The sequence below is a fragment of the Bos indicus genome, chromosome 15, assembly GCF_029378745.1.
Source record: "Bos indicus isolate NIAB-ARS_2022 breed Sahiwal x Tharparkar chromosome 15, NIAB-ARS_B.indTharparkar_mat_pri_1.0, whole genome shotgun sequence".
NCBI classification, from domain to species: domain Eukaryota; kingdom Metazoa; phylum Chordata; class Mammalia; order Artiodactyla; family Bovidae; genus Bos; species Bos indicus.
In genome coordinates this window covers 43,760,460-43,887,009 of record NC_091774.1, presented here as the reverse complement: position 1 = coordinate 43,887,009, position 126,550 = coordinate 43,760,460, and the positions used below count along the sequence as shown (strand labels likewise).

The 126,550-nt window shown below is 41.4% G+C and overlaps 1 protein-coding gene across 5 annotated transcripts; it reads right to left on the bottom strand.

The window, feature by feature from the left end:
* Window positions 1-30,345: 30,345 nt before the first annotated feature.
* DENND5A (DENN domain containing 5A) lies at window positions 30,346-124,375 on the bottom strand. 5 transcript variants are annotated; one of them, XM_070803694.1, is made up of 23 exons: window positions 124,217-124,375; window positions 81,767-81,838; window positions 80,919-81,028; window positions 77,865-78,522; window positions 72,591-72,778; window positions 62,683-63,000; window positions 61,344-61,559; window positions 60,639-60,873; window positions 57,676-57,826; window positions 56,897-56,990; window positions 53,718-53,849; window positions 51,622-51,774; window positions 45,079-45,163; window positions 43,276-43,360; window positions 42,674-42,802; window positions 38,066-38,187; window positions 36,438-36,583; window positions 35,741-35,859; window positions 35,190-35,371; window positions 34,501-34,583; window positions 33,922-34,045; window positions 33,146-33,314; window positions 30,346-31,370 (listed from the first exon to the last, which is right to left on the bottom strand). In XM_070803694.1, exons 1-23 carry the CDS (start codon window positions 124,323-124,325, stop codon window positions 31,187-31,189), a joined length of 3,864 nt encoding a protein of 1,287 aa, XP_070659795.1. In that variant the 5' UTR covers window positions 124,326-124,375; the 3' UTR covers window positions 30,346-31,186. The 5 variants fall into 5 exon arrangements, 4 of the variants coding, with proteins under 4 accessions (XP_070659795.1, XP_070659798.1, XP_070659796.1 ...); XM_070803697.1 differs by having other exon boundaries at window positions 33,180-33,314; XR_011570858.1 differs by lacking the exon at window positions 33,922-34,045.
* Window positions 124,376-126,550: the final 2,175 nt, after the last annotated feature.

The window sequence follows — 126,550 nt, the reverse complement described above, 5'->3', positions numbered from 1 at the left end:
ACTCCGTCTACACCCTTCTCGGTTCTGCCCAACCCAGGCCTTCTCTGATCCCCTGGCCCAAAGTCCTGGATGACAGTGGCCCACTTGTTCCCCACCCCGCAACACACACACACACTGCTGAGACTGTCGGTCTCTGGCACAATGCTGGGCCCAGAATCATAACAGAAAATGTTCATTTCATTGAAAACTGGTTAAATGTATTTTTGGAGCCTAAAGTGAAGGGAAAGGGGGACCAGAAGGTCAAGGATGAGCCACCAGGAACAGGAGACAGCCCAACAGTGGTATGTAGGACCACCTGAGCTAATAAACATCAGGTCTGGTCAGCTGCATGTACAAGGCAGTACTTGTCACCTGGCCCTCCAAGCAAGACAACACAAGACAACACAAGGTCCTTACAAGAGAACACACCTGCACAGGGCCCTCCCACACCGTCCTAGGCACAGGAGACTGGAGCTCATGATGAGCGGCATCAGCATGGCTCCAGGAGCAAAGGTAACGGCAATTCCCAGATGCAACAAAACACCATACTCAGGGATTTCAATGTTCTTTGAGCTTTTCTGTATTTATTAAATTTTATCCCATGAATACACGCGAACATACGTATGTGTATGTCTGTGTGTGTGTGTGTGTGTGTATACATATTCATTCCTTTGATAATCAGAAAAAACATAAACATCACAAAAATCCCCACTTAGCTCTGGCACAAAAACATGTCTCCCCGGCTCAGCACCTCTCCTCCACTGCCTCTGCCCCGCCCACCCCCACCACTCCCAGGATGAGACTGCCTCTTCACGTCTTCCTTCCTAGTTCCTAGAGCTGCTGTCCAATGGAGAATCGGAGAAAATAACCTTTCTGTGGTTGTTTTTCTTTTGACCTTTTTATCCCCAGCTAAGGCAAGCAGGTTGCATCCCTTCTTCTCTCTTTCCCCCATCCCTCCCACCCGCTTTTGTTTGGTGCTGAGAGACACTCACTCAGCTATTTCTAGTCATAAGGGTGGTTTTTTACACATTTGTAAATCTTCACTTAGTGAAACATTCTCTCCGCCTTTGTCTTTGTGTCCTTAACGATAGCCATAAATTACCGCCTTCTTTTTCTCTCCAGCTGCATCAGGCTTCATTGCTTTTGAAATGATCAAAGTTATCTTCTTTGAAATCCAACTAGAAACTGCCCATTGTGTGGCACAGACGTCGTTAGCTGCAGTCAAAGCATGTAAATACATAAAGCTGCCCATTAAACTCTATGGGAGCCTCCTCCAGTCCTTGTGCCTGGTAAGAAATAAGACGCACTGTTCTTTCCCTTCCCCATTTCCCCAAGTTTATATGTCAGTAAGAATACAAATTAATTATAAGACCCAGTGCTTCTTTGCCTAAGAGAGTCAGTTTTCCCTCATGTTTCCTGGAAAAGTTTACCACTGGCCCAGATCTCCAAAAATGTTGTGAATCCTATTTTGTTTGCCCAAACTTCCATACAAACGTTCTTTCAGCTGGTTGGCTCCCAGATGCCTGGGCAACCTTTCTGACGCTTCAGATTAAAGTCAATATGGTTTACAACTGGGAATTTCCATAGGGGAAAGGCTTCAGGGGAAATTGGTGCTCAAATGTCAATGTTTCCAGTGTTCCAACACCAAGGGGGACTTGGTGGGCCCTGAGGTAGCTGCTGTCTGCCCTCCATTGTCTCACTGAGGTCCCCACACTGTCTGTGGACTGAGGCTGTACCTCCCTCTCACCTCCCTCAGGCTAAGAGTCTGTGAACCAGACCAGAGGGGAGAGAGAACCCAGCCAGCCTTGTCTCACTGGTGTGGGCTTCTGGCAGTAAGAAGACTGTGGAAGCAAAAACTGTGAGTGCCCCTGAACTGCATATGGCTGAGGTAAACTCTGCATTCGCTGGACACCTTTCAATGCTCACTTTTTTTTACTCTTCAGCAGCTTTTGGAAACTCCTTTTAGAAATTCTCCTTCCCTTGGGTTTTCATGGCAGCAGGCAAGCTCCTGATCTTCCAGCCTCTGAGGAATTACCTTCTCAGTCATCTTTTTGAGATCCCCTTTCAACACCCTCTGCCCGATGGTTCGTTCATTCACTTGTTTCTATAATAAAAATCTCCCTATAGCTTCAGTTCTGTGCATTGTCTCCAGCTGTCTACTGGATACCTGCACCTTGATCACTCACAGGTCCCTCAGATTCAAGATGTTCAAATCGGAGTTCATCTTCTTCCTCAAACCTGCTCCTTATCAAGTGTTTCCTCTTGACAGCACTTGATAGAAGGCACTGTCATTCTGCCGACACTAGGTCAGAGACCTGTCAGTCACACCAGAGTCCACTTTCTTTCTTCCCACAACATACAAAATACAAACCCTCATGTCAACCCAACCTTCTTATCATCTCTCAAAACCATCCTCTTCCTTCATGCAAGCTTCCAGAGCTCAGGACCTCATCATCCCTCACTTGGTCTGTTGTTCCTAGTCTGCGGTTCTTTATTGATCTCCCTGTTTAGAATTTTACCTTCAGTGCATCTTCACAGTGGCTGTGGGAGTAAAATATAAATTTTGTCACACCAATCCCAGTCTCTCTCAGGCTAAAGTCCAAACTCGCTTGATTCAATCACTCTGAAAAACATTTGTGCGGTATCTACTCAAGCAAAACATGACTACCTGCTTTTAGGTACATACCCAAGAGAAATGAGTGTTTACTCAAAAAAACACATACAATAATGTTCATAATGACTGTATTCACACTAGCGCAAAACTAGAAATAACTCAAATCTCCATTAAAGAGAGGATGCATAAACAAATTGTGAGATATTCATTCAGTGGAATACTGTAGGGCAATAAAATGAACAAACTCTAACACATTCAAAGACACAGAGGCATCTCATGATTATTTATATTAAGTGAAAGAAGCCAAATACAAAAGGGTGCGTATTGTACGATTCCACTTCTATGAAGGTTAAGAATAGATAGAACTAATGAATTGTGATAGAGGCCAGGATAGTAATTCCCTCTGGGAATGGGTGTTGACTGGGAAGAAGCATGAAGGAACTTTCCGGAACACTAGAAATGCTTTAGATCTTGATCTGGGTGATGGATGTACACATATGTAAAAATTCACTGAGACTCTAGCTTATACTTAAAACACTTTATGCACCTTATTGTATGTGTTTTACCTCAAAAAGTAAGTTAAAACAAGAACTGCCTAGCCAAAGAGCTTTGTGGTCTGCCTGGCACCCTCTGCCCTTCCAACTTCTCTCCTACCCACAAGTTATGCTCCAGCGACACTGAACTACTTGTATCAGGAGTTTGTCATTTCCCACCTCATATATCTTTTCTTTTGCTCACACTCTTCCCTTTGCCTAAAAGACACAAAGTGGGTCTCAATAAATAAAATGCAATGTCTTGATTAACAAATGATACTGTACCCCAGGGGAAAGGTGTTTGCTGAGATGTCCCCCAGACAGCAATGAAATATGGATGAAAGTACTAGAGTCTGCAGGTTAGCAGGTCCTGAGAACTAACCCAGAAAAGAAAACCCATCAGCTCTCATACACACGTTCATTTCTCCTTCATGGATGGCTTTCACATCTCCTGAAAAACCTTTCCAGTATGTTTGATCTGGACTCATCTCCATTTGATCTTTTGTCTCTCGCAACAGATGTTTTCCCCTGCCCCAGACAGCCCCTGTTCCTCGGAGGGAAGCTGCCCCACCTTCAACTTCAGGTTCAGGAGATGGTTTGAGAAGATCAGTACTTTCATTCCATGCCCCGCGGCAATCATTGGTTCAGGGATAAACACATGACGGTGTTCCAATCAGAAGCCATTTCAGTCTCTTTGCTTGAAAGGTTGGAATGGAAGAGTCCTCTTTTCTTGCTATGATATGGGTGTGGTGAGTGAGAGACCGTGGCAGCCATCTTGTTACCAACCCAAAGAAGATAAATCAAGAGGAACACTGACGCCAACCCACAGGTACACCCCACCTCAGGATCTCCAGGTATGTGTGCCAGTAGACTTCTTCTTGTTGTTAGTTTTATTTGTTTATTTTTGGCTGTGCCGGGTCTCTGCTGCTGTACGGGCTTTCTCTAGTTGTGGAGAGGAAGGGCTACTCTCTGGCTGCGGTGCACTGGCTTCTCATTGCAGTGTCGTCTCTTCTCGCAGAACATGGGCTCTAGGGCACTCTGGCCTCAGTAGCGGCAGCATGTAGGCTCAGTAGTTGCGGCTCCTGGGCTCCAAAGCACAGGCTCAGTAGCTGTGGCATGCAGGCTTCGTTGCTCCACAGCAAGTGGGGTCCTCTGGATCCGGGATCAAACCCTTGTCTCCTGCATTGGCAGATGGAGTCACCAGGTAAGCCCCTTCCTTATTGTTTGAATTGGTTTTTAAAGTTATTCTTTATTTTTTAAATTGTAAAAAATATATAACATAACATTTACAATTTGAACCATTTTAAAGTACACAGTTTAATGGCATTGAGTATATTTACACTGTTGTGCAACCATCACTACCATCCAGATCTTTTCTCATCTTGCAAAACTGACACTCTGTACTCATTCAACAGTAAGTATTCACTCCTACACCCAGCCCCAGTTCCTGGCAACCATCGTTCTACTTTCTGTTTCTATGGATTTGACTACTCCAATCAAGATTGCAGGGAGAAATATCAATAACCTCAGATATGCAGATGACACCACCCTTATGGCAGAAAGCGAAGAACTAAAGAGCCTCTTGATGAAAGTGAAAGAGGAGAGTGAAAAAGTTGGCTTAAAGCTCAACATTCAGGAAACTAAGATCATGGCTTCTGGTCCCTTCACTTCATGGCAAATAGATGGGGAAACAGTGGAAACAGTGGCAGACTTTATTTTGGGGGGCTCCAATATCGCTGCAGATGGTGACTGCAGCCATGAAATTAAAAGACGCTTATTCCTTGGAAGGAAAGTTATAACCAACCTAGACAGCATATTAAAAAGCAGAGACATTACTTTGTTAACAAAGGTCCGTCTAGTTAAGGCTATGGTTTTTCGAGTAGTCATGTATGGATTGAGAGTTGGACTATAAAGAAAGCTGAGCACTGAAGAATTGATGCTTTTGAACTGTGGTGCTGGTGAAGACTCTTAAGAGTCCCTTGGACTGTAAGGAGATCCAACCAGTCCATCCTAAAGGAAATCAGTCCTGAATATTCATTGGAAGGACTGATGTTGAAGTTAAAACTCCAATACTTTGGCCACCTGATGCAAAGAACTGACTCACTGGAAAAGACCCTGATGCTGGGAAAATATTGAAGGCAGGAGGAGAAGGGGACGACAGAGGAAGAGATGGTTGGATGGCATCACCAACTCGATGGACATGAGTTTGAATAAACTCCAGGAGTTGGTGATGGACAGGGAGGCCTGGCATGCTGCAGTCCATGGGGTTGCAAAGAATCAGACATAACTTAGTGAATGAAATGAACTGAACTGAAGTACCTCATATTAATAAAATCATACAGTGTTAATGACTGTCTTATTTCATGTAACATAAATACTAAGGCTGAATAGTATTCTATTGTATGTGTATACCACACTTTGCTTATCTATTCATCTGTCAATTAACACTTGGGTTGCTTCTGTTTTGGGGCTATTTTAATAATATAGCGGTGAATGTGGGTATACAAATATCTATTTGTGTGCTTGCTTTCAATACTTTTGAGTGGATATTCATAAGTGGAATTGCTGGATCATATGATGTTTCTCTTTTTAATTTTTTTAGGAACCACAATACTAATGACCATAGCAGCTAAACCATTTTACATTCCTACCAGCAATGCACAAGGGATTCCAGTTTCTCCACATCCTCACCAAAACTTACTTTCTGTTTTGTGTTGTTTTAAACAATAGCCATCGTAATGAATGTGAAGCAGTAGCTCATTGAAGTTTTTTGAATTGGATTTTCTGCTATTTACAGGCAAAAAAATATTCCTATTCAGTTCCAGATAAGCTTCCATTAGGAAACTTGGCTGGCTAGAAGGTGACCCTGTGAGTAAGATGGGAGAAAGACAGTGGGGTAGGGTTGAATCCTCTTGGGAGCCCAAGTAGCAAATGATCGTTTTATTCACAAAGTTGATGCTATCTTGGTCTAAATACCAGGACTCTGTTTCTTCAATGGCTCTGAAAACTTCATCAACATTCTCTTTCACTTACAGAGGATTAAAAATTCTTCCAATAAATTTTTCCTTAAAAATGGTAATATTTGGTACTTCTTTAATGGTCCAGTGGCTAAGACTCATACTCCCAAGCCTGGGGGCCTGGGGTTGATCCCTGGTTGGGGAACTGGATCCCACATACTGCAACTAAGACCTGGAACAGCCAAGTAAATAAAGTAAATAAATAATTTTTTTAAGTGATAGTAGTTAACATTTAAGTGAATACTAAATGTCAGATACTAACTACTTCACATGCATCAGCTCATTTAATCCTCATAGAAACTACGAAGTAGATATCATCATTATCCTTATTCCACAGATAGAGGAAATGAAGCAAAGAGAGGTTCAGTAGTTTGCTAGGGGGTGACAGAACAGGCATCAGTGCCAAGATATCTGGCATCAGATCTTCCTTCCTAACCACTGCCCCGTGCAGCCTGAATGTGCACCAGGTGCTGTGCTAGGCACAATGGGAGATACAGTGATGAATGAGAGGCAAGGCCTGCCCTCAAAGAGCTTACCGTCCAACAGAAAAGAGACATAATGAGTGTTCATCCTCAACACTTCTGTCAAAATCTAAACATGATCATTCTTTTTAAAAATATATTTATTTATTTATCTACATGTTTATTTGTCCTTGCTGGGTCTTAGTTTTGGTGCTCAGGATCTTTGATCTTCACTGCGGTATATGGGGTTTTGTTTTGGCTTGCGAATTCTTAGTTGTGGCATGCAGGATCTAGTTCCCCAACCAGGGATCGAACCCAGGGCTCTGCATTGGGAGCACAGTCTTAGCCACTGGATCACCAGGGAAATCCCTAAGATAATTCTTACTTAAAAACCTCTGATGCTCCCCTGCCTGCATTAGTTGTACCATAGACCAAACACGTGGGCAGAACCAGCTCATAATTTGCAGTTGTTGTTTTCGTTCACATTTCCTATAATTTGTGAGGGTCATTTAAGAAACCAAAAGTGGCTTCATGATTTGTGTACAATTCAAAATACATGTTTATATATCCATTGCTATATCTTTAATTACAAGGAAAATTAATTTTGAAAGTGTCTTCCTTGTTAATAATTGGTTGAGCAGAAGCCTCATATGTAAAAATTGTTCTTTTTTATCTGGTGGAATGATTTTTATATTTGATTTCTATTTCTAGGCTTGTGACCATTTGCCTCACAATGTTGTCATAGTTTTAAAAACCAGAGACTCTGAACTCCTCAAAGAATTCTAACTCCCTGCTATGTTTGACTGCCACGTGCATGTGTTTGCTTTTCCTTCGTAATAATTTACTGACAGTTTACTGCCTGAGTGTTGGCAATTCCTGTCCCAGTGCTCAGGCCGGAGTTAATAACTGTGCGGACATGCTCCGTGGATGGACAGAGTCTTAGTAGTGCCCCAAACAGAGACCCTGCTCTCTTCTTGCGGCTGCCACAGCTCAGCTGCCAGTACGGGTCTTGTATTAGGATATGAACTAGTTTTAGTATTTTCATAGTAGGGAAGCCACAGATACTATCTAAAGAAATGGATGATGAAGGATATCATAAAAGGTTGTAATTATAAAGGCAACTTATAAGAAGAAAATCCAAGATTTCTAAACATCAGAAGAGCCATGCATACAAAACTGGCTTCAGAAGAGAGAGAAATGGTAGAAACCAATTTGTATGGGAAAAAAGAGGAGTTGTCAAAGAGCTACCCTACCTCTTAACAAAGTGGCAGGACCAACCAGATAATTTGACAGAAAAAATTCTAACAAAGAATTCGTTCTTTTAAACAACAAATTATTCCAATTTTTTTTATTGTTCCAGAGCATAGAAAAAGAGGTCAAATTCTTTCTATGAAGGAAGTATATCACTAATACCCAAGCTTCATAATATTGTACACAAAAAAGAAAACTATAGATCAATATTATTTATTACCATGAATTAACCTCTATAAACAAAAAATTAGCAGTCAAAATTCAACATCATAAATAAGTAGGATACATTTCAGGATGCAAGGATGGTTTAATATTATGAGATCTATTTACATAATTAATCTTATAAGTAGATTTGAGGACTAAGATCAGATGATCATCTTCATAGATTGTAAAGGGATTTTAAACAACAAACATCCTCGATCTAAAAAAAAAATTAATAACATACGAATAGATACTTCTTAAACATGAGGAAAAAAATCTATCCCAATTCAAAAGCCAACATCAGACTTAACGGTGAAATACTGGAAGCATTTCCAATGAACTCTGCAACAAGACAAAGATGATCATTTCAATTTACTATAGCTTACAGAATATAATGGTCAAATCAAGTAGACAACCATAAATTAGAGGCATAAGAATTGGAAGAGAAGAAATATGGCAGGTGATATCGTTGGATATCTGAAAAACTGAAAAAAATCAACTGAAAAACTACTAACAAGCAGTAAGGGAATACAATAAACTAGTAGGGAACAAAATTAATGTGTAGAAATCAAGTTTTCTCAATATAAATGAGGTGATGGAAGAAAAGACTGTTTACAATTGCAACAACAACAAAAAATTAAATACCTGAAAATAAAGACAATAAGAAATACTCAAGTTCTATGTAAAGAAAAAATTTTAAAACACTATCCAAAAGAAAACTTGAACAAGTAGAAATATTACATGCTCTTGGACAGGAATATGAAACATCATAAAAATGTCAGTTCTCCATAACTTAATTCAAAATTTTAATGTGTTCTTTTAGGCTTTTAAAAAATTAGATAAGTTGATTCTAAAGTTTATATAGAACAAGAAAGGAGCAAGAACAGTGATAAAAAGTGTGAAAAGGAAGAGCCATGGCAGGGAAGGAAGATCAGCAGTACCAGGACTAGTAAAAGATCTCATCAAATCTCAGCAATCAGCACAGTGTAATGCTGGCTTATACAAAGACAGACAGGCAGAAATAGTCACAAAATCATACATAGACACAATGTAATAAAGCTGACATTCAAATCACTGGAAAAAATATGGACCACTAAATAAATGGTATTGGGACAAATGGGTAGCCACTTAAGACAAAATGAAGTTGAATCCATTCCTCATGCCTCACTGAGTTAACTTCAAAAGAATACAAAATTAAACTTTTGGGGAATTCCTGATGGCCTAGTTAGGATTCTGGGCTTTCACTGCCGTGGCCTGGGTTCAATCCCTGGTTGGGAAACTGAGATACAGCAAGACATGTGGCCAAAAAAAAAAAAGTTAACTTTTAAAAAACCTCAACAGTTTTAAAAGAAAAATGGGAAAATACCTTTCATCTTATAGTAAGGAAAGTCTTTTTGTCACCCCAAACCCTGAAGCCATAAACAATTAATAAGATCAACCATACAAAAAAAAAATACTCTGATGTTTAACATTATAAGCAAAGTTAAAGAATAAATAAGAAACGGGGAGAAATGTTTTCATATTAGATCACAAAAGAGTAATCTCTTTCATATGTAAAGAGCCCTTAGGTGTCAATAAGTAAAGACCAGTTACACAATAGAAAAATGGCCAATTAAAAAAATGTAAATAAATCTTAAACATATGACACAAAAAATCCAAAGTTTGACAACAACATTCTCATGGCAAGTCTAGGGAAACAGGCACTTTAAAAGTTAGTGATGAGGGTATACACTGATATAAGCTCTACAAAAAGCAGTCTTAAAATATCTATTTAAATTAAATAAACAGTTAATCAATCTGGTTTCGGTATTGACCATCTGGTGATGTCCATGTTTAGAGTCTTATCTTGTGCTGTTCAAAGAGGGTGTTTGCTATGACCAGTGCATTCTCTTGGCAAAACTCTGTTAGCCTTTGACCTGCTTCATTCTGTACTGTATACCTTCTTCATTCTGTACCTGCCTCTTGAGAAATCTGTATGCAGATCTGGAAGCAACAGTTAAAACTGGACATGGAACAACAGACTGGTTCCAAATAGGGAAAGGAGTATGTCAAGGCTGTATATTGTCACCCTGCTTACTTAACTTATATGCAGAGTACATCATGAGAAATGCTGGGCTGGATGAAGCACAAGCTGGAATCAAGATTGCTGGGAGAAATATCAATAACTTCAGATACGCAGACGACACCACCCTTACAGCAGAAAGCTAAGAAGAACTAGAGAGCTTCTTCATGCAAGTGAAAGAGGAGAGTGAAAAAGTTGGCTTAAAACTCACATTCAGAAAACTAAGATCATGGCATCTGGTCCCATCACTTCATGGCAAATAGATGGGGAAACAGTGCAAACAGTGTCAGACTTTATTTTGGGGGGCTCCAAAATCACTGCAGATGGTGATTGCAGCCATGAAATTAAAAGACACTTACTCCTTGGAAGAAAAGTTATGACCAATCTAGACAGCATATTAAAAAGCAGAGACATTACTTTGCCAATAAAGATCCATCTAGTCAAAGCTATGGTTTTTCTAGTAGTCATGTATGGATGTGAGAGTTGGACTATAAAGAAAGCTGAGCACTGAAGAATTGATGCTTTTAAACTGTGGTGTTGGAGAAGACTCTTGAGAGTCCCTTGGACTGCAAGGAGATCCAATGAGTCCATCCTAAAGGAAATCAGTACTGAATATTCATTGGAAGGACTGATGCTGAAGCTGAAACTCCAATACTTTGGCCACCTGATGCAAAGAACTGACTCATTAGAAAAGACCCTGATCTGGGAAAGATTGAAGGCAGGAGAAGGGGACCACAGAAGATGAGATGGCTGGATAGCATCACCGACTCAATGGACATGAGTTTGAATAAACTCCGGGAGATGGTGATGAACAGGGAGGCCTGCGTGCTGCAGTCCATGGGGTTACAAAGGGCCAGACACGACTGAGCGACTGAACTGAACTGAAACATTTAATACATGTTAATTCTCACATGTATGAAATGATATTATGTACAAAGCTATTCATCACAGCATTGTTTGTAGCAGCAAAAGATTAAAAACAACTAAATGGCCAAAAATCCCAGGCAGAAATATAAATTATATGACATATATAAAATAGAACATTAACATAGCTATAAAAAGAAAGGAGGAAAATCTATCTGTTTGCATATGAAAAGATCTCCAAGATATTCTTTTAAATGAAAAAAAAACAAAAACAAACTACAGAACAATGTACATATATTTTTACCTTTTGTGGGGGAAAACAGAAAGACAAGAATCTGTATTTGTTTATTCTTGTATATACATAAAGAATTTATAGAAAGATATATAAGAAATTAGGAAGATGGCTGGGTAGGTGGAGGTAAAGGATGGAAGGGAAGTTTCAGTGATTGTCTTTATACTTTTTAGTTGTTGAACCATTTAACTATTAATATATTGCAATAGAAGGAGGAGGAGGAAGAGGAGGACTGGAGCAGAAGTAGTTTTTATTGTCATAACCACAAAAGTAACTTAAAATTGAATGAAATCTAGACCCCAGCCATTTTTGAAGATCATAGGACTTTTCAATGGGAGTCTTCTTTGTAGTTCATTTTTAAGCCACAGAGTATACATGCATTTTTTATGCTGCCTGCGAAATGTGGACCCCTGATTATAGTGAGTTATCATCCTGGACCAATTTAGGGTAGACAGGCAACAGATAACATCTTCTAAATTCTTGTGGCCACACTTTTAACTATTGCCTTAAGCCTGTGGGACGAGAATGGGCAACCAAAACACACACACACACACACACACACTAGTGAGTCGTTAAAATCGTCATGTAAGATTACTGATATGAGAGATGCTATAATCCTTTTAAATTAGCTCATAGAGCCTATTAATAAGATAATAAGTTAAGATGTGACCTGTGATTCCTTTCAATTATCTATTTTGCAATTTTACTGCAGATAAATATCTCAGCCCTTTCATTAATTAAGAGGTCAACACAAGCCAGTTTGTCAATTATTTCTCATTTCTGAAATATTTTTCATGCCATTTAATTTTTTAAAGAGAAAAAAAAAAGGAAAATAGAGTTCATATATCTTATCAGCGTATATAATAGAAGAAGCAAAGACTTTACAATTATGTAAATGCAAATGTAGAAAAAGTAGCCCCTGCTTCCATCCTGCTACCATGACAGAAAGGGATGATGACAAAGTTTCTATGATAAACATACATTACTTTTGTAATTAGGAGAAGAACATTTAAAACTGTAAATGTATATATGCCAAGTGTGTAGACAACTCCAAGCATCTTGATCAGGTCCTGTTAACCTCTCGGATCCTCAGTTTCCCCATATGTAAACTGAAAGTAATTATGCCTGCCCTGCAGGGCTACATCGAATCGTGGATGTGATGAGTTTTTGAAGCACAGAGCACAAGTGCTGGCAGAATGGGCACATACTACAAGCAATCCTCATCCCGCCACACACCCATCGGGCCCATGGACGCCACACCTGGCTGGTGTCCTATTTCCTGACTTCCTCTATCAGGGCTCTTCTACAGCTGTGCCAAAGCACAGGTACTTGCCCCTGCTTGTTGGGAGAAACTTGGCTATTATTCCATACCCATAGCATGATTGTAATTAGGAAACCTGGAATTTGGGGAGACAGGGTGTTTCCCTTATTATGTTAGTGAGAAGGTTTCAGTGCAGGAAACTGAAGTAGCTCTGAAAGCATATAAGAAAAAACTAAGCACTTACAACAAGTTTGGAAGCGGTGAATGAGGTGAGGTCTAGGCTGGGTCTTCAGGATCAGAACCCAGACCTAACCTGCCAGGGAAGCAACAACTGTGCAACTGTGGCAAACTTTGAGAGCTCTCCAAATAGCTATGAATCCAGACACCTGAGGTTGAACTCTGTCACTTTTTGTCTACGTACCTTTAACAAGTTAAACTCTCAAGAATCAAGATGAGGAGGTTGCCATCATAGCAACTGCCTCTCAGTACCTGGAAATTGGTTGTCAGGTTTATCTCCATAGACTTATTCATGACCAAAGCCAAACAAAACCAGAAGCAGTTGGAAAATAGCCTCTGAATCACTCCTACTTTTCAATCTCATGTAAGTACATTTCACTGGCAGGACATAAATCATATCCGGGATCCTAGCTGCAAGGGAGCCTAGAAATGCTGTTTATGATGAGGTTTTTTAGCTTGTCAGCTTACACAGTGCAGAAAGGTATTCTAGAAGGATTTGGAAGTCAGTGCTGACTATCAAACAGACAAATTCATCACAGAGTTATTCAGTTCCTGCAAAATTGATAACTAATTTCCCTGCCAATACCTATTTGTGCTGCAGGGGCTCCAAGAGTATTCAAAGCTTAAAGTCATTGGAAAATGTGGTGGATATTTTTTGTTGCCCTTCAAGGATCCATTACCCATGATCTCTTCCTAACAATGCATGGACTTTCATTCATTCTTTTCATTCAGGTATCCACTTCTCCCCTAAGCCCTCTGTGTGCTTTGGAAAAAGGACCCCAACCCCATCTCCAGGAGTGTGCCTTCATTGTTTTTGACAAATTAGCACATTCCATCTTCTTGGCCATAGTCATCGGTACAGAGGCAAGTCTCTTAAAAGGAGGTGACTTAAATCTCACATTCTCTCTTCACACATTCCCTCTTCATAGCATCCAAATGGTGAGAGCACAGTTTACAATTCAGCTTTTTCAACTGTAGATTTCTTTGCTTTTGCTAACTCTCAATCCATTCCTACATCCACTTCTTCATAGTCTTGCTCTGTGTCTTCTATATACATGTATATAATGCTATATCATTCAGCCTTAAGAAATAAGGAGATCCTGCCATTTATGGAAATGGTGGTGAACCTGGAGGATATTACACTAAGTGAAATAAACTAGGTACGGAAAGAAAACTACTGCATGATCTCACTTATATGTGGAATCTACAAAGGTTAAATACACAGAAGCAGAGAGTAGAATGGTGGTTACCAAGGGCAGAGATGTGGAAGAAGTGGGAAGATGTTGGTCGAAGAGTACAAAGTTACAGTGATGTAGGATGAATAAGTCCGGAAATCTAGTGTACAATGTGCTGACTATAGCTATATAATACTGTATAATATACTGGAAAATTGCTTTTAAAAATAGATTTCAGGTGCTCTAACTACATACACAAAACTCAGAAGTTTGTATTTATAAAAATTCACCATTAATAGAGTAAACCATAGAATGGAAGAAATTATTGCAATATATATTACCAACTAAGAGTCATATCCAGAATGTATAAAGAATCACTACAAGTCAATAAGAAAAAGATAGATAAATCAAGAGAAACATGAGCAAGAAGCTTGAATGGGTACTTCATCCAAAAGGGTATCCAAGTAACTAATACATTTATGAAAAAACAATCAATATCAGTCATCATGAAAATGCAAAACCATTTTGCATGAAATAAACCACAGTGAGATACCACTGCACTCCTACCAGAATGGCTAGAAATAAAAAGATTGATGACATCAAGTGTTGAGTAGAATGCAGAGCACAGAGAGCACTCACACCCTGCTGTTGGCAGTAAAAATTGGTACAACTGCTTTGGAAAAGAGCTTGACCCATACTGTGTACCAGCAATTCCTCTCCTACATGCACATACCCCACAGAAATGTGTGCACTTTTTCACCAAAATACTCCAAAAGAATGTTTGTAGAGCCATTAATCATAGTAACACTGGTACTAGCACACTGGTAATAGCACAAATGACCATCAACAGTAAAATGGATAAATAACTTCATTCTATAGGGTACAGTCATACTATTCAGTAGTTTAAATGAATGAACTTCAGCTACATGTTTTTTAAAAAAGGATAAAGTTAATTTTGAACAAAAGAAACCAAAAACCAAAGAGGAAACACTGTATGATTTCATTTGTTTTCAGTTAAGGAATAGGCCAGCAGTTCTCACCACCATCAGCATCACCTGGTAACTTGTTAGAAATGAAAATTTTTAGACTCCAACATAGACTTACTGAATCAGAAGCTCTGAAAGTGAGTGCCAGAAATCTGTTTTAACAAATCTTCCAGGTGATTCTGATGTAAGCTGAAGCTTGAAAACAACAAAATTGATTTATGGTGTTAGAAGTTAGGATCATGATTGTTTGGGGGAGGAAAGGGAGTGGTGATGAGATGAACGCACAAGGCAGGTAATAGTCATCACCTACTCTTTCCCTGGGTGGGAGCTATGCAAGCGTCTTCAGTTTCTGATGAGTCACTGAGCTAAATGCACACTTGTGATTTTTACACTTTGCTGTTTATGTGTCAGGTTTCCTTTTAAAACTCTACTAGAGAAGTGCTAGATGATAAAACTGAGGAAATTTTCCAAAAATAAAAGCAAAAGATGGAAAAATGAGTGAGTGGTTAAGATGAAGTACAGAACATACAGTGTCTTAATCATAGACATTCCAGGAAAAATAAAAAATGAAACAGAGAAAGGAGAGGGAAATATCCAAGAAAAAGAATTTAAGAAAATTTCGTGGGAATGAGCCCATGAATTTCCAAATAAATTGAAAGGGTCCCTCATGTGCCTACAATGAATGAAAGAAAATACCCACACAGAGGCAAATTTTATCATCATAAACAGAAAAGATTCTACAAGTTCTCAGAAAGGAAAAACAGGGCTCAGAAAAAGGTCAGACATCAGAGTGGTTTTGGACTTCTCAGTAGCAATGCTGGAAGCTAGAAGGCACAAGGCAATGCATTTTAAACTGGAAAAAAAAAAAAAAAAGTGTTTCCAAGCTAGAAGTCTTTTTCCAAACTAGGAATCTGTAAACAAAGAATGACAACATTTTCATATATTAAGATCTCAAAAAAAAAAAAATGTAGCCCATTATTCTGCTTTCTGTGGATGTGACTGGAAGATATGCTCCACTAAAACAACAGAATAAGAAAGAAGATGGCATGGAACACAGGAAAACAGAATATCCAATACAGGGGAGTACAGTGAACCAGAGACCTCTGTACAATGGGCTGCCCTGAAGCCCAGAGTGATGTTGACACAAGAGCCCGGAGCGACAAAAGCCCCAGGAGTAGGGGCTGGAGTGCAGTGCAGTGCAGCCTCGAGTACCTGGAGTAGGTGCAAGGGTCCAGGAGAGACTTCTTCGAGAAGATAGGAATACATTGAAAATCTGGTGCAAACTAATGCCTTGAGAGGAGATTTTGCCAACTGACCAAGGGTTAGGGGTTAAATGAGTGACTAATGCATGTAAATGAACACTGAAGGGACTATTCCTAAGTTACCCTCTGGCTCCAGAGCTCCCAGGGCATCAGTCAAGGCTGTGCTCAGCCTGCATGGCAGTCTGACTTCTTTCTCTCCTCAATTCTGTCTGCTCGCCCTCTATCCACAGGTGTGGATCCTCAGGGTATTCTTGTAATAAACATCCTACACCGAGATCCATCTCAGAGTTTTGTCTCTGGAAACACCAACCTGCAACACAAGGCAATCCAGAGAAAAGAAAATCTATGGGGGAAAGGACAATTCATCATATTTTACTACACCATGCAGCCATCAACAGTGTTTACGTAACCATAATAATGTAAACTGTACACACTGATCTGGCCAAAACTACCGTATCATTGTATCAGGAGGACATAGGGAGATGTGTCCGGGGAATATAGGAGGAACGTGAGATAAGTCCTCAATTTCCATATCAAGAAGTGAAGCAATCATACCTAAGATGAAAAATCAACAAATAGCAATTCGAGGCTGTTGTTCAGAGGTGCAGAAGTAAATACCAAAGTAATTAGCTTAATAGGATGGACGTGAAAGTGGTTGCTTCTGCTCCTGGACAAAGAGGGAGAATGTGTAAGGGATTGCTATCTTTCATAGCAAGATTTATAGAATTATTTGACTCTTCAAACTATGAGCATTTCTACTTTCATAAAAATACAACTAAAATCAAAACTTTAAGGCTTGATTGTCAACTCTAGTATCTTCATACACGATATCACCCAGCCCCTAGAAAAGATACAAGATGAATATTTATTGAAACAGAAGGATGTTCATAATACTACGTTAAGAGGAAAAAAGCAGACTTCAAAATGATGTGCACAGTCGACTTTTAAAATTAGATTCATAACTAAAAGGAGATCAAATTGGTCAATCCTAAAGGAAATCAACCTTGGATATTCATTGGAAGGACTGATGCTGAACCTGAGGTGCCAATACTTTGGCCACCTGATGCAAAGAGCTGACTCATTGGAAGAGACCCTGATGCTGGGAAAGATTGAAGGCAGGAGGAGAAGGGGATGACAGAGGATGAGATGGTTGGATGGCATCACGATCTTGATGGACGTGAGTTTGAGCAAGCTCCGAGAGAAGTGAAGGACAGTAAAGCCTGGAGTTGTGTAGTCTATGAGGTTGCAAAGAATCAGATGAGACTGAGCAACCGAACAACAGAACTATATATGTGCATAGAAAAAAGTCTGAAATATATATGCCAAAATGTTTGGAGTTATTCTCTTTACCTGGTAGAGAGGGATTTTTATTTTCCTCCACTTGTTTATCTTGTTTATCTCTGTATCCTGCAGTCTTCCAGCCTCACAGGATCATCCCTTCTTTTCACATTTAAATAAAAATGGCTGAAACCATCATCCTCTATACTAAGGAAAGTATATAGCAAATGTATGTAAGCAAGTATACATATGTGCAAATTCCAATGCCCTCCTCCACACTGGTGTGAATTTCCAGATGCCTAGTTCTCCTGTTTGGGTTTCCCTGGTGGTTTAGTGGTAAAGAATCTGCCTTCCAATGCAGAAGACATGGGTTCAATCCCTGGGTCAAGAAGATCCCCTGGAGAAAGAAACGGCAACCCCCTCCAGTATTCTTGCCTGAGAAATCCCATGGACAGAAGAGCCTGGAAGGCTACAGTCCATGGAGTTGGAGAAGAGTCAGACACAACTGAGCAACTCAAGAACCACAACAAGTTCTGTTTACTCCCATTTCCTCTTCCTGCCAGTCTCAGTTTCCCTGGCATCTCACTTTCCACAGCTGTTCCTTTCTCTGTCCATAATTAACACAAATATGAAACATTGCCCCTTCTCCTTGATTTCTCCAAAGAATATCTTGCACGAGGCACTGCTGAGGGGCTACTGTTCTGCATGGTGTGGTAGACAACTTAAAATCAGCAGAAGTGTCTGTGTTCCAGTGTGTCCAGGCTGATCCTGCTTCTGGGGGGTTCTCACCAGACATCCTTCTTCTCTGACCCCTGCTTCTCACAGGTGGCTGGGTCCCTCTCTGGATACCCTCACTTCTGTCCCCAGGGTCCCAGTTTGTGTCCTTAACCTTTCACCGAGCCACTAAAATTTTCAAGTCCTTTGTTTTCCTATACGGAGTATGAGGCCTCCATTGTGGAATGTGCTTTTTCCAGCTGGAATATCCTGAGCTTTCATATCCTAAAGACCATCAAGAACCCTTTAAAAAGTCCCCTCGTCCAGGCTGAATTAGACGCCAGAACCAGCTCTTCTGCTTGTCTTTCCATTACTTGTGTAATGGCTGTGCATTTTCTATAATGACTCTATTGCTTTTGTAATCACATTTTCAGGAGGAGAAGCACCATGGAAGTTAGGAGTTCAGGCCATGAGCAAGTGGAAATGTCAAGTTCTTGGACCTCAGCAACTACTCGCAAGCTCCTGCTCTGTGCTAGGCTAAGGAGATGCTCATTAGGGCTGTGTGGGACTTGGAGGCCATAGCAGGCCCCGAGTTCCATGGGGCTGCTGAATCCAGTTTGGGCAGGTCAGCAACAGGATTCCAAGGAGACCCATGGCCACTGTAGTCAAGGTCAGCTTGCCCCAGCCGACTATGATGCCAGCCCCTTTTCTCTCTGTTGATATCATCAGCCGAGTCCTGGCATAGGTACAGCCCTTCCCCTGCAAGTTTTCCCCACCCGCTCTCTCAGAAGCCCTGCTGTTTATCAGCTGTGTGGCAAGTTAGTCCATCTCTGCCTCAATTTCCTCATCTATGAAATGGGGTTAATATTTGTAAGAATCAAATGAGTGTACTTGTAAAATGGTTGGAATGGTGCTTGACTCAGAGTGCTAGCGATCATCACCATCATCATTCTTGTCACCATGTCTACAGACTCTGCCCTCGATGAAGACAGCATATGGGCAGGTGTGGGAGGCTGCCCCGGGGAGAGCCTGGTTGTGATTTATCTCTGTTATCAGAGCCAGCACAAGCACCAGATGGGATTTATGCTCAATGCCTATTTGACTAAAACTTTGGAGAGAAGAAACAGCCCAGCCGAGAAACCACACATGAGCGTTATCTTCCCTGAAGCCCATTTTGAGTTCGTTTTTGTATGTGGTGCTAGGTAGCGGGGTCCAACTTTATTCTGCATGTGGCTATCCAGTTATCCCAGCACATGTGTTGAAAAAGACTATTCTTTCCCCTTTGAATTATTTTGGCAGCCATGTCAAAACTTAATTGACTGTAAATGTGAGAATTTATCTCTGAATTCAATTCTGTTCCACTACATCTATCTTTATGCCAGTACCACAGTCTTGATTACCGTAGCTTTGTAATAAGTTTTGAAATCAGGAAGTGTGAGTCCTCCAACTTAGTTCTTCTTTTTCAAGCTTGTTTTGGCTATTCTAGGTCTCTTGAATTTCCACATGAATTTTCAGTTAGGATAAGTTTATCAGTTTCTGTGAAGTCAGGTGGAATTTCGGTAGGAACTGCATTCAACTGTGGAGCTTCCCAGGTGTTGCTAGTGGTAAAAAAACCCACCTGCCAGTGCAGCAGACATAAGAGACGCGGGTTCAACCCTGCGTCAGAAGATCCCCTGGAGGAGGACAGGGCAAGGCAACCCACTCCAGTATTCTTGCCTAGAGAATCCCATGGACAGAAGAGCCTGGTGGGCTCCAGTCCACAGGGTCAGTCCACAGGGTCGCACACAGTCAGACACGACTGAAACGACTTCGCAGGCATGCACACGTTCAACTATACATCAGTTTAGGGAGTATTGCCATCTTACCAATATTAAGTCTTCTGATCCATGAACATATTCTATTTATTTCCATCTTCTTTAATTTCCTTTAGTGATGTCTGGTATTTTGCAGAATATACATCTTTTGTTAAAGATTCTTAAGTATTTTATTCTGTTTGATACTGTTATGAATTATTTTAATAATTTACTTTCAGTTTGTTCATTGCTCCTGTAGAGAAACAAAATTGATTTTTATATTGATCTTGTATCCTGAAACCTTGCTAAGCTCATTTATTAGTTTTCATAGATTTAGTAGACTCCTTAGAATTTTTTGTATACAAGATTATGTCATCTGCAAATAGAGACAGTTTTTAATTCCAATTTCTGATATGAATGCTTTTTATTGCATTTACTTTCTTAATTGCTATGGACTTGTTTTCAAAAGGCATTTATTTGCTAGATCCTTTCCTCTTTAGCACACAGCAATAACACAAGGCTAAATTATTTATTTTATATACGAGGAGCAGGAAGGCACACAATCTGGGTATGTGGAACCCACAGTATTCTAAGACTAAAATCTAGCTTCTTCAGCTTCCCAAATTAAAGCCTGCCTTTGGGGTTCAGCAACCTTATTCAAAGTAAAGCATTATCCATGAACATCGCCCACAATTGTGAAATCAGTACATTGAATCTGTTGCAAATAAAACCAAGCACCGATTTTAATTCAATTTTATGATTACTTTTTCCTACAAAGGTATATAAACCCATGTGTTCTCATGATACTAGAGGGTTAAGCTTAGGAAATTATACAGCTTGCTGAGTAACAACGGTGGGCTGAGGTCACAGAATTCCAGCTCTTGCCAGAGGTGCCTCCAAACACCAAAACCTAAATAATGAAGCACAACCACAAAACCAGGAAGCTTTTACAGAATCTTACTCGATCTGGGCTAAAGGTTTCTTTACTGGAAAGCTTGAGCCTACCGTGTTCTGTGTTAAGGTTCTCGGGTGTAACTAACATTTTCGACAAGTCAAGCATCATGATTCAAAGAGCTGCCTGGCCCGTGGCTGCCTTTAGAGGTAGGGGTGGTGTTGCCTGTCCCCCGAGGCCAGAACTTACTAAGGCAGAGCAGGAGATCAGGAATCAAGAGTTTGAACCAAGATAGGAAATAACAGTTTGGTCCAGCTTGGACTAGCTCTGGGGTCAGCATTTAAGCTATCAAAACCAGGTTGTCAGCAATTAATCCTGTAGTTCCGAGATTGCGGGAACTGTCCAGCTTGTGAAGCTCAAGTTAAAGGTCAGACCCTATAATAAGCCTCTTTCGGAAGTTGAGATCACTGAGACCCAAATCTAAACAGAAGTGTTCAGGGGCTGCCCCACCCCGGAGGAAACAGCAGAGTCAAGGAGAGGGCAGGAAGGAACCTCAAGCTCAAAGATTCTGTTGTGCCCAGGCAGTCCCACCTCCTACAGAGTTAGTACGAGTAAAGGAAGCTCAAAACAGATCAAGGTGTCCCACAGGTGAATGAAGCACAGATGTACTCACCATTACCCCACACATTTTAGCTTGGCTAACAACACAAGTCTGGGTGTAGGCGATGCACCCCTAACGCCTAGGAGACAACCTGGATAACTCCTCATCTGTCAGTGGCCAAGTCCTGTCAGCCTTGCCTCTTGAGGCAACTGTAAAATCCTTTCCTTTCCCTCTAATTCTACCACCATTAGTTCAAGCTGTTTTCATCTCTCTCATCTTCCCTTTGGCCACTAGCTGGGAGGTGAAAAATGCAAATCTGAATGCATCATCCACCTCCAGGAAACCCTTGCGTGACCTCTCAGAGCTCCAATCAGTTCAGTTCATTCAGTATCTCAGTCGTGTCCGACTCTTTGTGACCCCATGGACTGCAGCATGCCAGGCTTCTCTGTCCATCACCAACTCCCAGAGCTTGCTCAAACTCATGTCCATCGAGTCAGTGATGCCATCCAACCATCTCATCCTGTTGTCCCCTTCTCCTCCTGCCTTCAGTTTTTCCCAGGATCAAGGTCTTTTCCAATGAGTCCGTTCTTCGCATCAGGTGGCCAAAGTATTGCCACCTCAGCTTCAGCATCAGTCCTTCCAATGAGTATTCAGGACTGATTTCCTTTAGGGTTGACTGGGTTTGATCTCCTTACAGTCCAAGGGACTCTGAGTCTTCTCCAACACCACAGTTCAAAAGCATCAATTCTTTTCAATGGTAAAAACAAAACCCCCTCAAGGTGGTCTCGAAGGCCCCGCACAGCTGGGCTCCAGCAGTCACTCAGCCTCATTCCCACCATGTTCCCCACCAGCCTCTGCTTGAACTGAGCAAACCTCCTTTTGAGTCCTGTGTGCTCTGTGCTCCTTCCCACCACAGAAGGAGACACTTGGCAGAAGGTTGCTCCTTCTCCCTAGAAGTTTCTCTCCTCCTTGCCCATCTGCCTAGTTAACTTTGACCTTCACCCTCAGGGAAGTCCTCCTGACCCCTCATGTAGCCTCTTATAGCACTGGATATCTTCAAGGAAATTATCAGAGTTGCAACTTGACATTTATGTGATTTTTAAAAATTATTATCTAACTCTTCATTAGATTGCAAACTGCCTAAAGGCAAGAACCATATGTATTTTTTAATCTTTTTATTATGGAAAGTTTCAAACATACAGAAGTAGAGACACCCATTGGTATAATGAACCTCCATGTTCCTCACCCAGCTTCAACAATTAGAAACTCATGGCAGCTTTATTTTCCCTATACTCTCACCCACCAAGGGGTTACCTTGGATGATTTTGAAGAAATGTATTTCACTATATAGTATCTGCTCACAGTTTCTTCCTAAGTGCCTCAAACAGTGGCTGACACATCTAATAAATATTTGTTGGAAAAGTGAGTTAAAATACTCTTGGTGTTTTAACAGTCAAGCTAGAAGACTGGACTATGCTGACCTACTGGACCACCTGTGAACAAGACCTTGCAGTGTGCAGAGTGGCAGCAGGCCCATATGAACTACAGGAATTCTGATCAGCAGAGAAGATGCCAAGATGGTGTCTAAAATTTTAAGTTGGATTCAAACCATGAAAGGTATGACCTGGGTCAGAGTGCTTGTTTCCTCCAAGATGGGTGTTACAGTCACAGTGAAAGGAAAGCTACCCAAGGCCCCTCACGTTGGAAGTGACATCATGTACCTGAGACCACTACCTAGGGCGACCAACACCAAGATGTATTTTAGTAAAATTACTCAACTTTAAAGAAAAGGAAAAAATCTTTTGAGCATTCAGGGGTGTGTGTGGGGGGGGGGGGGGGTAAAGATCCAGCAGACTCTATATTGTTGGAAGTGGCAATGATGGGGAAAGATGCAATCTAGAGCTCACTGCAAAACCCAGCAAAAGAATCATAAAGTTGGCCCCTGAGAGTCTGGAGCAAAGTCATGTCATCTATAGCAGAGAATTACACACCTTTTGAGAAGCAGCTCCTGGCATGTGACTGGGCCCTGGTTTAGATGAAATGCTTATCCCTGAGCATCAAGTGAAAAATACATCATGAACTTCCTGTTATAAACTGGGTTCCATCAAGCTGGCCAAGACAAAGTCAAGTGCAGCCAGCAGTAGTTTATTGTAAGATGGAAATGGTAACCTCATTTGGTTTGCAGATGGGTCAGCTTGGTATGTGGGTGGAAGTCAAAAAGAACAGGGCCTGTGTGATAGTCACATCCAGGAGGTGCCTTGAAAGACAGTGGGAAGAAAGGGAAAGTCTTGCCAAAGAGCTGCAAATGGTAATGATCAAGCATTAAGTCTTCCCAATTAGCTGCCCCTGGTAATGGACGAAGAAGTGTACACAGGAGGCTAGATACACATTCTTCAGCAGTGGTCAGTAGTATAACAGCCTTGTCAAGGGACTGGAAGGGTCTGGAAGACTGGGGACAAGAAGGTTTGGGGTAGACATGTGATTGGACATTTAGAAGGAGGCAGGCAGTATGAAGATTTTGGTGTCATTTCATCACCACTCACCAGAGAGCATCCATCACAGAAGAGGACTGAACTAAGTAGATTAAATGACTCAGCCACTTTGTCACTGGCCATCCTGGAACTGGCACAATAAGCAGATGAATGCAGTTGTCTATCACAAGATAGACATGGAGGCTATGCATAGGCCCACCAGCACGGATGCCCAAGTACCAAAGCTCATCTAGCTGCTGCTGCCTTCTGCCAGTGAAAGAAACAAATGCTGAGCTCCAGATATGGCATTATTCCTTGAGGAGATCAACAAATCCCTTGGTGGCAAGTCAACTATCTCAGGTCCCTTCCATCCAGGGAGGGTCAGCAGTTCATCCTCGCAGGGAGAGAGATCTACTCTTGAAATAAGTTTGCCTTTCCTGCCCAGAGCCAGTCAGCACCAATATCCAGAAGCTTAGAGAATACCTGATCCCCAGGTATGGAATTCCATTGCATCCAACCAGCACACCCAGTTCGCAGGGAAGGAAGTTAGGAAGTGGGCCCATGACATTAGGATCTACTGGTGATTGACAGATACACATTCATAGTTTTTTGGGATTTTTTTTGTGTGTGCCATCCAGAAGATACCAGCCCCAAAGAGCCCTGGAATAGCCTTCTGAAGGCATCTGAGGCAACAATCTGCAAGAATGGTATGTCATCCTTCAGGATCCAGAATATGCATTAAATCAGAGAAGTTCAAGTGCTGCTCTGTCCCTATGGAAGAATACCTGGTTCCAGGAACAAAAGGGCATAAGAAGTGGCCACACTTCTCACTTCCAAGAGTCCACCGAGGGCCACTGTGCTTCCTGTTTCTGTGGTTCTGGGTTCTGTGTGGTTGGAAGCACTGTTCTCCAAAGGGAGCACATGCTTTCCAGGGGACACAGAACTACATTCTACAGGTCCAAGTCCATGGAACTACAGGTCCCAGCTGCCACCAGGGCACTTTGCATTCCATGTGTCTGAAGACCCATAGACAAGGAGTCATTATCTTGGTGGAGATAACTGAGCCTGAACAGCAGAGTGCGGCAGGACTGCCTTTATACGTAGGGGCAAAGCACACGTGAAACCCAGGGCTTCTTAGAGAAATAGCTGATTCCAAGTTTAGGATAGAAAACATACAAGAGGAACTTAGCAAATGCCAGAGAGCAACCACAAGAGTCATGGCAAACAACTCAGGAACCAACTTGAAGGGACTCCCAACAGCCAAGATGAGACAATAAAGACAATAATTGTCATGAAATGAAACCCATCAGGTAGGTTTTAATTTCTAAGTTCCTAACAATTGTTTTAAATAGCCACCTTCTGAGGATAACAGGGAACCAGTCCAGTTCATTATCTTAAAAGTTGAGTAAATAAAAGGAAAGAATTAAATATTTATCCTACCTTTCCTATACAAACTCTATTCAGAAATCAAATAGGTGAGAGGGTAGCATCTCCTTATAAAATTACTCCCTCTAATAAATGAAAACAAAATAATAGCTTAGAATATATCCATATTGCAACCTCCAGTGCACTGGTCACCAGATGTAGGTGTTGAACATCAGTGGCTGCCAACACCAATAGAAGTGAACACCAGACATGATGTGGCACTTGGTAAATGAGCACATGCCTAGAGTCTCATCAGTGCAGTGCAGTTCAGTCGTGTCCAACTCTTTGCGACCCCATGAACTGCAGCACACCAGGCCTCCCTGTCCATCACCAATTCCCGGAGTCCATCCAAACTCATGTCCATTGAGTCAGTGATGCCATCCAACCATCTCATCCTCTGTCATCCCTTTCTCCTGCCCTCAATCTTTCCCAGCATCAGGGTCTTTTCAAATGACTCAGCTCTTCACATCAGGTGGCCAAAGTATTGGAGTTTCAGCTTCAACATCAGTCCTTCCAATGAACACCCAGGACTGATCTCCTTTAGGGTGGACTGGTTGGATCTCCTTGCAGTCCAAGGGACTCTCAAGAGTCTTGTCCAACACCACAGTTCAAAAGCATCAATTCTTCTGTGCTCAGCTTTCTTTATAGTCCAACTCTCACATCCATACATGACTACTCAAAAAACCATAGCCTTGACTAGATGGACCTTTGTTGACAAAGTAATGTCTCTGCTTTTTAACATGCTGTCTAGGTTGGTCATAACTTCCCATCCAAGGAGTAAGTGTCTTTTAATTTCATGGCTGCAATCACCATCTGCAGTGATTTTGGAGCCCCCCAAAATAAAGTCTGACACTTTCCACTGTTTCCCTGTCTATTTGCCATGAAGTGATGCAACCGGATGCCATGATCTTAGCTTTCTGAATGTTGAGCTTTAAGCCAACTTTTTCATGCTCCTCTTTCATCAAGAGGCTCTTTAGTTCCTCTTCACTTTCTGCTATAAGGGTGGTGTCATTTGCATATCTGAGGTTATTTATATTTCTCCCAGCAATCTTGATTTCAGCTTGTGCTTCTTCCAGCCCAGCGTTTCTCATGATGTACTCTGCATATAAGTTAAATAAGCAGGATGACAATATACAGCCTTGATGTACTCCTTTTCCTATTTGGAACCAGTCTTGTTCCATGTCCAGTTCTAACTGTTGCTTCCTGACCTGCATACAGGTTTCTCAAGAGGGATCCAACCTGTGGTGAATCAGGTTTCTGGCTCTAGCTGCTGATTTGCAGGAAATGCAGAGAATAAAAGAGCAAACTGAACTGCACCCTCAGGGTAAAACTAGCAAAATCCAGGCTGTGGAAAAACTACAGATCAAACAGCCCAGGATCCTCAACAGATAAACTGTAAGGAAAAGACAGGGATAGAGGAGACTCTTCAGATTAAAAGAGATGCATCAAGTTAAAAAACAAAAAAAAAAAAACAGTAAAACTACAGAGTTTCCTGGTGGTCTAGTGGTTAGGACCTGGCGATTTCACTGCCGGGGGCCCAGGTTTACTGCCTAGTTGGAGAATTAAGATCCCTTAAGCCGAGAGGTGAGGCCAAAAATATAAATAAATAATAAAGTGGGTTTCTGTTTTTAAAAAATAGTAAAACTACCCTATAGAGTATAGGGATGCACACGTGAGTGATAAAAGAAACTCAAGGAAGTGGTTTCGGTGAAGGTCAAGAAGTTGGAAGGAGGGGAGTGGGGAACCTGGGAATGTGGGTAAAGCTCTATTCCTGGCCTGGTGGTGGAGGCCAGGGTTACAAGGGTGCTCACTTTCTAACAATTCACTGAGTTCATCTGCTTGTTTATTGACCAGTCCCTGAAATCTCAGAGTCTGGGAAGCACTGATTTAGCACAAGTGCAGAAGCCGAGGCAGGAAGGGCTGCTTGCTGAGCAAACTGAAAGCATCTGACCTCCCCAGAGCTGCTGGAGAGGCGGTTGACTTGAGTGTCCTTGAAACACTGAGCTACCAAGCGTGTCTGTTCTTCTCTACCATGTCATTAAAAAAGGATTTGTAGAAGATTATAAAACAAAACACAGTAGAAAATGAGACACAGCACAATCAGCTGTTAGAAGGGGCAGAGAGCTGGATGGTTCCAGGAGAGCCCTGATTTGTAAAACGTGATGCACTTACCTTCTCAGCAGCATCTGCTAGAAAGGGCGTTGTTTCTCCACTGCTTTTGGCTTATTGAGGCCACCAGCATCCTCCGCTTAAGCACATAACCAAGAGCAGGGTGCCATGCACCCACCACACATAGCAAAGACCCACTGGACTGTTTCACAAGTCAGTCACATCACCACATCCAGGAAGGTCATTTATCTCCAACTGGTTTGAGCACTGGCTCAGGTAATCAGCACCCACAAGCTGGAAGGAGGCAGAGAGATACTCCCAGGTTACCTATACAATACTGCCCCCTCTTGCTGCTCTGAGATGGGGTCCTGTCATGGATGAGTCTGCCCTCAGTGAGACCATATACGTGGTTATGAGCACATACTCCAGGTGACCTGTTCAGACTGCACGCTGCATTGGGGACACGCAGTTGTCATGCCCAGTAGTTACGCTCTGACCCCAGGTTTCCATTCCACAATCAGACAAGGTGGGCTTGGAGCAGCAGCATTCTTCACAGGTGTACGTGTGCACAAGGAGGGCCACATACAGGTGGCATGGCTTTGGTTTTTGGTGTCTGCAGCGTGCATTCATTTGTTCATTCAGTCCACATCTACTGATCACCAGCAACGTTCAAGGCCCTGGGATACCTGTCAGCCTTTTGTCTCCCATTTTGTGGGCTCATACATGTGCTCTGCTCCCTGTCTGACTCAACACTAGTACTAGGCTTCCCCAAGCATCCCAGTTGGGAGGGCACATTCACAGCACGCCTTTGCCCTTGCAGTTTGTTCTACACGCAATCTCCACTCATCTGAAAATCCTCCATCCTGAGCAGATATAGTCATGGTGAGCAGTATGTCTCCTGATGTCATACTCCCCCCGAAATACTTGCCTCTGAGCTCTCTGAGGACAGGGGGTCTGGGTCATAGAACAAGGACAGGGCTTGATACAATACGGTAATAACCATGACCAGCATTTACATACACTTGAACTGTTCTAGGTATACACAGTTATTCAGTCCTCACAACAAGCCTATGACACAGTCACTATTACCATTCCCATTTCATCAACAATAAGTAAAGAGCTTGCTTTCTTAGTCCCAGTAGCAGAGCAAGGATTCAACCAAAGGACTTTGGCCCACAGTTTGTGATGTTAATAACTTCTAATGAATTCACGTATTCCACAGACACCTACTAGGTTCAAAACAGATGCCAGTTAGTACTTCAAGAACAAAGTCGTTCGGGTTCTTCCTCATAAAGCTTACGTTTAAAATTAGCAAATAACTAGTATTTGCAGGTTATAGGTGTTAGGAAGGAAAATAAAGAACAGGGAATAAAAAGTGACTTGATATTTTAGAGTGATCAGGGCAGGTCTCTCTAAGGACATCTGAGCAGAGACCTGAATCCAGTAAGGGAGCAGCTCTAAAGCCACAGGCTTGGAGTAAACAGTTCTGGTAACTGCCAACGACTTAACTCACTTAACGGTAACTGCCGAAGTGATGTGTGGCCTTGGGCAAGTGACTAAACTTCTCCAAGCTTCAATTTCCTCACCTATAAACAGAGAATAATCTAAATTTGCCTTGCAAGTTGTGAGGAAAAGGGAGAGGTGTGTGTCCAAAGCATTTGGCTTAAGGTCATCTCTGGCCGACCGCCCACAACACACGTATGCTCTGAGGCACTTTCCCTCCCACTCCCCCCAGCCCCAGCTTCCAAAAACACCTGGACTCCAGCGACCCACTCATACCCCCTGCTGGCAGGACGGTGCACTGCAGCTGCCTGAAACCTCCAGTTGCTTCCTCACCTCTTCAAAAAGCCTCACCTGAAGAATGCCTGTCACCAGGGAGGGAGATGAACCATAGACCCTTTCCACCCTCTAGAAGCTCAGTCTAAGAAGTGGGCCTAATGTGCAAGCAGACAATGCCAACCCAGAAAGGAAGTCCTAGCATCTAAGAAACTACAGGAGCACAATGAAAGAATGATTAACAGTGCTCAGGGAGGAGCCAGTAGGTGATTCCTAAAGTAAACCCTCAACAAAGAACTCAAGCGGACATGAGGGTAGGCATACCAGGCAGAGGGAACAGAACATACCAAGTCAGGGAAGCATACAAGAGGACACTGATTGGCTTGAGGGGCTGTACGTGACTGATGGTGCTACACCTCTGGAGCTTCCTGCCAAAGCAGCTTGGTTGAAAAATGAAACCAAATCAAGCTGACTTACGGGGCTTCCCCAATGGCTCAGCAGGTAAATAACCCGCTTGCCAATGGAGAAGACAAAGGAAACACAGGTTCAATCCCTGGGTCAGGAAGACACCTTGGAGGAGGAAATGGCAACCCACTCCAGTATTCTTCCCTGGAGAATCCTTTGGACAGAGGACCCTGGTGGGCTAGTCCATGGGGTCGCAAAGAGTCAGACATAACTGAGCACACCACACCTGCAAAGCTCTATCACCTGCCACACTGGGAAAAAGCTTTCTTTCCCAAGGGCAGACAGGATCTCATGTGTCCAGTGTTCCCCTATCTGGTCTTTCTTACCCTCAAGAAATGGCCCATCCTGTCTCAGTCAAGTGACCATCTTTGCAACTTAGGTCTTTCCCCCCCCCACCTCAGCCTCCTCCTCTGGAAGGTGGGAAAATAACCCTTGTCTGCATTCCTCGCAAACAGCCATGGAAGCTCCTGGCACCACAGCGGGTAGGACCCAGGACCCAAAGCCCCTCACCTCTCTGGGCAGGCCTGGTGGGGCAGGCAGTGCTACAGCCCCTTCCTCTCAGATCAAACTGTGCTCTCCACCACCACTCCTCACAGCCCCCATGCCAAAGTCAGGGGCCCACACAGTTTTGTTTCAGGTGTTTTATTAAGTGGGCCATACTGCAGCTGGTTTGTAAGTTGCAAAACAACATAAATTTAACAGTAATAACATAGCCAGTTAGACTGGGACAGATTTTTCTTTCCTTAAAAAAAAATAGAAAAAAGAAAAGAAAAAGACTTAAAACATACAATGGAGGGTTAAATAAATAATACATTTTTTAAAAAAAGGAAAACCTGTTAAAACATGCTTATATTTACTTCTGTGCAACTGTGTGCCAAGAGGAAACGTGATTCTCTGCACGATGATATATCCCGGCATGTCACCTTCCCAAATAATACTGACAAAACAGAAAAGACGTAGGGCTGACTCATCAGTGCTTACAGAGGCACTACTAAAAATCCCTTTGATTGGAGTGTGGGGATTCCTGCTCAGCACACCTGTGTGGCCCGTGAAAGCCAAATATCTATAATAATGTTAATATAGAAAACATTAGTTTAAAAACGATGTGGAATGGCCTCATTAACTCGGCAGGGCGAGGAGGCAGAACTGCCCCACGTGCCGCAGGCTCAGTCCAGGGAGGCCGCAGGCTCCAGTGTGGCCACGGCGAGGGAGGGCACCAGCTTCAAAATAAGCGGCACCAACCTCATCTCCCTCTCCCTATCACTCTTTCACATGAAAGTGTGTAAAAAGCAAATCAGCAAATAAACTCTAAAATAGATTATTTATTCCAAAAATCCTCTACTTTTCTTTTTACAGTGAGTGTACATCTCCTCTCATCTCCTGCACAGCTCGCTTAGGTCCCTCTGGGAAGAAGGGGCGAAGTTGCAGGCGAGTCTCTGGGTCCTGCTGCTGGCTGGTGCTGGGAGGTCAGATATCGATGCCCTTGACCAGAGATGTCTCCAGCGTGATGTTGAACTCCTGCAGTGTCTGCAGCACGCGGATCAAGGAATTGACAAGTGTGTGGTCTTTGATCAGTGCCACATCCTCATACATGTGTGCGGTGATGGGGCAGTCAGCCAGCAGGGCGATCCAGTGGTGCAGGAGGTGGTCTCTGGCAGGGAAGGATCCATTCCGATGGGTCAGAAGGACAGGAGACAGTTAGCGAAAGCCCAAGGGGAAACCTGCCCCATCACCTCCTGAACCAAGTGTGAAGCAGGAGAAGCAGGTCTCTCCCCACAGTCCCCGCCCCCTCCCCCTCCCCTAAGATCACCTGGTGAAGATGCCTTATAAGGCTTTAAAAGGCTCCTACTGGGAGGTACCCAGCTTCCCAGGTGGTTCAGTAGTAAAGAACCCACCTGCCAATGCAGGAGCCTTGGGTTCAATCCCAGGATCGGAAGATCCTTGGAGAAGGGAATGGCTACCCATTCCAGTATTCTTGCCTGGGAAACTCTATGGACAGAGAAGCCTGACCAGGTAGTCCATAGGGTCACAAAGAGTCAGACACGACTGAGCACAAGCACAGTCAGGATCTTCGTGGGGGCTACCCAGCCCCAGGAATGCCGATCCAAACAGACCCTGTCATCCACACAAGGCCTGCTCCTCCTCCCCTGCTGCCCCCTCTTCCCTCCAGACACACCATCAACCAAACACTACGTCCCAGACCCTGTCATCCACACAAGGCCTGCTCCTCCTCCCCTGGTGCCCCCTCTTCCCTCCAGACACACCATCAACCAGACACTACGTCCCCTCTGCATCACATCCTCCATCTCCTAGAACCTCACTCCTCTCCACAGCCACCACCACCAAAAATACACAACAAACTGACACACAAATAGCACCTAGCATGTGCCCGGCCCCTTTGTAAGAGACAACCTTCATGACAACCCTATGATGTGAAGGAGCTGCTATCAGTGCTATTATTATCCCCACAGTAGAGATGAAGAAACATCTACTGGTTGATGGAGATAAGCAGTTTATTCAAGAGCACACCGCCAATAAGTGGCTGATCTGCGATGTGAACCTTGTGACTCTGGTTCCAGAGTCTGTCTTTAACCACTATGCCAACTCCTCCCTTCCACAGCCTAAATAAACCACCCTGTTTATCTGGTCTTTGTGCTCTCACCTGACCCCTGGAATAACCCCCAACAATCTTGTCCACTCTGAGGTGTACCATCCCTGATATCAAATGACTATCATTTCAGTCCCCTGATTCATCAACTCTGTCCCAGCTCCTCAAGGCCCCCATCCTACTGCCTCCCTTCCCACATTCTGCCTGCTAATTCCTAACCCCACATCCTCTGCTTTGTTTAGGGCCCCTCTGCTAGTTTCGTCTGCTTCAAGCTCCCTCCTGACTTCTATCCTTTTGTTAAGGCTCACCTCAAATGCCACCTCTTCCTCGAAGCCTCCTCTGGTCTTTCTCCTCTATGTTTTCAGCAAACCTTATCAATGAGTACTTTTTCAAACTCTCCCAAACTTCTGCTTTGTACTGTACTTAATTAGGACAAGTGAACTTCTAAATGGTAGGAACCATGTTTTATTTAGCTTTATTCCCACACCTTCCATGAGACCTACCACATTCAAATGTTTGTTGAAGGAGTGACTAGATACATATACTCTGCTTCAGATTTTACCGGGGGGGGGGGGGGGGGGGGGGCAGTTTTATTCCTTCCCATCAAAATGTGGCCCTTCCTCCCCAACCAGACATACACTCTCATCCCCATACCCCACACACACATGGTACATGAAGGAAATTAAGGGCTTCCACCAAGCCCACAAGGCTTTACCCACCCAAGGGCACCTGTTCATAGGATACTCCCCACCCCCGGCACCTCCCCTGGGTTCCTGCAAGGCTGGCTGCCTGCACGCTGGGCCACGGGGCTGCAGTACCTGGCTCCCAAGCACACCAGCATCTGAAACTTGCCATCCTTGCCAATGTTCCGGGGATTATTGTTGATTGCCGTGACAAATCGGCAGAAGTTCCGGGCCCTCATATGCCAGTTTTCCTCAGGGACAAGTTCGTTCTGCTCCAAAGTCTCATAATAGGTTTGTGCTTTTTCTGTGAACAAGAGAAAAGCTTGCCAGTGACAGAGGCCTTCAAAACGAACCTATCCCTGACTGTCCTACCTCAGGCCCCTCCATGTCAATGCAGGTGAGAACAAGGGTGTTCTGATGTCCCTGGTCACAGTTCAAAATGATCCTTCTGTTCCCTAGCTCTGTGTTCTAAATTCCTTAATGTGACCCTTGATATAAGGATGGTCCTTTCTCAACAAAACTCCTGAGGAAGAAGCTGCTTGCATCAATTTCTCCAAGTGGATCTAACAAAGGGCTTGGACTTCAGTGCTATCAACTGGCATCTCAGACCTACAAGCAGGAAGTGTGAGGGGTCATGACTAGGCCCGTATTATATGTAACAGATGCCTGGAAAGAGTCTTTCCAATCCAGTTCACAGAAGATGAGGGGTGAATGGTGGGGTAGGGTGGGGGTAGGGGTGTTGTCTCATTACCTTCAAGAAAAGCCAGGGCCACCAAACAACAGATCTAACCTGAGACTCACTTGATTTGGCTTCTAGATCTCAGACCCCGGTGGTCAGTACCCACACATTAGGCTGATGATCCCCTCATGTCTGCATGCTTTTCCCGACCTCAAATCCTAGCCCAACTCACCCAAAAAATCCCAAATGAAGACATTTTTGAAGAGCCGTGGTGACTTAAATCCATGCTGGAAAGCCTGTTCCAGGGCCGAGACAAGGCCACATTCTCCACAAAGCAACAGCGTCAGACTACCTCGCTGTATAAGGAAACAGGGGAGAGTGCCAGGCTAGCCTTCATCAAGATGCCCTCCAACCACTACACCCCAAGCCCACCTCCCAAACCTGGGAGGGCAGCAACACACAGGCAGGGACCTTGTCTAGTCTCCCAGCACCTGGAAGGGCCCAGCTCAGAGCAGGTCTCAGTGAAAAGCTGTTGAGTGAACAGATGATGGTTCTGGGTCCCCAGCAGGGGACAAAGCCAATGTGGCCACTATTAAGGAGACGCAGACAGATTCATAAGACAAGAGAAATACACACAGCTCACTGGACTCTGCTATGTTGTCAAAATGTAAGGAAAACAGGGTAACCCTAGGCACAGGTCCCCGAAGGAAGGAATATGCTATCTCTAACTGAGGCACATCTTTGAGCCTGGAACAAGGTTATTCTCTCTTATTCAATATAAGGCCCTGGACTGGAAGGTAGGGAGGCTCACCTCTTTTTCAGGCTTATGGAAGTGCTTCACGATGCCATTGACTGCCTCACCGATGGACTCTTGGATCTGCCCAGTGTTCAGCTCTGATTAAAAATTAAGCAGATATCCAATCTCAGAGCTTAATAGTGCTTGGTTAATAGAGCAAAAGACTCAGGACATAGGGAAGTCCCACAGGAGAGGTGGGGCAGCCTGGACCCTGGGAAGAGTTGTGTTGCTCTTGGCTTACCCAACTTTGTGGAGCTAGCTCTTCTTAAAATCTTAGGACAAAAAGTAACAGCTAATACCTTGGAGTCTAGTCTCTAATAGATGCTAGTAAAATTTATTCTTTGCCCTGGAATTCTGGCAACCAAAAGAGTGCCAAGCCTTGACAGTGAAGCCAGGAACTTGATAGTGAAAACAGGGAAGGCCAGAAAGCAGACCCCTCTCCTCCATAGGGTCACATACAAATAGCACAGATGATCGGGCCTGGCTCCAGGAGCTCTCCCCTCTCCTCCCAGTCCTCTAACGGGAGTGCCAAATCCCTGCACTGCTTCATGAGAGGAGGGTGGCAACACCTGATGCTGCTTTGCAGAGGTGGTTCCTGAGGCAGCTGTGTAGGCGCGGATCTGGGCTCCCTCATCAGGGCTCCCCGAAATCTGCCCACTCTCCAGGCTGGGCAGCGTGAGGGCCCAGCCCCACCTTCCACTTACTGGGTCTGTTGTTGGGTGAGATGGTAACAAGCCTCCGGATGACGCTGGGAGACTGCTGCAGGGGCGGAGTCCGGCACGGCCTCTCATCCACCTCAGGCTGGGATGTGAGCAGCTCCCCGACCAGAACCCGCTCCAGGCTCCCGTCATCCATGCCCTTCCCCAACCAGCGGCCACATGGAAACCTGAGGTTCAGGCAATAGCCTGTCAGAGCTGTCAGCTCCTTCAGTGTCTTTCCCTTTGTCGATCTACAAAGGCCATCAACAAAGCCAATCCCTGGGGACAGGCTCTGAAACTGGCCCGGGACCCCTTGTGGCCCAGCTCCTCATCCCACTGTGTCGCATCAAGGAAGCCACCCGAGTGATGGGTGGCCTGGACAGTGGTAGCAGACACTTCCACTTGGAAAACCCTCCTTTTTTTCTCTTCCAACAAGAAGCCTCAGCCTATCACACCTAAAAGGTCTCCCTGAGAAGTCCACATACCCAGGCATCAAACACAGCCTCTGGTAGTACACCAGGCCCCACTGTCTCAGGACAAAGCTGAAGAACACTTACTTGTAGGTATGTCCGGTGATCTCATTCCTAACCATCACATATTCCACCAACCATTTGGCGTAGAGTCCAGAGTTATCATGGCCTATCTGCACAGTAGTGAGTTTCCCCAAGTTTTGGCACTGTAAGAGAACAGAGAAACAGGGATGACAGGAAGGTCAAGAAATAGGAGAAAAGTGCCACACTGCTCAGAGGCACAGATCTGACTGGTTGCCTGCAAGCTGCCCCACTATCTGCAGGGGCAGAGCTCAGAGCTCCACCTGCCACCAAAGCTGGCAGTACAGTACTATCTCATGAGGAATGATGCTGAGAAAGAAAGATACTACAACCTAGAAGAAGAACTAGGGCCAGGGAACAGAAAGCTCTGAAAGTGGCAGAGCAGTCTGAGGTCTCTGTGAATCCTTGGGTTCAGCAGCTGAAAGAATTCTTGAGAATTCCTCAACACACCATGGCAGGGAGGTTTGCAAGTCCCGATGGGTACCTTCCAGCCAGAGACCATTTACACAGGGCAGGCTCCCTCTCCTCAGGTCAACCCTTGACTCTGGCCTCTGGTCATCCTGGGACAGGTCAGCTGTGCTGAAACATAATACTGTATAGAGCAAGGCCTCCATAAAATCCTGGAGGAAGGTGCCAAAGTAGTCCTGCCAGCTGAAACTCAGACCCCCAGAGCCTTGGGATATGGTCCCTGGGTAACACATACCTCGAAGGTCATCTCTAACAGGTTCCTGGGAATCTGCAGGATCTGTGTCTCACCCAGTTCTCCTGAGATGCAGATCCATGGGTTGGCGGTGAACATAGAGCCCCCCAGCTTCTTGCTTGGTACAATCAGGATGTGGTAAGGAATCACTGTTTAGGAGAAGGCATAAGGCATTGCAGGAGATCAGGAATCCCTCCCGTACCTGACCCTGACCTGCCCCAGGTGTGCTGGCATGTCTGTGGCGCCTGGAGCAGCAGGGCCTGAGGCCAGTTTAGAATACTAGCCAATCTTCTCAATCTCACTCCTCCCAAGGTTATCACCCAAACATCCACACACAAGCCCATCTGTGAGCTCAGAGCTAAGAAAAACTGTCCCTTAAACATGATCGCCAACTCAACAATGTACTAAATGGCTTTTCAGAGCACTTTTCTATCTGTCATCCCAAGGACTCTGGTAATAATCTCCAGAGAGGGCAGGCAGGTATCACAATCCTCTCCTGAGGCACCAAGAGGGAAACAGTTTCCCTCAGGCCTCCTACTTTCCAGTCCAGTGCTGCTTCCACCAAAGCCTATGATCCTCTTCCCTGGGGAGGAGAATGAGTGTCATATGAAAACAAGAGTCCACAATGCTGAGTCACTAGCCGAACAACTGCTGCTGCTGCTGCTGCTGCTGCTAAGTCGCTTCAGTCAGGTCCGACTCTGTGTGACCCCATAGACGGCAGCCCACCAGGCTCCCCCGTCCCTGGGATTCTCCAGGCAAGTACACTAGAGTGGGTTGCCATTTCCTTCTCCAATGCATGAAAGTGAAAAGTGAAAGTGAAGTCGCTCAGTTGTATCTGACTCTTAGCGACCCCATGGACTGCAGCCTACTAGGCTCCTCCGCCCATGGGATTTTCCAGGTAAGAGTACTGGAGTGGGTTGCCATTGCCTTCTCCGAGCCAAACAACTAACCATGGGCAAATTCAGACTCACTTCAGTTCAGTCGCTCAGTCATGTCTGATTCTTTGCGACCCTATGGACTGCAGCAACTGTTTACCTAACAGAGCATCCTGGCACCAAAGAACAAAGAGGCTCCAGGGGCCTTTCTGAGACCATTTCAAACCTTTTTCCTCACTCTGCAAATAGGGAGATGGAGGCCCACTGCAGGGGCAGACACTGCTCACAGATCCATAGTGAGTTAGGGCAGAACAAGGCCCAGACCTAAACCTCCCAGAGCTGTCTGGAGTTCTTCCTGCTACTTCAGGAGCTGTTTTTCCCTGAGGGCCAGTCTGAAACTTTCTCTGATATTGAATGACTTTCTCAACCCAAAACAAAAGGGAGATTTCTTTACAGGTGTGCAGAGCGGGCAGTGAACTTCACCATCCCCACCCCATTCCATCTTAGGCCCCCAGAGCTGTGAGCAAAACCACAGTGATAACACAATGGCCAAAAGTATGAGCATCCTAGTTCAAAACAAGAAGAAACTTCAGAGAAAAAACAACCTCCAAGGAGGGCTAGTAAAGACCTCTCTCCCCACAGAAGAAAAGACAAGTGATCATCTTCTTTATTTAAAAAGGGGATAGTAAGTTAGCCTCGGACAGGTTCACGAAGACTGGCAATGGGAAGGCTAGTGGGGAGCACAGGGCCACTCACGGATAGTCGTGAAGACATTGGTGAAGCAGAAGTAATCGACGGCATTGAAAGAGAGGAGGTGATAGAGGAACTGCTCCTTCTCGTCGTCACAGCGCAGGAAGGCGTAGCGCTTGTAGAGTTTTCTGTCAGAGAGGAGGTAACACATCAGTCTCTCAGCCCAAAGCGGGGGAAAGAGGCTAGAAGTATTCAGTTCTGGAGGGAGATGGCTAAGGAAAGAACATGAGGGCAAGCCTCAAAGTTCTGTAGCCACCTAAAAAAGGAACAAAGCCAGCAACTCCATCTGAGGGCTAGAGTGAAAGTGGCTTAACCTACAGAGGAACAACACAAGCCAAGCTCTACTCGTGTCCGAGAGCTGACGTTATTATAAAGTGTCAGAGGTTGTGGGACCTCGTTCCTAACCTGAAGGCTTCTACAGGGCATCATCCCAGTGTGTAGTGTGCAAGTAGCAATGGCAGGAGGTCGTGGTCAGCATTCTTACTAGGGCTAGTCTCAGACCCTCAGCAGGCCTGAGACCCAGAGGTCAGAACACTGCTCTGAACATGTCAGAGGCAAGGAATGGAATGATCCAGGTCACAGATAAGGAAAAGCTGTACAGAGAATGTTCTTACCCTCTTTTCAAACCTCCTCCCATCCCTATCCGTCCATTGCTCAGTCCTCTGCTGGACACTGCAGGCACAGAGGGCCTATCTTTCCCAAGTATCAGGGACACAAAAAGCCCAATGCAGAGGAGCACAGCACAGAGAAACACACAGAGAACAAAGCAAGGTCCCTGTCTTGCCTGTCCAGACTGCCGTCACCATGCCAGAGAAGTGTGGGATTCAGCAGACCTGTGAGGGTCTACCTAGACAGTTTATACGGTTCTTCACACAGATAATTCACCAACCCAGGAGCCAGAGAGGGAAGCCTATCCTCAAATACAGTCTAGATGAATAAACCTGCTCAAGGCCACAATATATAACATAACAAGTTGCCAAATAAAAGGCTCTAAAAGGTTCTCTCTGGAAATTGAAAGAGCCATAAGCTTTGATGGTTCTAGAACAGAAGGGGCCTGAAGGACAGTACACATTCAGACAGGGGTTGCAGAAGGAGAAGGACAGGGCATAAAAGCCAGTTTGGCTAGAGTTGGGGGCTCGGGGAAGTAAACAGCAAGAGACTGAAAAGTCTGGCTAGAGTAAAATGAAGGCAGGCCTAAATATTCAGGCTAAAGAGTTTGCAATCTGCCCTAGAAATAATAGTTTTCTTAGGGATAAAGGGAAAGACATGACCAACTTCAAGAAATTTAAATTTAGCACAGCTGAAGGGTGAAAGTGGCATGAAAGTGAAACCCAGGGAGTGGCAATAAATAAGGAGACAGATGGAACAGCAGCTAAGGACCTAAAATGTGTACGTGGGAAGTAAAGCTAAGCAAGGAGTCACACGGACTCAAAACCAGGAACCTAAGCAGGGAAAATACGTACAGGGAGAGGTGTATGGTTCAGACCTCCAAAGAAAGCAAATTTTGTTTTATTTTTTTGTATTAAAGTATAAAAAGGGACAGAGAAAGCTTCTGACACAGACATCAGAAGGGGGCAGAGAATGCCCCCCTCACTAGTCTATGCAAGGAAGTTACATACTTTTTAAATTAGTTATAAATCAAAAGAATGTCTCAAGTTTGTAAAGATCTTACTAGACCCACTCCCATAATTTATATTTTAAGATAACAGGATTAGCCAGAAGGTTTCAGGAAGGAGAATCTGTCCTCAATCAGGATACACTGTTGTTATATAATCATTAGTAGGAGTTTAAACTGAATTGTTTGTTGTGTAATCATCAGTTCCTGGCTTAAAGAAAAAAATGTTTTATGTGACTAAGACTAAGGAATGTAGAGGGAAAAAAAAGAAAAAAGATGTTTGTCCTTTCCTTCTGAAGAATTTCAGACCCCCACCTCTGCTTTGAGAGCCACAGACCCCTTTCTCCTCCTCCGGTACCCTGGACTTCTTAGCAACCCACCTAGGAATTGACTCTCTCACCCCTTTTACTTTTACCTTCCATCTTTCCCAGCATCAGTTTCTTTTTTTTTTTTTTTAATTTATACTTTTTTTTAATATAAATTTATTTTAATTGGAAGCTAATTACTTTACAATATTGTATGGGTTTTGCCATACATCAACATGAATCCACCACGGGTGTACATGTATTCCCCATCCTGAACCCCCCCTCCCACCTCCTTCCCTGTACCGTCCCTCTGGGTCATCCCAGTGCACCAGCCCCGAGCACCCTGTATCATGCATTGAACCTGGACTGGCGATTCATTTCACATATGATAATATACATGTTTCAATGCCAGTCTCCCAAATCATCCCATCCTCGCCCTCTCCCAGAGTCCATAAGACTGTTCTATACATCTGTGTCTCTTTTGCTGCAAAGAAAGCAAATTTTAATAAGTAGCAAACAAGTAACAATAATGATAACACACCCCACCTGTGGTTTAAAAAAAAAAAGGAATGAACAAGTCTGTAACAAATGCTATGGGCGCCTGGGGAGGAATGGACCAGGTCGCTGGGGTGTCTGGGCAGACTTCAGCAAAGAAAACTTGTGACTAGGCCCTGAAAGAGCTTAACACATCCTGAGAAGTATGAGGGGTTTGAAGTGGCTGGAGCTGTAAGCAAACTGAGAAAAAAGATGAGAGGGGTAGAATGGAGGAGTAGGTAGGTTTTGATGAAGTACCTCTTTCCCTCTCCCTATACCCCACCCAAAATGCAGTCTGTGGCAGCAAAACTCTCCTCATTTTCTAGTCACTGAAGTAGCACAGGGGTCAGAATATCATGTGAGAAGTTACTATGTAGTAAATTAATTCTGAGCTGTCCTCTAACAGGGCCACAGTTTTAAAAAACCAAAATTAGCCTCCTCACCAAGGTCTGGGCCCTGTCTGCTCCTGCCTAGACCCCTAAGTTCACAGCCCTAGACCTACCTACTGCCTTGGACTCTATCATACAGTTCCTGGACTGGGCCCCCTTTCAGCTACCTCTGTACCCTGTCCTCCTGCCAACCTGCAGCCATCTCCTAACAGACAATGCCCACCCTACCCCACAGGAATCTCTCCTGTCCTGTCAGACCCCAGTGCCCACACAGCCACAGATTTTTCCAGGACACACAACTGGCCTCTAGACACTGGTATGCAACTGACTCCCTCCCAAACTCCAGGCTTAAATGTTCACTTGTTTTCTTTTAGTTGTCTCCCAATCTTCAAATTTTATTCCTATACTTTTTCATCCTTAAAGGGAATCAAATTCAATAACTTTAAGAAATGCTATTTCATAACCTCTCAAAATGAGCTCCCTAACCTATCAAGCTTTTGAAACTAGTCTCTTGCTGTGGTTTAAACATACAATAAAGTCTTAAAAAAAAATCACAGTTTCACTTTAAATAAAAACAGAGTCTGCAGTTTTAATCAATTCACTTACACAAAATTTCCCCAAGGTCTGCTTCTCTGCTTTATCATCAACAGGCAAGTCACATACTAAAGGATACCATTAAAAGATGCCCAAGGAAATGCCAAAAAGAAAAATGCCCAATAGATTTGCTGATGATGAAAGAATCAAACGTATTATATATAGGAGAAGACTGAAAGATGGTAATCAGAGAAGGGGGACAGCCTTCTTCTCCCTCCTGCTCTAGTAACCTGGGTACAGAATGAACACAAACATAAAATCAAGAGAAGGGAACTGTAGGGTTAGCGGTTCTAGGAGCAAGGAAAAGTGAGAACCTAGCTACTTTGGGCTGGCCCTAGGCTCAGGAGAGAACAAAAAAGATAAGCGGATATATTAGAAGTTTCTTTTTAATTCTCCAATCCTTTCTCCCTGAAGACAAGAAAGAGACCAATAAAACATCCTATGCCCAGGAAGTATGCAGGTCATTTGAGTGCCACAGAGAGGAGGACCCCCAAAACTCTGAGGTACCCAATGAGGATTCCATTCTTCTCACTACCTCTGCAAGAAAGCTATTTGGGGAGGTGAGAGATGCAGGTTGAGAAGATAGGAAGAATAGATAACAGATAATAATAGAATTATTCTTCTACAGATAAAGAAGAAGAAGAAATGCTGCATCACAAAAATCACCCAAACAAGAAAAGTCCTCCCATCTTTATGGGAACTGACCCAAGGTAGAACTCAACAAGAGCTCACTGGCTGACCAGCAGCTGAAGGAGCCAGAATAGACCATAGGAGGTCCCATAAAAGGAACCAACAGCCAAAAGGGAGGATCAGTGCTTCCTGTAGTGGTTGTGGCTTAGTCTCAAGAATCCAGGTCTTCAGAACTCAGTTCAGAGAGCACCCAGTCAACTGCTTGTCTGAATGTTCCTACTAAAACAAGCATGCTGTGTTGAGCGCTGCCAAAGAGTTATTATTCAACAACAGGAAAACAGAAAACATTTTGCAGCGTAAGTGCACAATAGTGTTCTACACAGAAAGGAATAAAGAAAAAGAAGAAATGCTGCAAAACCTTCACATGCAATTTGAGTTTAGGTGAATTCAGCAGCAATGATACACCACATACTCTCCTTTCCCGTGGGTTTCCAATCCCTCCCGCCACTCCCAGGAGCTGGTTCTACTCCAAGTGGAATGGCCTTACTTGGTGAGCTCATGGTCTGAGAGAAGCTGCTTCAGGTGTCTAGAAAGTAACTTTTTTTCCATGGACAGACGCACCCACGCTCTGGCTTTTCCCACATCAGTCTTGATTTCCCCAATGTTCTGGATGTGCCTGAAGGACAAATGGGGAAAGTGAAGTGGAGGGTGGGGTGGGGAATGAACTCACTACCAACACCTCCCCTGTAACGCCAAAGGAAGTCTGGTGAGGCAGTCCCACCCCGTCCTGAGAGACTCCATCTCTCTTGTTCTCAAAATCCTGAGCTTCCATGAAGCTTTGAAAGATAGGCTCACCATAATTTAGGGAGTTGGTGAGGAAGACAGTACAGCTTTCAAAAAGCAAGGCTAACCCCAGAGCTCTTAGGCCTTGAAACACTCTGGTGTAATTCTCCAAAAATGTATGGAAACACAACTGCTTGTACAGCTCTACAAATGCATCATGAAACACAGGACCAATGAGGAGGCTTCCTGGTTAAATGAGAGGTTGTAGAAGCCCAGGTCACTGAGACTCTGCTATTTAAAGTGGACTCCTAAGCAGCAACTGAAAACAGAATTTGAGTGGCTAATTACAAATGAGCCCAGACTGACCTCATATCCTGAATGAGGGAGATTCTCAGGGGAGACATGACGGAGCTGGCATCAGACTTCCTCCGCTCTGAATCAAGAAATATTCCTAGGGAAAAAAAAACGTTGCTTAAGTCCAAAGAGATTTGACTACCGAAATAGCTAAGTACTCTTCTTATCTCAAACCACAAATCTCTACAGAAAAAAAGCTGGTTACTTTGAAAACACTTTAATCAACCATTTCATGAACATTAAGTACCTATTAGGTACCAGATTCTATACTTTTATGCATCTTGTATCACTTAATTCTCTAACAACTTATAAAATAGCCATGGACAGTATCACAGAGGAGAAAACTGAAATTCAGAGGGGTGAGCTGCTTTGCCCCCAGTCAGCAAGTAGCAAAGTTGGGACTGGAAGGAACACAGATCCTCTGGCTCCTAATCCAACATGTTCTCATCATAATCCTTGAAAGCAGTGCTTCTGCTCAGAGCTATACTCATGTCCTACTCCTGCCTCAAAATGGACTACAGAAAGACCAAGGGAATGTGTAAGGAATGCTTAGGACTTCTAGACACAATACCTGTATATCCCCATGTCTAGCCCAATGTTTAAAATTAGTATCCTCATTATTCAGCTGCTGAGACTTTGTGGCTACACTTTATCCCTTGGCAATAACTTCCATGGCCTTCGTAAGAAGATTCTGTTCTCATACCCAGCAAGTGGACTCAAAAACTCCTTATGAGGTTACTCAGGGAGCTTCTGAATCTGGTTTTTTGCCAACTATTGATATTTTCCCCACGTGCAGTGAGTGCTTGTTGAGATCAACTAGTTCAAGGGCAAAGACAACAAACACTGAGTTCATGACTACCTTTTCACCTCCACTTAAACTGATTTTTACCATTAGGACAAGAACATTTAAGAAAAGTAAACAAACTCCCTGGCAGAGAGACGAGAATGAGGGATGGTATGAAGAGGAGATGCTGCCAAGAAGAAAAGGAAGAAGGGAGACAGTCCTGGAAAAGACACTGCACGAGGTTATAAAGAACAGCAGACCAGGAGATGAGAGGCCTGACTCCTGATCTGGCCTCTTCTATCAATTCACTGTGTGATCTTAAGTAAATTCAATTCCTCTCTGGATCCCAGTTTCTGTCTCTTGTAAAATAAGGGGACTGGACTAGATGATTTCTGGGGTCCTTGCCAACTTTGATATTTTTTATTAAACAGAAACAGAAAGCAACTTCAAGGGATCATGCATACCAGGCCTGGACTTTGAGAAGTTCCAAGGCAGGACACTGACAAAAAGGCTCTCTTAAGTGATGGGAAATCATCTCAATGCTCATCTCAGACAAATAAAACAAAAGAGTCTGAAAACACTTGCTCCAAACACAGGACATCAGTATCAATCCAAATTCATTTAAAATCCAAATTTATTCTAAGGGTGGCCTCTTGCTGATATAAATCTTCTATCTGACTGATCAAAAGTGTATGCTGCTGCTGCTGCTGCTGCTAAGTCGCTTTAGTTGTGTCCGACTCTTAGCGACCCCATGGACTGCAGCCCACCAGGCTCCTCCGTCCGTGGGATTTTCCAGGCACGAGTACTGGAGTGGGGTGCCATTGCCTTCTCTGTCAAAAGTGTATAGAAACACATAATAAAAGCAAACCCCACGACCTTGGCATGTTCTGTGGTCCAGAGAGCCCTGTGGCTTAAACACTACAGAGTGAAGGCTTCATTGACGTGGAACAGTCTGCTAAAGAGGATCACTTCAGTGGGGGACGGGAAAGTGAGTGGAGGGAGCTTGCCCAATGGTGCTAAGACCATCTTACCTGAGGTACTGAGGCTTCCTGATGTGAGTTTTCTCTGCCGGTTTTCCTGATAATGTAACAGGTGGGACCACAAGGCTGATTTCCCCTGGAACCAATGCAAGGGAGAAATATCTATCAGTTTAGATTTCTAAGGGTAAGTCATCTAGTGAGCAAAGTCAGAGATAATTTGAACATACAGATGTGAGCTTTTGCTAAAAAGTATCTGTCCTATTTTTTATCTCAATATATACCCAGATGCAATGTATATAAATATATATCCCCTACCTAAAATTAAGGAGAAATACAAAGAACGGAAGGGAACAGAAAAAGGAAATGGTCCCCCACTGGGAATAGGAAGGACATGGTCAAAAAAAGAGCCTGAGAATAGACCAGTGGATAAGAAAGAAAAAAGCAAATAATCTATCAATCTCTAAATGGTCTGTTGGTTGAAGGTCAGCTTGGGTAGTGCATGATGGCTTTTGCAGAGGAACAGATACCCAGCCTACAAGATTCTATAACAGCTCCCAAATTTCCTAAAGTAGTTAAAAGCATTCCTGCCCTCTGCAGCCTAGGGAGAGTACATCATCACAAGGATGAGGATTTACTGTGAAAGATATTTTGAAGAAGCCTGCAGAAGAGGCAGCTGGTACTTAACTGCACGTCTAAGATATACTACTGTCAACAAAGCAGAACCTCGGCACTTGAAAATGTAAAAGCTGCAGTTTAAACTGCGGGAGACATGTAGCAGTTTGTCATTTTCAGTTCAGTACAGACACTCAGTTGTGTCTGACTCTGCGACCCCATGAACTGCAGCACACCAGGCCTTCCTGTCCATCACCAACTCCCAGAGTTTACTCAAACTCATGTCCATCAAGATGGTGATGCCATCCAACCATCTCATCCTCTGTCATCCCCTTCTCCTCCCGCCCTCAATCTTTCCCAGCATCAGGGTCTTTTCCAATGAGTCAGCTCTTTGCATCAGAAGGCCAAAGTACTGGTGCCTCAGCTTCAGCATCATTCCTTCCAATGAATATTCAAGATTGATTTCTTTTAGGATTGACCTATTTGATCTTCCTGCTGTCCAAGGGTCTCTCAAGAGTCTTTTCCAACATCACAGTTCAAAAGCATCAATTCTTCGGCACTCAGCTTTCTTTATAGTCCAACTCTCACATCCATACATGACTACTCGAAAAACCAAAGCTTTGACTAGACGGACCTTTGTTGGCAAAGTAGTGTCTCTGCTTTTTAATATTCTGTCTAGGTTGGTCATAACTTTTCTTCCAAGGAGTAAGCGTCTTTTAATTTCATGGCTGCAGTCACCATCTGCAGTGATTCTGGAGCCCAATAAAATAATGTCTGCCACTGTTTTCACTGTTTCCCTATCTACTTGCAATGAAGTGATGGGACCAGATGTTATGATCTTAGTTTTCTGAATGTTCAGCTTTAAGCCAACTTTTTCACTCTCCTCTTTCTCTTCCATCAAGAGGCTCTTTAGTTCTTCTTCACTTTCTGCCATAAAGGTGGTGTCATCTGCATATCTGAGGTTATTGATATTTCTCCCGGCAATCTTGATTCCAGCTTGTACTTCATTCAGCCCAGCATTTCTCAGGGCTGAATGATGTACTTCTGCATATAAGTTAAATAAACAGGGTGACAATATACAGCCTTGACATATTCCTTTTCCTATTTGGAACCAGTCTGTTGTTCCATGTCCAGTTCTAACTGTTGCTTCCTGACCTGCATACAGATTTTTCAAGAGGCAGGTCAGATGGTCTGGTATTCCCATCTCCTTCAAAATTTTCCACAGTTTGTGGTGATCCACACAGTCAAAAGCTTTGACATAGTCAAATAAAGCAGAAATAGATGTTTTTCTGGAACTCTCTTGCTTTTTTGATGATCCAGCGGATGCTGGCAATTTGCTCTCTGGTTCCTCTGCCTTTTCTAAAACCAGCTTGAACATCTGGAAGTTCATAGTTCACATATTGTTGAAGCCTGGCTTGGAGAATTTTGAGCATTTCGTAACTAGCCTGTGAGATGAGTGCAATTGTGCGGTAGTTTGAGCATTCTTTGACATTGCCTTTCTTTGGAATTGGAATGAAAACTGACCTTTTTCAGTCCTGTGGCTACTGCTGTGTTTTTCAAATTTGCTGGCATATTGAGTGCAGCACTTTCACAGCATCATCTTTCAGGATTTGGAATAGCTCAGCTGGAATTCCATCACCTCCACTAGCTTTGTTTGTAGTGATGCTTCTTAAGGCCCATCTGACTTCACATTACAGGATGTCTGGCTCTAGGTAAGTGATCACACCATCGTGATTATCTGGGTCATGAAGATCTTTTTTGTACAGTTCTTCTGTGTATTCTTGCCACCTCTTCTTAATATCTTCTACTTCTGTTAGTTCCTTACCATTTCTGTCCTGTATTGTGCCCATCTTTGCATGAAATGTTCCCCTGGTATCTCTAATTTTCTTGAAGAGCTCTCTAGTCTTTCCCATTCTATTGTTTTCCTCTATTTCTTTGCACTGATCACTGAGGAAGGCTTTTGTCTCTCTCCTTGCTATTCTTTGGAACTCTGCATTCAAATGGGTATATCTTTCCTTTTCTCTGTTGCTTTTCACTTCCCTTCTTCTCAAAGCTACTTGTAAGGCCTCCTCAGACAACCATTTTGTTTTTTTGCATTTCTTTTTCTTGGGGATGGTCTTGATTCCTGTTCTCTAATTAAGAACACAAACCTCTGGCCATAGTTCATCAAGCACTCTGTCTATCAGATCTAGTCCCTTAAATCTATTTCTCATTTCCACTGTATATTTGTAAGGGATTTGATTTAAGTCATACCTGAATGGTCTAGTGGTTTTCCCTACTTTCTTCAATTTAAGTCTGAATTTGGCAATTAGGAGTTCATGATCTGAGCCACAGTCAGCTCCTGGTCTTGTTTTTGCTGACTGTATAGAGCTTCTCCACCTTTGGCTGCAAAGAATTAATCAATCTGATTTTGGTGCTGACCACCTGGTGATGTCCATGTGTAGAGTCTTCTCTAGTGTTGTTGGAAGAGGGTGTTTGCCATGAACAGTGTGTTCTTTTGGCAAAGCTCTATTAGCCTTTGCCCTGCTTCATTCTGTACTCCAAGGCCAAATTTGCCTGTTACTCCAGGTGTTTCTTGACTTCCTACTTTTCCATTTTGGGTTTTACCAAGACACAAATCTGAATAGTATTTTCAAGCCTGATGTTAAGGGAGCAATTTGCCTATAAAGTAAGTGAGCCTAGCTGGCCACCTAGCAACTGCTTTGTTTCCTTAGTCTAGTTATCCTTGTATACATAGAGACCCTTGTCTCTATGTTAACTTGTTATAGGATTAAAAATTTTACTTCAGATTCATGATAAATATTCTCACATAGCAGATATAAATGTAGTATAATTTTAATAGTAGGATTTATTATGGTCATTTTACAAGTGATTTAGTTCTATATTTTACAAGAGTAATAATGACAGAAACTACCATGTCTTGACATTTTCTATGAACTAAGCACTATGTTAAAAGTTTAAAATACAATATTTTACTTAATGCTTCTAACAATTCTACAATGTAGGTACCTCTACCTTCATTTTCTTTAGAAAAGAACAAACTGAGAATCAACTAAGTAACTTGTAAAAGATCATATAACTAGTAAGTAGGGTATTGGGATGCAAGTTTAAGTACAGCTAATATTAGAACCATTACTGTTAATAATGATGCTATATGGGGAGCTTCTGGAAGACAGCATTTAACTTCTGAAGCTGTATTTTCTGAAGAAAATTTTATATTTGGCAATGAATGTGGGGAATTAAGTCTCAAGATTTTTCCCATGAGAATATGGAAGCTCTATTTTATTTTTATCCACCAATTAACCTGATTTGGGGAGGGGGGTGAATCAAGCATGTGAATGGGAAAAATCCCCCATCTACAGATCACTAAGCTGTTGACATGAACTTTCTGTAGGTTTGGATTTCCTACAAGATTTAACCAACTTAAAACCCAACAACCTTAATGGCAGTTTTTAAAAAAACACACAATTAGAAAAGACCATTTTTTAAATTCACTGAAATACCAAATGTTTGAGAAAACAGATGTTCAACAAAATCAATGAGACTTATAATTCTTATACTGTTACGAACTGGTTTATTAATACTATAAAGAAAAAGACAATATGAGAGCTCAAAATATTCACGGTCTTTGATTTAGTTAATTCAACTTCTAGAAACCCATATATCCATCCATTTGCCAAAACCATTATTAACTCTTGAAAAAGCAGAGACTGCCTTATTCATCACTGTATCCCCTAAATATAGGCAGACTAAGAAGGCAGGCTCCTTTAACACAACGGTCTGGATGTGACACAGAAATACAGCTGGTCACCAGAGTCCTCACATGTAATGATGCCAAAGAGCCAAAGGCAAGAGCAACACCAGCCACGGTGCCAGAAGGACACCCAGGTGCTCAGTGACTGCAAAGGGGCTGACTGGGACTTCAAGATTCAATATTGCCCAACTACACATTTGGGAATGTGGCCAAACAATATACAGCACCAGATTCTCCAAGAATGTCACATGCATGAAAGATGAGAAACAACCCCTTTTCACTGATCAGTCCTGAAATGGCAACAGTTACTAAACCAGTATGAGAAAACCAAACCTCAGAAAAATATACTAAAGGAAGTCCATATCCTTGGAAGATGTCACCAGAAGCCAAAGAGAGTGGTGAGGTTAACACAGGTTCTTATGAGGACCTGCTGTTGGCAGCCTTTCAGGCAGGCAGCTGGTAACAAACTGAGACTAGCAGCAAAAACGGTGGTTTGGGTTCTCTTTGACTTTCTAAGCAAGTAAGTAGTTGTTCAACAAGGTGCCCCCAGAGGGGACTGAGATGATCACTCTTTGAGAGTGAATTTGGTCACAGTTGGGTACATGATTGAGGGGACCAGGGAGCCAGGTATAATCCCTGGACTGAAACATAACTGAGGAATTTCTCAGCAGGAGAGAAAAGTGGTCTAAACGAAGGTTAACAAAATGGAGGCCTAAAGAGAACACGCTGTAGGGATTTCAATCCCCAGCTGAACATGTGTCCCTGCCAGAAAACAGAGATCTTCAATTCCTTCTGTGACACTGTCAGTGCTTCACATGTAGAGCTCCAAAATCAGAACTCAGGATAAAATGGAAGCTCAACTGAAAAGTTCCCACTATTCTGTACTGGTTGCTCACCAGTAAGTAGCCTCTGTCTATCCAGACTGAGAGGGGGATCAAACGGGCTCCAAACAAAATTCCCCAGGCTGTGGGAACTCCTAAAGGATATGGTTGCAAAGCCTCAGAGGACAAGTTTAAGACACCTGTGATGATATGGTATTACTATTTTTTAACACCTAACTCCCTAAAGATTTTTATGGAGAATAATAAGTTTGGGGGGAGCATATATTTTACTAAAAAACTGAAAGAGCTCAACTATATTGCCAGGCTTGCTAAACTTAAAAGAAAATGATAAAATGATCATATATAGTCTACTCATTTATTACAGAGAAAAGGAAAGAAATATAAATCCATCACATAGAACCTGGCATAATAAGAGTTATTGTATGGTGCATACCTACCACAGGCCACGTACTTTTTTTTTTTTTAACCATATCTAATTATCATAACAACCCTGAAAGCTAGGTTTTATTAACTCTGTAGTATAGATAAGGAAGATGAGACTCAGAAATTCTAAGTCACTTAAAGTTATCAAGAAGAGCTAGGATTAAAAACCAGGTCTTTCTGATTTCAATGCCTATAGTGTTGCTGCTCTACTACAAAACTCTCAACATTTTAGGAATGTGATATACAATTACTAACATTTTTAAAAGCTTATAATAATAGTGCTGTTCTTAATACTGATAAATCAGAAATAAATTAGATAACCAATAATAAAGGCTTAATTTAAGTACTGTACATCTATACAGTGAAAAGAGTAATTAAAACTGAACTTTTAGAAGAATAACCACAAACATTTTTAGAGAACCTCCCAGTTATAACAAGCTCTGAACTTAGTGCTTCACACAAATTATCTTTTCAAATCTTCATAAGAGTCCTATGGAGGTGTGTTCTTTTACAATTCCATCATGGACACGAGGAAAAAGAATCTTACAGAAGCTAGGTACTGTGCTCAGTTTCACAGACTGAAAGCAGGAGTTAAACCCAGGACTATCTGACTTATAGTCTCAGCTCTTAAATACTTACCATACTATCACCTAAATTAGTTAAGAACATGGAGAAGACATTCTGAGGCAAGAAAAAACAAGTTCCAAAATATTATGTACAGGATGATCCTATTTGAATTGAAAAAAAAAAAAGAACTTTATTGAGACATAATTCATATTACCATAAAATTCACACTTATTAGGTGTACAATTTTCTATACCAAAAAAAAAAATCAATTTCAAGTCTCACTCCACAAGCACCATGTGCTATTCTTTAAAGCCAGCCAGCTGGAAAAGTGGGGAAACTAGTATGCAAAAAGAGGAAGATAGTCTGCTCAAAAGGGAGAGGCCAGACATTCATTACCTGTTTCACCTGTAGCCCATGACTCCAAATCCTTTCCAGTAGGTCACAAAGACTGGCAATCAAGGTGTTCTCTTCCACCCCCGTGATGTTCACTTCCCCATGGCCTAGTTCCACAGCCTCTCGCCCCATCTTCTCCACCAGCATCCTCTTGGTCTATAAGAAATCAGTCGGTAAGATTAGACACCCACATTAGCCAGATGACATTCAACTAGACAGGCTTGTGGCCACCTGCCAGGTACATCTGTTGGACTGAGAGGAAGACCCACAGGTAAAGAGTGTATTTATTTTTCACCATATCGGTCAGGTTATATAGTAAAGTGCTTTCTTTAAAGAAGATAAAAACACAGAAATCACTGACCGTGGACATGTCATTTCATCACTCGGGATTCAGTGTTTTTACTTATGAGATGAAAAGAGTTGAATAAAACCCTTTGGTCATGCTCATCTCAGACATTCTCTGATTCTCATTGCCTAACTGACCTTTTAAACAAATCTTTAAAAACATTTAATCCCAGAAATATATCTGAAGTACCTGCCAATGGGATAAAAAGTTGAGAAGTAATTTACTTTTAGGTAAAAAAATTTTCATGTGCTCACTGTAAAACAAAAACTGTATAATGATAATTGCAGGTTTCATCACTATGTGCCAGGCACTGTACTAAGTATAACATTATCTCAGTTAAGCCAAATAGCTCTGTAAGAAGTTATTATTTTTCACAATTTATTGATAATGAAATTGAGGTCAGAGAACTTAAGTAACTTGCCCAAATTCACACAGCAAAGTAGTAGCAGATCTGGTCTTTGAATCTAAAGCTGCTTGAATATTGAATTCAAGTTCTTAAGGAAGATTTGTGTTATAAATGTGTGACATATAAAAATCTGAGCAAGGAAAAAAATCACCCCATACTCTACCTTGAAGAAGCAACAACTCTTAACATTCTGGCATATTTCTTTTCTGGTACTACTATTTTTAACATTTTTATTGTGAAATATATCTCATATACATACACATGTATGTGTTTATGTGAGTGTATACTATTAGACTAACATGACCTAAGGTTAAGAAAAACAATAATGCCCATCTATACCTTTGAAGAACCCTATATGCCTTCTCCAATCACCTTCCCACTCTAGAAGTGATCACTGTCCTGACTTACACAATAAAACTACAGAAAAGCAAGGAAATGATTAACAATATAGTTTATTTTCTTTTCTTTTTCACTTTATGTCTGTGAAATTCATATACACTGAACAGATCTGTTGTGCAATTTAAAATATGTTAAGGTTATAAATATGCTGCATTTGCACACATACAAAAAAATTGCAAAAGAATATAAGGAAATTTTGGGAAGTGACAGACATCCTGATTGTACTAGTGGTATCACCAGTGTATGCACATGGATATACGTATACCTTTGGCCAATTTGTGTTGCTATATGGCAGAAACCAATATTGTAAAGCAATTATTCTCCATTTAAAAAAAAATTTAAAAAAAATTTTTAATCATCTATAGATCCCTCCAAAAAAAAAAAATGATCAAGACGTATACATAAATGTGTGCCATTTTTTATATATCAATTACACCTCAATAAAATACCTTTAAAAAAATTGAGATTCTTATAGAATGGCAAAAAAACATGCCAACAGCAAACAAACTGAGTAACACACTTTGACACACAGCAGGCACTCAGTGAAATCTTTTGTTTCTAGATACATGAAATCAGTGTTATCAGTACACTAGAGGGGCAAAAATATTTGCATATGTGTAAAATGAATCTGTTGACAATTTAACTATATTAAAACTAATGATTTTAAGTAAGTAACACAAGATGTCTAAAATTAAAAACTACCACTGCCTCTCAGCTTTAAAGAATACATATTAAATTTTTATCAAGCAAACTATGCTTGCTCTCAATCAATGTTACATGTTATGTAAAACAAATACATCTAATTCCAAGTTAACAGGATCTTAACATTAGAACTATCTCATTATATTAACAATATTTTAAAAATCAAGAGAAGAATGGTCAGAGCTAAGCCTTGGTCTCACCTTGGCTGCCAAGGAAAATACACATTCAGAAGAGCCCACAGCTCACCTTGTTGCGGCATTCCTTCAGCAGACCTTCCACAAACTTCCAGTTGGTCTGGGCAATCACTGACGGGGAGAGGTTGGACAGTTTGGGCTGGCGGATGGTGCTGCCCATATTCCTGGCTTCCTGGATGTACTTCTAAAGCAAAAGGAAAAATCAAAGACTTTGTGCCCATGCATACAAATCACAGGCAACCAGTACAGATGGGTGCCTGAAGAGGGCACTATCACCCTGCACTATCTTACTGAATCATTCTTAGGCTCAGGACAAAGTTTAAAAAGCAACTGTATCTTAGGGAAAACTAAGAGAACAGGGTGAATTAATTCTTCTTCTGAGGTAAAGCACTCCATGAGTGCTGGAATTATCTTGGCTTTAATGATACAAAAGGTAAAAAACACACAGCTGTAACACGTATGTGCAAACTCCTATGCGTGGACAAACCAACTATAATCTCAGAGTACTATTGAGAAAAATCATTTTCCCCACCAAGTTGGGAGGAATTTAATCCCTCTGCTCATATCAAAGATATCCATCTTTGCTAAACTGTTGTAAAGTTGTCTCAGACTTTTTGTGACCCCATGGACTGCAGCACGCCAACCTCCCCTGTTCTTCACTATCTCCTGGAGTTTGCTCAGATTCATATTCATTGAGTCAGTGATGCTAATCATCTCATTGTCTGCCACTCCCTTTACCTTTTACCTTTAATCTTTCCCAGTATCAGGGTCTTTTCCAATGAGTCCACTCTTTGCATCAAGTGATCAAAGCAGTGGAGTTTCAGCATGAGTCCTTCCAATGAATATTCAGGGCTGACTTCCTTTAGGATTAACTGGTCTGATCTCCTAGCTGTCCAAGGGACTCTCAAGAGTCTTCTCCAGCACCCCCATTTAAAAGCATCAATTCTTTAACACTCAGCCTTCCTTATGGTCCAACACTCACATTCGTACACTACTACTGGAAAAACCATAGCTTTGACTAGACAGACCTTTGTTGCCAAAGTGATGTCTCTGCTTTCTAATATGCTATCTAGGTTAGTCATAGCTTTTCTTCCAAGGAGTAAGCATCTTTTAATTTCATGGCTGCAATCACCATCTGCAGTGATTTGGGAGCCCAAGAAAATAAAATCTGTCACTGCTTCCACTTTTTCCCCATCTATTTGCCATAAACTGATAGGACCAGATGCCATGATCTTAGTTTTTTAAATGTTGAGTTTTAAGCCAGCTTTTTCAGTCTCCTCTTTCACTTTCATCAAGAAGCTCTTTAGTTCCTCTTCACTTTCTGCCATTAGAGTAGTATCATCCGCATATCTGAGGTTGCTGTTATTTCTCCTGGCAATCTTGATTCCAGCTTGTGATTCACCCAGTTCGGCATCTCACATGAAGTACTCTTGCATGTGTGCACACTCAAAACAAATGCATTTTCTGCTTTTCTATAATTTGCTGGTGATTCCCCACATGCTGTCTGTTTTAACACAGAACCCACATCAATGCAATAAACTGTACACTGACACCTTCTCAGTATCCCAGTTTCACAACCAACATTTGTACCCAACTTCTTTCTTGCCCATGTTTATTCCAGAAGTACAATTCTGTCCATTCTACTTTCTGCCCCCTCATTCTGCCCCTACTATCAACCCTCAAGATTAGGCTTCAATTACTATCACCTGTACTACTGCTATCTGATTTCTAACTTGCTAGCTACCTCCAGTACCTCTTGCTTCCAAAATATTCTGCCCACAGTCTCCTTTACACAATCCACCACCACACTTTAGATCCTTCCATCTCCTCTACTTGCAATGCGCATCTCTGTTCCTAATAATCCTATCATCCAAGACTAAAACAGATGTTAGTTCCTCTAAGCAGTCTTGTTTGAGATTATCCCAGACACAATGGAACTCTGTTTTCTCTAATCAGTAATCAAACACTGGTATGCCTCCCATACAGCTCTTTCAAAAGATTCTTCTACTAAAGACTAAAAGATTCTTCTACTAAAGGCATACCTGCCTTTGCTCCCTTAGTAAACTGGCATTCCCTGAGGACAAGGGTATCTCCTTGTCATTTTTATATTTCAAAGTGTTTACTACAGTGATTTTGACCAAGAAAGCATGCTCAATAAACCCTGCTGAAAGAAGTATTATGGAGGTTAGATGGAAGACCTAGAGGAGAACTTTAAAAATAACACCCACACCCTACACCCATTATGCCATCCTCACAAAAACATTAAGTGCAACTGTACCCTATAAACCAGCCGTTAAAAATTCATGACCATACTTTGCAATTTTATTCATTTAAAAAACAGCAAAAGCAATATATTTTCCCATCCACTGAGGTGCTAGACACATATGAAAATAATATGCTTTACTTGACTTTGTATAAAATGCAAACTGCAGGGTCTTTTCTTAAAGAGAAGTTGCTGAAATATGTTTCTGAAGCTTAAGCTCCATTTTCACAACTTCATTGCAACTCAGTAAGGCAGGGTCTGCAACTTGAGGTTTATAACTTGAGGTTACAGCAGTGCTGAAAAACTCTGCTTACAAGCAATGAGGACTCAGGTCAATTGAAGAATCCTCAATCCCCAGGCACCTGATAATAATATTCCCTTGGCTCCTCCAAGAAAAAAGTCAAGATTACCTCTTTTAAATTAAGATGAAGAAAAAAATAGGTAAAAAAGGCTTCTCCTCCCCAGGTTCAGAGATTCACAGCATTAACCCAAGTTCAGCTTTTCCTCCATCTCATTCTAACAAATTAACTTCTTTTCTATCATACCAAACACACACAAAAGCCTCAAGAATTTTCAAAGGAATTTTTCCAAGTTGTAGAATCTTACTCCCTGATGTTCCTGTCACCCCTACCACTCTCACTACACCTGGGAGAGAGTGAGTATCATGCATGAGTGACTACTGAAACAATAGTGAAAGGCTTTCTTCCAAGTACTGGGAGCATCACTAAACACAAGTGCAAGTCTGGCTCAGGAGAGGATGCATGTGGTTAGTGGCTGCTGCCACTTGTGAACCACTGTACATCCTTGTCACAAGCCAGGCCCGTATCACGTATCAGGAACTAACTCATTATTAACCCTTCCCTGTGGGAAGGATGTTTGAATCAGATCAGAGACCAAGGATATACGAAAGAGAAGGAGGGTACAGCATGGTAACAGGGTCATTTCTTATGATTCTCAAGGTGTCTTACCTCTCTCTGGTCATTGTCTAAGCGCAGGTGTTCTGTGTGCTGCTTCTGCCGGTCTTTACGCCTCCACTGGGCAGGAGCATTTCTTTTTGTCCACCTGACAGAATCAAAGCAGACAATTAAGAATATTCTGCTAAGAAAGTAAGGTCAACTTATAGGAGAAAACTTAAACATCTAGGGACCAATGGTAAGCTACCAAGAAGTCATCAGAGGTAGCTCAGAAACCTTGATATAAGGGCAGGTTAAAGATCAGTGACTGGGCAATAAAGAGATATTTTTCCAGGGAACCAAGACGTTCTCTCTCTTGAAACATCTACAGAAACTTCACTTGCAGATCCAAAACTATTTTCACTCATCTCTGCCTGGCCTTCGATAAACTCATCTCCAAAAGTTAACAAAGGAAAAACAATTCTGCCAAGTTACTGAGTTTCAGGTCAGACTCCAATTATTTCAACCACTACTTACTCTACTCCACCACTTACAGTGCTAGCTAGGTGCTGTCCAGTTATGAGATTTGCAGATGATTTCAACCCATCTGCAGTCTGGCCTTTTACAGGTCCTGATACATGGAGCTATCCCAATTTGCACAGTGGAGACAGGAGCTGATGATGCTCTGTCACCTGTTTCCTTGTTTAAACAAGTGAACAACCTGGACAGTTTGTATCTTCTCCACATTTGCTTTATAAAAGTCAAGGTCTTCTGGAAATGACAGTCTAGGTCCAGATACTATATTATCACTGTGACCTGGGAGCTGCACCAGGGAATCTCTGGGGTTGACTCACTTGTTGCTGGCTGGCCCAGTGGAAAGCACGTCAGACTGTAGCTTAGGGAAGAAGCCTGGTTCATACTTCCCTTGTCCAATCTTCATGTCAAGTAAATGGGGATGAACCGCAGTATGATCAATTTTTGCCAATCGCAGCTCAATTGCTTTCTCTGGATAAGAATGAAAAAGAAAGTGCAGTACTTTAAAAAATATATCAAATTCTGGGCCATATAACAAGTCTCAATAAATCTGAAATAACTTGAATCAGACAGTTAAGTCCTGTGACCAACAATAATCATTAATACCTTAACACTAAATAACACATTTCTAAATAAACCAGCGGTCGAAAAGGAAATCAAAAAAGGAAATAAAGTATTTTGAGCTGAATAAAAAGGAAAACACAAGATACCAAAATTTGTGAAACTTCATTCTTTAAAAAAGAATTTCCAAGATCTCCTCTAAATGTCACATTTTAAAGAATCTCTAAAAAGTCACCATTAGCTATGTTTTTACCATTTTCCAATCACACTGATTCAAGAAACTGAGCTGTCCATGCAGAATGAGATGAGGTAGCTGAGCTACTCTAGGCTAGAAATCTGAACCCAGCGGGAAGAACCCTGAACAAGCATTATTGGATTACATATCTCAGGAATATACCAATGGCATTACTCCTGGGAACAGACTGTGTAGTTGCGTGGAGGGTCTTTGATACTCATTTTTCTGAAAGGAGTCACAGAAATGAGGGTTAGTTAGCTCTCCTTCCATATCCCAAACCCCACATTCTAACAAGACCACAAGAATTCATGTCCTGGCCACAAATGAGACCAGCGTAATTCATATCAGTATTTGGTATTCAACAAATGGATTACAGATGGGCTGAGGACTGACTGCCTCAACCTCTGGGCAGGAGAACAAGGCCTCAAGTCACCACAGCCTCTCATTTTAGTCTCCAGTATAAGCAGACTCCTCCCTTTAGCCCCACAATGTTAAGGTTAAGTCGCTTCAGTTGTGTCCGACGCTTTGTGACTCTATGAACTATATAGCTTGCCAGGCTCCTCTGTCCATGGGATTCTCCAGGCAAGAATACTGGAGTGGGTTGCCATTTCCTCCTCCAGGGGATCTTCACGACACAGGGATCAAACTTGCATCTTTTATGCCTCCTGTATTAGCAGACAGGCTCTTTACCACTAGCGCCACCTGGGAAGCCCTCTGACCCCACAGAGCTATCTACAAAAGCAGGCTCCTGCTCTGGACACTCTTGGCTGCAGAAAACACACACCCAGGCAGGCCAGCTCTGCACACAGTGCCAAGGTCACACGTGTGCGGGCAATGCAATCCCTGCTCTGTGGGGGACCAGCCTGACCAGCTCTAATGGGCAGACCTGGAGAACACTTCAGGATGTGGGTCTCCTGGGGAGAGGACATGCATCCTGACCAAGCAGGCCCAAATTCAAGGCTTCCTGGCCTTAAGTGGTAGACCTGGACTCTCAAAGCCATATATAAATATTGTCATTTTCAAGTGTAACACAACATGAAAACATTGGGAAGTCCTGCTTTAAAGTGATGGTTTAGGAGATCACTTTGCTCCCCAGGACCAAAACCTTAGGCAGGGTTCTGGAATCTGAAACTGGATGTGTGCTCTAGGAGGCAAAGATGATTATGTCAGAGTACTCCACCTGCATGGGCAACATGTCCTCAAGTCTTGACCAAGAGGACTATCATCTTAATGAAAGGCCTAGAGCATGAGCTGAAAGATAAAGTCAGAAGGCTACCAAGCATAAGGTTGAGGAAGCCAGGACATTGTCCAAACTGTCACCACTTGTATCTTCAAAACCTAAAAAAATGCATGGCACATTCATTCATTCATTTAGTAAATACTTGGTGAGCACTTACCATACACTGGGCATGAAATATTTACGTTTAGTAAATGAACAAACAAAACATACCAATAAGCCACAAGGACACTGAATATCACTCACGAAGTGAGCGCACTACTTAATTTGACACCTCAGGCTGAGACTATTCTCTAGCTAAACCGATCCAGACAGAATCTCTGTGAACAAAAAGGTGTACTCCACCATGCAAGTAGCAAACAACTTTTAACATCTATATGTTCAAGGTATAATGTTAGAGGAGTGGGAGTAAGACAATGAGTAAATACAGTCTCAGATTTTAAATTGCTCCCCAATAATGATACCTCAGAACAGAGATTATAAAGGGGAGGCAAGAACAAGGTACAAAAGAGCTTAGCAAAGAAATCAACTCAGCCTGAGAGCATCAGAGAAGGCTTCAGAGGAAGAGAAACATCAGCTGGATTTCTGTTAGCAGCTTACTTACCCATAACTCACTCACCCCTTCTTTCTTGCTAATAGAATCTCAATACAGTTTGGGTTAACATTATACCAGGTCAATACTCACTTTCATAGCTTCCCTTGCACTTAACAGTAGTCACATAATATGCTTTTATGAGACAATAGAAGCTATTGGGAATTTCTGGGAAAGCTTTTGCTTTCTGATATAAGAGGGACGATACAGCTGGCATCAACTTTCCCCTTGGCCCTGAATTTGAACATAGAAGGCCTCTTGTAACAATGAGGCAATAAGCATGAATATAATAAAAGTCAACATGTTAAAAATATCAGAATGAAAAGATAGAATTTCATTTCCTGATTACACTGCTGAGCAGCCGAACCACCACCAATTTTGCCCCTCTTGATAATTTGAGAACAATAAGCCCCATTTATTTAATGCGCTGCTAATTAGATTCTCTAGTACTTATAGCAGGACCCATTCTTAACTGACACAGTGTTAAACGATGAGAAAAAGTTTGCCAGGCAAAAAAGATAGAGGAAAGCATTGCAGGCAATGGAAACAACTTATGCAAAAGCAGGAAACAAGAGAAAGAAGCTGGCATGTTTAGGAATAAGGACATGTTAGTGATATAATCCAAGAGGCTAGAAAGCTAGCAACAAGGAGGCCTCACTTGCTTCATCCACTGTGGTACACTTCTGGTACATGGATGTGCGCAGAGTAGGTGTCCGAACATTCAACAGCCTGATCTTGTCTACTCGGGAGTCAAACACCCGGAGCACAGGATCTTTATCATCATCGTCATGACACATGATTTTGTTGTCAATGAAAGAAGCAAACATCTGAGTCTCCAAGAATCTTGAGAGGAAAGGCAGGTAGGGTTCAGGCTGATCTGACAGAAAAGATGCCTGGTGGGACCAAAAGGAAAGAGAGAGTCATCGAGAGGGAAGAGGTCATGTCAGCCTCAATCAACCAAGCCTATATATAGGTTAATTGTTCTCTGAAGCTTCCTAGGTTTTTACAAAAAGCAAAGCGCAAAACCTCATCATTTTAAAAAATTTATGTATTTCAAATATCCTGAAACTTTGACACACCGGCCTAAACTTACTCAAGTAACCTACTGTGGCAATCAACGTTCCCAGAATCCTGGTGTTCAACCTGCATGTGCATCTGTGCCTGAGAGAGCTCCGACTGAAGGTAAATCACCTGATAGCACTAACCCGCACCCTGCTCTAAAGCAACCCAACACTTTACCAACATCAGAAGGACCGAGAACTTGTTTCCAGCACATTTTATGGAAGAAAAACTCATCTTCAGTCACATCTTTAAATGTTCTCATTTCTTACCACCTCCCCAGCAGGACTATATTAATACTTACTTTATCAAAATTTTGCATCTGCTCTCTGTTGGTAAACCAGGACTCCTTATCCTGGCTGGGCTGAATGACAAACACCTCATAATCTGCAAACATCTGAGTGAAACGATTTGCAAAAACTTCCCGGATCTGAATGTTTAGCTGGTAAATCCTGAGTTCTTCTTCATCACACTGAACTTTGAGATCCTTATTGCTACTGGGGTCTTCACGCACTTCCAACTACAAAAACAAAACAAAATAAAACAGTTGAGAACACCCAAGTTTTTCTTTTTATCCCAAAGAAAGGCAACTCATCCTTTTTTCCCCACAAGAGTCATTCAAAAGAGAAAAAATGGGGGGAAAAAAAAGAAAGGAATTCTGACATGAAGAAGAGATAAATGAGGGTGTTCCACTTGCAGGAACCAGCAACTCAATGAAAGTGGAGAGAAACTCATTACAGGCAGAGAAACAGCAATAGAAGAAAAGGCACTAGTTATCCCAAGGGTCAGGAAAGAAGGAATTTGGGAAGGCAACAAGAAAATGATAATGCAAAGCACCAAGGTCAGACTCTCATTCTCCCTTCATCTCTTTTTCTCCCCCATATTAACGTTCCCTTTCTCCCTAAAAATTTTTCCTTACTGGTCTCTTTTAACCTCTTAAATCTCTCTAAATATTTCTCTGCTCTTCTTTAACTGGCCATTATTTTTCTTTTTTAATATCTGCACTACTAACAAACCAGGAAAATGACATGCTTCACACTGCACTAAAAAAAAAAAGCCCAACAAAATGATTACCCTATTTTGTTTATATGTAATTTAAGAAAGTGATATAACAGTGAGAATGGAGAGGGTGAAGAGATGAGTAAACAACTACGGAAAGCAGACAGTCTCATCAAAGTCAGGCAATGGAAAGCTAATACATCCCCGGGAAGAACAGAGGACTAGAATTCAAGAGGGCCAGGTTCTAACTTCAAATCAACCACATAGAGGCATTTAATCTTAAGCAAAACACTCAGGCTCTCTAAGTCAACAATTCCTGCTCTATGTGCTCTAGGTTGCTGTGACATTCACATGGCAATGGATCTGAAAGAGGTCCAAACTCAGACTGCCACCAACATCCCTCTAAGTCTCTGCTGCAGTGTTTAGAGAATGACAGCAGATTCTCCTTGATGTCCAAGTGAAAAGCTACCCAGATTTAGATTCAAGTAGCATTCACATAGGATCATGTTTGCCAGGGCCAAATCCAGAGTCTCCCATACAGAGCATCCTTTCACTACTCACAGGTATGCACTGGGTACTTTCTTACCCTATACTTTATTTGACCAGGTCATCACCTTAGCTCAGACCCATATACAACATCTTACCTTCTCCAGGCTCACCCCAGTCCTCTTGACCAAGGCCTGCAGGCGGGCGATAGTTTCATTCTCCTTGAGGAACTCATAGGAATGTAAAGGGGAGCCTGCGATGTTTCCATTCCTCTTGTCAGAGACGAGTTCAGAGGCCCGGAGCCTCTTCAGCTTGGAAGCACTCTCGCTACAGTGAAGGCTTCCTTCAGGGGGAATGCCAAATGCCATGAGAATCTCAGAGACTTCCTGGACAAACTCCAATTTGTTGGGAAACTGAGGCAAGTCCTCTGGTAACTCAATGAAGTGGTTGTCAATGTCCACAAAGCAGAGGTTAGCCTGGTAGTCAAAACAGGAGGACTGTGAACAACTCCAGAGTTATTTAGAGGAATAATCAACAAGAGAGGAAAGAGCAAACATCTGCAATGGGGATAAATTAGGTGTGGCATAAAGATGGGGTGGAAGGAGGTTGACCTGAGTTCCAATACTGCCCTGATGCTTTCCAGTCTTGGTATCTTGGGAAAGATATGAAACTCTGTTTCCTCAGTTATAAATGAAGATAAAAATATTTACCTTAGTGATAAGGATTATATAATAAGTACATAGATGCTTAGAATCTAGCACCAAATTCTCACATAGTAAATGCTCATAGAATATTTACTGAACTCACAAATTCTTACAACAGTAGAAAGAGTACTAGGAGAGTGTCACAAAGTCTGGGTACCAGATCTGACTCTGTCACTATCTCCCTATATGGCCCTGAGCATGCCAGTATTCCTTTCTGAGCCTCATTCCTGATTTGTAAGATTTGGTGGCTGGTCTTGATTTCTGTGCTTCCTTCTGGCTTTAAGACTGCTTCTGAGAGGATACAGTGAGACAGTACTTTCATACACTGCTGGGGAGGCAGGTAATCTGGATAAACAAAAAGCAACCTGGCAATAGTTATCCTTATTTTACAGACAAACTGACACAGAGAGGTTAAGTAACTTGTCCAAAGTCACACAGCTAGTAAGTAGTACATCCGGGATTTGAACTCAGCTAGCCTGACTTCAGTCATATCCTCAAGCTCGTAACCATCCACTCTTCTCCTGAGAGGTCTTAGTATGTTTCTTGTTCAGTTTAACTTAAATATTTCATAGTTCTCAACCATGTTGGAATTTTCAAGTAATGCTGCTATAAATTAGAAAAGTCGTCTATCTTTGTATATTTATAACCACGAACCTGTTGCCAAGTATCTTTGTATATTTATCTTATAACCATGAACCAATTGCCAAGACAATTGTCATTTGCTTCACTGCAGAGTATTATCATGTGCTTAATTAAGCATTTGTTATAACAAGGATAAAGAGACAACCAACATCAAGGATTTAGGACAGTGTTAGTATACAATAAATGTCAATCGACACTGTTATTATCACTGTGGAATATAAAATTTCAATAAATGAATATATACACAAGTACACACTATATATTATTATATAGGAAAATTCCATAATGAAAAGATGCTAATTATCCCCACATTTGTAAATTTAATGTAAAATGGTTTTAATTTCCAGAAAGATTTTTACTTTTTTGAAGGGCATATCTGATGAACTCACTGAATCTTACCTATAAAAATAAAAGAAAAAAATAGCCAAGAAAATTCTGCTGCATCTGCTGCTAAGTCACTTCAGTCGTGTCTGACTCTGTGTGACCCCATAGATGGCAGCCCACCAGGCTCCCCTGTCCCTGGGATTCTCCAGGCAAGAATACTGGAGTGGGTTGCCATTTCCTTCTCCAATGCATGCATGCATGCTAAGTCGCTTCAGTCGTGTCCAACTTTGTGCGACCCTATGGACAGCAGCCCACCAGGCTCCTATGTCCATGGGATTCTCTAGGCAAGAATACTGGAGTGGGTTGCCATTTCCTTCTCCCAAGAAAATTCTGAGGCCACACTTAGAAGGCGAAGAAGAACTAAAGAGCCTCTTGATGAAAGTGAAAGAGGAGAGTGAAAAAGTTGGTTTAAAACTCAACATTCAGAAAACTAAGGTCATGGCATCTGATCCCATCACTTCATGGCAAATAGATGGGGCAACAATGGAAACAGTGACAGACTTTCTTTTCTTTTCTTGGGCTCCAAAATCACTGCAAATGGTGACTGCAGTCATGAAATTAAAAGACGCTTACTCCTTGGAAGAAAAGTTATGACCAACCCAGATAGCATATTCAAAAGCAGAGACATTAGTTTGCCAACAAAGGTCCATCTAGTCAAAGCTTTGGTTTTTCCAATAGTCATGTATGGATGTGAGAGTTGGACTATAAAGAAAGCGAAGTGCCAAAGAATTGATGCTTTTGAATTTTGGTGCTGGAGAAGACTCTTGAGAGTCCCTTGGACAACAAGGAGATCCAACCAGTCAACACTAAAGAAAATCAGTCCTGAATATTCATTGGAAGGACTGATGCTGAAGCTGAAGCTCCAGTACTTTGGCCACCTATGCGAAGAGCTGACTCATTTGAAAAGACCCTAATGCTAGGAATGACTAAAGGCAGGAGGAGAAGGGACAACAGAGGATGAGATGGTTGGATGGCATTACTGACTGAGTTTGAGCAAGCTCCAAGAGTTGGTGATGGACAGGGAGGCCTGGCGTGCTGCAGTCCATGGGGTCACAAAGAGTCAGACATAACTGTGCAACTGAACTGAACTGCCTTGCTGGATTCTAATACAAATGTAAAACAACAATCTGTTGGAAAAGAATAGTCTTCAACAGACCAATCTATTGTGGATGGATCAGTCAATAAATGTTTTGGGGACAAATGGACATTTAGAAATGTTAAAAGTATAATACCATACTCAAAAATAAATTTGAGATAGACTGAAGATTTAAATATAAATAAAGCCACTTTGTCATTAAAAAAAATTTCTACCTTTTAGAGACACATATGAAATACATGATGATATAATAATGTTGGGTGAGATCTGCTTCAGAATAATCCAGTAGGGTTCATCCAGTAGGGTAAATGGGGAAAGGGTGGAGGATACAGAAAGAAGAGTTGGCCATGAGTTGATGATTACTGTGCAATGATGGATGTTAGCCTCTCTATTTTTACGTATGTTCAACATTTTCCATAACAAAAGGTGAAAAAATATAAAAACATTCACAAAAGTATTAAAAGAAAATATAAATGATTACTATTAAGCCTTAGGGTAGAGAGTTGGGCTTTCTAAACTTTGGTGGTGGTGGTGGTGGTGGTGGTGGTGATGGTGGTTTAGTTGCTAAGTCGTGTCTGACTCTTGCGACCCCATGGACTGTAGCCTACAAGGCTCCTCTGTCCATGGGATTCTCCAGGCAAGAATACTGGAGTGGGTTGCCATTTCCTTCTCCAGGGGATCTTTCCAACCCAGGAATCAAACCCGGGTCTCCTGCATTGCAGGCAGATTCTTTACCAAATGAGCTACAAGGGAAGCTTTAAACTTTATTCAAGGTTAAAAACCTTGTATAAATACTGCCATTAAAAAATTTTTTTTAATAATCTGGCAAACAATAATTGTCATACATAACATGTAAAAGATTAATATTCAAAGAAAGTATTGAGATAAAGCTAATTCATCCAGCTGGAAAATGGCTATGAAAGGCAAACAGAAGAAGTTTCTGTTAATTTCGAATATATGAAAAGATGTTCAGTTTCACTAATAAACCAAGAAATGCAAACAAAATATTTTTACCTACTAAGTTAGCAAAAATGTAAAAGATTTACAGTGTCCAACCCTGCCAAAGTTACTAGGAAACAAAGACTGTTACTGGGAATGTGAGTTGACAACTTTCTGGGAACAATCTTAAAGACGTTATTTTTTTAAACCAGTCCAACCCAGAAACTAGAAATTACCAATATTTTTATCTACCAATGTACTTCTCCCCAACCTACACAGTTTTACCCCCAGGTAATCACTATCCTGAATTCTATGTTATCTTTTTGCCTTTTTTCATTTATCACATATGTATACATGCCTTTAGATTCTTTGCTTGTTTTTAAATTCTGTAAAAGGATCACTGCTCTTTAAGTAGTCTTGTGGTACTACTTTTCTTCACTCAACATTGAGTTACTAACAATCAGCCGTTTTGTTTTATTTAACTATCCATTATTCATTTTCACTCTTACACAATATCCCACTGTGTGTATATATAACAATTTATCAATCTTCTCATCAAAAGGCCTTCAATTAGCTTCCTGTGTATTGCTTTTACACTTTCATACATGTTTTCTTGGACACAAGTACAAGATTTTCTCTTGGTTATATCCTAGGAGTGAAACTGCTATGTCATAATGTATGCAAATATTCAATTTTACAAGATAAGTCCTAGCTGCATTCCAAAATGGTTATAACAATTTACATTTTTGCCAACAATCTAAAGTGATCCTACTAATAATCCAAGTATTTTCCAAAACTTGGTATCATCAGATTTCTTAATATACCCACTTGAGTTCAGTTTAGTCGCTCAGTCGTGTCCAACTCTTTGCAACCCTATGGACTGCAGCAAGCCAGGCTTCCCTGTCCATCATCAACTCCCGGAGCTTGCTCAAACTTATATCAATCAAGTCAGTGATGCCATCCAACCATTTCATCCTCTGTTGTCCCCATCTCCTCCTGCCTTCAATCTTTCCCTGCATCAGGGTCTTTTCCAATAAGTCAGTTATTTGCATCAGGTGGCCAAAGTATTGGAGCTTCAGCATCAGTCCTTCCAATGAATATTTAGGACTGACTTCCTTTAGGGTTTTAGGGTTTGACCTCTTTGCAGTCCAAGGGACTCTCCAGTCTTCCTTAGCACCATAGTTCAAAAACATCCATCCTTCGGTGCTCACCTTTCTTTATGGTTCAACTCTCATATCCATACATGACTACTGGAAAAACCATAGCTTTGACTAGATGGACCTTTGCTGACAAAGTAATGCCTCTGCTTTCTAATATGCTCTCTAGGTTGGTCATAGCTTTTCTTCCAAGGAGCATCTTTTAATTTCATGGCTGCAGTCACCACTTGCAGTGATTTCGGAGCACAAGAAAATAAAGTCAGATACTGTTTCCACTTGACTGGGTACATTTAATTTACACTTTCCTGATTACAAGAAATGTGTATTTTTTATGCAATCTCTCTTCATATGTTTAGCCCATTTATCTATTGGGTTGCTCATCTTCTTACCTATTTGCAAAAGTTCTTTATAATCTCCTGATGATAACTCTTTATAGGTTGTATGTGTCCTATACATATCTTCTCCTAGCTTTTATCTTTTCATTTTAAAATGTCTTTTTCTTAATTAAAAAAATCAAATTTGTCAATCTTTTATTTTATGGAAAGTGTTTTCTTCATCTTGTTCACAAAGTTCCTACCCCGAGATCAAGACTGTACTAATGTTTTCTTCTAGATGATTTAAATTTTTGCTTTTGACATTTAAATGCTTATTCCACCTCAAGTTCACTTTGTTATGCGATTAAGGTAAGAATCCTTTTTTTCCTATGGACAAGCAATTTTTCCCGCTCCATTACTAAAAAGTTCTTTGACATGGTATGTATTATTATATATCAAAATGCTGTTCCACTGTTTCTGCTATTTATCCCTGTATCAGTAAGTCTTATATTCTAGGAGGCAGGAGGACCATATAGTAAGTCCAGCTTTATCTAACTATTCCACAGACTCTCAATCTATGAAAATTTCATGTTTTAACATGTCCATGTGCCATGTATGCATTCGTTCAATACACATTTGCTGACTGCATAAATTACTCCATTAACAAATCCATAACTAAAGAGAACTTTCCCATAACCAAGATTCAAAAATTAGAAGAATCACTTTAAAGTCCACTTTCCAGAGTTCCTCCACTAGAAAACAACTTTGAACCCTTCCATCCTTGTTAAATGCTTCCTTGTTAAAGAGCTAATACATGTTTAACACCTACTTTTACTTTTATTCCTTTAAGATTTTAAAATCATAAATGCCTTTGGATCAAGCAATTAAAAAATATAGTAAAGACAGAATTAAATCATCTAGTCTTGAAAATCACCTGCCTCACAAGCCCTGTCCATACAGCTAACGGAAGAAAGCACTGTGACCCCTCCCCCCAGAGGCACACAGTGCAATTATTTATCTTCTTGGTTCTCCTCTTTTTAGAGGGGGGAAAAAACAGTTTGTTCAATAGGAAACATAGAGGCAGCTAAACACAACTACATCCACTCAACAATGCTTGGCTGCCGTTTCTCCCACTGCTCTTGACCAAACACAGAACATCTGTGAAGAATCTGATAAACTCCAAATGCTGTATCCACATATTGCAGATACTCCTGGACAGAGGCGGCTGGAGAAAAGAAAGCAGCTCAGGTGCACTTCAGAGGTTAAGACAGGAGCCTCTGAGACAAAACTACTAGCCATTCTTCAGAGTTGGGCTGAGGCCGGTAGGGATAAGAAGGCAAAATGAAAAGAACGCCATTCAGCTACCAGCACAACAGCTTCATGCTCTTTCCTGTCAGGACACAGAGGGCTCTGACAAATAGAAATAACTTGAAATCTACCTCAAACCCCTTTCCTTATCTGAAAAGAGGCCAACTCCTGCAAACAGCTTGAGGGACAAGAAGAAGCCTGGAAGAGGCACTGAACCCAAGTGATCAGTTTTCTTCAGTTAACCTTCTATCTCATCAGGAGAGGCCATGGGAAGACTTAGCTACTCTGGGGCAGTGATCACAGAGATATCCCAAACCACAGAAGTTTCCCAAATCCCTTCCTGCAAAAGATCACAATGGTCTTTCCCAGCCCTGAGTTCCTAGCACCAAATCACAGACAGCCTCACTGGTTAGTCTCAACAGATTACTAGGGAAAAGCTACTGACAAAGTATCCTGAAAAAGAAGGAAAGAAAGAGGGGCCCAAGACAGAAAGAAGGAACACCCCCTCCCCCAACACAGTTGTGGAGGAACTGCCTCCTTCCTGTGCTCAGACAATGAAACCCAAAAGAGAAGCACAGGACAAAGAAAGCTTCACAAAAGCAGCACAGCACTCTCACTTGCTCAGAGCCAGCTGAGCTCATGTGTTGGTGTAAAAAGAAACAAAGAGCTTTTCACAGACTTCTGATACCCAAAGATGGGGCAGCAACTGATGAATTCTGACTTGGCGGGGTTAGGGAATGTACACTCTTTATGCCTCTGGATAAAGTCCCTTTTATAGATCGAGTGTGCCCGACCCCAATACCCTAATGATGTCCACTTGCAAAGGCCTAAGTGAATTTCCCAGCCTTAGTTATCTCTGGGTGGTAAAATCTGAGGTAATTTTTTACTTTATACTTCTGTGCAGTTAGAATTTGAAACTATAAATGTATCATCTCTGACACATCTTAAAATTATCTTTCAAAAATATTATCACTCTCCATTCATTATGTGTACCTTTGATGATGCTTTACTCCTTGAGAAACCCCCTCGTTCCTTACTAGCCTAAAGTTTACCAGGGGGACTACACAGACTCAGCTATCCCAGAGGTCATCTGCTAAAAATTAAGGTAGAAAATATCCAGCTGTGTAACTATCCCCACAAACACATGATCTTCAGAGGGACTGGCTGGATGAAGTGGGACTCTGAACCCTAGAACTGCTTATAAACTACACACAGGTATTCTCCAACCTACCACTCCTTCTCAAGGGGACCACAAGGAGAGGCAGAGTACAAAAGATGCAGCAACAGTGGCGGCTGCAAAGTGGAAGCTCCAACATCCCAGAACAGAGTGAGATTCTGGGTTTCTCAAACAACCCACAGTCTCTCAAACAGTCCTGTTAAGAAAACTGCTGGTCTCCCAGCAGCCTCTTCACACACCCACATACCCGAAGCACACACAGAATGATACTGAGAGACCCTACAGGAAATAGAACTTGACCGCAAGTGTACAGCCAGCTGATGCCAAAGATGAAAATAAAACAGAAATCTGGCTTCTTGCCTAGTGACCTATTTATCAGATTATGCATGCCTCTTTGCCTTCCTACCTTGAATCATTTCTACTGTTATTCTCATTTGACTTCTACAAAATTATAGTTAGGTTTACCAGTAAGAAGTGTCAATATTAAATATGCAATCATTTAAAGCAACAACAAAAAGCTCTCCACACTCCAATCTTTGATATCTACTCTTCAGGCATATTTATCAGTAGACAAATACATAGAAAAACCCAATACCCCAAAATGCAATGGTATTCTCCATCATTGTGAAAATCAAAATGGAGTCAGTATTGCTAAAAGAGATCTCTAAAATGGAGTCAGGAGGCCACTAAGGAGGTATCATGTTTGCACGACTCAGTCTGGATGGATTTAGACCTTTTGGCCTGATGAAATCACCTAGAACACCTCCAAAAACTCAAGATACTAAAAGGCCCTTACCCTTAAACAATTTGTGACAGTCTATATATTTATAGGACCCCTACCATAAAATAACTTGTGATTTCTTAAGGACAAATATTCTGACTTAGGTTAGAGTCGATCCCAGCTCTCACAGGGCAACTTTTAACAACTTCATGGTTTTTTGTCCTTATAAGGCCCCGATTCTTTCTCTTCCTTGGAACACTCTTTCAGGGGTTACCAAATCTGATTCTCCCCAATTGCAAATCTTAAGTCCCCAAATAAACTCTGTTCTTTTTGCAGACTTCTGAATTTTTTTTTTAGCTGACATCATTTAGATCTTTTCTTTCTTAATTCACTTTGTCCCACCCCAAAAAGCACAAAGCACTATAAAATCAAAGAAGCAAAGGAAGTAAAAAAGCAAAAACTACAAAGAAGACATTTTGATTCTAAAACCAAAGGACAGAGAAAAAGAGATGCATCTGAATATAATTTAAATATTGGAGGTATGATCTAATTATCAGGATTGTTCATCACTGTGGCTACCCAGACATGCCCAACAACATGAGGCTGCTCAGACCCAATTCCATGAGAATGGCTTCTTCTTTGGAGGTCCTTTTACTCATATTCCTCAGTTATACATAAAAATCTTCCCCCAAAAAATCACTGGTAGAGTGATGAGACCATTGTGTGAATACTCCAAAGTGTTCTTCCCAGGCCTTTCCACTGACTATGAAATTCAGAGTAGTAAAGCCCAATTCCCCCAGCTAGTTTCATACCAGCCACCAAATGACCAAAAGAGGTAGACGAGTTTTACCTGTAGTTCTAGGAAAATAAACAGTAAACAATCTTATTTCTAAGGGTGCTTTAAATTTATTTTAGAATGAAGTACTAAATAAATTCTTATTTTTAATCAGTTATGTTAGTATTTAAAACAATAGAAAAGACTTTGAACAGGCCATTCTCACAGCAAGAGAGGAAATGCATTATCTCAAGGCCTAAATTATCTTGAGCAAGGAAAATTTTCAAAGATGTCTCAGTACTACAAGAATCACCATGATCTGGTCAACTTTTACAGAGCAACTGTGGCCTGTAAAAGAAAACCAATGATTTATTAACATAAGTCTGGCTACTAAAGTAGCTATAAAATCATATTATGTGGAATTTCTTTAAATAATATGAAATAGTATATAAATAAAATACAATTTAAATGTATGATAACTGTTGAAGCTAAGTATTGAAATATGCTACTCTCTTCCATGTAAATTTAAAATTTTACATAATAAGATTTTCTAATAAATGTCTTAAAAATACATAAAATCCTGTGTTTAAAAAAATGTGCATGAAAAAGGCAGTTCATAATAGTATAAACACAGAGATTACAATAAATGTATGTCAGGTGATAAGTGTTTCCGGAATGATATAAATTGAGCTAAATGTTAATTATTTTTACTTTTTTCCTGGAAAGTTATTTATGTTCTCCAAAAAACAAACTTGGCAATACCACCCTGGACTCATCCCAAAGCTCTTGTCTCCCAAATCTTGTATCAGGGCCACAGGCACCAGCACCCAAGCTCCACATTTCTCTTACCTCTTGAGGCAGCTCCAGTTTTGACCGGTCATCCAAGCCATTGGAATGCAAGCCCATCAAGTATGGCACAGGAGCATCTAAGAAATGTAGGAGAGAAGCCGGGAGAATAGGAACATAGACATGCTGCCACTGGAAAGGAAACATGAGAGCTGTAATTGTCTCCGCCACAGTCATCAGTCGCTGGTAATCTAGGTCAAAAAAATAAACACATACACACAAACCAGTCAAAAACAAGGCATCTGCTTCTCCAATGGTAATTTAAAATGTTTAATACAATTCCCCATGTAGAAAGAACAGTGTAAACTTCAGCAAGGGTATGCTCAGAGCATGATTCTCTTATGGGTATCAGAGAGACAACCCAGAAACCTCAGTGGATCACATGCTGAAGTATACCCCCTCCCCCAACACATACACAGGTCCATTCTCATTATAACATTTAATAGAAATACAACAGAATTCATAAATGGCAACTTGCTCTAAATACTAAATGAGAATGCTAAGTAGATTCTCTTAGGTAGAAAGAGGGTAGAGAACTAGAACAAAAAGAAAAGGAACTGTGGTCTGGTTTCTAGTCAGCATGAATGCCAAACACCTCATTTACCACTTACATGAGTCTGCATTCTATAAAGAGCTGATGTGAACTCTGCAGTCAAGATCAAGACCAAAGAACCACCAACCAAGCAGAAGCTGGTTTTCTACCCTTAGCTAAGTCTGCCCCCAACCTGACAACCTAGTGTCATTTTAACAGTTTGATAAAAACCTTCCCTAGAACTTGACAGACTCAGAAGACTGATTTTCATTACTCAAAAGCCTATTCTAGGTCAGGGAGCATAGCTTGGAAGAGAAGGCTTATGTTCAAAGTTTAGCTTTTCTTTAGGATGCAATTTCTAGACTTTTTTTTCTTTTTGTTTTTGGAGTTTTATTTTTAAAATAAGCAAAGCCAATACAATAGATTTATTAAAATCAAAATTTAACAAGTTACTATTTACAAATGGTATGATGGTTTGATACTTAAGGACAAAGTAGGAACAAAAATTTTAAAACCATATGAGTAATATCCTCTTGGAATGGTTGATTTCAAATGAGTGAGTTTTCACAGGGGTTAAACAGCTTTATTCACTAAAAACTCAGCCCACTATTTAAGCAAATCCCAGCTTAAAGGAGTTATAAGTAACAAAAAGCTTTCCAGAAAATGAAGACAAATGAGTAGGAAGTGAGCAGAAGCTGATATGCATCAACTAGATAGAGAAGTTTTAGCAAAGCATCCTGTGTGGTCACCAATAAAACTCTGGAGCAGCTTACACGTTGTTCCTGACTAAACATGACCTGGAAATAGTTTTTGGTTTTTTTGTTTAACTAGTAATGCAATAATTAAAAGCTGATGACTAAAACTTCATCATCTCAAACATTTACAGGTGGCCCTCTGCTTCCCTGGTGGCTCAGCCGGTAAAGAAGCTGCCTGCAATGAGGGAGACCTGGGTTCAATCCCTGGGCAGGGAAGATCCCCTGGAGAAGGGAATAGCTACCCACTTCAACATCCTGGTCTGGAGAATCCCATGGACTCTACAGGCCATGGGGTTGCAAAGAGTCAGAGACGACTGAGCAACTTTCACTTCACTTCACTCCACTCTCTATCCACAGTTCCACATTCAAGGATTCAAACAACCATGGATTGTTCATTCTTATAGTACATATTTATTGAAAAAAATCCACATAAAAGTGGATCCATGTAATTAAAACCCATGTTTTTCAGTGTCAGCTGTTTCAAGAAACATGGGCTTCCCAGGTGGCACTAGTGGTAAAGAATCTGCCTGCCAATGCAGAAGACACGGGTTCCATCCCTAGGTCAAGAAGATCCCCTAGAGGAGGGTATGGCAACCCACTCCAGTATTCTTGCCTCGAGAATCCCATGGACAGAGTACCCTGGCGGGCTACAGTCCATGGGACCGCAGAGTGTGACAGGACTGAGTGACTGAGCACAGTCAAGAAACAGTAACTAAAAAAGCAACAAGACTTACACAAGTCTATACATCACCCAGGAGACAGGAGTCTGAAACATCATTACTTAAAACAAGTTGCAAAGTGAAGCCTCAGGAACCATACTCAGTCAACAGAGGCTTTTCTTATTTGTTCTGCAGTGTTTAACAAGAACATTGTTACGAACGTTTAAAAATCAAAAATTTCACATAAAAAATCTGGGTCCTCGTGAAAAACTGGAAGATCTAGAAACATCAGGCCAGGATTTCCAAAGGAATTAACTGGAGCTAACTACTGGCTGTCCATTTTAGATGGACACTATTCAATTCAACACAGTCTCTATTACTTCAAACCATATCCAGAATCCAACCATTTCACACCACTTTGCTGTTACCTCCTTAGTGAAGAGACAACATCGAGTCTCACTGCGATTATTACAATGGCCTCCTAACTAACATTATTCAGACTTGGCCCATGGACCATATCTGGAACAATTTGACCTCAAAATAAAAAAAATTAATTATAGTAATGGACCATATAACCTACTGAATAAAATAAAAATATGAGTCCATACAATAATAAACAAGGGAGAATGAAATGTTCTTCCTCACAGTAAAAAGCAACCAGCCTGGTAACTAATTCAGACTAGAATTATCAAAGAATGCTAAAGCTATTAGGTAAAACTCTGAAGAGCAACAATAAATTTACAGAGTTTCAAAAGTATCAACTCACAAATTAGTTATTAATTACAAAGGGAAAAAATGATAATGTTCAGTTAAGAAATTCAGCAGACGTCATCTTAACCAAGTGATCAAATTAACATTATCAAAAATGGGACAAGCGAACATCATGTGCCTCCTGTGATAAAAACAGACATGATGTGCCTCTTGATATAATGCACTGAGAGAACCACTACATCACTTCTGTGATATCACAGCCAAAAATGTATAACCTGAATCTAGCCAGAAGGAAACATCAGAAGAAAAACCCAAATGGACGTTCATTCTACAAAATACCTTGCCTGTACTCTACAAAAACGTCAGTCATGAGAGACATGAAGAATTGACTACTAAAAGCAATATGCATACTGCATATGTTACTGGACTAAAATTCTGAACCAGGAATTTTTTAATTATCATTCACTTTTATGTAGAGTCTAAGAAATTAAACTAGGTTATAACAAAAAAGAAACAGCCTCATAGATATAGAGAACAAACAAATGAGAGGTAAAAACTATTATGTATAAAATAAGCTACAAGGACCTATTGTACAATGCAGGGAACACAGGGAATATTGTCTGTATCCTCTGACAATATTTTATAACAACTACAACTGAAATATAACCCTTAAAAATCATGAATCACTATGGTGTATGCCTGAAACTTACATAACAGTGTATCAACTATCCCTCAATTTTTAAAAATTTATCATAAAGGACATTATTGAACAATGGTAAATAAAAGCTGAATACAGTATTATTATTTTGTCAATGTTAAATTTCCTAAATTTATTAATCATATTATGGCTATGTTAAAAAATGTTCTTGTTCTTACAAAATAAAAGCTGAAGTACTAAGGAATCAAGGAACATGGAATCTACAGTGACTCTCAATGGTTCATTTATGTTCACACACATACAGAGATACAGAGGGAATGATAAAACAATGCACCCAAATGTTAACAATTGGTGAATTGTGGCAGAGTATACAAGAGTTCTTTGAATATTTCTTACAACTCTTCTATAAGCTGGGAATGATTTCAAAATAAAAAGTCAAAAATCTTAAAACCTCCAATGACTAAACATCTCAGAGTAACAAAGTCCTTACAGTGGCCTACAGGACTCTACAATTTGGCCTCCTGTTAAGTCTCTAACACCATCTGCTATTAAGCGCCTGCTCTCTCACACCATTTTATCCATCAAGCACCCTCACTGTTCCTGGACATACTAACTACATTTTTGTCTCAGAACCTTTCTATTTCTTGTGCTCTTTGCCTGGAAAACTTTTCCTACAAACATTAACATGGATCACTCAGAGAGGTCTAATCTAATCACTCTATCAAAAACTGGCATTTCCCTTCCCCCAATACTATCCTCTTTACTGTTTAACTTTTTATTAAAATTACTATATTATTTTTATTAGCACCTGACATACTGTACATTTATCTATTTAATCACCTCTCCAAAAAAGAGAGGGGTGGGGGGAATTCCCTATCAGTCCAATGATTAAGACTTGGTGCTTCCACTGCCAGGGCCTAGATTTGGGGTTTGGGTTGGGGTTGGGGAACTAAGAACTCACAAGCCAAGCAAGCAAAAATCACCTCTTTCCCACTGAAATGTAAGTTCTATTATAGCAGGAATGTTTATCTATTTTGTCCACCCTGAATCTCTAGCCCCTAGAATAACGCCTGGCACACAACATACTCTCAGTAAATATGTTCTGAATGAACAAATTTCATGTTACTTAATTCACTCCCTTAATAAATATTTTTTCCTTCTGCTCTACTTTATTGTTTTGTCCAAATCCACTGCTCAAAATCACTTAACGTCTCATTTATAAAAACAATTCAGTTATAACAAACAACAGAAAAAAGCAACACATCTTCATTTTTTCAAATATATGAAGGGTCCTCACTACCGTCAGGCTGAGGAAGGGGCAGAAACAACTCTGCAGAGTGATAGGACAAACTGGTAAAAGTGTGTCCCACAAACATCAACTCCTGCCTCCTCTTTTCAGCCATCAGCCAGACTTAGGAGACAGGGTTCTCCTCCCAGACTGGAGAGTCCAGCAAAAGGCCATGATGATAGTCAATAAGAAATGGTAGACCTCTCATGTTCCATTAGTTTGCCATCCAGCACGTGTGCATACTAAGTCATCTCAGTCATATCTGGCTCTTTCGAACTGTATGGACCATAGGCCACCAGGCTCCTCTGTCCATGGGATTCTCTAGGCAAGAATATTGGAGTGGGTTGCCATTTCCTCCTCCAGGGGGTCTTCCCAACCCAGGGATCAAACCCACATCACTTCTGTCTCCTGCCTTGGAAGGTGGGTTCTTTACCACTAGCGCCACAAGTTAATTTAGTTAATGCTAAATAGGGAATTCTGTATTTGTTCTTTGCAATTAGTTGACAATTCACATACTTGGAATTTACAAAAGCTGATGAGTCACGGAAAGCAAAAGATGTGGATTCTGCTCAAACTCTAACAGCCCTTGGCCTTTACAGTCACCCCCAGTTACCTGAATTGGAAAAAAAGAGAGGCCCTAGTCAGGAAGAGAGTTCTAGTAAGCACTGACTTACGCTGTGAGTAGAGCAGGATTTGAAACTCCAGAAGGGCACAAGTAAAAAGTTGAAACACATTCTCCACCCCAAGCAGTTCAAAGACCTCTTTGACAGGAAAGTCGAACAGGGGAAGCTCATTGGTACTTGGTCTCTGGCAGACGATTGGCCCATAGACACCAGAAAACTTCAAGGACCGGCCAGGAGGTGGGAGTGGCACCTCATATAGTACATTGTATATGTAGCTCTCAAGGGGCAGTGGAGGGGGCTGAGGCGAAGTGACTGCCTGGTGAAGCTGTTCCAGCACACTCCGACATGCTTTCATGAAGGACATGGGCGTGATGAGGCAGATGCACTTAGAGACGTAGAGTGTATCTCTGCTAATGTCGTAGGAGTTGAAGCGCTGCAGCTTGGTCCCAGGAGTGCCATCACCATCCTCCATGCCACTGAGGTCTCGGCTATCAGCAAGTGGAGCATGGAGGACATCATACTCTGCATTATGCATGTGGTAGAGGGTCTGCATTGCACTGCAGATCTGCTTGCTAGTCACCTCCTCATAAAACGTGAGAGCAAACCCAAAGGTCCGAGAGCCATCCTCCCTAGTGATAATAAAGGCATGGAACTGAGGCTCCCTGGGATCAGCCTGAGTCTTGAATGCCAGCCCTTTGGGCATGCATAGCTGTAAAAGACAACAAGAAAATAACAAGTGAGAACACACTGCTATTCCTCTTCTCAGAACACCATCACTACTTATTTATTAACACTTAAAGAGCACCTACTATGCTATGTGTCTGGAATATCAAGTCCAACACAGCAAACTATTTGCCCTAAAGAACTCCCATTCTAAGACACACACATAACTAAAATTCTAATGTAGTTATCAAGGCTATATAGAAGTATACACAAAGTACCAGAGGAACACAAGGAACACAAAACAACTGAGTCTCAGTCTTCATCAGAAAAGGCTTCAGAGATGAGCTTATGCCTGAACTCATTAGGCAGACAAGAGAAAGAAGGGTATTTAATGGGCACAAAAAAAAAGTGCATAAAGGAGGTTAAAGAAAGCTTGGAGAATTTAGGTAGGTGGTCAAGCATGACAGCATGTATTAGGAGATGATGCTTGAAACGTATCTAAAAACCAGATAGATGCAACTTCATACCTAAAAATAAACCAAGTTTTAAACTCTATCCAGTTCACAAGATTCTGTCAACAAAATCTTCTCTTTTCAGGGGGAAAAAAAGGGGGAAGGGGGAGATGTTCATTTCATACAATGCAAAGAGATGACATAATCAGGATAAAGATGTACTTTTTTCACTTTAACTCAGATGGGTTATATAAAGAAACTGAACAGCTAATCAAACTGACCTGAATCAATCAGTTTTCATTTTCTACTTTTCCACCAACCTAGTCATACAAATGGACTTTGAGGAGCCTGGGTTAACAAGTACAAGGAGCTACATTATAGTATTCCCATTATTCTTGAACTTGACTTCTTAAAGCCTAAATGTTTCTAGAATATACCATGTTAAAAGGAAATAAGCACCAGCTGCTGTTGCTGCTGCTAAGTCGCTTCAGTCATGTCCGACTCTGTGCGACCCCATAGACGGCAGCCCACCAGGCTCCCCCGTCCCTGGGATTCTCCAGGCAAGAACACTGGAATGGGTTGCCATTTCCTTCTCCAATGCATGAAAGTGAAAAGTGAAAGGGAAGTGGCTCAGTCATGTCTGACTCTTAGCAACCCCATGGACTGCAGCCCACCAGGCTCCTCTGTCCATGGGGTTTTCCAGGCAAGAGTACTGGAGAGGGGTGCCATTGCTAGGAGTCAAAACACTTGAGGCTCTCTAGACTCAAACTCCTCCCCTGTAAAATGAAGATAATACTGTTTACTCTGCCTACTTCACAGGCTTATTGTGTCCATTAAACAAGATCATCCACACAAAGCTATTAAAAAATAATGAAGTACAAAGATGTGGTCAAGGGCAGAGTTCTGGAACTAGTATTTAAGCTTACTCAAACAGCTCCTTAACCATGTGACTTGAACACGTTAACCTCTCTGGATCTTAGTTTCTTTACCCATAAAATACGCGTGTCTGTGTTTATTTAATATTATCTACATGAAGGATTTCATTTTTTGCTGTTTAGTCAGTAGGTCACGTCCAACTCATTGTGACCCCATGGACTGTAGCCCACCAGGCTTCTCTATCCATGGGATTTCCAAGGCAAGAACACTGGAGTGGGTTGCCATTTCCTTCTCCAGGGGATCTTTCCAACTCAGGGATCAAAATCACATCTCCTGCATTGGCACATGCGTTCTTTACCACTGAGCCACCAGGGTAGACCACATTAAGGGGTACTATGAGGATTAAATGAGTTAATTCATGTAAAGTACTTATCACAGTACCTAGCATAAGTTGAATACTCAATAAACATTATTCATGGTAGTATTCTTCTAGAGATTAAAAATGCTGCCCTATCTGTGTATTAAGTCACTTCCGTCGTGTCTGACTCTTTGCGACTCCATGGCCTGTAGCCCACCAGGCTTCTTTGTTCATGGGATTTTCCAAGTAGAACAGTGGAGTGTGTTGCCATTTCCTCCTCCAGAGGATCTTCCCAACCCAGGGATTGAACCCATGTTTCTTTGGTCTCCTGCACTGGCAGGCAGGTTCTTTACCACTGGCACCAGCTGGGTGCTAAAATTATACTAAAACAAAAAGATTCATTTTCGCCATATCACTCAGATATATACAGTACAAATTAAGAGGAAACTGCTTTAAATCTCATCATACAGTATCAGTGCTATAAGCAACTAACAGCTCAATCTCACAAAAAAGTTCACTAACCCAATACTAAGTACTTGTCTGACTCAACAGAAGCACACTGTGACTTTTGGTATAGCTGATATATTCTGAGTATTTGATACAGTGATCAAAATGCAGAATCATGAACAACATGCATATTACTTCTTCAGAAGTTACTGATACTAGGTGGAATCACAGCTACCATAGTCTGGACTTACAATCCTACTGTAAATTACTCTGTAAATTATCTCACACTTGTAGCTAACAAATACTAACCATTCCCACTGCATCTTGGTCAAAGGGATTCCAGTCCACATTCTCAGGATATCGTGCAAGGACCTTAGACTTGAATGTTCGTCTCAACGGTGTCTGCTCAAAATTTTCTCCTGCAAGAAAAAGAACGAAGCAAATCATCTCCACAAAGTCCCTTGAAACACAGGGTTATGAATATCTGAGCTTGGCAGTCCAGCAAGGTACAGAAATGAGGGCAAAAGGTTAGTATGTCAACCATCTAAGAACAGGAAAGGCATTATAGTTATTAGATTATAGATCAGTAAAGAAGCTGGAAAAGTTTAGCATGGTTAATACTGGATACTGCTAGATACCTTGGCTTTTCTTTAAAATGAAATCATTACTACAAATCCAATAGTTAATCTTACTGGGAGAAGAGGGGAGAAAACACAAGGAAAGATGAAAGACTGTATCATTTTTTTTCCCTAAAAGCAACATTTACTTTGGTAAAAGTCAACTGAAAACATGACAGAAGCATAAATTATTTTAAATTCAAAATAAAGTATGCATTTCTATGATCTCTGAAAAAATACAAGGCGGATTTTTCAGGATAAATGAGTTATTTGTCAGTTGAGAATCATTTGAAATTTCTGAAATTCTCCTTTGTTTCCTCCGTCCCCTCCTAAAAGCATTAAGAATACACAGAAATAAGGACATTAAGGAGAAAAGAGGAAGAATCAAAGAACCCACCACCTAGAAGGATAGGAATATGAAAAATGTATTGGTCGGAAAAGGCATAAGAAAGTTAGAATGTCAAAGGGTACAAAATGCCACCGGAGAGACTTATATAAGAGCCACCAGAACGCTACGGGTGTTTTCAAGTTTGTTTTTACCTTCAGTTGTACTTGAAATGAAAGAGCTGGCACCATCCCTGGCTTTAGAAGCCTGTATGTACTGGCATAATGCTATATGATAAATAAAATAACACAGGATTACAATAAAGCAATGTTATTCAAACTTTTTTGACCATGACTCCAGTATGAAACAAAGTTTACATCATGAAGCAATAAACACATACATATTACGTATACATAAATTCACTTAAAACAAAAATTTCACCCAAAAAATACTTACCCTTACTACATGAGATATCTTTTCATAATTTCTACTCTACATCATTTAAAACCAAAATGCTACCTGCAGACCTACTAATGGCCACGATTCACAGCTTGAAAAACATTACAATATAGTATAATGGGATAAAGAGCTCAATAGATTAAAGTACTATAAAGCCAGTAGTGCTTTCTCTGAAAGTATACCACCAAATATTGTTTTTCCCAAGGAATGAGGGAGAAGGGGACAAATTAAATGCACCTAAATATTTCAAACATATAAATTTACTAGTAATCATGGAAAAATATGTGGGAAACATGACCAAGGACAATTCAATTGAATTACATATCTATTTACTGAGTAATCGTGTTATACAAGGGCCTTAGGTACTGTGGAGGATAGAGATGAACCACCTATCCTCAAGAACCGTTCCATCAAACGTATATGAAACATTCTATAGGAAAAAGAACATATACAAATAACAATTTTGCAGGGAGGTTATTAGGTGGGAGGCTCCAGCTTATGTGATCTATCCATTCAGAGCACACTTGCACAGGATGCTGTTCATGTGTTCCAGTTGCCAGAATAAATTCTGCTCAAACTGAAGTTTTTCTAAGTTGGCTTAGAACCCCAGGAGGCTGGTGATTATTAAGGAAGATGCACTTCTCACCAACACAAGATTGGGATGAACCTAAAGTCAGACAGTCCTTCACTTTAAATCAGCCTGATGCTGGGAGGGATTGGGGGCAGGAGGAGAAGGGGACGACAGAGGATGAGATGGCTGGATGGCATCACTGACTCGATGGACGTGAGTCTGAGTGAACTCCAGGAGTTGGTGATGGACAGGGAGGCCTGGCATGCTGGGATTCATGGGGTCGCAAAGAGTCGGACACAACTGAGCGACTGAACTGAACTGAACTGAGAGGCATCTTGAAAGCTTCTGGGAGAAAAAAAGTTTATATTAATTCTAAGGCACCTGTTCCAGAAACTAATAATCATTCCAGTCAGAAAGTTACTGCTTTTATAATTAAAACCTTCACATCCATTTTCTGTCAGGTTCTGTCCATCATTGTCATCATAAGCCCACTTATTCATAATCTTCAACTTCTGACAAGGCCCAACCTTCTTTCTGTTAATAAAGCAAGTTCTACAATTTCAATTTCTCTCACATCCAATCCCTTCTTTCAAACTGATTTTTCTGAAACTCGTATCTAGCAAGTTTCATTTCTCAAAATACATTTGGTAATGTTCACTGAAGAAAACTTGCAAAATCAGCAGGCAGCTGGTGATATTGGAAGCAATGCAACAAAGCCCTACAGCTATGTCAAGAGAGTCTCAGAGCTTTCACTAACACCTGCAGAGTGCAAAGAGCCCACCCATGCAAGCCTGCACTCACTGTACAAAGTAATTAAACTGCAAGCAGCTGACAAAAGATCTTGTCTACATTCTGACAGTCTCAGAATGTATTTTTAAACTGTATCCAATTCTGAGAGAAGATAAACTATTTCTTCCTCATAAGCTTCTTTACTTTTAATTGTCAGTTTTCTCATTTCTTTCTTAGTAGGCTAAAAAATCCCCTCAGTAAAAACCACAAAACATCTGAACATACACAGGAGTCAGGGCGGTTAGCAATGTCCTATATGAAAGCCTTCAGAGAAAGACATTTTCCTCAGATGGCTATGAGGTACCCCCTAAGACCTGAAGAGCATTCAAAAGATCAAACAGGGGACTATTTAGGGGGAGAATTTCAAAGCAGTGAGATGAAGAATGGAGCCAAAAGTGAACATGATGAGCTGACCTGGAATGTAGACAAAGAGGAGGAGGAAAGCTACGATCACAGAAGTGGTCTTCAGATCCTCAGTCCCCACCACCACCTCTCCAGTTCCTACTCCTTCTTTAAACAAGCTGAGTACAGAAGTCTTGTTAAATAGTCAGTTTCTGAGTAAACGCACAGCAGACAGTGCCTCTTAGACAAAAGTCCTGCTGTGTATTAGACTGAACCAGTAGCAGGAGCATAGTATTTTCACTGCAAGGGGAAAGATAATGTGTAAAGAATAGGTATAAGGGCCCAGAGACCAAATCATGTTCATTATAGACACCATATGAAGTGTCATAAAGTAACAGAGAAAGGAGATCACAAACCTAAGATCTTTTTATTAAAAACAACTTAATCACTGTTCATTTACTGAGGGCTGAGTTTTTCAGAGAATAAGCAACACACACATATTGCCTCAGGAACATCTAGATAGCCCTATCTCCTCAAACCTACACATGTCACAGGTCCCTTAAATCCTCAGTTATTGAGACCTCTGGAAATTCAAACAATACCAGGAATATGACATCACAACCACAGCTGTTCCATTGTTCTATAAACAATAACTAATTATTTGCCCAACACAAATGTCAGCAGGTCTGAACATCAAAACTAAGGCCCATTTCTAACAACAACTGAAAAATTAGTCAACTAGGTATCAATCTATCTTTGTGAATCTGCCCTCTGGAAAGTACAGTTCAGATAAAATCACAACAGATTTTCTTTAAAAGCCTGCATGCCTTACAAGGACTTCTAATAGGTTCTTTGTTTACTTGTCCTGCTTTGGCCAAGCCAGAAACAAACTGACATTTGTATTGCTATTAGCTTCTTAGTACTAGCTTGATTTGAATAACCCTGAATGAGGGATGCTGATGCTGAGAAGCTTCGAAGGAACCCCTAAACTCTGCAATGCTTTACAAATTTTTGTAGGAAGACGTCTGCATTTTTCTGGGGAGAAAACACAATTTCTATCAGATCTCAAAGGATTTCATGACTCAAAAAAGTTAAAACCACAGCTCCAAATATTTCTAATTTGGGCAGAAAATATTTTGACCACTTAAAAGTTAACCTAAATGAGCAGGTTTTCACAGAGTCTAAAATGAAATACACATACTACTAAATAACTGCTTTCCAGGTTGATAATGACCCAAATTAGGACATTATTTTCTCCATTCTTACCATGAAAAGCCTATGTTGATTGCTTCATGTGAGCAAGTTAAAATAGAAAATACCTCAAAACTTCTGTCTGAAGTCCAGGTCATCAGAAAATGTTCATCAAGACCTCCACATTTATATTAAACTTATTATGTTTGTGTTTTTAAGTGGTAGAGCAGATATGAAAAGGTAGGTCTACCTGAGGAAGACCCAGTATAGTTAAATCTCAACCTGGTTTATGCTGAACCACCTAACTTCTCCAGATCATTGCGTTAGCTTAGATTCAAGCAAAATAAAAGTAACCGTTATTTCCTGGGAAACTGTTTATAGAATACATCTGTTATACCTACATCTTGGATTAGATACACCAAATAAAATGAATAAATTCAATTTCTAAACTATCAGTAGTCAGAGTTGGGACACACTAAAGGAGCTTTATATAAAATTTGAAGTGTTTTTTTTTAAAAAAGCTGAGAACATTTTTATATCTGGTCCCTTGGAAGACATAGGGAGGATAATATAAGTATCGGTGAAACTAAAAGAATAAATAAACAACAACAAAAAAATGACTTTGTCAAAAGAGTAATTTATATCTAGTTTGATGGAAGTTCTACTTACAGCCATGGCAGAAAGTCTCCTATGACACTCCTGCAGATAAACTATGAACTCCAGATAAAATATAAAAAACAACTACCCAAAGGTGTGTGTGTGTGTGTTAGTAGTTCAGTCTTGTCTGACTCTTTGCAACCCCATGGACCATAGCCCACCAGGCTCCTCTGTCCATGCAATTTCCCAGGCGAGAATACTGGAGTGGGTTGCCATTCCCTTCTCCAGTGCATCTTCCCATCCAGGGACCAAATCCGGGTCTCCTGCACTACAGGCAGATTCTCTACAGTCTGAGCCACTATGAAAGCCCATCCAAAGGTAATAGAGAACAAAAAACAGGCAGATTGTGAAAGGAGATGGAGGGTCAACTCTGGGGAAAAGGTAATAACACTGGAAAAGAGTCCCCTTTTGGCTAGGCAGGTCCGAGTCTGTGCCATGAGAGGTGGCTAAAATTCAGATAAAAATCCAGTCTTATTAGCTTGAAGAACCAGAGAACAGACTTTAAAGGCAACCATAACAGCTGAGAAGTGAGGGAGGGAAATTCCAAGGAGAGCCAGAGAGGGGGTACCACTAACTGTATAAATGCTGCTCAAGTCTCTGACTGATCCCTGAACCATAAGTGCATGGAACAGACCCCAAACAGCTAAATTAGGGCTAAAAGAACTGAACTGAGATTTAAGCTGCTGCTCACTGCTGGGAAACGAACAAAATTCAATGTTCTCTGAAGGAAAGTGACAGAATTCAGAGTCTCTATAACATACCATACACAATGTCAAGGACACAATCTAAAATTGTTTAGCATATAAAGAAACAAGAAACATGACCCATTCTCAAGAGAAGAGTCAAAAGGAACTGACTTTGCATTGACCCAAATGTTTGGTTTAGCAGTCAAGGATTTAAAAGAGGGGTGTTCATAATGAATGAAAAGCCAGTAAATCTCAGCAAAGAAATAGATACTATAATTAAATGGATGGGAAAAGTAGAATGGAGATGCAGAAGAGTTAGTGAACTGAAAAACAAATCAACCACAACCACAAAGTAACCAAACTGTAAAACAGAAAGAAAAAAGATTAGAGAGAAAAGGGGGGCCAAGGGAGGGAAACCAGAGATATGGGAGACAGCAAGTCTAACATACATATAATTGGAGCCCCAAAGGAAAGAAGAGCAAATGCGGTTAAAAAGAATATTTGAAGAAATAATGATCAAAAATTTCCCAAATTTGGTAAAAGATATAAATTTACAGAGTCAAGAAGCTCAGTCAAGAATTCCAAGCAGAATAAATACCAAGAAAATGATATGCAATTAAATTGTTGAAAAAACAAAATTTTAAGAGAAAAGATTGAATGGAGCAAAGAAAAAGAATACATTACATTAAGTAGAAAAATGATTGAAATTACTACTGCTTTTTATCAGAAACAGTAGGGATTAGAAGACATGGAAAACATTCTACATATACTAAAAGAAAAAAAAAAGCCTTGTCAATCTAGAACTTTACAAACAAAAATTCTTCAAAATTGAAGGCAAAAATTAACACATTTCAGGTAAAACAAAGCTGAGAGAATTCACTGCTGCAGACCTGCACTTTCAAGAATGAGAAGAGGTTATATACTGTATGATTCCATTTTATAACATTCTTGTAATGACAAAATTATAGAAATGAACAGATCAATAGTGGTATTCATTCATTCATCACAGAAATGAATGATCAGAAGTCAGGGATGGGTGGAGGGAGGCTATAAAAGCACAACTCCAAGAATTCTTGTGGTGATGGAACTATCCTGTATCCTGACTATATCAGGATGTTAATGTCCTGATATTAACATGTATCAATGTTAATATACTGGTTGTAACAGTATACTACAGTTTTTCAAGATGTTACCATTGGGTAAAGGAAAATAATCTCCCTGTATTATTTCTTACAGCAGCATAACTGATTCTACAATTACCTCAAATAAAAAGTTTAATGTATTTAAAAAGTGTATTTTTAATTTTAAAAAAGTGTTTTAATGTTTTAAACAACCGGCCAAGGTTTTAAAGCCGAAGCTGCAGGCAACACAAATCCAGCATTCAAAGCTATACCTGGGACAGAGTTCTTTGAAGACAGCTATGTTCTCCCTCTCTAAGACAGAAGCGTCATATAAACTGCCTCTTCTCACCACAACACCACCAATCCTATAAAGTCTAGTTCACATTATCTACAGCAAGAGTGATGAAATTTTTTTCCCCTAGGAATTTATGCATGCATGCGTATGAGCATGCTCAGCTGCCCGCAAGGCTCCTCTGTCCATGGGATTTCCCAGGCAAGAATACGGGAGTAGGTTGCAATTTCCTTCTCCAGGGGATCTTTCTGACCCAGGGATTGAACCTGATTCTCCTGCATTGGCAGGTGGGTTCTTTACGACTGAGCCACCAGAGAAGCCCTTAGGAATGGATATAATCAGATGATTATGCTATCTTTTGCATAATGACAACTTGGGATGTCCTAGAACTGATCCTGTTAGTGACACTGGTCACCAATTCAGTGCTACTCATGCTATAATCAATTTCTTTCCTGCATTAAAAGATTTCACTATATTTTTCCTGTTATAAACATTTCTGAAATTGACTGCCCAACTCAATTTAGATTTTCAGTGTATGTTGAAAACCAACTATTGTATCTTCGATTCACTTCCTGCCCCAGCATTTCAATTTTCCTTGTCTTCTAGATAATTTCTCAACTTGTGCAGGAATCAGAGATCACCTTCTGTCAACTCTAACAGGGCACAATGTAGAAAGAGAAGGAAATGCAAATTTCTAACTAAATTAACCTGTTATTACTTTTAGATGACAACTTCATTACTATCAGCACTTTTTAAATAAGAGACAGCTTTAAAATAACACAGACTAACAAGCAGAGTGTTGGTACCTAAAGAAAACCATCTTACACTGCTCTCATCACTGTCTTCTTTCTCTCTTGTACACACAAAGTTGAGGTAAATTCACAGCTCCCACATAAAGTGAAGAAGACAACCACTCGAAGAGACAGCCTGTACCTTGGCCCCCCATCACCAGATGACTGTGGTGCTCAGGAGACAGACACTCACAAATATCCACAATGCAGATAGTGAGCTGCCCCCCATCTGGACAAGCCACAGGCCTCTTCTAAGGCACTATTAACCCAGGAAAGCTGTTTACCAGGCTTTCAAAGAAAGAGCAACAGAAACCATCTGTTACCCCTACGTGTTCCCCTGGGGCAAATTTGTTCACTTTCTTTCTCAATGTATTTTCTTTGTCAGACTAACTTTAGATTTGTACATATGGCCACTACCTTTATTGATGCTTTGCCTCCAACTTGATATCATCAGGGCACCACACCTAGTCCAACTCATGCAATTAGTATTCTTAAAATGGCTGAACTTCTCACGTACCCAATTTTAACAAGAGACTGACCCAATTTTAACAAGTACCTATCTAAAGAGGACTGCCCCAAACCACAGATAAGACAGAATTTAAGTAGCAAGCTATCAGGTGCAGACTGCCTCCTTTTCAGCCCAGCTGAATACCCTGCAGGGGACACATCTGTTGAGCTAACATATTGAACTAAGACATGTAATTTGCTGGTGTTTAGCGGGGGAAGTAAAAAGCTCTCAAATTCATGGTATTTCAGGCCAGTCTAACAAACCCAGTCCTGTGAGCTGGAAACACACATACTGTTCTTAACACAGTGAGGGCTCTCAGAGGCTATACATATGCATACACTGGGGTACTTAGAAAGCTGGGCTGTCCAGAAGACCAGGCTTAGGTAAACCCACTGGACTAGAATCTCTAAGAAAGAAGTAGCAAAGGACAAATCTGAGCAACAGTTCCCATGCTCTCAATACCAAATTTTAAAATAAGCAGTCTAAACTGAGTGTAAGAAACTAGGGTAGAAGGCAGGAGAGAGGGTCAAGGTCCTACCTTGACTACCAGATGTACGACCCTTAACAATTTACTGAGTTTGTGGGTCTTACTTTCCTCAACAAAAGATTTTTTTTAAAAAGTGGAGAACTCACTGGTGATCTGTAAAGGTTTTTCCAGCTTGATCATTCCATGACTTAATGACTACTGGGTCTGACCAAGCACAGAAATCCTACCTCTCAAATTGTGAGCATTGGTTATTCCTCTGCTGCCTTTCTCTTCCCCAAATCCCACTGAAACAATACCAGAATTAGGGAAGCATAAACCTACAGAATGAAAAATTGAAGATAATCTCCAAAAAGCTCAAGAACTTGTAGCATCAGGTACTTATGGAAGTAGGGATTAAGATGGGGCTAAAAACAGAAGGACTAATTGAAAGTCTATTTAAGAACCAGATGGCATCAACTCATGAACAGATAATACAAAACGTTGTATAACTACACGACGGAACATTATTTGGCTATAAAAATAAATGAAGTACTGTTATATGCTGCAATACAAATGAATCTTGAAAACATTATGCTAAGTGAAAGAAGCCAGACACAAAAGGCCACATGTTGTGCAATTTCACATATATGAAATGTCTAGAATAGGCATATTCGTAGAAACAAAAAGTAGTACCAAGGGACAGACTGCTAATAGCTATGTAGTTTCTTTTGGGGATGATGGAAATGTTCTGGAACTAGATAGTGTGATGGCTGCACAACACAGTGAATACACTAAAAACCACTAAAGTCTACACTTCGGAATGACACATTTATGTTACATGAATTATATCTCAATTAAAAAAGAAAACAACCAGCTGGACCCCATCCCATCCCACCCCACCCGACCTCACACCTTTCCCACTCCACCTAGCTCCTCCACTGCAGAAGAAAAAGGAAAGTTTATCCTTTACAATGAGTAAATAAAACAATGAGTGGGCAAGGCAAAATGGGTGATTGTGGTCAGAAGCTACAAACTTCCAGTTATAAGATAAGTAAGTCCTGGAGATGTAATTCAGAGATAAGAAAGCCTTCCTCAGTGATCAATGCAAGAAAATAGAGAAAACAACAGAGTGGGAAACACTAGAGATCTCTTCAAGAAAATTAGAGATACCAAGGGAACATTTCATACAAAGATGGGCTCGATAAAGGACAGAAATGGTATGGACCTAACAGAAGCAGAAGATATTAAGAAGAGGTGGCAAGAATACATGGAAGAATTGTACAAAAAAGGTCTTCATGACCCAGATAATCACAATGGTGTGAGCACTCACCTAGAGCCAGACATCCTGGAATGTAAAGTCAAGTGGGACTTAGAAAGCATCACTACGAACAAAGCTAGTGGAGCTGATAGAATTCCATTTGAGCTATTTCAAATCCTGAAAGATGATGCTGTGAAAGTGCTGCACTCAGTATGGCAGCAAATTTGGAAAACTCAGCAGTGGCCACAGAACTGGAAAAGGTCAGTTTTCATTCCAATCCCAAAGAAAGGCAATGCCAAAGAATGCTCCAACTACAGCACAATTGCACTCATCTCACACGCTAGTAAAGTAATGCTCAAAATTCTCCAAGCCAGGCTTCAGCAACACGTGAACCATGAACTTTCTGATGTTCAAGCTGGTTTTAGAAAAGGCAGAGGAACCAGAGATCAAATTGCCAACATCCGCTGGATCATCAAAAAAACAAGAGAGTTCCAGAAAAACATCTATTTCTGCTTTATTGACTATGTCAAAGCCTTTGACTGTGTGGATCACAATAAACTGTGGAAAATTCTGAAACACATGGGAATACCAGACCACCTGACCTGCCTCTTGAGAAACCTGTATGCAGGTCAGGAAGCAACAGTTAGAACCGAACATGGAACAATAGACTGGTTCCAAATAGGAAAAGGAGTGCATCAAGGCTGCATATTGTCACCCTGCTTATTTAACTTATATGCAGAGTACATCATGAGAAACGCTGGGCTGGAAGAAGCACAAGCTGGAATCAAGATTGCTGGGAGATATATTAATAACCTCAGATATGCAGATGACACCACCCTTATGGCAGAAAGTGAAGAGGAACTAAAAAGCCTCTTGATGAAAGTGAAAGAGGAGAGTGAAAAAGTTGGTTTAAAGCTCAACATTCAGAAAACTAAGATCATGGCATCCGGTCCCATCACTTCATGGTAAATAGAAGGGGAAACAGTGTCAGACTTTATTTTCTGGGGCTCCAAAATCACTGCAGATGGTGACTGCAGCCATGAAATTAAAACATGCTTACTACTTGGAAGGAATGTTATGACCAACCTAGATAGCATATTAAAAGCAGAGACATTACTTTGCCAACAAAGGTCTGTCTAGTCAAGGCTATGGTTTTTCCAATGGTCATGTATGGATGCGAGAGCTGGACTGTGAAGAAAGCTGAGTGCTGAAGAATTGATGCTTTTGAACTGTGGTGTTGGAGAAGACTCTTGAAGAGTCCCCTGGACTGCAAGGAGATCCAACCAGGAGATCAGTCCTGGGTGTTCACTGGAAGGACTGATGCTAAAGCTGAAACTCCAATACTTTGGCCACCTCATGCGAAGAGTTGACTCATTGGAAAAGACCCTGATGCTGGGAGGGATGGGGGCAGGAGGAGAAGGGGACGACAGAGGACGAGATGGCTGGATGGCATCACCAACTCGACGGACATGAGTTTGGGTAAACTCAGGGAGTTGGTGATGGACAAAGAGGCCTGGCATGCTGCGATTCATGGGGTCACAAGGAGTCAGACACGACTGAATGAATGAACTGAACTGAACCATAGTTAACAATTCAGTTCAGTCACTCAATTGTGTCTGACTTTTTGCGATCCCATGGACTGTAGCACGCTAGGCTTCCCTGTCCATCACCAACTCCCAGAGTTTTGCTCACACTCATGTCCATTGAGTTGGTGATGTCATCCAACCATCTCATCCTCTGTCGTCCCCTTCTCCTCCTGCCTTCAATCTTTCCCAGCATCAAGTTCTTTTCTTATAAGTCAGTTCTTCCCATCAGGTGGCCAAAGTATTGGAGTTTCATTTTCAGCATCAGTCCTTCCAATAGTTAACAGTAATATACTATATATCTAAAAGCTGTTCAAGGGTAAAAGTTCTCATCACAAGGAAGAAAACTTGTAACTATGTCTGGTGATAGATATTAACTAGACTTATGTGATCATTTCACAATATAAATATAAGGAGGGTCTGAGCCACCCCTGGTGGCTCAGTGATAAAGAATCTGCCTGCCAATGCAGAAGACATGGGTTCAACCCTGGTCAGGGAAGATCCCACATGCCACTTGGCAGGTAAACCCATGTACCATAACTACTGAGCCTGTGCTCTAGAGCCTGGAAGCTTCAAATACTGAGGGCACGTGCCACAACTACTGAAGCCCACATGCCCTAGAGCCCCTGCTCGGCAACAAGAGAAACCACCACAATGAGAAGCCCACACACCACAACTAAAAAGCAGCCCCTGCTCTCCACAACCAGAGAAAGCCTGTGCAGCAATGAACCAGCACAGCCAAAAATAAACGAACAAATAAAATTATTTTAAAAAATAAAAATAGGAAAATAGAACATTTACATACTGAACATTGAGCCCCCCAGAGCTCTTCCCTTGGCCTCTCTTCAAGAAACCCTTGGCTCTCAAGAAAACTGGCAGCAAGGATTATGACTTCAAAGGCGGAGATCTAAGGAGCCTTTTACATGAACCTGACCAGCACAAGAAAAAAGACCCAGAGATACTGGTGGCCCAGGAAAAAAACTATGTAGCCAAATCAATTCTGTAGTTAACCTCTCAGTAACCAAACCCCACCTACAAACACAGAGCTTCCCAATCAGCTTCCTGGTGCACTATTCTTAGATGTGAATGCATAGCCAGAGATCATGAGGCATTTGGGGAAAGACTACAATTAAAGAAAGACATCAAGGGCTTCCCTCTTGGCTCAGATGGTAAAGAATTAACCTGCAATGCAGAAGACCTGGGTTTGATCCCTGGGTTGGGAAGATTCCCTGGAGGAGGGCATAGCAACCCACTCCAGTATTCTTGCCCAGAGAATCCCCATGGACAGAGAAGCCTGGCAGGCTACAGAGTCCATGGGTGGCAAAGAGTCAGACGTGACTGAGCCACCAAGCACAGCACACCCAATCGATCAATTAATGCAACTCTGAAGAAACAGAAAACTATATAGAAAAAAAAGTTTCAAAAATACTATTGATCAGGCTTAGAGGCAAGAGTACCCCATTAACAATGAGCACAACTAATACCGAGATCTTGGTTTCTAATATTATTCTCCAATAAAATGACTTAAGGCTACTTAGAGAAACAGCTGGTTCTTTAACTGAGCAGGAAATATAAAGGAGGAACCTGGAACATCTTGTAGTGCCAAAAAGTAAGGAAGTATTCAAAAAAGTCCCACAATGATTCAGGCACATCAGACACAAGAGCCCACTGAACCATCTTCCAAGGGCCAAAGCTAGAATAATTTGAACAACAAAATAAATAAGCTGAGGGAATTTCCTGGCGTGCTAATAATCAGGACACCATGCTTTCAGTGCTGAGGGCGGCGGGTTTGATCCCTGGTCTGGGAACCAGAATCCTGCCAGCTGCTCAGCACGGCCAATAATAATAGTAATAATAAAGAAGTTGAATTATAACCCAAGGAATAAAATCAATATCCATGAGTGATGAGTGATACTAATATAAATAAGTCATTAAATAGAGGGAGAAGAGACAAATCTCATGTGCAGAAAAGTTCCAAATAATTTATGTAAATAAATACTCTGCTCTCAAAGAGGTGGAAAATAACTCCCCACTCCTTAAGTATGGGCTGCTCATAGGAAAAATCTGACAAACACTACCAAATGTGACAAACCTGATAAACATTGGAAAAACCTGATAAATGCTACCAGGAGATTAAGATAAACGTCAACAATGATAAGTCATGTTCAGAATATGTGTGTACTCCTGATATACATACCTCTGTAATCTTCCTCTCAAAACACCATAATCCCAGTCTAATCAAGAAGAAAAATGTCACACAGACCCTAATTGAGGAACAGTCTACAAAACAGTTGACCAATATTCTTAAAAACTGCTGAAGTCATCAAAAAGAAAATTAGCCAGTTGAACGATTTAGCTAAAAGAAGCCTAAGCAAACATAGCTACTATTTATAATACGGTATCCTGAACGGGAATACTAGAACAGAAGTAGAGTTATGCAAAAACTAAGAAAACATGAATAAAGTGTCTAGTCAGTCCAGGAAGTCTAATATCCAAATAACAGAATCCCATAAAGAGAAAATTAAGGGGAAGATCAAAAAAATAATTCAACAAAATCTTCCAGAAGTTAAGTGCCATGAATTCCCAAATTTGAAAGTGCACTTCAAAGATCTAGCAGAGTGGATGAAAACAGATCCACACTTTAATTAATAATGTGTCAATACTGGCTCACTAACTGTGACAAATGAGTGTAATGATATTACTATTGGGGGCAACTGCGTGTGAGGCATATAGCAACTTCTGTACTATCTTCACAACTTTTCTGTAAGTTTAAATCTATTCTAAAATAATACATATTTTAAAGATTTTAAAAATTGTATTCCATTTAAACAAAATGTCCAGAATAAGCAAATCTACAAAGACAGAAAGTAGATTTGTAGTTGCCTACATCGAGGAGATATGAACTTCATGGTATGTAAATTATATCTCAATAAAGTTTCTTAAAAAAAGAGAGACAACAGCAAGCTTTGTGGAAATTTAAAAGGTTCTCTGCCAAAACTAAATTAACCAAGAAAGATGTATATATGAGATATAGGAAACTCAATCTATCACAGAAAAGTGTCACAAGAATAACTTCAAGATAAAGTAAAAGGACAACCTAAGGTATTAATATTATCTGTGCAATAGGCAGGCCAAGATTTCAAATGAAACAGATTGAGGAAGCTAGAGCAAGGATCCATAGTTTGTATCAGATTCTCAAAGGGATCTGGGAACCAACAACTACCTTAAATTAAAGTATGCATTACAGGTCTCACTCAAGAGTCAAACCACAACAAACTCCTATAACAAAAAGAATCTTTCAGATGCTGCAAATCTCAAAGAGAAGAAATACAGAGAGTTCAGTTCAGTTCAGTCGCTCAGTCGTGTCCGACTCTTTGCGACCCCATGAACCACAGCACACCAGGACTCCCTGTCCACCCAGGGACAAACTCCCAGAGTCCACCCAAACCCATGTCCATTGTGTCAGTAATGCCATCCAACCATCTCATCCTCTGTCGTCTCCTTCTCCTCCTGCCCTCAATCTTTCCCAGCATCAGAGTCTTTTCATATGAGTCAGCTCTCCACATCAGGTGGCCAGAGTTTCAGCTTTATCATCAGTCCCTCCAATGAAAACCCAGGACTAATCTCCTTTAGAATGGACTGGCTGGATCTCCTTGCAGTCCAAGGGACTCTCAAGAGTCTTCTCCAACACCACAGTTCAAAAGCATCAATTCTTCAGCGCTCAGCTTGCTTTATGGTCCAACTCTCACATCCATACATGACCACTGGAAAAACCATAGCCTTGACTAGACAGACCGTTGTTGGCAAAGTAATGTCTTTGCTTTTTAATATGCTGTCTGGGTTGGTCATAGCTTTTCTTCCAAGGAGTAAGTGTCTTTTAATTTCATGGCTGCAATCACCATCTGCAGTGATTTTGGAGCCCAAGTCTGCCACTGTTTCCATTGTTTCCCCATCTATTTGCCATGAAGTGATGGAACCAGATGCCATGATCTTAGTTTTCTGACCATGTTGCTGCAAATGGCATTAATTCATTCTTTTTATGGCTGCTGCCGCTGCTGCTGCTAAGTCACTTCAGTCGTGTCCGACTCTGTGCGACCCCATAGATGGCAGCTCACCAGGCTCCCCCGTCCCTGGGATTCTCCAGGCAAGAACATTGGAGTGGGTTGCCATTTCCTTCTTCAACGCATGAAAGTGAAAAGTGAAAGTGAAGTTGCCCAGTCATGTCTGACTCTTAGCGACCCATGGACTGTAGCCTACCAGGCTCCTCCGTCCATGGGATTTTCCAGGCAAGAGTACTGGAGTGGGTTGCCATTGCCTTCTCCATTTTATGGCTGAGTACTATTCTATTGTGTATATATGCCACATCTTCTTTGTCCATTCACTTCTCAAGAGACATTTAGGTTGCTTCCATGTCTTGGCTACTGTAAATAATGCTGCTGTAAACACTGAGGTGAATTACAATGTATTTTTAATTCAACACAGAAACAACTATGGAAAGAAATACACAAAATATTAAACATGGCTAAGTTACTTCTGGGCTCCCCTTGTGGCTCAGCTGGTAAAGAATCCACCTGCAATGTGGGAGACCTGGGTTCAATCCCTGGTTTGGGAAGATCCCCTGGAGAAGGGAAAGACTACCCACTCCAGTATTCTGGCATGGAGAATTCCATGGACTTTATAATTCATGGGGTCGAAAGATTCGGACACAACTGAGAGACTTTCACTTTCAAGTTACTTTTAGAAGGCTGGACTATGGGTGATTGCTATTTTTTCTTTATGCTTTTTATGTACTTTCTAAATTTCCTACTTTGAGCACATATGATCCCAAGATAAAGAGATTAAAGTAAAAAAAAATATATATATATATATATATGCATAATAGCACATTTCTCTCCAGTTGGTAAGAGAATTCTTTTCAACTTGGATTTATAATACTAACTTATTCCTACTTTCTATATTGCAAAACTTACATGTCTTAATAATATTAAAGTACAGGATTAAAATAAACATTCGGGATTCCCCTGGTGGTTCAGTGGTTAAGACTCCGTGCTCCCAAGGCAGGGGGCCTAGGTTTGATCCCTGGTCAGGGAACCAGATCCCACATGCCACTACTAAGACCCAGCACAGCTAAATAAATAAAAAAATTAAAAAAACAAAGAGAAACTCTTCCTATTTATATATACCAATTTAAGGGTGAATATTAGAAGACTAATATATCATGTTCAGTTCAGTTGCTCAGTCATGTCCGACTCTTTGTGACCCCATGAATCGCAGCACGCCAGGCCTCCCTGTCCATCACCAACTCCGGGAGTTTACTCAAACTCATGTCCATCGAGTTGGTGATGCCATCCAGCCATCTCATCCTCTGTCATCCCCTTCTCCTCCTGCCCCCAATCCCTCCCAGCATCAGGGTCTTTTCCAATGAGTCAACTCTTCGCATGAGGTGGCCAAAGTATTGGAGTTTCAGCTTCAGCATCAGTTCTTTCAAAGAACACCCAGGACTGATCTCCTTTAGAAAGGACTGGTTGGATCTCCTTGCAGTCCAAGGGACTCTTCAAGAGTCTTCTCCAACACCACAGTTCAAAAGCATCAATTCTTCGGCGCTCAGCTTTCTTGACAATCCAACTCTCACATCCAGACATGACCACTGGAAAAACCACAGCCTTGACTAGATCGACCTTTGTTGGCAAAGTAATCTGCTTTTGAATATGCTATCTAAGTTGGTCATAACTTTCCTTCTAAGGAGTAAGGGTCTTTTAATTTCATGGCTGCAATCACCATCTGCAGTGATTTTGGAGCCCCAAAAAATTAAGTCTGACACTGTTTCCACTGTTTCCCCATCTATTTCCAATGAAATTATTTATTTTAAACCAAAGAAACATGTATTAAAATAGTTCCACAATATTAACACAGTATTTGAAAACTGAAATGAATAAAACTTAAAATTTAACTCAAAGCCAAAATAATTGTAGGAGTCCTGACTCATCACCTACAAAAGGGACTTGCATAGCTATTATTACTCACTGACTGCAAAAGGGGGAAGAAACATCACTTTCTGCCTTGTTACTAAAATTCCTCTTAGGAGGAAAAAATATCTGAAATTCATGACCCAATACTACCTTATAGTGAAAACTCTACCGAGACTCTAAGTTCAGTTTCCAATTAGGTTCAGTTTCCAACTAGACTCAGCGTGGTTCTCCCTTCCCAGATTACCACAAATGAATAAAGCATGAAACAGCATACCAGGCTTCCCTGCCCTTCATTATCTCCCAGAGCTGGTCAAATTCATGTCCACTAAGTCGGTGATGCCATCCAGCTACCTTGTCCTCTGTGGTCCCCTTCTCCTTTTGCCTTCAATCTTTCTCAGCAACAGGGTCTTTTCCAATGAGTCAGCTCTTCGAATCTGGTGGCCAAGTACTGGAGCTTCAGCTTCAACATCAGTCCTTCCAGTGAATATTCAGGGTTGATCTCCTTTAAGATTGACTGGTCTGATCTCCCTGCAGTCCCAGGAACTCTCAAGAGTCTTCTCCATCACCACAATCTGAAATCATCAATTCTTCAGCATTCAGCCATCTTTACAGCTGAACATGACCCCTGGAAAAACCATAGCTTTGACTATACAGACTTTTGTTGGCAAGATGATGTCTCTGGTTTTTAATATGCTGTCTAGGTTCTTGTCATAGCTTTCCTTCCAAGGTGCAAGTGTCTTTTAATTTTATGACTGCATTCACCATCCACAGTAATTTTGAAACCCAAGAAAATAAAATCTGTCACTGCTTCTACTTTTTCCCCTTCTATTTGTCATGAAGTGATGGGACTGAATGCCATGATCTTAGTTTTTTGAATGTTGAGTTTTAAGCCAGTTTTTTCACTCTCCTCTATCACTTTCATTAAGAGGCTCTTTACTTCCTCTTCACTTTCTGCCATTAGGGTGGTATCATCTGCATATCTGAAGTTGTTATTTCTCTCCTGGCAATCTTGATTCCAGCTGTGATTCATCCAGCCCAGAATTTCTCATGATGTACTCTGCATCAAAGTTAAATAAGCAGGGTGACAATTTATCACCTTGCTGTACTCTTTTCCCAATATTGAACCAGTCCTTTGTTTCATGTTTGGTTCTAACTGTTGCTTGGTTCTACCTGTTGCTAACAGGTAATATGTTCAGGTATTCCCATCTCTTTAAGGATTTTCCACTGTTTGTCCTGATCCACAGTCAAAGGCTTTAGCCCAGTCAATGAAGCAGAAGTAGATGTTTTTCTTGAATTCCCTTGCTTTCTCTATGATCCACCAAATGTTGGCAATTTAGTCTCTGGTTCCTCTGCTCTCCCCCCGCCCTTTTCTTCTTTTTCTTTTAATTGGAGGCTAATTACTTTACAATATTGTGGTGGTTTTGCCATACATTCACATGGATCAGCCATGGGTATACATGTGTTCCCCATCCTGACCCTCCTCTGCCTTCTAAGCCCATTTTGTACATCTGGAATTTCTCTGTGTCACATATTGCTGAAGTCTAGCTTGAAGTATTTTGAGCATAACCTTACTAGCATTCAAAATGGGTGCAACTGTACAGCAGTCTGAATATCCTTTGGCATTGTCCTTCTTTTCCAGTCCTGTGGCCACTGTTGAGTTTTCCAAATTCGCTAACATACTGAGTGTAGTACTTTAACAGCACCATCTTTTAGGATTTGAAATAGCTCAGCTGGAATTCCATGACCTCCACTAACTTTGTTCATAGTAATGCTTCCTAAAGCCCACTTCACACTCCACAATATCTGGCTCTATGTGAGTGACCACACCATTGTGGTTATCCAGGTCATTAAGACCTTTTTTGTAGTTTTTCTGTGTTCTTGTCACCTCTTCTTAACCTCTTCTGCCTGTGTTAGGTTCTTACCGTTTCTGTCCTTTATTGTGCCCATCCTTGCATGAAATGTTCCCTTGATATTTCAAATTTTCTTGAAGAAATCTCTAGTCTTTCCCATTCTATTGTTTTCCTCTACTTCTTAGCATTGTTCATTGAAGAAGGCCTTCTTATCTCTCCTTGCTGTTCTCTGGAATTCAGCATTCAGCTGGGTACATCTTTACCTTTCTCCCTTGCTTTTCACTTTCCTCAGCTATTTGTAAGGCCTCCTCAGACAACCACTTTGCCTTCTTGCATTCCTTTTTCTTGGGGATAATTTTGGTCACTGCTTCCTTTACAATGTTATGAACCTTTGTCCATAGTTCTTCAGGCACTCTATCTACCATATCTAATCCCTTAAATCTATTCATCACCTCCACTGTACAATCATAAGGAATTTTATTTAAATCTAGTGGTCTGAATGGCCTAGTGGTTTTCCCTACTTTCTTCTTTCCCTACTTTCTTAAGCCTGAATTTTGCAGTAAGGACACAGTTTTCTACATATCTTTTTAAGTGAAAAGCACTCCTTTTCAAAAGGTCAATTACATGAACCCAAATTTTTTCATAATTATCTACACATTACTTCTGCATATTTCCTACTCTCTTGGCAAGATATGGAATGAGAAGCCTTGAAGAAGAAAAAGGAAAAAACATATATACCACCTGAAATCCACTGAAAACATTTTCATATTGTATATTATTTCATTAAGCTTCATCACAACCCTCAGAGGGCTTTTACAGATAAGGAAACTGGCTCAGAGACAGTAAGTCACCAATGAGTATAAGGCAAAATGGGGTTAGAAACCCCTCCAGACATCCCATCCAATGTTCTTTACACCTACTGCACGAGCGCGGATGTCTCTTAAAACTTTAGAATTTAGAGCTGTTACGAAGTACATCTCGATGTTAAGAGTAAGTAATCTTCATCAGAAGGTTAAAAAGCCATTAAAACCTCAAGTTCTACACTGTGATACAAAGCAGTATCCTCAACCCACAGGTCATAAGAGGGGTTCCTCCCCAACTAAAGCAACCCAAGTCTCCTGGATCCTTTCACTGCTCCAAGTACCATCAATCTTCAAGTTGCAGTTACGACAAAGATGGCCCCTCAGACTCTTCTCTTGGCACTAGAGATCCAGAGAGAGTAATAAATGAGGTTAAACTGGGGGCCCAACCTGCCAGTAACTGAGTTTAGTAAGAGTAACACGAACACCTGAGACTAGGGCCTTCTATCAGTCCTTGGAAGAAAACCAAGACTAAAAGCCACCATTGTTGCTGAAGCTTTAGATGAAAAGCTTCTTAGAAAGGGCCCAAGAAGCAAACGTTATTTCACTTTTTTTTTCCTCTCCACCTTCTCAATGTCCATTGTCTTCTGTATCTCTCATAGTCTCTTATCTGATCAGACTATGAAAATGAATCAGTTCCACCTATATCAACAATCCTACAAACACTGATCCTTCTTTTCCTAGAAAATTACAGGTCTGCTAAAATGAGGACCCTAGCAGAATGACTAACAGAGTAGTAATTTTCCTGCAAGAGTTATTTATAGTAGCAATAGTGGCAGCCCATAGTGAGAGGGTAAGGGCAGGAAGGCCAGGGGTCTCCAAAGGAGGAAATAGGCTGCAAGTGTCAGACATTTTATCTCTGGGAAGCGGCAGGAGGAAACAAACTAGCGATATTTTTTCTCTTCTCTCAGATCAGATCAGATCAGTCGCTCAGTCGTGTCCGACTCTGCGACCCCATGAATCGCAGCATGCCAGGCCTCCCTGTCCATCACCAACTCCTGGAGTTCACTCAGACTCACGTCCATCGAGTCAGTGATGCCATCCAGCCATCTCATCCTCTGTCATCCCCTTCTCCTCCTGCCCCCAATCCCTCCCAGCATCAGAGTCTTTTCCAATGAGTCAACTCTTCACATGAGGTGGCCAAAGTACTGGAGTTTCAGCTTTAGTATCATTCCTTCCAAAGAAATCCCAGGGCTGATCTCCTTCAGAATGGACTGGTTGGATCTCCTTGCAGTCCAAGGGACTCTCAAGAGTCTTCTCCAACAACACAGGTCAAAAGCATCAATTCTTCAGTGCTCAGCCTTCTTCACAGTCCAACTCTCACATCCAGACATGACCACAGGAAAAACCATAGTCTTGACTAGATGGACCTTTGTTGGCAAAGTAATGTCTCTGCTTTTGAATATGCTATCTAGATACAAATTTAAAAGGAGGTTTCTCTTAAAATACTGTGTTGCCATAAAGACTCTTGGTTTCACCTGAAGTTAACTATTCTCAAACCTTGAGTTAACCAATGCATTTTTCTTATGGAAATGTTTGTCTTAAGCTATGTTAATGTACTATGCATTTACCCCAAACTCTGTCTTCAAGTCAGTTGTGCCTAATGGCTCAGAACCTACTTGACAAATCAATATGTTATACTCATTGTTCCCCTAATCTATGTAAACGGAACTATTTGTATGGTAATCTGCCCTTCTACAAGATTCAAGTCAACCGTTTTATGGTCTGGGATGAATCGTCTGGTGCCAAGATTATCCCAAAATACATCTTATGGATGAGGGGCCTAGTGCCATTCTGAGTTTTAAGACATTCCTTTCTTTCACTAACAGACTGCTGCTACTGCTGCTGCTAAGTCGATTCAGTCGTGTCTGATTCTGTGCGACCCCATAGATGGCAGCCCACCAGGCTCCCCCGTCCCTGGGATTCTCCAGGCAAGAACACTGGAGTGGGTTGCCATTTCCTTCTCTAATGCATGAAAGTGAAAAGTGAAAGTGAAGTCGCTCAGTCACGTCTGACTCTTAGCGACCCCATGGACTGCAGCCTTCCAGGGTCCTCTGCCCTTGGGATTTTCCAGGCAAGAGTACTGGAGTGGGGTGCCATTGCTTTCTCCTAACAGACTGCTAGTGACTATATAACATCCAGCTGAAGACTAGCAGGGGGGTACTCTTTCTGCCCCCTTCTGATGCCTGTGTCAGAAGCTTTCCCTATCTCCTTTATACTTTAATAAACCTTTATTACACAAAAGCTCTGAGCGATCAAGCCTCGTCTCTGGCCCCAAATTGAATTTTTCTCCTCCGGAGGCCAAGAATCACGGCATCTTTTCGTGGGTCAACAACAACCTTTCATCTTGGGGGCTTGTCCGGGATCCTTCAGGACAAGGTAAGGATGCTTGGAGCTCTAGTTCTTTGTTCTCCTAGCGTACACGTTTTCTGCTGTACTCTACTAACTCTACGGTGTGCTTGTGTGAATGAATGAAACGCCCTGCACGAAGCAAGTGAGGAGCCCTGCTCTGTGGTTCCACGGTGATCTCATATGGCTTATGGCAGAAACCTGTCGGGAGTTTATACCGACCTGCCAGTCCCAAGAGGCACCCAATGTCTCCTTTGGGGACTGACCAGAAATGGGCAAAGTGTGTGGACTGAACTTTCCTTTCTCGGTCAAACTTTTCGGTCTCTTTGACCATTTCATAACTCCTTGGGAATTAGAAGTACTAACCTAATCTATTGGATCATAGACTTTCAAGGGACTTGTAATCTATGCTGTTACTGTGTACTGTGATTTAGGTCCCAAACTTGGATTGGTAGTCAGGAAGCACCTAGCCTCGCTAGGAATCGGAAGTTCGGAAGCTAGATGGAGCTCTAGCTCCAAGAACATCTCTGAAGTTAAAGGTTACTCGGATTGAACTACAATGGGTTCCCTTTAGTAACACTGGCTCTTAGTGAACCAGAGGAGGCTCTTATACTGGTGTGGTGATGCTTGGAAGGAACATCTCAGTTTTATGTTGGTATTGGTCTTATCGTGGTCAGGAATATACTCAGGGTCGTGCACAGACACTCAGCTGACAAATGTTTCCCCCAGTGGTCTCAGCTTGGGAGACATTCTGGAAGGTTACTCTGATTGCACCCGGATGACATGAGGCAAGTAAGGTTTTAATGGTGAGGGGGTGGACATCGGTCAGGGATGCCATCAGGTCTACCCCTAGTGTATCCCCACCCCGTCTCAGTGGTAGAACCAGGAGGGATGAGTATGACGCCTGCGTCGGTAAGGGACAGACTAAGTCTAACCAGGAAAGAAAAGCTTTGGTGTACAGTCTGTCTACACCCCCATCTAGAGCAGTGAGGGACACCTCTGGCAGAAAGATGGCGCTGGTGACTTTTTTTCTCTCTTACAGATGGGAGCTAACAATTCCAGCCTCACTCCTTTGAACTGTACCCTGAAAAACTGGGAATAGATTTGATCCCCAGGCCTTCCTGCCTGTTACCCTCTCAATAGTCTTCAAGCTATTACAATCAATTACCATCATTTCTTTTTTCCCACTATTATTTTTTCATAATCTACCTGGTATATTCTTATTTATTTTACTTTTCCCCTAACTAACTCTTTAATCCTAGCTTCCATTACTATACTCTAAATAGCATATGTTATAGCCAAATAGTATGACTCAAGATTGCCTAAACATGCCCCAGAGTTCCACGTTCACCCACCTTTTACCCATCCCCACCATCGTCAGGCTTCCCCAGTGGCTCAGCAGTAAAGAATCCACCTTCAATGAAGGAGATGCAGGTTTGATCCCTGGGTCAGGAAGATCCTCCGAAGAAGGAAATGGCAACCGACTCCAGTATTCTTGCCTGGGAAATCCCATGGACAGAGGAGCCTGGCAGGTTATGGTCCATGGGGTTGCAAAAGAGTCGGACACAACTTAGCAACTAAACAACAACTCACATCCTCAAGTTTAAGTCGTTCCTATCCTTCAATACTTCATTCAAATGCCACCTCTGTTACACAGCTCTCTAATTAAGCTAAACAGCAGTATCTTAATAAACTGACTTCAAGATTTACAGTTAATGCATTTCCATCCTTCCACCTGTTTCCAATGAAAGCTCAGTTTTGAATAGATCCAATTTATCATTTTTTCGAGACTGTTAACATGCCTTAAAACTTTGGTTCAGCAGTCGAGATTTAAACACTGAAATGGTTCCAACCCACAAAGTGACACCTTTGAAAAGAAGCTCAACCAAAGTAGCACGACATCACAAAAACTGTAAAAAAAAAAAAAAAAATACCCTTTGATCTGCTAAATCCACTAAAATACCACCTAAAAGGCACCAAGAAAAAAACTAGCCCCCACTAAAATAGCACTCAAGGAGCATTTTTTAGAAAAGCTATTTCTCATGGTAAAGATATTTATAACTGCAGGAAAAAGAAGAAAAGCAAATGCTTTAAAAAAAGTTAGGTACATTAAGGCAAAGGGATACAATCTATCCATTAAAGCAATATACACAGGAAAAGAAAAAATTCCTTATTAATTACAATATTAATACAATTGAGTTAAGAAGTCTAAATACAAACAAGGCTGATCAAAATTTTTAGAGCCAGGGAACTTCCCTGGCAATCCAGTGGCTAAGATTCTGCCCTTCCACTGAGGGGGACAAGGGTATGATCCCTGGTCAGGGAAAGAAGATCCCACATGCCATATGATATGGCCAAAAGATAGAAAAAAAATTTTTTAGAGTTAATGGCTCCCAACTAGAGGCTCATAAATGAAATGGTAATGATAGGGGCACCACTTTAAATATTTTGAAAAGCTACACTAAAACATATTTTTAAATATTACATAAATTAAAAGGTCAAATTTCTTTGCCTATGGCTGGAAGTACAGACATACCTGGGCTTCCCAGGTAGCACTAGTGGTAAAGAACCCACCTTTCAATGCAGGACACATTAAGAGACATGAGTTCAATCCTAGGTTGGACAATTCCCTGAAGGAGGGCATGGCAACCCACCCGTCATCTTGGCTAGAGAATCCCATGGACAGAGTAGCCTGGCAGGCCGAAGAGTCAGACATGACTGAAGTGACTTAGCATGCACATACAAAGATAAACCTGAGACAGACTGTGGGTTTGGTTCCAGACCACCTCAGTAAAGCAAATTATCACAATAAAGCAAGAGTAAGTCACACGAATTTTTTGGTTTCCCAATGCATATAAAAGTTATGTTTACACTACACAGTAGTCTAGTAAGTGTATAACAGTATTATGTCTAAAAAATTAATATGAAGATCTAAATTAAAAATACTTCACTGCTAAAAAATGCTAACCATCACTGAAGCCTTCAGCAAGACAAAGATCACTAATCACAGATCACCAGAGCAAATATAATAATAATGAAAAAAAGTCTGAAATACTACCAGAATTACCAAAATGTGACACAGCGATATGAAGTGAGCAAATACAGTTGAAAAAATGGTGCTGATAGACTGGTTTGATGCAGGGTTGCCATAAATCTTGACTTTGTAAAAATGAAATATCTGTGAAGTCCAATAAAGGGAAGCACATAAATGAGGTATGCCAATATTAACCCCAAGTTGTACTTCTAATTATTTCAAGGCAATCAGAAGTTATAATTGCCAATAATATACCTTTGAAAAATTTTTAAATCCAATTATGATTTTATAAATTCGGGGGGTTAAAAATAAACTATTTCTAATTTTTTTTTATAAAAAGTACAATGAATTATCTTGTATCCTTCACTCAATTTCAACAAATATCAATGCATGTCCAATCTTACTTTATATCTGTACACCCTCATACCAAATTATTTTAAAGCAAATCCAGACATATCTACAATATTTCACCATGTGTCTCTAAAAATAAGACTTCTTTTTCTTTTAACATAACCACAATTCTATTAATACACCTAAAAAAATTTGACCAAAAGAATACTTAAAGCTAAATATCTAATCAGTGTTCAGATTTCCTTAACTGTCGCATAAATGTTTGAAACTAGCTTTCCAATCATTAAGTGGACCTAAAGGAAAATAGAACATAGTGGTCTTCATAATTTAAAAAATTTTGTTTCCAGGAATTTTTTTAACATTAATTTATTTGGCTGCATCAGGTCTTAGTTATGGCACATGGGTTCTTCGTTGCAGCGCACAACATTACAGCGTCAGATCTGCAACTCCAGATCACATGCTATCTCCAGGGCATGTGGGACTTTTAGCTCCTAGATCAGGGATTGAACCTGTGTCCCCTTGAAGACTGGTTAAGTGGTTAAGAAGGCAGATTCTTAACCAATGGACTGTCAGGTAAGTCTTTCCAGGAATTTTTTTTAATAAAATTATTTAAGAGCCTGAGAAGAAAAGGTAGCAATTTCTCTGTATGAATAAACCACAAACAAATTAGAGAAACTTCTGATCTGGCATAAAATGAGGAAAGATGGATGGTGAGAGTTAGACATGATTCTCAAAATAGTTAACAATCAATACAATATGGGCACCAACCAGTCAGGACAAATGCTGGCCATATACATATTCACATATGGTATACAGACTGGGCATCAAACCTGGATAGAACTGTGACTAAGGAACAAACAGAGAGGCCTCAGGAAATTGCTTCCCATGTGAAATTCACCCCTGTCTGCAGTGGAACAACAAGTTACAACCACAGCAGTCACAAGCAAAGTTGCCACAAGGTCTTGATAAACTTATCTTCTACTTTGCACAGCTGTTGAAGAAGGAATTCATAGGGCCTGGATCCATCTTAGGCCTGTTCATGCTGATCATGCTCAGCCACCTTTCCAATGGACTCTGAACTCTGTGTTTAGTGCCTATGAAAACAACAACAGAAGGATAAGACCCCCTCCAGACAGGGGAACCTTGAAGATCGTATCTAGGTTACTCATCGCCTAAGAGAAAACATACACTAATCACCCCTTCCTCCAGACAGGCCATAAATTTTTCTGTATATATCAGAGTATAACCTCAGGTTTATTGATTATTGGCTAATTGTTTGACTGTCTGAGCACACAGCACGTGAATGATGGGGTTATTGGGATTGTATTTTCCTTGGTTTATGTAAGTCTCAAGGAATTTGGAGTGGTGGGTTCAGGCACGTACACACGGGGTATAAAAGATTTTCACAAATGCTGGTCAGGGTCCTTGGCTAAGAGGAGACTCTGCCTTGGGCCCACTGGTGTAATAAACTGCACTCCACTATCTGCATTGTCCTTCTGAGTGAGTTTGTTTCCCAGAACGTGTGGCTACAACACTGTAACTGATCATTATAGCTGCAACTGTTAATCCAAGCATCTATCATTTGAACTAGGCAAAGAAAGAATCCTCTTTTAAACAAATAGCATGGGAAAGTAGAAAGAGTTCTTGATTCTAGCATGACCCAGACATATAGGCTGCTGGTCTCTAAAAGTTAAAACCATAATATCTGGCACTGATAACTGGGAAAGTTATACTGCTTATAGATCACAGCTACTTAAGTTCTTTTAGTTTATTAAAGAATGTAAAAGATAGTCTTACATGATTATTTAGAATCCTTTCATAAACATAGGGCATGCCCTGGCCATTTTAAAGTAAATGTAGAACATACCTAAAGAAAATAAAGATGGAACGAACTCCTGAAAGGACACAAGAAAGCCTGGAATTCTAGACCTGGTTCAATACACAATCAAGACTTATGCAAATCACTTTATCTTCCTGGATTCCAGTTTCTCCACCTTCATATACAACACCTGCCAATTTCCCCACTTTCACCTCCTATAGCCCACCTCTCCCTCTTTACACAGCATCTGTACTAACTCACTTGTTCCTCAAATGTGGCATGCTTTTTCATGCCTTCATTCTTTTTGTAGATGCTATTCCCTGCCTAGCATGACCTTCATACCTTTCTTTGCCTGATTAGCCAAAATTTACATTTTTTCAAATGAATGCTATCAAAATCTACAGTATTCCAACAATGTTGCCATTTCTCCAAGTTCTTCTGGAACTCTTCTGTGGAAGCTATTGTCAGAGATATTAACTAGTCAAAAAACAAATCTGCTCCTTTGAAAGTAGTTCATATCATATTTTCAGGTCCCTCACCATCCGAGCTCCTAGAACTAAAATCTATCTAGATAGATGTGGTCTCAGTTCAGTTCAGTTCAGTCACTCAGTCGTGTCTGACTCTTTGCGACCCCATGAATCACAGCATGCCAGGCCTCCCTGTCCATCACCAACTCCTGGAGTTCACTCAGACTCACATCCGTCGAGTCAGTGATGCCATCCAGCCATCTCATCCTCTGTCGTCCCCTTCTCCTCCTGCCCCCAATCCCTCCCAGCATCAGAATCTTTTCCAATGAGTCAACTCTTCGCATGAGGTGGCCAAAGTACTGGAGTTTCAGCTTTAGCATCACTCCTTCCAAAGAAATCCCAGGGCTGATCTCCTTTAGAATGGACTGGCTGGATCTCCTTGCAGTCCAAGGGACTCTCAAGAGTCTTCTCCAACACCACAGTTTTTCAAAAGCATCAATTCTTCAGCGCTCAGCCTTCTTCACAGTCCAACTCTCACATCCATACATGACCACTGGAGTGGTCTAACATCGTTTAAAACAACACTATCCACTCACTCACTCAACAGTAGCTATTAATGCTGGCTAAAACCAAAACTTTTTGTCAACCAAACCACATTTTTGCCATAAATCCAATTTACAGACAACTACAAGCCTTACATTTTTGTGTTGCTATTAAGTCCTCCCTTCTATCACACCATACTTCTGCATCACCTATTTCTTTTCCCCCTCCTTAGGTTTTCCCCCCCTCGGCGGCTTGCAGGATCTTAGTTCCCTGACCAGAGACTAAACACAGGGCCATGACAGTAAAAGCACAGAGTTCTAACCACTGAATCGCCTGGGAACTCCTTGCATCACCTATTTCACCACACAACTCAAATCTGTTAACCCCAACTATATTCTAATCATTCCCTTCAAAACATTCTTGAATCAAAAAACGATAGCTGACGGTATTCCCCTCCTCTAGAAGTCTACTCCCTTAATAAAGAAAAGGTAGTTATTAAGTCACTAACACATTCCTAGTGGGTCCATGTTGGCTCCTAATAATCACAGCTTTCTTTTCTAAATCCTCATAATACATCCTTAATAAACCATCTGAGATTTTGACTAGGAATATGTCAAGCTCTTACCTTCTTCTCAGACTTAAAAATATGTCTACTGTGGTAATTCTATCATTCCTTAAAGATTACTGACAGTGACTAATCATCATTATAATCATCCCAAAATTCTTTCAGAACACTAAGGTGTAATTTGTCTGGGTCATGAGACTTGAATTTATTCAGAGAAATTAAATGTTTCTATGTAAATGCTTAATGATCTCATGTTTCAGTCTCCTCTTACCAATTCAGTTCTATCCTTGCCAATCTACTGATAATTTACCCTGACAATGGGCATTGTGGGGAGGGCTTCTGGGGCCATTTCAGTCTTGTGGATATATTTTTTTCAAATGTGGTTATTTGGGATTTCACATTTAGAATATCACCCTGTATAAAACATCCTTCCTGAAGAAATATTTATCACAATAAAACTTTCTCTTTTTTTTACGATTCTTCAAAGCAAATCCATAAAACTGTTAGAGGAAGCAGAAATGCTAATTATAGCACAGTTCTTCTTACCACAGCAGCCAACACCAAACTAGTCAATGTATTACAAAATCAGGCTAAGGAAGAATTCTGAAAATGAATATACTGCTGCCACAGACAGGGAAGAAAATGTGTCAAGCCAAAAATTTTAGTTGTCCCTCAAGGTGAAAATATCCCCATAATTCGTCAACATATAAACAGATATTTACTAAACGTGCAGGGTATTTAATCAAAACTACTCATTCAAAACCTAACATCATACTCACACCCTCTCAAAAAATCCAAGCTATAAACATAGGCAGAGAATGATGTTTTCTCCACTCAGCCACCATGGGACAAAGACACTGTCTACCCCACACTTGCCTATTATGTGACACTACTACATTATTCCATACTCAAGCAATTTCTCAATCTTCACTGAGTTCCTTCCCACTGTGTGGCACCCAGCTCTAGGCTAAGTGCTGCTGCTGCTAAGTCGCTTCAGTCGTGTCCGACTCTGTGCGACCTCATAGATGGCAGCCCACCAGGCTCCCCCGTCCCTGGGATTCTCCAGGCAAGAACACTGGAGTGGGTTGCCATTTCCTTCTCCAATGCATGAAAGTGAAAAGTGAAAGTGAAGTCGCTCAGTCGTGCCTGACTCTTAGCGACCCCATAGACTGGAGCCTACCAGGCTCCTCCGTCCATGGGATTTTCCAGGCAAGAGAACTGGAGTGGGGTGCCATTGCCTTCTCTGAAACAAACCACCCAAGTTCCAGTTAATCATTAAAAATTGTATAGTTCACTCATACTCTGGATAACAAATTAAAAATAAAACCAAGTAACAATTTCATTTGTTAAAAACAAATAATAATTAAAATCATGTTTAAGAAGAATATTTAATGACATGGAAAAATATTCAAGACACACTTAAAAATATGGAAAAACGATCAACATATAATAGTAAATTTAAAAAGCAGGATACATTTTTTTCTCTTATGATCTCAATTTTATAAATCTATATTAGTGTCCATATATTTTTTCACTGCAAGTGTTTTTGAAATATTTCCTAACAATCAACATATTCCAAAAGACAGTTTATGCAAGTCAATGAGAAAAAGATAAACACAACAGAAACCATGAACAAAGGACTAAACAGGTAATTCACTGAAGAAATATACAAATGTACATGAACTATATGAAAAGATGTTCAGCCTCACAAATAATTAAATTTAGATTAAAGCAGACATTTACTTCCTAGAAGATTGAAAACACTTTAGAAAAGCAGCTAATATTCCATTACAGATGTAGAGAAAAAAATGGGTAGCATCTTAAAAACTGTAGGGTCACAAAGAGTCTGACATGACTGAGTGACTTGAGCACAGAGTCTAACCTTTTGAGGAAGGTGATTTGGCAATATCTCTTTTACTTTCACTTCATTTTTAACACACTTGTTTATTTACTTAGTTAGCTATTTTTGGCTGCACTGGGTCTTCGTTGCTGCACATGGGGTTCTCTAGTTGTGGTGCAGGAGATTCTCACTCCAGTGACTTCTCCTGTAGCAGACCCAGAGCTGTAGGCGGACCAGCTCCAGCAACTGCGGCACACTGGCTCAGTAGTTGAGGCTCCTGGGCTCTGAAGTGTGGGCTCAGTACTTACCAGTGCTTTCGTAAACTGTAAAGCGAGGATAATGTCTTGTGGTACATAGCAATGAAATCTATTCAATAAATACTATATATTAATTTAATTATTAGGCATGGAGCTGACTGTGTTCCCCATGACCCAGTGTACTTGTGAGTGGGATGATCAGCAGAAGGTAGCATAAAAATGGGTAGAACAAAGCTAACTGGTCCTTAGGAAGATTGATTCAATGACCCTGGCCTCATTAAATTCATCACATTCACTACCAACTGAGCTGAGCAACCAACAGAGCTAGACCAGCAGATCAACAATCCTCCACAAAACACTAAACATACTTCTAGAAGATAAAACTACAAATGCTTAAATATCAACTTTTCAAACAATAAAACTGCACCAAAAAGAATGTTTCACAGTGGGCGTAAAGGATGAATCCTAGATAATTATTTAGCAAAGAAAAGGATTAAAAACCATTTGAACATACAGAATCTTAGAATTAAGCACAACTGGTTAATTTGGCAGGTGATACTTCAAGGTTTTTGTTTTGTTTTTCCCAAGAAGAGACTGTGATCCTAAGTCAACTTGTCAATAGGACTGGTTAAATAACTAAAACTGTACGGATTCACTTTAAAAAAAAAAAAAAAAAGTTCATCCAAACTATTATAAAATTTAGCTCTATTAAAAATTACAAAATAATCACAGGGCAATACAAAACTGGAGAAGGAAATGGCAACCCACTCCAGTACCCTTGCCTGGAGAATCCCAGGAATGGGGGAGCCTGGTGGGCTGCCATCCATGGGGTCGCACAGGGTCTGACACAACTGAAGCGACTTAGCAGCAGCAGCAGCAGCAATACAAAACACCTCTCCTATCACCATTTTAACTCCAAATCTGCCACTGACCCTTAGCTTTTTGAGTATGGGAAAACAATCATTGCTACTCTTCTACAAACCTCCACATTTTTATTACTCAGCACTTGGAAAAGCTGTGGAAGTCTGACTTATTTAAGTTTTAAAAAGTTAAGTACTATGCCTTATCAGGAAAAAAAAAGCATGGTTACATACAATTCTTTGAAAGCCTGAATAAGCAGGCTTTATCTTTTCATAATTAATACAAATATTTACCAAATACCTACTAGATAAAGCATGGTCTTCTAGCAAAGCTAAGAAATTTGTCTACCTGACTCTAGGACAAGTGAAGTTATAACATGTTTTAATTTGTATAAAGACCTATGGTCTTTATAATCAGGAAAAAATTTTAATGTAATGGTCATTGTCAAATAAAGACTCTGGGGAAAGAAGAAAAGAGACATCTAACATACTCACAATAAAACCTTTGGTTTTCTTCAACAGTATAGCAATAATTAATACCTATCTTCATGACACTGTTAAAAAGCTATTTTACAACTACAAAAAACAAGGGGGAAAAGGACACCAGAGATGACACAACTGAGAAAGGAATTCTTCTGACATTCCTGGAAAAGTAATTCTAATGTAGATTCAAAGTTGTTGTAAATTGGGTTTATCCATGTGGTTTATGATTGTTATTTCTAAATCATTTTCTTCTGTCTTTCTGACTTTAAAAATCCTAAAAGTTTCTTAGTTGCTTTCCATATCCTTTCATTATAAAGAATATGGTAAATCAGAAGTCCAGGGATTCCCTGGTGGTTCAGTGGTAAAGAATCTGTCTGCCAATGCACGGGACACGGGATTGAACCAAGATCGGGGAAGATGCCACATGCTGTGGAGACCAGCTAAGCCCCTGCACTGCAACTATTGAGCCTGTACTCTAGAGCCCGGGAGCCACAACTATGGAGTCCATGTGCCACAACTACTGAAGCCCGCGCACCCGAGAGCCCAAGATCCTCAACACAGAAGCCACTGCAATGAGAAGCCCATGGACTGCAACTAGAGTAGCCCCCCCACTCGCCACAACTGAAGAAAAGCCCTCGCAGCAACAAAGACCCAGCACAACCAAAAATAAACAAAATTATTTTTTAAAAAAAGAAGTCACAGATAGCACCCAACGACAACCAGAAAAAGATGCAAACTGCAGGCTACAGGGAAGGATTTCTGAGGTTAGCAAATGAAAACTTTTTTTTTTTTTTTCTTTTCAAAGAAAACTAACTTCAGACAAAAAGCATAAAACATCCTGAAACAGACTTACAAAAGAGAGCTTCTTAGAAACAAAGCCCCAATAACTATTTGGTCTTAAAAAAAAAACATTTCCAGAACTGATAAGAATGGAGAGAGAGGAAAAAAAATATATATATAAAATACCAACCAGCCACAACAATTCAAAAAACAAGTGACCTGACTCCTCTCCTAACAGAGCTCCTCTACTGCATTGTGGTTTGGGGACTGAATCAAAGAGGCCACACAACAGTTCTGCCAGTCAATGATTAAGTTATTGCTTCAGTCAGTTCAGTTCAGTCACTCAGTTCAGTTCAGTTCAGTCACTCAGTCATATCTGGCTCTTTGAGACCCCATGAATCGCAGCACGCCAGGCCTCCCTGTCCATCACCATCTCCCAGAGTTCATTCAGAACACGTCCATCGAGCCGGTGATGCCATACAGCCATCTCATCCTCTGTCGTCCCCTTCTCCTCCTGCCCCTGATCCCTCCCAGCATCAGAGTCCTCTCCAATGAGTCAACTCTTTGCATGAGGTTGGCCAAAGTACTGGAGTTTCAGCTTTAGCATCATTCCTTCCAAAGAACACCCAGAGCTGATCTCCTTTAGAATGGACTGGTTGGATCTCCTTGCAGTCCAAGGGACTCTCAAGAGTCTTCTCCAACACCACAGTTCAAAAGCATCAATTCTTCAGCGCTCAGCTTTCTTCACAGTCCAACTCTCACATCCATACATGACCACTGGAAAAACCATAGCCTGACCTAAATCAAATCCCTTATGATTATACAGTGGAAGTGAGAAATAGATTTAAGGGACTAGATCTGATAGATAGAGTGCCTGATGAGCTATGGACGGAGGTTCATGACATTGTACAGGGGACAGGGATCAAGACCATCTTCATGGAAAAGAAATGCAAAAAAGTAAAATGGCTGTCTGAGGAGGCCTTACAAATAGCTGTGAAAAGAAGAAAAGTGAAAAGCAAAGGAGAAAAGGAAAGATATAAGCATCTGAATGCAGAGTTCCAAAGAACAGCAAGAAGAGATAAGAAAACCTTCCTCAGCGATCAATGCAAAGAAATAGAGGAAAACAACAGAATGGGAAAGACTAGAGATCTCTTCAAGAAAATTAGAGATACCAAGGGAACATTTCATGCAAAGATGGGCTCGATAAAGGGCAGAAATGGTATGGACCTAACAGAAGCAGAAGATATTAAGAAGAGGTGGCAAGAATACACAGAAGAACTGTACAAAAAAGATTTTCACGACCCAGATAATCACGATGGTGTGAGCACTCACCTAGAGCCAGATATCCTGGAATGTGAAGTCAAGTGGGCCTTAGAAAGCATCACTACAAACAAAGCTAGTGAAGGTGATGGAATTCCAGTTGAGCTCTTTCAAATCCTGAAAGATGATGCTGTGAAAGTGCTACGCTCAATATGCCAGCAAATTTGGAAAACTCAGCAGTGGCCACAGGACTGGAAAAGGTCAGTTTTCATTGCAATCCCAAAGAAAGGCAATGCCAAAGAATGCTCAAACTACCGCACAATTGCACTCATCTCACATGCTAGTAATGTAATGCTCAAAATTCTCCAAGCCAGGCTTTAGCAATACGTAAACCGTGAACTTCCTGATGTTCAAGCTGGTTTTAGAAAAGGCAGAGGAACCAGAGATCAAATTGCCAATATCCGCTGAATCATGGAAAAAGCAAGAGAGTTCCAGAAAAACATCTATTTCTGCTTTATTGACTATGCCGAAGTCTTTGACTGTGTGGATCACAATAAACTGTGGAAAATTCTGAAAGACATGGGAATACCAGACATGGAACAACAGACTGGTTCCAAACAGGAAAAGGAGTACATCACTCACTTAGTTGTGTCCAACTCTTTGTGACCCCATGGACTGCAGCACGCCAGGCCTCCCTGTCCATCACCAACTCCCGGAGCTTGCTCAAACTCATGTCCATCGAGTCAGTGATACCATTCAACCACCTCATCCTCTGTCATCCCCTTCTCCTCCTGCCTTTTATCTTTCCCAGCATCAGGGTCTTTTCCTGTGAAGCAGCTCTTCGCATCAGGTGGCCAAAGTATTGGAGTTTCAGCTTCAGCATCAGTCCTTCCAATGAATAGTCAGGACCAATTTCCTTTAGGATGGACTGGTTGGATTTCCTTGCAGTCCAAGGGACTCTCAAGAGTCTTCTCCAACACCACAGTTCCAAAGCATCAGTTCTCAGGAACTCAGCTTGCGTTATAGTCCAACTCTCACATCCATACATGACTACTGGAAAAACCATAGCTTTGACTAGACAGACTTTTGTTGGCAAAGTAATGTCTCTGCTTTTGAATATGCTGTCCAGGTTGGTCACAGCTTTTCTTCCAAGGAGCAAGCGTCTTTTAATTTCATGGCATCTGTAGTGATTTTGGAGTCCAAGAAAATAAAGTCTGTCACTGTTTCCATGTTTCCCCATCTATTTGCCATGAAGTGATGGGACCAGATGCTATGATCTTAGTTTTCTGAATGTTGAGTTTTAAGCCAACTTTTTCACTCTCCTCTCTCACTTTCATCAAAAGGCTCTTTAGTTCTTTCCTTTCTGCCATAAGGGTGGTATCAACTGCACGTCTGAGGTTATTGGTATTTCTCCCGGCAATTTTGATTCCAGCTTGTGCTTCATCCAGCCCAGCATTTTGCAAGATATACTCTGCATATAAGTTAAGTAAGTAGGGTAACAATATACAGCCTTGACATACTTCTTTCTCAATTTGGAACCAGTCTGTTGTTCCATGCACAGTTCTAACTGTTGCTTCTTGACCTGCATACAGATTTCTCAGGAGGCAGGTAAGGTGGTCTAGTATTAATACTTAAGTCATTTCTTAAGTATTGACAAATCTATCATTTCAAAATAATAATCTCAGGAATTCCTTGATGGTCCAGTGGTAAGGACCCTGTACTTTCACTGCCAAGGGGGGAGGTTTGATCCCTGGTCAAACCCCAGGTAAGATCCTACAAGCCACTTGGCATGGCAAAAAAAAAAGGAGTAATCTCATCAATGGTGAGAAGCAGAAAAAAGACCTGGATTCTAACAGTTCTTTCTAAACTGCTGGGGAACAGTGGACCAAAAAACATATTCTCAAATGGGGCTGAAAACATTAAAAAGTGTTTAAAAACTATTATGTCATTTATAAATATTAATCATTACCGTATGTCAAAAGTGGGAGCCGGACTACCTCAGATCGGGCTCTGACAGTTTTTGATTCTATGACCGAGATAAACGAATTCATACTCATATTATGTTTTGCCAACTAGGAGTAGTTTAGAAAACAAGGAATTGGACTCACACTCACAGAGGGATGAAGCTTAATAAGAGGAACCTCCACACATATTCTCCCTGCTCAAGGCCCCTCAGCACTCCATGAAAACATTTTAGATTAATGCAGCTAGGTCAGTCCATTGAGTATATCACAGATGGCCTAGCAAAGTTTTGACTGAAATGCCCATCACACTAATGAACAAAGCAAACAAATTACTAACCTGGCTTTCTTTAACAGGAAACTATGATAGATCCCATGGATGACAATCAAGCAAATATCCTAAGTGTAATATTTGAAAACTTGATGGTCTAAACAATAGCCACTCTCATCTAACTTCCTGGAGCCATAGCCAACTCCTAGGAAGCACACTGAAAATAGCTTGAGAGCCAGCACAGGCCCTCATTTTCCACCATGACAGGACTCCAACATCCAGGGTTACATACTCCAAACTAAAATCAGTCATCACAAAACATGTGGAACACAGACATTTAACCACTGCCTCACCTAAAAACTTTTGAGAACTAAATCTAAAAATTTAGTAGCAATAGCCTATGTATTATCAATGAATTCCACAAGAAGACACCAGCTTCCAAAAGGCAAGGCTTTCTCTCTTCGACTAGGTCCTATGCCTATCCAGCAGTAACCTAAAACATGTCAAGTATAGGTCCCCTCCTGTGTACCCAGGTTCCTGGGAGACTTCTAAGACTACCTGACAATAATTCAAACCCAAGGATGGCAATAGGAATTGAGGAGCTGAGTCAAATCCATCTTCCACCAGTCAGCCAAAAAAAAACAAGGATATAAAAAAGGATATAGGACTAGACTTATAAAAGGATACAGGACTGGAAATGGCATTACCAAAGGAGGACCGAGGCTAGAAAAACTTTATCTATAATCTACTATGAAAGGAAGGAAGGGCTAAACAGAGTCTACGAATTTGGTTTAAACACCAGACAGTTACTCAGGATTTCCTCCTAAGAAAAGAGGAGCAGAGCCCTAGTGTTATTAAAGTGAAATCCACTTACCTTCAATGTGATCCTCCCTACCTAAGGGTGTGTGAAGTAGGTGCTCTTCTGTTCAGAACACAGTCTCTCCAACTAAATTTAGCATATAATTCTAAATTGCCTTGGGGCTGTGTATTGTTTTCTGTGTGTTCCTCTCTCCTCCTGACTTCTTATTTGCTCTACCTTATAAAAGGAAACACATGAACCAACTTAAGAACTCTCCTCCTCCTACCCTTACCCCTGAAAGTATCCACAAATCCCTGAAGTAAGCCATCAGGATTTGAGTTTTGCTTCAGCTAAGAGTCTGAGCTTCAGAACAATGACCATTTTATAAAGAGAATCTGAGAGAATCTGCCCAGAACTGACCAGACTGGTAGAGGAAAATAAAATCTAAGGTTAGTTCAAACCGACTACCTGTTTGAAACTGGCTCATCAAAGTTTTTATACTCCATCTCTGAGAAGAGATAAGCTTTTTTTTTTTTCTTCTAAGTAAAATATCCTTGAGTCATCCAGGAATATGCAAATCAAAACCACACTGTGGTACCACTTCACACCCCTTAGGCCACCCATGATCAAAAAGGTAGTAAGTGCTGGTGAGGATACAGAGAGTGTAACCCTCAAACACCACTAGTGGGAATGTAAAATAGTGCAGCTGTTTTAGAAAACAGTCTGCAATTTCTCAAAAGGTTAAACACTGGCCATTAACCCAGCCATTCCACTCCTAGGCATATACCTAAGAGAAATGAAAATATACATACACAAACGTTCACAATACCATTATCTGTAATAAATGAAAAGTATATAAATAACCCAAATGTACATCAACTTATGATAAGCAAAAGGTGGTGTATCTATACAATATCATTCTGCCATAAAAAGAAACAATGTATGGATACATGTTACAACATAGATGAACCTTGAAAACATGCTAAGTGAAAGAAGCCAGTCACAAAAGACCATATATTATATGATTCCATAGTATGAAATGTCCAAAATAGACAAATCCATAAAGATCAAAGATAGATTCAGATCAGATCAGATCAGTCGCTCAGTCGTGTCTGACTCTTTGCGACCCCATGAATCCCAGCACACCAGGCCTCCCTGTCCAACAACCTACCGCCCTCAAACTCTCTTCTTTCTCAAACTCATCAGCACTTGTTTTTACAAAATTATAATTACAATAATAAGAGTACCTTTCATTTTAATAAAAGGTCTAGAAGAATCTATATTAAAATGTTAACTACTATTTTTACAAGAAGAGATTATATCTTTCTTATACTATGGATGTGAATAATGATGTGAACTAGTACTGATTTGGTGATAAAAAAAAAATAAAAGGTTTCCCCCCACAAAAAAATAGTAGAATAGTGGGTGTTTACAGCTAGGGTGTTAGGGAGTTGGAAGGATACAGGTAGTAACTGCTAATGGATATAGGTTTGAAGGGCAAGTGATGAAAATATTCTAAAATTGATTGTAGTAATGATTGTAAAACTCTGTGAATATACTAAAAAACACAGAATTGTGTATTTTAAATAGAAGACATATCTCAATAAAGACATTTTTATATATTAGAAAGAGAAAGGTGATGCATACTAAGTGATAAGGCAAATGGAGCAAAATGTTAACACTGAGTCCGGAAAAAGGATGCACTAAAGTTCTTGGTACTGAATGACAACGTTTGGTGTGAAGTTGCATCAAAAGAAAAAACTAAAAAAAAAAAAAAAAAAAATACCATCTCTTTCTTGTTAATCACACAGTATCCTTGCTTAACATGAAACAGAAACCTGCCCTAGAAAAAAACAATCATATGTCTGCTCCTGCCAAACGTTTTACTGTCTCCCTACCACCCATCAAATTCCTGCAAAGCATACAAAACATCACTCTAAGAGAAGAAAAAAGGATAAAATGTAGCAAGTGAGATAAATATTCCCCAACTTTCTCAGGACCTGTTTCCTCATCAGTAAAAATCAGGTTATATAATCTCTAAGAGTGCTTCCAAGGACTTCTCTGGTGGTCCAGTGGTTATGTATTCGCCATGCAATACTAAAGTCCCACATGCCTTGGAGCAACTAAGCCCATGCACCACAACTACTGAGCCCACGTGCCACAACTAGAGAGTCTGCACAGCACAGCAACAAAAATCTCACATAATGCAACGATGATCCTGCATGCCACAACTAACCTGATGCAGCCAAATAAATACATATTAAAAAAAAAAAAAGGTGCTTCCATGTTTGACATTCCATGATTCTGTTGTTCTAACTTCACTGCCCAATACAGTTAAGGAGCAGTAAGATCTGTCCAGTCCTCTGGCTTTCCTGGACAGTGAGCCATTTTTTCTCTTTTAATGATGATATTAAAAGATGATTTCAGGGTACTGTCTGTATTCTAAGTAGGTTCATACAGGACACTGGCTAGTATCCCATCTATGTTCCCAAGCCCTCTCTTTAATTCTTGGCAAGACCCACTACTCAGAGCCTAAGAAACTGGAGTAGCAGATTCATGAACCTAGGATACTCATATCTCAATGCTGGGTGCAGGTCAGTGAAAAGGAATATAAGGATTCCAAAGAAAGAAATAGGTTATAAGCATATAGGAAACTTAACTCTAAGACAGAGATAGGGAAAGTTAACTCAAGAGTCCCATATCCTGGTAAACCTGCTGCTGCTGTCACCTGGTGGTGATCATAGAAGAAAAAGCAAAAATGAAGATGTCCAGAACACCCATCTATCAAACAGGTAGAAAGAGAGACTGGAATCTACGACCATCTGCCTCCCCACTTAGAACAGGCCAACAAAATGGGTCAACGTTTCGTAAAATCAAAATCAAAAATGTTCCTTCCAGAATTCCTTATCTCCTTGACAAACTCAAAACCCAAACAAGCAGATACCATTTCTTCCAGTTGGCTAGACCTGTGCTTCACCAACAGATTACCTTTCTTTCCTTCTGCCCAAAGTAATTCCTCAACGAACTCAAAGAGAAACAAAATAAATTTTCATATCTTCTTCAGTTCCTGCACAACAGGTGACTACATAACTTGCCTAAATGCTTAAGTCTACAAGAAAGGGGAAGAGGTGACAGGGAGAAACTTCATATAAAATTAAATGATCAAAGTGTTTTTTTGACAGTGAAAGTTCTATGGTTATTGCTGTAAACAGAAAAGAAGGAATGTTAATCTTTCTCCATAAAGCTAGAAGAATACAGCATCTTTGATCTGTTTGTTCTGGATTCACTTACTAAGAGTATAGAATCTATCTGAAGTATATAACTTAATTTGTTTGAAGAGAACATAGACTCCTCAGTACCTCCCTAGGGAATCTGGGTGCAACTCACAATTTCCTGTAGTTTCCTTTACTATGACATCATCAGTTTGGGAGCTATAAGGCAGAGAGAAAATACACCCTGGAGAGCTTCAACACTGACCCGCATAGAGCTATTTGTATTGTTTTGTTTTCCTTAAAGATTCCCTTTGGGGTCCAGATTCCCCTATGAACCTACCAGAAATGAAATGAAGAAAAAAAAAAATTCCTTCAATCAGTGCTTATTCTAGCAAAGGCCACCTACTGAATAAACAGCCTTGGCATTCCACTACTGCAACCATATTTAAAAAGAAAAATACCCCTCTACACATTTTATACATCTCATCCCCCTCTTTATTCTCTCAATAAGCTTTCACAAGGATACAATTTTAGCTTCCTGAAAAGCCAGATAATTAACAGATATTCACTAAAAGAGAACTAACACTTTTGAGAGTCTACTTGATAAGACACTTTTTATTTAAATTCTCTTTTTTAGAGATGAGGACCCCAGCAGTTATATAACTTGGCCTCCAGTCACAGAGATAGTCAATAGCAGAGTGAGAATGTTTAACCCCAAAACCCATGTTCTCACTAACAAATCAAATCATTCCCAATTCGACTCATAAGCTTTATCATCTGCAAATCATTTTCTTTATTTTTGAAAATCAAATAGACACTCAAAAGCACAGCATAAAAATAACACTGGTTTATTTCACCAATTTAAAGTTTCTTTTACTGAGGAGAACTGTATCATTTTAAGTCTTTTTGTCAACATGTTAGTGTTTTCTAAAATCCCAGCCAAGCAATGAAATGCAGTTTATGGTACAAGAGGGGCACTGGATCAAAGTGAGGCAATTTACTGTCCTTCGTGGGCTCATTTTCTTCTCTGAGATCCTTCCAGCTCCAGTACCATGAACTGAATTCCAACAACTATATCTCAAAGTCATAAATTTAACAAATAGGAAACACAGATGAAAAGTTAGCCTCAGATTACAGGAATTCAAAGACCTAAAAAAGAGAACTTTAAACTACCCCAACCAAGTACTAATTGTATTACTGCTTCATGATTTTTTTCTCCACCTGCTATTAATTTGAGGAAGTAGTGTATTTGCTCTGACCTTGTTAAAGGTCATCGATTTATCATTTTTTAAAAAGACAGTCCATTTTGATGCATGCATCTAATTTTTTTTCATAAGAAACACTGAAATTTTTCTGGTTGGTGGGGGGACACACAAAACTTGTCCTGTCATCTCTGAAGCAAAGGAAAATTAGTCAACAGGATATTCGCTTTCAGGAGAAAAACTCTAAACACATCATGACAGAACAGTAAAAAGGAATCTCCCTCATCCAAATCAGGATGATTCAACAAACCTCCACCTACATAAAACCTGCAAACTGGACACTCCAGACGAAAACTTTTCCAAAACCAATGACGGTGCAGTGGTGAATTCGCGGGGACTTTACAACTCTGACACCGGTGCAGTGGAATTCACGGGATTTTACAATTCTGACACTCATGTGCAATTAGTGCCAGATCTGATCTGGGCCTTATCTTCACTTCCCCACCACTTCCCTTTGAAAGATGACTTGAGAAGCATCACTACGCAACCCAGGCTCTCCAAGTAGGCTGCTGCCCTCTTATTCACCGATGACGCTGGTCTCATAAAGGGCATAAATTATTTTCAATTTAAAAAAAAAAAAAAACACGGCACGGCCCCGGGTTACGAACCCTTTCCAGAACGAAGGGAGTTCTCGCCCTCCTTGGTGTGGCCCAAGTTCACTTTATTACTTCACGTCCCATCAACTCAGGGGGCCTAGCCCAGGGCTGGGTTAGAAATGTTTTGAGGAACTGCGATCACAGGTTTCCTGGGAGGAGGCCAAATAAAACTCACCAAGTTTTTGTTTTCCTTTCTTTTTTAAAGTCTGGGTGGAACTTACTTTCACCAGGAGTGGGATGCCTTCTTCCCTCCCTAACGGGTGTTCGAGAACAAGCTTCCCTTTTATTTTACACTAAGTCAGTCAACCTTCACCGAACTGAGAACACAATCCTTCCCTCAGCCGCGAGGACCTGGCCACAAGAGCGGCGGGGAGGAGGGACCGTTCGGACCCGTTATGGCTCAGGGCCCCTCTGCCCGTTTCCCCTCCTCAGCCCCACGCCCCCTTCCCCGCGCTCGCCCCTCGCCCGTCTCCCGGGACAAAGCCAGGGTGAGGGAGGATTTCTCGGGGGTCGCCGGCGGCCGCGGACGCGGGGAAGCGGCCCCGGACTCAGCGCTCACTCACCCGACAGCTCGTCCGGCTCCAGCCCGGTCTCGGTATCCAGCCCGCAGATGACAAAGTAGTCGGCGAAGCGACTGGGCGCCGAGCCCCCTCCGCCGCCGCCGCCGCTCATGGCGCCGGGGCCGAGCCGGGCCGGGCCGTGCGGAGCGTCGAGCCCCCGCACCCGGGCGCCCGCCCGCCCTCAGGCCGCCCCTCCCGCCGCCGCCGCCGCTACCGCGGCTCCGGCCGCCGCCCCCGGCCTTGGCCCGGTCCCCGCGGCCGCCGCGGCTGCCGTGACGGGGCAGGGGGGCACCGGGCCGCCCCGCGCCGCATCCTGGACTCCTTCCCCTCCGCTTCGCGGCCGCTGTCGCCAGCCGAGAGCGCCGCGGCCGGAGCGAGCTCGGAGAAGGGCGGAAAGCGCTGAGGAGAACCCCTACCGCGGCTCCCTCCCGCCTGCGCAGGCGCCGTTGGGGAGGGGGCGGGCTCCTCGCCGAAAGGATGACGTGATGCTCTTCTGGCCTGGCGGGCTGCGGCTTCCAAGGCTGTCGCCGCAGCGCGGCAGGCAACTGCTGGATCGCCCGCATCCGCCACCCCCTCGGGGCTGCGACTCCGTTAGGAAGGGCAGCGGAGGTGCGGGATGAGTGGACGCATCCTTCAGAGCCTGGCCCCTGGCCCATGCTCCGCCCCCACCCCCGCCTCCCACTAAAGGCCCGACGAGCTGTCATGGGAATAGGTTTTAAGATTGAGCTAGGAAGCCCAGCTCATCCTAACTCTAAGAAGCCCACCGGCCTAAACCGCAGATAGCCTTCTCCCCAGCCCCGCTCCCTGACGTCCATGGCTGGCTTTTTCTCTAGTAGAGCTGGTGATGTCTCCTCCTTCGCCAGATGTGAATCAGCCTGCTCTGTATTTACACTTGGCTTATAAATGGGGAAACTGAGGCTCAGAAAGAAGCGAGGCCTTTCCCCAAGGTTACTCTGAAAGACAAAGCCTGGAGTTGAATCCTGAGCTTGTGATCAGTCCCTGCCCTCTCACCCCGATTCCAAGCAGGCCTTTTCCCTTGCACATGGTTGTGCCCTTCTCTCTCCTAGAGCCTCCAGAGGCCCCTGTTACTGCGAGCTCCCCTTCTGCTTCTGACAATTCTCAGTTCCATCCCTAAGCAAGTTCTCCTGAGAGAAGTGGGGGACCAGGAGAGAAACTTGCTTCCTGGTACTTGGATTGGGACCCTCCGATTTGATTTCCCACAGAATCTAAGCAGAAAACAGGAGATCAGAAATCAAGAAGGCAATGTGTATAGTGGTTACTTCTAGTAGGCTCTAGAAACAGTGCTCAGATTTGAAACCTGACTTTATCATTTACTGTGTGACCTTGGGCAGTTTCCAGGTGCCAGCAATCGTGTTTCTTGTGATTACATAAAATGAATGCTCATACGGGTTAAGTGATCAGAATAGTGTCTGGAAGTAGAAGGCACTCAATAAATATTAGAGATTATATTATTATTCCAACAAGAGGTGTGCCTAGGGACTGTTCTGACAGGCTGCTGCTAAAGGCCTGAGAAGGCAGCTGGCTTCCCCAAAGGCTCACCCTGAGTTCTCTCCTGGGTACCTCTCTCAAGTATTGGTTCCCGCGGGGAGGGTGACTTGGAGGTCACAGCCAACATCACTTGAAACCATAGCACCTGATCCTCTTTGTATGTAACCTGCCTGAACCAGTAAGAAAAAAAGTGCAGAAAAGATAGCTTTACAAAGTGCATTGAGGGTGGTGCCTCACCCTGTCTTGCATGCTGGGGACACAGAGACAGGAGAGGAGGCTCAGAGAGCTAAATGGTTACAATGCATGGAAAGGGGGCATCCTTCCAGGATGGGTGATAGTCAGGAAAGGCTTCCAGGAGGAGATATAATCCGACCTGAGTTCCAAAGGACCAAAAGAAATATCTCAAGTGAAACAGGGAGAGAAAGATGTTTCAGATAGCATGTGCAACAACACACAGGGAGTGACAGGTTGAAATGGTTACATAGGAGCAACAAGATGTAATTCATTTCTCTGGAAGACAGAATTAAAAGATGAAACCAGGGAGAGAGGAGGAACAAAGCAGGAAAGGCTTCAAATGCCAGGCTAAAGAATTTACCCTGTGTCAGAGGAATGGTAAACTGGAGGAGTTTAAGCTGAGGCGTGACAAGATCTGATTTACATCTTAGAACGTTCACTCTGGGAGTCATGTAGAAGAAGAGACTTAAAAAGGCCTTGATTATTCTCAGTTTGAAGTCCAGAAACTTTTTATTCAATGTGTCCAGGGTGATCAGGTGCTAGGAGACCTCTCACACTAACTGAACTCATAAAACAAGTTAGAAACAAAAGACT

Bases quoted from the DNA above. Each gene is read 5' to 3' on its own strand.
- DENND5A (XM_070803694.1), bottom strand. From the start codon at position 124,325: ATGAGCGGCGGCGGCGGCGGAGGGGGCTCGGCGCCCAGTCGCTTCGCC. The intron at 81,839-124,216 runs GTGAGTGAGCGC...TTTATCATATAG, and splicing joins GGAGCCGGACGAGCTGTCGG to CATTATGCCAGTACATACAG. The intron at 45,164-51,621 runs GTAATGAATGTC...CATTGGTTCCAG, and splicing joins ATGGGCTACAGGTGAAACAG to GGGAAATCAGCCTTGTGGTC.